Below are 144,179 nucleotides of genomic sequence, written 5' to 3' on the forward strand. Positions count from 1 at the left end.
CTAAGCACTGAGTGGTTTTATGGCTAAGTCCCTTGTCCATAATTATGTCCTCTTTCTTTTCATTTTTAATGGCTGTTAGCCCTTTAAACCAAGAATGGGGAACCTGTAACCTATTTGTTCCCCCTTATTTTTCCCCTCTGTTTTCTTTTGGCATGTATTTTTCAGCCTTTCTGATGGTAAGAGCTGATTGATAGTGCAATCAACTCCCTCAGAAGGTGGTGGGCTCTCTTTCCTTGGAGGATTTTAAGCAGAGGTTGGATGGCCATCTGTCATAGATGCTCTAACTGAGATTCCTGCACTGCAGGAGGTTGTTCTAGATGACCCTTGGGGTCCCTTCCAACTCTACAATTCTATGATTCTGTGACTCTAAGAGTAATGCAAAAATACATCAGTACTGTATACTGAATTGTGGTTAAAAACAATGCAAAAATGTCAATGTATAATTGTCTTTCAAGTGCAGTCCAGTTCTGCTTTCAAGGTCCACCCATGGTGCAAATTTTGGAGCTGTGTTTCCAAAGAGCAGTCCTGCATGTCTCATGGCAAAGTGCTTTTGAAGGTGACATGCTTTGAAAAATGGCTTGTGATCCAAGAGCAGGCTGCGTGCATGCAAGCGTGCATGTGTGAGGTGTGCAAATGCACTGCTGTTCAAACGAAAAAATTCCGCTAGGCATGCACATAGCCTTTGGCTTATGTAAAACAGCCCCATGGAACCTGGTCATACATGTGTTCTTTGCATATGAATGTCCACTCCTTTCTCGCCAGAGGGCACTTTTTTGGGTTCCTTTTGCATGTTTATGTGATTCATATGCTATACAATTGGAAATTGATTTTAAGCGGAATGGTGAAATTCCTATAGCCTTCAGGAAACAAACATTAGGGTGTGTGCGGGTGTACCTAACTAACTACAGGAGCCAGATGGGGTTTTTCCTGCTGCAGGGCTGCCTTCACTCTACCGACACATAGATCTGGCACTGAATCCAGTGTCTGTTTTCACCCTTTTCTTCATGCTTCAGGCAGGCTTCTAGCTTTTTTCTTACTTTCTTCAGGTGTCTGACATGCTCATTTGATTAAATATTTATTTTGCTATCTCTTTCGTAAAGAGCTGAAGCAATGCTCTAGGTCAGTGGTTCTCTTATATTTTTCTCTGGGTCACACTTTCAGAATAAAAATTGCCACACTGAATTTTTTATTGATAAGAAATACATTGGATAAAACAAAAATAAACAACTCCTAGCAAGATTTGATTTATAACATAAAACACAACTACTTTATAATATGATCACGAGACATGCAGAAAGTACAAAACAATGCAGCTACATAAGAACTCAAATCATTCCCAAAATATAATAATAAATGAGTCTTCTCCTGTACTCTGTTTGAACAGCGATTCTGGATGAAAACTAGGGTTGTCCTCAGTGTCACTTGATGCTCTTGCTCTCTTGAAAAGATACCTATCCATATTCTGAAAATAACAAAAATAAAATAAAATGATACTATACTACCCTTTTTGTCTGTAGCAAGCCTTTTTCAGGGTAGTAAGCAACAAAGTAATAAATAAATTCAAAGAACTCAGAACCTTGCTCACAATATTGTGACATTTTGGTTGGTCCTAATACCGGTACTGCCCAGCTCTAGATTTTGAAAGTCTTCTTACAGACGAATACAGCTTCCTTGGCTTTTTATCAAACACAAGTGGCGTTGCTATCCAAAGGCTGCCTATTCAGAGAGGAAAAGGCTATCAACTAGCCATGATGGCTCTGCACTGCCTCTACTGTCAGAGGAAGTACGTCTCTGGATACTTGCAGTACGTCCCACTTGCAGGTTTCCCATGGGCACCTGATGGGCCACTGTGAGAACAGGCTGCTGGACCAGACGGGCCATCTTGTTCTTATTTTTCTGCAATCTTGATTAGGACTCCTGTCAAACAGACAATTCCACACTCTGTTAAAAGTTCAACTTTGAGAGTCTTCCAGACTGCAGTGGGGATATCCATTACTGGAAGCACTTCAATTTGTACACTGTGTTCTGCTCGGCATACAAGCAGAACACCTGCTGGCCATTAGAAGATGCACAAAACAGGCTTCTTATGTTTGAGGCAAGCCTGGCCATGTTGAGAAGAAAAGGATGGGGTCTTTGCCAAAGTTTGTGTATGTTTTCTGCCACAGTCACGCTCTGTACACCCTAACCTTAAAAGCATGAATCATATCAGAACCCGGGGCTAGGTCTACCAAATAAATATGTCCCAATCACTGTTTTAGATCAGAAACACGGAGGACTTAATACCCTGCAGAAGCTTCCCCAAAGCTCTATAAAGGGAGGCTCAGTATTTTGTATTCTTTGCCATTCACCCCCACCTAACGCTACTCCTTTCTCAAGGGCGTGATCCAAATCACAAGATATGTAGACAGGATTACCACCACCCCTGCCTCCTCTGTAAGTCAAAAGCTTTGGCTCCTGATCAAAGAATATGCCTACACTAAGAGAAGGACCCTAATAAAAATGGCTTTCTATACAGAGGGACAAAAAGACTTTCTTACACCTGCAGATCTGCAAAGTCATCAGAAAGCAAAACGGGAGTTTTCATCTTGCACACCCACAGCAGATTTGATAACTGACTTCTGATTCCGGAGCCCCCATATTGTCTTCAGATTGGGGCTACAGGTATATTTCTGAAACAAGGAGACTTAAGTATATCATTCAGCAAACTCTGTATTTTTAATGCCTACAAGCAAGGAGATGGGTATAACTTTGGATGTGTATCTGTGGGTGTTTTGTTTTTTTACCAGTATAACCTTGAATTCAAACATTCAAATGTGTGCTATAAGGCTATATTTATCCATTATATTTATCCATTATATTTATCCATTATATTTACAGTTACTTCAACTGTGCTTAAAGGACTCAACCTTTAACAGTGGCATGAAAGGCAAATAAAGAGATTCATTGCCCTCATAGTTCACCACATCACCATGAACAGAGCACCTGTGAATTCATGCTAGGGCAGAGGCAGCTTCTCCCCTCATCTCTGTTCTGGAAAATGCCAGATACTGAGCTGGGGGGAAAAGTTTTAAACCCCTACCTGGGGCTTGCTGCCCAGGTTGCCCTATCCTTGTCACATGGAGATAGTATGTAATTCAGATACGGTGGGGCAGATGTCTGGCCTTTGCTGCTTTGCTTCTCTCCTTCTGCTGTCTATGTGTCTCCTCTGTCGAAAGCCCCGAGACTCTGCCGCGTTGACCCTTATTAGAGCTAAATAGACGTTAAATAATGGGAGCAATTCTGTTACTAATATAATGGATGCTGTCAAGTGCTGCTGAATGAGGGCGCGTTTCACAGCAATTGTTCTGTTTGTGCGCTTGATAGCCTTTTAATCCAAACATTTTGAGCGAGGCTGTAACCTTGTTGTGATGTGCTGGCTCCATCCATCCCTCCCTCCCCGCTAATCAACATTTGTTTATGGCTTTCTTTCTCTAAACTGTCTTCCTCCACCACCTGTTTCCCAAGCCAATTTGTTTCTCGTTTGAACTTTAGTCGCCTGCAAGATAGTGTCAAAAGCAATCAGGGCAGAAACAAGCTTTGCTTTATGCTTTGCATAAAATATCTCTGCTGAGCATTCTGCGTGGGAATTCTGGATGCAGCCCTGAGAGGCTGAGATACAAAAGCATTCCAGTGCGGAATCCCCGAGCCACCATTTGTCTCATCTGCAACCTGATAGCTGCAACATGTGCACAAAAGCTAACAGGGGAGCTCCAGTCAAATGTCACATTTGCCCACTAGAGGATTGCACCCAGTTTGGCCTGCCAGCACTTGTGGCTGGGCATGAGGCAGAGGCTACTGCACCAAGCCTGCACAAGTTGGGACCCATCAAGCAAAACACAGTCCAACGACTGTGGAGCATCTCCACCCCCGTTGTTCTGCCCAGACACTGAGGTTCAGCTCCGAGGGCCTTCTGGTGGTTCCCTCACTGCAAGACGTGAGGTTACAGTGAACCAGGGCCTTCTTGGTGGTAGCGCCCACCCTATGGAACACCCTCCCATCAGATGCCAAGGAAATAAACAATTATCTTACTTTTAGAAAACATCTGAAGGCAGCCCTGCTTAGGGAAGTTTTTAATGTTTGATATTTTATCGTGTTTTAATATTCTGTTGGGAGCTGCCCTGAGTGGCTGGGGAAACCCAGCCAAATGGGTGGGGTATAAATTATTATTAACCAGGCATGGCAGCTCACCAGGGTGGGTCTCAGGAAGCTGCTCTGAGCATATTGGTCCTCAGTGTTGCCAGACTACAGCTCCCATCATCCCTGACCATTGGCCCTGTTGGCTGAGCTTGATGGGAGTTGGAGTCCAGAGGGCCACAGGCTCCCCACCCCTGCATTGCAGCATTACCTGAGCATGAAAAGACACATTCAGAAAGGTCAGAAGCCAGGCTAAACACAAGTGGCCTTGATTCTGTGGGTCTCTTCACAAAAGAACAATAAACCAAGCTGCCTTTCTGTCAAGGCAAGATGTACCTGTATCTTGGTGCTTTCTGTACCTTAGCTGATTTCCATGTCATGTTTGGTATATTGCTGCTCCTTAAGACTGAAGGTTAGGTATGCTTGGAGCAGGGATGATTTGTTGCTTGAGATGAAGGAAAGTTGGTGCTGCCTCCCCTCCCCAGACAGGGAATTGGAACCTACTTCAGCACTAGCAATGGGATAGCATTCTCCACTGAGGCAAGAGGCAAGTTTAGGTGGCCCAGGAAAGGCCTCATGGCAGACATGCCTTTCCTACAACGAAGGAGAATGGTTAGGAACAGCCTGCACCGTCTGCCTAATAGTAGGGCTGGCCTTGCCTTGGAGTATTTTTTTCTCTCCCTTTTAGGATAGAATCATGGTCAGCTTGAAGATGCAGACAGAATTTTCAGCATGCCGCCCTTGTCTTTCAGAACTGCCACCTCTGCACACAAATTCCAAGTGTGCCTGAGAATTTTCTGTGACATTGATTAGGGTTCTGCATTGCTCTCTCAGTTCATGCTCACACCTTTCCCTGCCTGTATAGCAAAACAATTTTAGCTGGCCCTAGATTGAATTAGGGTGGCGCTGTGGGTTAAAGCCTCAGCACCTAGGACTTGCCGATCGAAAGGTCGGCGGTTCGAATCCCTGCAGCGGGGTGCGCTCCCGCTGCTCGGTCCCAGCGCCTGCCAACCTAGCAGTTCGAAAGCACCCCTGGGTGCAAGTAGATAAATAGGGACCGCTTACTAGCGGGAAGGTAAACGGCGTTTCCGTGTGCAGCTCTGGCTCTGGCTCTGGCTCTGGCCAGAGCAGCGATGTCACGCTGGCCACGTGACCCGGAAGTGTCTGCGGACAGCGCTGGCCCCTGGCCTCTTGAGTGAGATGGGCGCACAACCCCAGAGTCTGGCAAGACTGGCCCGTACGGGCAGGGGTACCTTTACCTTTACCTTTAGACTCCTGATGCAAATTTCTAATGGCCCAACAGTGACCTAACCAAGTCTCCTGGGAAATTAAAAACTAACATTAAATAGGGTGATATCATTGTTGGTCATACTCAGAGTATGACTCACTGAGAGCAATAAAGTAAAGTAACAAGTCCATTGGAATCAATGGCTCTACTCTGACCATGTCACATAGGATTTGATAAAAAAAAACTTCATAATACTGGTGTAGATCAAGTTTAAATAATATTTGTCAGAGCAGCCATCAGGAACCCAGTGTTTGAGAATGCCGAGAAAATTATGCCAGCAAAAAATATGATTCCCAGGCAGTCCTGGTGCCCTCAGCTGAAAGCTAATATGGCACCCTCAGGTAAATGCTGGGTCCCTGGGGCCCTCTGCTGTTGACAACAAATCTGTTCCCCTCTTCTTCTTCTTTGCCCAGCACTGACGGGAGGAATGGGCTTGTACAGCTGCACTCCGCCACACGCAATTTGAATTTCCCCACAGTATAACCCATTGGGAAGGTATTCAAGTGGCGGTCTGGTGCTCCTGTCCGCAGCACAGTTGGGCGACTCAATGCTGGCAGCTCTTGGAGCCTAGAAAGCCACCTGCCTGACAGCAGTATATATGGCACTGAACTGTGCAGGGTTCAAAATGGCAAAGGGGCAAGTTCAGCCAGTTGAAGTATCAAGCCAGACCTCCTGTCAACACCCTGTTTGTTGTTACTGTCACGAATGGACCCTCTACCTACCATCTGGTAGAAAGTGGGTATTTTTTTCTGTTGTATTCCCCCCCCCAACTCCATTTTCTGGGCCTTTGACACAGCTTTGACACTAGCCTTTTGCTGCTGGTCATTCCGTCATGTCATTCAGCCTTTGAATCTCAGGCTTTGGGATGCTGGAGAGAAGTGGTATGTCTACTCTTACCTCTTCTTGCAAGGCTCCTCAATGTTTTCCCTGGCACAGCTGTACTCCCAAGGGACAACAGAGCACCCAGAGGAGAACTGGTGTCGAGTGTGCCCAGAGGAGAAGGGGCATGACATTGGGGAAATCCTGAGAACAGAGAAGCCTGGATAGCTACATTCAGCACCCAGGCCTGAAGGTCCTTACCCCTGGCTTAAGGGATGTATCCATTTGGTCCTGACCTGTGTTCAATGCCAGTACAGTGGTACCTCAGGTTACATACGCTTCAGGTTACATATGCTTCAGGTTACAGACTCCGCTAACCCAGAAATAGTGCTTCAGGTTAAGAACTTTGCTTCAGGATGAGAACAGAAATCGTGCTCCAGTGGCGCAGCAGCAGCAGGAGGCCCCATTAGCTAAAGTGGTGCTTCAGGTTAAGAACAGTTTCAGGTTTTTAAGTACGGACCTCCAGAACAAATTAAGTACTTAACCTGAGGTACCACTGTATGAAGAAGTGTGAACAGCACTGGGAAACCAAATTCTCAGTGAAAGGGCTAACTTGTGTACTGAATCTTATGATTACTGAGGTAGGGGAAGGTGAAGGAGAGGCTGGGTCTCATTTGTTGAATCCAGCCTGCTGCTTTTCGGATAATAATTGTGTAGAATTTTTCTTTCTTTGGGGGGGGGGAGGAGGGGAGCAGCAGGTGTTTCTGGCTGCCTGGGCCGTAAACTGAGACAGGCCAAAATCCTCGAACCAGCAGTCTAGTAGTAATACACCCACAGGCTGGCCACTCCCTTCTCTTCTCACTCTCTGAAGCTTGACAGTGAAAGGGAAGCTGATCATTCCACCGTGAGTGGGTGGCATGCCTGTTATTTTTCCCTGTGCTGTAGACATAAGCAAGGGATGACCTACCAAGCACCTCTACAACAAGGTGGGGGGAGGGAGAGTGGAGGGATGACGGCAGGGAGCTCAGACAGTAGAGTGGACAGCTAAAAATGCCTCCCGATGATGGAAGACTAAGAGCTTTTGGCATTCATACCTTATGAGACTTAACACTTCTGCTTCTCATGGGATTTGGGGATGAAAAGGAGTGTGTGCGTGTGCCTGTCTGTCTCGCTCAGTGCGTTTTAGTGTCATGTGTTTAACTTTACTGAGGACAGTCCTCTAGTTGACAAAGTCCTCTTTTTTTAGCTCCAAGCTCTGTTTAAAAATAAAGAATTAACAAGGGAGTACAGAGGCCTTGAAGTTACCCACTGATAACACCTGGGCAGCAGACTGAGGAGATACGAAGGTCAGTCGGTCACAGTCTTCCCCCACTATAGTGAGATGCATTGTATTTTAAAATTTTAAACTGTAGTCATAATTTCTAAATTTGCATCTATACTAATAAATCAACATACGCAAATGTTACCAGGAGCAGCCATGGGGCAGAGCCTTGGCAATTGCTTCCCAGAAGCAGTGGCACCACCACTTAACAGGGTGGGGAGGGGCAAGGTAGTGGCCATTTGGGGGCTCCATGCTGCACTAGTCCTGCCAGTGCACCACATAGGCCTGATACTGCTGTTGCCTTACCCTTCTTCCTGCTGGTAAGCAGAAGCAACTATATTGGTAGGAAGTTATCACTGTGGTTTTGCCACACCTGTGAGCTACACCCTAACCTGTATCAGCGGAGTAGCTAGCCACTCGGGCACCGGATGCAGCCCGTGCAGCCTGCAGCCAGGGGCAGGGTGAGCCATCCATGGGGGTGGGGCGCACTGTGTGGAGCTTCTCTGCAGCCTCCCCCTCAGCTGTAGGGCGGCTGAGGGAGAGGCAGTGGGCAGACACAAGCCCCATGCTGCCATTTCAGGCAGCGCGGAACCTGCAGGTGCCCAAGCCACAACATCACTCCCAGGAGAGATGCGTGGCTCAGGCATGCTGCAGCCCCGCGGTCAGTGCCAGCCGCATTTCATTATGCTTGTTGACTGAACTAAAAAGTTTTGTGAGCCCATTTTTAAAAAACTCATATTTTTGTCATTTTGTCACAACACCGCCTCCCCCAGTGATGACACCCGGGGCGGTCCGCACTCCCCGCATCCCCTTCCTCCTCCACTGACCTGTATACATTGCCATTTCTCTTTTACATGAATTCCTCTGCAAGGGGATAAATCCATGCAGTGCTTTTTTTTCTAAAAAAATGTTTAGGAGTACTCTCCTTTTTCTTTTCTCCCCCCCCCCCCAAATTTTTTTATTCGTTTTATAACACATATAAAAAACACAAGCAGAAAAGACAAACAATACAAACAAATTCTTGTCATATCCTTATTTTTCTAAACATTGTTAATCTAAACACTGTTAAACTCTCATTTTTCTACTCATATTGAAATACTGCCCTGCATGGGAAGTCGTGAGGTGGGGGGGTGGGTTTTGTGTGGGAGGGTGGGGGGAGGGAGGAAAAATGGGAAAAAAAATAAGGATGATATGTTTCTGGATATGTTTTGTTTTGTTTTAATTTTGAATAAAAAATAATTTAAAAAAATACTGCCCCGCAATGAGGCCAAACTTAGATTCACAAAATGTTTAGGTGTATGTGTCCCTCCCCAGAAAAAAGCACTGAAGCCATGTACATATGTAATGTGCCTGACAAACAGCTATCTTAAGTGACTTTGCATTGATTAAAGAAAAATCCTCAATTATTTTAATTAATAAAGTTAATTTTAAAAATGGAACTTTGAACCAATAAAGTGAACGTTTATAAAAAAATGACTTCCTTTTTAAAAAAGTTATGCTTCATTTGAATCCTATACTTCAAATGCATATTTTGTCTTGTTACTGAACTGTCATAAGCATTTACTGACTCAGTCCTGAAATCCTTCATCTATACCAAAAATGTATTCAAAGTTTGAAGTGTAGAACTTAAATACTGGCAATATGAAGATTTGGCTAACTCTTATCAGTCTCTCATTACACTCAATTCTCAGTTTCAGGAGAGAATGGAAAATAATACTGGATACTCCTCATGAATTAAAGTGACACATCACTTTATTTCTATGCCAAGAAAAGTTTCATTGGCTTAAATTTCTGTATGTCTGGTTGCTATTAAAAGCGCAGGAAAAAGTCATGAAAAAGGTGGCAACTCTAAAAAGAAAATAGTGGCCCCCAATCCACAGAATGCTATTCTGAAATCCCATTGAATTCAGTGACCAGCCCTTTTCATACATTATATTAACAGAAAATCCTATATACGTCTACTAAGAAGTAAGTGCTGCTGATTTCAATAGGACACTCCCAAATAAGTGTGTAAAGGATTGAACCTTCAGTGTGTGTCAGGGGGGAAGTATTGTATGTGTCATTCTTATCACAAACTCATATTTGCAATTGATATACTAATTGAAAGGAAGGACAGAAAGCTGTCTTCTGCTTAGATCAGTTTACCATCCCATATGAAACCATGTTGTTGTTGTTATTTAGTCATTTAGTCGTGTTCGACTCTTCATGACCCCATGGACCACAGCATGCCAGGCACTTCTGTCTTCCACTGCCTCCCACAGTTTGGTCAAACTCATGCTGGTAGCTTCGAGAACACTATCCAGCTTTCTTTATGGTTCAGCTTTCACTTCTATACATCACTACTGGGAAAATCATAGCTTTTACTATACGGATCTTTGTTGGCAAGGTGATGTCTCTACTTTTTAAGATGCTGTCTAGGTTTGTCATTGCTTTTCTCCCAAGAAGCAGGCGTCTTTTAATTTCGTGGCTGCTGTCACCATCTCCAGTGATCATGGAGCCCAAGTAAGTGAAATCTCTCACTGCCTCCATTTCTTCCCCTTCTATTTGCCAGGAGGTGATGGGCCCAGTGGCCATGATCTTCGGGGGGTTTTTGATGTTGAGCTTCAGACCATATTTTGCGCTCTCCTCTTTCACCCTCAATAAAAGGTTATTTAATTCCTCCTCACTTTCTGCCATCAAAGTTGTGTCATCTGCATATCTGAGGTTATTGATATTTCTTCCGGCAATATTAATTCCGGTTGGGATTCACCCAGTCCAGCCTTTCGCATGATGAATTCTGCATATAAGTTAGATAAGCAGGGACACAATATACAACCTTGTAGTACTCCTTTCCCAAATTTGAACCAATTAGTTGTTCCATATCCAGTTCTAACTGTAGCTTCTTGTCCCACATAGAGATTTCTCAGGAGACAGATGAGGTGATCAGGCACTCCCATTTCTTTAAGTACTTGCCATAGTTTGCTTGCATAGCTTGCCATAGTTTTGCATACTCGGGTTCAACGTCCAAGTTATGGTGATGATTCTATCCAAGTTAAGTTGAATGATGAAGGTCTTATAAATCATAGAATCATAAAACTGTAGAGTTGGAAGGGACCACAGTGGTCATCTAGTCCCAACCTCTGCCATGCAGGAATCTTTTGCCCAATGTGGGGCTTGAACCCACAATCCTGAGATTAAGACTCTCATGCTCTACCGACTGAGCTATCGAGTCAGGAATATATAACTTGGCTATGGGAAGTTGCCAAGAAAGCCAGTGTGTCCCCCCCCAAAAAATTGTGTTTTGGGCCAATAAATAGGAGAGTCAAAATATTGGTCAGGTAGGCACTCTGAGGAATAATTCTCCAGGTTATCTATTTGTAACGCAGGAACAGGGAGCCTGTGGGCTTCCAGATATTGCTGGACTACAACTCCCATCATTCCTTATCATTGGCTTTGCAGGCCGAGGCTGATGAGAGGCAAGAGTCCAACAACATCTGGAGTGGGGGCACTAGCCTTTATGGACCAGTCAGCAGCTTTTAAATTTTGAGAAGGTGCTGTGGCCACCAGTCACAAAATGGCTGCCATGGAGGCATGGTATAACGCAAAATGGCAAAGGACACTCAAATGGCAAAAGAGGTGTGGCAGTTTAAAACACTGGACTTAAGCGCTCCATGACTGCCTCAACTTCCTTTCCTTCTGCTTTTTCCTCTACACCAACCCATAAGTTAGAATTCTAACTGACTGTCATCCAAGGCTTGCTCGATCTGCTTAGTTTTCTTTCCTTTTACTTTTACTACAACTCTTAAGATCTACCAACCGGAGCCAAGTACACATGGCATATAATTAGAATTAAATAACAGAGTGCCTCTGCAACACATTCTGAGCCTATCAATTTATTTCCAGGATCGGAAGTAAACTGGAATCACAGTCCTTTCACACAAAACTCCATTCCTGCTTAGCTTTCTGGTTTAGCTGAGGAAAGTTGGTTTGTGTTTGCTACAATTCAGCCACTGGTAGTAAAAAAAAACAAACCCTTGACAATCTGTTTGCAGATCACCAAGAGATCTACCAGTAGATTCCAATCTACTTTCTGCCCCCCCCCCCCCGCAGTGAATCACACCACACCACAAAGCATTCATAATTTTTAACAAGGAAACACATCTCTCAAGATGCTCAGCATGGGGCTACATCATTTGATCCTCCTTCTATCCAGAGAACAATGGGCATATGGGGCAACTTGGGAGGATTGGAAACTTGGTGAATGTCAACTTAGCATAAAGGGTGTACTTTGCAGAAAAACAAATAGCCAAAAGTCAGCCACAACATTGTTTACCCTGCCCTTCAGACTTACAAGTCCCTAGGCAGCTAACAATCCTGAGATGAAAAAGGATTAAAAAATAAAGCATTGGTAAAAGGAACAGAGAGAAAGAGAAACTGGGAGATCCATGTTAACTAACAGTGTGTTGCTGTGAGTCTGTTCAGAAGTTAGCCTCTTTAAGTTCAGTGGGCCTTACTTACAGGCAGAGGGATAAAAGGTTGCAGCCTAAAACAGAGTTAGCCAATTAATTTTTTTAAAAAAGGTACTCAACTGCTGCCAAATTCAGCACCGGGTAAGGTTCCTTCTGGGGCACACAACAGAGAAGTCCCTTTCCTTTGTCCCCATCCAAGTATCAAAAGGCAGAGGCGGCCTGAGAGGGGCCTCAGAAAGGCAATGTTCAGGGCAAGTTCATATGGGACAGTCAATGGTTTTAAAGGTTAAAGATGGTACTTTGAATAGTTCCTCAAAACAGATGTTGCTGCCAGCAAACCTGCTTAAGAATTGAGAAGATACGTTTTGTGTGGCCAGTTCTGGTCAGCGATCTAACAGCTGCCATTCTAAGTCACTTGAAGTTTCTGAGCATTCTTCAAAGGAAGCTCACATGCTCTGCTTGTAAATGCGTTCTCAACTGTCAGTAGCCCACCAGATCTGAGACTGTGCTACCTGAGTACTAGCTGGGCAAGGAGAAGACCGCCCGTGAATCTCTTAGGTCATACATACTGCCCACTGAGTGGTTTCTACCAAGTCTGTAGTCCATGTGACTGCTCAGTCCAAGTGTAGCTGCTGCTATGGGCTATCATACTGCTTAAGTCAATATGGCTTTCCCTGTTACTTTCCAATAGCACCTTGCTCAAAGCAAATCCAAAATAGACACATGCTTGGGACCTGCAATGTGTTTTTCTTAGAAAAAGGAGCTGTGGAGCTTGAGCTGAGTTGGGACTTTGATGCAAGGCGAAGAGGATTTAACCCTTTCCCCCAACCCCCCCAATTGTCTCCCCCTCTGAAGCTGCTATTTTCATTTTGAACTTGTTCTAGTACCCCCCCCCCAATCTGCAGGTGCAAAGGCAACTCTGCTTTTGCTGGATCTGCTGTACTAAGCCTGACCCAATAAAATCAATGTTATAGTTTCCTTACAAACTGACTTATTAGCAGACCTATGTCATTGTTGATTCCCTTTAGTGAAACACAGTAAGCATCCACAATAAGACTAGATGCTAACTATGCAAAACTTTCCCTGTGTAATTAGGCTGTGGGGACTGAAATCCTCTCGCTGCCAACCTCCTGTCTCTCTTACACCTGATTTGTGATCAAGGCACCAAGGCATGTCTGCTTTGTACGACTCCTTGGCGCAGGGCTAATGGATGAGATCAGATGCCTGTCCATCTGCAGCTCAAACAGCTGAGCAGTGGGATTAGCACATTAGTGTGTTCCGAAATGGGAGGCCTACCAAATGAGATTAAAGCTTTGGCTAGCGGTAGCCAGTAGCATCCTGTAACATGATGTCCTGTTGCATTGTTAGAGAGAGGGAGGCCTGTATGCAACTTTTGGATAGCAAGAAGGATTAAAAAGAGTTGCTGCGGGAAGCCTATAATGGAGAGGGGGGCAAGTCAGATTCATTGGTAGTTTCACTTTATAAGGATATCTATCTATCTATCTATCTATCTATCTATCTATCTATCTATCATCTATCTATCTATCTATCATCTATCTATCTATCATCTATCATCTATCATCTATCATCTATCTATCTATCTATCTATCTATCTATCTATCTATCTATCTATCTATCATCTATCTATCTATCATCTATCTATCTATATCTATCTATATCTATCTATCTATCTATCTATCTATCTATCTATCTATATCTATCTATCTATCTATCTATCTATCTATCTATCTATCTATCTATCTATCTATCTAATCATCTATCTATCTATCTATCTATCTAATCATCTATCTATCTATCTATCATCTATATCTATCTATCTATCATCTATCTATCTATCTATCTATCTATCTATCATCTATCATCTATCTATCATCTATCTATCTATGTTGTTTAGTTGTTTAGTCGTGTCTGACTCTTCGTGACCCCATGGACCAGAGCACGCCAGGCACTCCTGTCTTCCACTGCCTCCCACAGTTTGGTCAAACTCATGCTGGTAGCTTCGAGAACACTGTTCAACCATCTCGTCCTCTGTCGTCCCCTTCTCCTTGTGCCCTCCATCTTTCTCAACATCAGGGTCTTTTCCAAGGAGACTTCTCTTCTCATGATGTGGCCAAAGTATTGGAGCCTCAGCTTCAGGATCTGTCCTTCCAGTGAGCACTCAGGGCTGATTTCCTTAAGAATGGATAGTTTTGATCTTCTTGCAGTCCATGGGACTCTCAAGAGTCTCCTCCAGCACCATAATTCAAAAGCATCAATTCTTCGGCGATCAGCCTTCTTTATGGTCCATCTCTCTTTCTCTATATGGGAGCGAATAAATAAAGTCTGGGTTTTGAACTGAAACACAGGGGTTTAATAAAATTTCCATCAGATTGCAGAAGGACCCATAGACTGATGTCTATGTCCTGCCTTTACTCTTAGAGGCAGAAGCTGCAGGAGGATGCTGGACTTGATAGAAGTCAGCAGGATCATCTTATGTTCTTGGGCTTCAGCTACAAAGATGCTTGGCCCTGGGAGATCTGAAGCCTGAACAAACATGGTGCTTCTGCTTGCCATCTCTGTGGTGTTGGGTAGCAGGTGGATAGGGTACTTCCTATTGCCTCAGGGCTGCCCAGGCTTGTGAGATTCTGGAACTGGCTGGTGTTGTGTATGCAGTTCTACAGTGAGCACAAGTACCCAGGAACTTCTCAAACCAAACTGTTGGATGTTTGAGTGCAACTCAGCTTATAGAAGAAGGGTGTTGCATAGTTTGAAATAGACAGAGTTAGGTTAGTCTGGGAATCTGAAGGTCCCAATCAGCTTACTTCTATATCTCCTTGTTATTTAGACTGATACTCTCAGGTTGCATCCTGTTTTACAATTTCTCCCTCCTTGTCACACTTCTTTCTTGGACCTCAAGATGAGAGGTCACCTTTAACAATCCTCTGGGAGAACAAAAGGAGCAGGTATAAGTGCCTTGTTCTTCTCTAGTTAGACTAGAACTGGAAACTCCTATTCAAGTTATGTATTTCCTATAATAAGCAACTTTATTATTTTGTTACCTACAGGTATCTGTGTATGTAACATGTAAAGTAAACTCTTTGAGCACGATTCACAAGCTTAAATGCTATTCATTCTGGATACAAAATTGGTTTCAATAGGTTATCACATTATGCTTCTTATTCAGAGAGGATAGCAGAATTTTGGGTATTCCGTTAAAGGAATCCGGCGGTCGTGTATTCTGTCCGATGCCTGCGTGGCAGGAGGCCATGGCACGACCCTCGGTGACATCAGGGGAGAGCTTATAGTTGGATTAGCATCAACAGGCTCCACCTACTGGTGAATAACCCCCCCCTGTTTTAGACTCACCCCTCTCTGAGGGGGTGGAATCATCTGACGTAATCCAATGCCTAAGCCAATACCTTTTCACTTGCTGTGATCAATAAAGTTGTGGCCTTTTCTTGCCCATTAACCTTATATCACGTGTCCTTGTGTTTTCATTCCACTACGCAGGGATCGGGTCCTCGAACCACAATTAACAATTCTCAATTCAATTATTCCAAAGCAGCTTTGAAGTAATTCAGTTGGATAGAGGAGAATGGGTGGTTACTTCTGTCATAGTTTTAAGATGTTTTAAAGATGCTTTTAATTGTATTGTTTTACTGTTGATGTGTCACCCTACAGTCCTTTGGGAGAAAGGATGGATTATTATTATTAATCATCATCATCATCATCATCATCATTACCACATCTGCATGCCCCATGCAGAAATGTTTGTGGGCTAATTGCATTAAATGTTTGTTTCATAACTTTTATGTGTTCCCAGCCCAGAAACACCCATCCAATCCATTGGTTTCTTTACAAAGGCCATAGGTACTATCTTTCTACCATGTACCATTCAAGGTGCTGAAGGGTACTGCACAAAAGTAAAATGAATATTCATTACTCCACCCACTTTTTCTTCTGGCCCGCACACCATGTGGCCCCTGGAAGGTTGCCTGGAAGGTAATGTGGCCCTTGGATTGAAAAAGTCCCCCCACCCCTGGTGAAAAGAATGCCACCCTCACAACTTCACCAGTTCAGCCTCAGCTTTTGCCATGAGGTAGAACTTAAAGCCAGAGATGAATGTTCTTCCACCATCTAAAGATGGGACTTGATATTTGGTGATTTCATACCCTCTGACCACTAAGTAACACTATCCACTTTTACCTAGCACACCTCCACTTTTGTTAATACAGCCACTACCTCCTTCTCTCCTTAAGTCTGCAGCACAAGGGACTTGTACTTGGAGGTGGACAAAAGAAATGTGCCTGTGCACTACACAATAATGCCTTCGTTTCACCACCTTCTGTTCTCATGACAACTGTCCTCTGATTCCAGCCCCAGTTCATCAGGAAGATAGTCCCCAGATATGTGGACCGCAAGTTGTAAATGCTATGCTTCATCCTGATGAGGCCTCACTGTCAACCCTCTCTGTTTTGTGACAGTGTTTTCTGTAGCAGGGAAGAGTTTCTGTGGAGCAATAATTGGTTTTCTTTTCGTTTTGTGGCACTTCTTAATCTTTTTTGTTGCTGACAAAGCCCTGAGGGCATCTTAAGCCGGTCTGCAAAAGAGCAACATGACAATAACAGTAGTAACCAGAGGTGCTTTTATGAGAGATTTATAAAGCAATTCAATGTGTGTACTTTTTACTTTATTTTTTTGGAGCTCATTGCAAAACACCTTAACAAGGGAATAATGAAATCTATTTTGTAGTCTTGTGTAAGAGCTCTGCCATTCTAGCACATACATTTCCTCCTCCACTTACATTGTGTTGTGGCTCTGAAGAACAGTATCTCCCTTGGATAGCTGAAGTGACAAAACTAATCCAGTTTTTTATAAACGTTCAGAATGGTGCACAATTCTCAGTGTGATAAAGTTGTTCTTGTTGTTTTCAAAAACCAGAAAGTTATGATTGTGATTACAGAAGACAAAATACAAAACATATTTATCAGATGTGTCTGTGTGTTTAACATACATTAATACTGTTGTTTTATGTTTGTTGTACTTATAATGAATGGCAGGGCTGTAACAACAACAACAGCAACAATTTTATTATTGGCAGACCCTACAAGGACCCCTATTTCCCAAGGACGTCGCTGATTTAGAGAAGCCGTCCCGGTTTCTGATTTGATCCCAGAATGTCCCACTTTTCCTTAGGACATCCCTATTTTCATCAGAGAAATGTTGAAGGGTATGGAGTTATCTGACCCCTGAGCCATCTGAAGGCAGCCCTGTATAGGGAAGTGCTTTAATGTTTAACGTTTTGTAATGTTTTATATATGTTGGAAGCCACCCAGAGTGGCAACCCAGTCAGATGGGTGGGGTATAAATAGTAAAGTTGTTATAGTTGTTATGGACTATATGCAACTGGCCGAGATGACTGGCAGAATCCGAGACCTGGGAGAAGAGAGGATCGAGGAAGACTGGAAGAAATTTAAGACGTATTTACAAAAACATTGTAATTTGGTTGAATGTTAAGAAGGATGCTAGATTATAAATAATTGGCCACCACTAAATTAGATTTGAATTTGATGATAAGTGAGGTTAAAGAAAACACAAACCTTTTGGAGAATTGCTAGATTGTATTTAAATGAGTGGATATAAGATTGTAAACAAGTTGATAATTTGCTTGGAAAAACTTTTTAACAATGTAAGTGGGAGCGGGAGACGTGAGGGAGTCCAAAGAAGTGATGAAACCACGTTTTGATATAAGCAATGTTGTTTATTATTTGTGCATTTGTATCAAAAAACTTTAATAAATATTTATTTAAAAAATAAATAAATAGTAAAGTTGTTGTTGTTGTTGTTGTTAAATAGGATGTCCCTATTTTCACCAGAGAATTGTTGGAGGGTATGCTTTGGGTGGCTTCCAACATATATAAAACATAATAAATCATTAAACTTTTTAAAAAAGAAACCTGCCCTCTTCAGAGCTGCCTTCAAATGTCTTCTATTTTTTTTTTAAATATTTTTTATTCATTTTCACAAATATAACAAAATAAAAACATAACATAACATACAATGACATAACATAACATACTAAGACATAACATACAATAACATACATAACACGACTTCCCCAAGCCTTCCCTTCACTGCACCCTTATTTTTTTAAAAACAGCATTTCTAGCAATCCTTCATTCCAATTCATAACTGATTCTCTTTATATTTTATTTAAATTTAAGATTTAACAGCTATAATTCTCTATCTTATATCCCTTGACATTTTAGCATTCCGAAATTTTACAACAGTTCCTAAGATAAACTTTAAATTTTCTCCAGTCCTCTTCCACCGTCTCTCTCCTCTGGTCACGGATTCTGCCGGTCATCTCTGCCAATCCCATAAATTCTGTCACCTTGGTCTGCCATTCTTCCAGAGTGGGTAGTTCTTGCTTCTTCCAATATTTTGCTAGTAGAATTCTTGCTGCTGTGGTTGCATACATGAAGAATGTTCTGTCTTCCTTTGGTACCATTTGGTCGACCATGCCCAAGAGAAAAGCCTCTGGTTTTTTAGCAAATGTCCGCTTGAGAATTTTCTTCATTTCATTATAGATCATTTCCCAGTAGGCCTTAATCTTTGGGCAGGTCCACCAAAGGTGGTAAAAAGTTCCTTCACATTCATTACACTTCCAGCAATTATTATTGGGCAAATGATATATCTTTGCTAGCCTGGCTGGGGTCATGTACCACCTATAGATCATTTTCATTATATTCTCTTTTAAGGCAGTGCATGCCGTAAATTTAATGCCTGTGGTCCATAACCTTTCCCAGTCCGCAAACATAATGTCATGACCAATATCTTGTGCCCATTTAATCATTGCTGATTTAACTGTTTCATCTTGGGTGTTCCATTTCAGCAGCAAATTATACATTCTAGACAAATTCTTAGTATTGGGCTCCAATAGTTCCGTTTCTAACTTTGACCTCTCCTTCTGAAATCCTACTTTCCTGTCTTGCTTAAATGTTTCATTAATCTGCTGGTGATGTAACCAGTCTCTGACTTTAGGTTTTAATTTCTCCAAGCTCTGTAATTTGAGCTTTTCACCATCATATTCCAAGATTTCACTGTATTTTGGCCAGTCTGAATCCATATTAAGTTTTTTTACCGCTTTAGCTTCCAGGGGTGACAACCACCTGGGGGTTTTATTTTCCAACAAATCTTTATAACGATTCCATACATTAAACAATGCTTTCCTGACAATATGGTTTTTAAAACCTCTATGCACTTTTACCTTGTCATACCATAAATATGCATGCCAACCGAAGTTGTTATCATATCCTTCTAGATCTAAAATGTCTGTATTCTCAAGAAGTAGCCATTGCTTCAGCCAGCAAAAAGCTGCTGCTTCATAATAAAGTCTTAAGTCCGGCAGGGCAAAGCCCCCTCTATCCTTTGCATCAGTTAGAATCTTAAATTTTATTCTGGGCTTTTTGCCCTGCCAGACAAAATTAGATATATCTTTCTGCCACTTCTTGAAACAGTCCATTTTGTCCAAAATTTGTAATGTCTGAAATAAAAACAGCACTCTCGGCAATACATTCATCTTAATAACAGCAATTCGGCCTAACAAGGAGAGTCTTAACCTAGACCATATGTCGAGATCTTTCTTCACCTCCAACCAACATTTCTCATAGTTATCTTTAAATAGGTTCACATTTTTTGATGTTAAGTTCACCCCCAGGTATTTCACCTTTTTTGTTATTTCTAAACCGGTTTCTCTTTGAAAGCTATCTTTTTCCTCGATCGTTAGATTTTTCCCCAGCACCTTCGTCTTTTGTTTGTTTAATTTAAAACCTGCCACTTGACCAAATATTTCAATAAGTTCTAAAGCTCTTTTCGTACTGGCTTCTGGTTGTTGCAGAGTTAAAACTAGATCATCTGCAAAAGCTCTTAACTTATAATGTTTAGTTCCGAGTCTTATCCCTTCTACCAGCTGGTCCCTTCTGATCATGTTCAATAATACCTCCAGGACAGATATAAATAATAGAGGGGATATTGGGCATCCCTGTCGTGTCCCTTTTTCTATTGGAATCTCATCCATAACCATACCGTTCACAATTAATTTAGCCTTTTGTTCAGAGTATATTGCACTTATACCATTTTCAAAATTATGGCCTACCCCCATCCCATGGAGATTCCTCTTTAGAAAGGTCCAAGAAATATTGTCAAAGGCTTTCTCCGCATCCACAAAGATCAACACTGCTTTTCTGTTTATCTCCATCTCCAGGAGTTCTAATATATCTATAATATTTCTCACATTGTCTGACATGTATCTCCCTGGGAGAAAGCCTGTTTGGTCTTTATGAATCTCCTCTGATAACACTTTTTTAAATCTTTTTGCTAAAATTTCTGCAAAAATTTTATAATCCACATTTAAGAGTGATATAGGGCGGTAGTTCTTAACTTGATGTTTCTCAGTTTCTGTCTTTGGTATAAGTGAGATGAATGCCTCTTTCCACGATTCGGGAGCCTTTTTCCCCTCTAAGATTTGGTTACATACTTCCTTCAATGGTTGTATTAACCATTCCTTCAATGCTTTGTAGTATCTCGCCGTCAGTCCATCTGGTCCTGGTGATTTTCCCAGTTGCATTTTTTGGATGGCACCCTCTATTTCTTGGTCTGTAATTTTCTCATTTAAAGTCCTCTTGCTTTTTTCAGAAATCTTTGAGAGTCCATATTTTTTAATAAATTCTTCAATCTCTTGTTCTTTCTTTGGCCCTTGAGCATATAACTTTTTGAAATAACTTTGGAAACAATTGCTAATCTCGTTTGGTTTATTGATAAATTTACCATCCACTTCTAGGGATGTCACAGTATTCAGCTTTTGTCTCTTTTTCAGTTGCCATGATAGCAATTTCCCACATTTATCTGCTGATTCAAATGATTTTTGCCTCATTTGTTTTATTTTCCATTCTATCTCCTCATTCACCAGTTCCATATATTGAGTCTGATAGTACTTTATTTCTCTTAGGATCTCCTGAGATTTAGGTTTAGACCTCAATTTCTTCTCTCCTTCTTTTATTTGATTCCAGATTTTTTCCTTCTTCTCATTCTGTTGTTTCTTCTTTATGGAGTTTTGCTGAATCAGGAAACCTCGCATCACGGCCTTGCTTGCATCCCATATTATTCTTCTTTCCACCTCTGATCTTAAATTTATCTCGAAATAGTCCTTCAATGTCTTTTGGGCCTTTTTGTAAATTGTTTCATCTTTAAACAGGGTGTCATTCATTCTCCATCTGAAGGTTCCAGTTGTTGTCAGCTTCATTTCCATCTTTACTGCATTGTGATCGGAACAAGTTTTTGGGCAGATTTCTGTCTTTTTAACCCTTGGTGCCAGATTGCTGGAAATCCATATTTGGTCAATCCTGGTCCATGTCATTTTTGCTTCAGAGAAGAAGGTCCCCTCTCTTTCTAGAGGGTTCCTTGTTCTCCAGATATCAATCAAGTCCATGGTGTCAGTCAGTTCAAAAAAAGTCTTTGGCAGTCTCCCATCCTTGGAAATCGTTTGTCTCTGCGCTTTATCCATGTTTGTGGAGACTACTCCATTCATATCTCCCATAAATATTATTTTAAAGTCCATAAAATCCATTAACGTCTCATGCAACTTCTTAAAGAACTCGGCCTTCCCTTCATTAGGTGCATAAACTCCTACAATCAGAATTTTTTCTCCTTGAATTTGAATTTCCACTGCCAGAAATCTTCCTTGTTCATCCTTGAAAATTAATTTTGGTTCTAATTTTTCTTTCACATAAATCACAACTCCCCTTTTCTTAACTTTGTCAGAAGAAATGAATTCTTGTCCCAATCTTTTATTTATCAAAAGTTTTCTGTTTATCCTGGCAATATGGGTTTCTTGCAAACATATTATATCTAGATGTTCTTTCTTTAATATGTGAAACACCTGTCCTCTTTTTCGGGGATGGTTCAGGCCGTGACAGTTCCAACTCAAAAATTGCAGAGACATTTCTGTTATTGGGCTGCTTTTCCGCCGACTGCTCCAAGTTCTTGTTCCTCGTCAGTAGGTGCTGGGGCAAGTCCAAATGATAGATTTGCTATGTCTGGTATTTCCCTCTCTTCTACAGTTCCTTTCTCAAAGTCCTCAAAGTATTTCTCCAAAAATTGGTCTTTATCTTGAGTTGTTTTGATTTTAATTTTCTTCCCTTTGAAGTTGAAGGACAATCCTTGTGGAAATTCCCACCTAAATGGGATGTTATATTTTTTCAGCAAATCTGCTAAAGTCTTAAATTGAAACCTCACCTCTAGGAAGTGCTTAGGAATGTCCTTGAAGATCTGTACCTGGGAATTCTTAACAATCAGGGCCTTCTGAAAATGTAGGTTCAGTATTTTATCCCTTTCTTCTTTGGATCTTAAGGTAATTAAACAATCCCTTGGTTTCTTGCCTTGTTTTCTGCCAATCCGGAAGGCTGAGGTAATTGCAAATTCCTGCTCCTCTTCCCCTCCTAGTTCATCAATCCAAAATTCTTGAAATTTATCTGTCAGGAAGTCTCCCAGGTTACCCTGTTCTTCCTCTGGTACTGATCTTAATTTCAAATTCTTATTTTTCCTCTCTAGCTCCAAAAAGGCCAAAGCTGAATCATGTTCGTTGACTTTCTTTGCAATGGGTACAAACTTTCCCCTGGTGTCCTCGGCTGTGCTCCTTGCGCTCTCGGCTATTTTTCTCGTTTCTGTAGATTCTTGCACAAGACGGTTTATAGAGTCTGTGTTATTTGCAATTGCCGTTGTGTTCAGGTCTAGTCTTGTTGTCAGCTCTGTCAATTTCTTAGAATTATCTGTCAATTTCCTAGAGTTCTCTGTGGACTGCTTGGTAAGTGCTTCTAAAGACTTGTTTATTCTAAGCAGTGCCTGTGTCATAGATTCCATTGATGCTGTTGTTCCTTTTTCCTGTACAGCTGTAGCTCCTGATGTGGAGCCTCTTCTTTGGGTCTGCTTTTGAGTTTGTTTTGATTTGCTTCTTGTTGTTATTTCCTCCTGTGGAGTGCTCATAACTCAAGGTCGTTCCCACAGGAAAATTGCAAGTGGAAAATCCCACTTCTCTGTCTCTATCACAGTGCAACTGTTTCTCTCTTTTAGTCCTCTAGAGGGGGAAATTGTATCCAAGTAATGGCGACAATAGCAACACAAAAGACAGGGAAACAAGTAGCCAATGCAAAGTTCCACCAAGCAAAAGTCCAGCCAAAAGCCTTATTTGTTTCAAATCCAATATCTTATAAGTTCAATTACCTAAAGTCCCGTTATTTTATTTCAATTAAGTTTGGCCTCTGTATCCACCAGCTTTTTGACAGCTCATTTTCTGACAGCTCACTTTCCTGGCGCTTGTTTTTTTCCCGGCAGCCTGATCAGAGGCTTCGGCAGCGGAAGACTTTTTTTCCCCAACCCCCTGTCCTCTGGCAGATTAGATTTACACAGTCCTCTTCCCCCCTTCACCTGCCTGTGGGGGGGTGGATTTCTTCCAATATCAAGAGTTCAATAAGGTTTCTTAAATAGAAAGGTTCCCTTTAAAAATAGCTTGTTTTTCCATTGCTCAATCGGTCGTGCAGTTCCGGGAGGGCTGGCTTCCTTATTTTCTACCTCTCCCGTTTTCAGCCGAATTTTCTTAAATTGCTTTTAGAGTCCCATTTAGTTTGCAGATCTTACTCACGGGTAATGTTGCCAATCGGTTGTTTCAGGAAGGAATCGGCGCTCTCCGTCAATGGCGACGCGGCTTCACTCCGTAAGCTGGGTTGCGATCCTCAGCACCGCGCTCACACCCGATGCCGCTCCGGAGCCTTTAAAAAGGCTCCTTCGCGATACCGGGGGGCGCAAAGGTGCCCACCGAATCTCCTTGTTCACAGGCTTCAGCGCCTGTGATTTTTGGGGTCCCCCGCTCGCCGTAGCGGGTCAGACCCGAACTTTACGGAGCAGTCTTGCCTCGGAGCTCGAGGCTAAGACCGCCATTAAACGCTGGCGCCGACCGGAAGCCCTTCAAATGTCTTCTAAAGGTTGTGTAGTTACTTATCTGCTTATGATGGGAAGGTGTTCTACAGGGCGGGTGCCACTGCCCAGAAGGTCCTCTGTCTAGTTCCCTGTAACCTCACAATGAGGGAACTGCCAGAAGGTGCTCAGAGCTGGATCTCAGTGTCTGGGCTGAATGATGGGGGTGGAGATATTTCTTCAGGTATACAGGGCTGAGGCCCCATATGATTTCCATATCTGTACTGTTTTTCATTCCATAACCTTTCACGCAGATTTGTGATAAAATGTAATAAAATACTGAACATAACTGCTCTATCCAGTCAGGAAATATGTGCTTGCTACTAGCCAGGATGGCTGTGTTCTGCCTCTACTTTTGGAGGCAGTATTCCTCTGAATGACAGCTGCTGGTAATCGCGGGTTGGAAGAGTACTGCTGAAATCTTATGGACTCCCCATGGGCATCTGGTTGGCTAATGTGACCAGAGGATGCTGGACTAGATGGGCCTTCAGCCACTATGGCTTTTCATGTGTCATATGTATGAGGCAGACAGGCTTTACCATGGCTATTCCTACTCATTTCCTAACCCTTAAAAACACTCTCTAGAAAAGGACTCCATGTCCAAGTCAGATCATTGGTGGTAGTGCTATTAATTGATTTGTGAGGAGGCAGAATGTGAAAGACTAGATTCAGCACCACCTCTCTACTCTCATCATCTGAACAGATAACCAGTGCCACTCCTGATGATCTGATTGAGACTATAGTTGTGTCCACACAGCAGCCCCTGAGTGCTTTGGAGGCAATTTTTTTTTTGTAATTATGTGGAGGTGGAATTAGAATGGAGGTTCCATGCAGCATGTAGTATAGTATATTACAACTATATTAACTAGCAGCATTATTCTTCCCTATGGCCAAAGCCCATCACTCATGTCTACTCAAAAGTAGCCTACAAAGCAAATTTAAATAAATGTTTGTTGTTTGCTTGGTCAGCCAGTTTGATTGCTTCCTATTAATTGCAGGAGGATTCGTGAATAGCGTTGAATGGCCTCTCTATAAATTGCCCCGTGTAATTTTATTTCCAGGGAGGGGATGATGATGATCAAAATCAGTAACTAAACACCCCACGAAAAAATAAACTGAGGCAATTCACATATAATCTACTCAACTAATCCCCCAACCAGAATGAACAGGAACAAATGAAGGCATCTGACCCTGCAAAAAAGGAAATGTTGTATTTGAAGGCACAGGAGTCCCCACCTACAAATAAAAATACCCTTAATAAGATTTTGTCTATTCGCATTGGATGAGCTGGAACATCAATTGCATTTTATTATAGAAGAATGGTCACAAATTAGGTCAGTAGGGGAGAAGATAGGAGTGAATAGAGTAAACACTGAAAGGCAATGTTTTGCAGACGTCCGCTGGGTATACTGGGAAAAGTGAGTAAGCATTCAGAGAATGTGGCTGATGTGGAAGCACCTGGTATGTGCCCCTCCAGACAACAATAATTTGGTAACATTGGGGACTCACTGCAGATCAACTAAGAAAGCAGAATGTTGTGTGGGCACTCAGAATACCAACCTATAATATAATTCTTAGAGGAAGTTCATATATTAGTGACAGTGGGCAGTATTCTCCCGATGAGTCCCATCAACGCAAAGATTTAGGCTTTCACAATTAGACTTCCACCCATCCTCCCCCGGCAGGCACCCCACACCAAATCTGTTCCAAAGGGTTGGAGGAATACCTACAACAGATTTCATGGAGAAGAGGGGAGATGTTCTGTTGTGGAAGCTGTGTTGAATTTTTTCCAGGAACAGCTAGTGGCACCTGCCTTTCCAAGTTTTTCAACTATTGAAAATTCAGTATAGTCATGGGAAACTTAGCAAGTAGCTTCACTGAAATAAGATTTCTCAGTCTTTAAGTCTCAAAACTTCGTGGAAGATAATGCATAATTCAAAATAGTCCTCAGTGAATTAAGATAGTAGGCAGCATACTTGGACTCAATAAATGTTCAATAAATGCAGAGGAGCTAGCAAGAATGTCTCATTATTGTCCATCAAACATTAAATTTGGTGAATGGATAATATTGGTAAAAGAGTGGGGACCTATGAGCAATTTCATGGGGTTAGGAAGAATCTACTTTACCTCTCACACGTTTCATGAAATTTATATTTTGGCAATCACCCAGTGGTATAATGAAATGGCATTTAAACTAACGGGTCAAAATAGTTTGTTAATTGTAAATCTCATTTGGTAAGTCAAAGTTGTTAATTGAGCTGAGAATACTGCTTGATACAACAGGGTTCTCTATATTAATAGAGGACCTGAATAATGTAGAAGTCAAAGAAAGAACAATTTTGTGTGTCACTTTGAGCGTTTGCTTTGAAATTTCTACATTCCTTAGATTCTGTAAGATCTGAAATGTTGATACGAGATCCATTTTTTTAAAAAAAGACACAACTATATAAGCAAGGGATTAATTTATTACTGGTTGTCAGGGGTTCAGAAGGAGAGACACAGGAGGGGGAGCAAATGGAGAGTGAGGAGGAGGAGTACGAGGGGGGCGCAGGCAGTGACAGTGGCCAGAGTTATTCCACAAGCCTCCCTAGCGAATCGGAGGACTCACAGAAGGGAGCGCCGGTGGCCAGAGCGAAGGGGGGTCCAGGGGGGAAGCCCCAGGAGGAAGGGGCCAGCGGGGAGTCCCTGAGCAGCAGCTGGAGATCAGGACCAGCGTCTCCACCAGAGCGCAGTGGGGAGGGGGAGTCCCAGGAGTCGGGACCAGTGTCCTCACCACCAGAGGGAGGAGAGGAGTCAGGTTTGGCAACACCCACATCAGGAAGCGGGGAAACGGTCAGAAGGAAAGTCACCGGCTGGGCGCGCGCGCCAAGTTCAAATGTACAGGAGCGCGGCACAGCGGGGAGCCCGGGAAGGGAGCCAGGTCCTAAAGCCCGCCGGAGGGAGGGGCAAGACTCAGGAGGCTCAGCGTCAGAGGAGTCCAGGAAGGAGGGAACCCCAGAGGGCAGAAGGACCCAGCGCAGGAAAGAGCAGCGCAAGAGGTGGAGCCGGGCTAGAATCTTAAACTGGTGTGGGTGGAGCAGTGAGTCAGAGGGGACTTAGCCGGTCTAGCGTAGAGACGTGGGTCTGCGCGCCCAGAGCTTGGAAATGGAAACTAAACTTTAATAAAGACTTTTGTATATAACATCCACTGGGCGTTGGTCCTCTGTGAGCTGGGACCTAGCGGCAGTCCTGACAGTAAGTCCCCTCTCACCATTTTCCACCAATTTTAAAACCTCGTGGAGTGTGGGAAAGCAGCGAGGGGTGAAGATTGGTGCTTCGCGAGCTCACGAAAACCAGGGAAATGACTACCGAAGAGAAGATAGCGAGTCTGCAAAATGCAGTGACACAGCTGAACGCAGAAATTTTGGCGTCCAGAAAGAAGGAACAGGAAGCAGCTGCTGCCTGCCAGGATCTGCGGACCAGGTTAGAAGTGCTAACTACACAGAGGCTACCGGCCACCAGACCAGAAGGGATTGGGCTGGGGAACAGAGGAGGGAGCCTTGTGTCTCACTTCAATGGGGACCTGCAGGAGTATCCTAACTTCAGAGCAGATGTACTATATGCACTGCAGCTGCTTGACAAGGACTTTAAAAATGAGGAAGAAAGAGTGGGATTTATTGTTTCGCATTTACGGGGAGAGGCGAAAACGTGGCTGCGCAATCTCTGGAGAGATAAGGATCCAGCCCTCCAAGATGCGGGTGCCTTCCTTAAAGTGATGGATGCGTGTTTTTTGTCTGAGATTGATGTGGATATCGCTAGGAAACAGATTCACGGACTAAGACAAGGTAGAGCCACTGTAAGGCAATATCATTCACGTTTTTTCGCATTGGTGAACGCATTGGGGTGGGAGAGAGAATCGCCTGCCGTCAAAGATCTGTTCTGGGAGGGGCTGAACGGAGCTGTGAAAGACGAAATTGCAAGGGGGGAGAGACCCCAAACCACCAAGGACATTGTGGAGAGGGCACTCACCATTGGGGTTAGGCTGGAAGGACGCTCTTGGGACAAAGAGGAAGTGCATTGGGGCCGCATGCCAACGAAAGCACCACCCCCCTTTCCCAAGGAAGCGGCGCGCGCTCGATCCATGCCTCCGCTGGGAGGAGGAGAGGAGCCGATGGAGATAGGTGGTGCTAAGGCTCAGTCCACAGCCGGAGCCCTAACGCCGGGAGCAGTCAAAATGAAGCCTCCTAGAGGGACCAGGAAGTGCTACATCTGCGACAGTGCTCAGCACATGGCGAAAGAGTGTCCCCAGCGGTTTCACAAGCACACTGCAGCCGCAGCGACAGTAACAGAAGCAGTTCAGCAGAGTGAATCACAGCAGGAAAACTACACTGTCTGGCTGGAAATGGAGTCACTGGGGGCCAGCCAGACAAGTCAGTGAAGCAATCCCCAGTAATGTTACAGCCCACAGACCCCCTCCCACCCAAACCAGTAGTGCAGCTCACCGCATCCCTTCAACTTCCCAATGGGCTCACTGTGGAAATCCCCATTACGATTGACTCTGGGAGCAATGCAGATTTTATAGGCATGGACTTCATCCAGCAACATGGCATAGCCCTTCTGCCAGCGACGGTACCTCTGAACGTCGTCACGGTGGACGGCAGGGAGCTACTGGGAGGGCAAGTGCTGCAGCAGACGCCGCCAATGGTGATGCGCATTGGTAATCACCGTGAAGTCATCAGCTTCAACGTCACCCGCCTGTCAGACACGCCCATTGTGTTGGGCATGAGTTGGCTGGATAGGCACAGTCCGGCATTAGCTTGGTACCAGCGGCAACTGACCTTCGGCTCCTCCTACTGCGCAGAACACTGCATCCTGGCTGACTTGGACGATGAGGGGCACAAGGATGGACCACAGCTGAACTTGGGCATGTTGCAAGCGGTACCTAATAAGTACAAAGAGTTTTTGGAGGTCTTCTGCGAGAAAGAAGCGGACAAGCTGCCTCCCCACAGACCCTACGACTGCAAGATTGACCTCCTGCCGGGGGCGACGCTCCCGACGGGGAAGCTGTATTCCATGTCTGAGGATGAATTGCAGGAGCTCAGGGAGTTCATAGATCACAACTTAAAGCGGGAATTCATCCGAGAGTCCAAGGCGGTAGGGGGCAGCCCTGTATTCTTTGTAAAGAAGCGGGACACGCCCCAAAAGAGGCTTGTAGTTGATTACCGCGTCTTAAATGCGAAAACCAAGCCCTCAGCCTTCCCCATGCCCAAGATCGATGACCTGCTGGCGACGGTGCGGAAGGGGCGCATCTTTACCAAGTTGGATCTACGCGGAGCGTACAATCTCATACGAGTGAGGGAGGGTGACGAGTGGAAGACAGCCATGTTTACGCCACTGGGCACCTATGAATATAGAGTTATGCCTTTTGGATTACAAAATGGCTCCCACTGTTTTCAAGCATTCATGCATCATGTCTTGGCGGGTCTTCTCTACAAGAAGTGCGTCTGCTTCCTGGACGACATCCTCATCTTCTCGGAGTCGCCGGAGGCTCACGAGAGAGATGTCAGGGAAGTACTGCAGCGGCTGCGGGAGCACCGGCTTTACGCCAAGCTGGAGAAGTGCCAGTTCGACAAGACGGAGGTGGACTTCCTGGGCTACAAACTGTCCGACAAGGGACTCGCCATGGACAGTACCAAGGCATGGGCAGTGCTGGACTGGAAGAGCCCACGCAATCGAAAGGAAGTCCAGAGGTTTGTCGGCTTTGCCAACTTTTATCGCAAGTTCATCAAAGGTTTCGCCATGCAGACAGCGGCCATCACTGACACCCTCAGTTCCAAGAAGAAGAAGTTCATCTGGACGGAGAAGGCAGAGCAGTCCTTTCGGAAGCTCAAGCACCTCTTCGCGTCCGAGGAACACCTGCTACACGTGAACCCCAGCAGGCCCATGAGAGTGGAGACGGACGCGTCAGACAGGGCCGTGGGGGCCGTCCTGTTGCAGCAAGACCACCAGGGGGACTGGAGGCCGTGCGCTTTCTACTCCAGGAAACTCAGCAAGTCGGAGCAGAACTACACCATCTGGGACAGGGAGTTACTGGCCATACATGCAGCCTTCAAGGCGTGGCGGCATTTCCTCGTCGGGGCCAAACACACGGTGCAGGTCCGTACGGACCATAAGAACTTGGAGTACTGGCGCACGGCGAGGTTCCTGAACCAGAGACACATCCGCTGGGCGGAGTTCTTTGCAGATTTCGACTTCAGAATAGAATACATCCCTGGAAACAACAACATCATGGCGGACGCGCTGTCCAGGAAACCGCAGTATCTCGAAGAAGAGGCGCCGGCGGCGGCCAAGCATATTTTCGCACCAAAGGCGTGGGCATGCGCGTCAGCCACGGTGGACCTGGACGCGGTGCGTCGCGCGCTGCAGACGGACTCCTTCGCGCGAGCCAAGATGGAGGAGGTGCGTAGCGGCACGGCGAGGGACGATGACTTCCAAATACGCGACGGCCTGCTCATCCGCAAAGGAGCCCTCTACGTGCCGGGAGACAACCTCCGCGTGAGGGTCCTGCAACAGCTGCACGACGCGCCCAGCGCGGGACACTTCGGCAAGGAGAAGACGGTGGACCTAGTAGCCAGAGACTTTTGGTGGCCCAAGATGAGGGGGGATGTCGCGGAATACGTCAGGAGGTGCGACACCTGCCAAAGGGCCAAACCAGTACACCAGCCGCCGGCGGGCCTCTTGGAACCGCTACGGACACCGTTCGAGCCGTGGGAGAGGGTGGCCCTGGACTTTGTCACGGATCTGCCCAGCTCGAGAGGCAAGACGGCAGTACTCGTGGTAGTAGACTTGTTCACCAAGATGGCCCACTTCATTCCTTGCGCGAAGGTGGCCACAGCCGAGCAGACCGCCAAGCTGTTTATAGACCACGTGTTCATGGTGCACGGCCTACCACGGTCCATCCTGTCCGACAGGGGGCGCCAGTTCATATCCAACTTCTGGCAAAAGCTGATGGGTTTCCTGAACGTCAAGGTCAGCCTGGCGTCGGCACGACACCCGCAGACTAACGGACAGGCGGAGAGAGTCAACGCCATCATGCAGCAGTACCTGAGATGCTACGCGAACCAGCAGCCCTCGACCTGGGTGGACTACCTACCGCTAGCCGAGTTCGCCTACAACAACACGAAACACGTGTCCACGGGGGTGACACCGTTTTTCGCCAACAATGGGCGGCATCCCAGAACCTTCCCGGGTTTGGAGAAAGTGAGGGTGGGGGAGCCGCAGGGAGCAGAGGCAGTGGCAGCGGAGTTGCAGGAGATCCACGAGCAGCTCAGGAGGCAGTTAGAGATGGCGAAACAGGCTTACAAAGTGCAGGCAGACAGACACAGGAGGGTTGGGGAAGATATCCGGGTAGGAGACTGGGTCTGGTTAGCAGCCCAGGCAGTTCCGGCCAGATCGTTGGCCAAGAAGAAGCTCGGGCACAAGCAGCTAGGGCCTTACCAAGTAGAGGCGCAGATCAACCCAGTGGCCTTCCGTTTAACACTCCCGGAGGGGTCCAGAATGCACCCGGTCTTTCATAGATCAGTGCTCACACCCTACAAAGAGCCCCACAGGTTTCAGGCACCAGGGACAGCGCCAGACCCGCTCAGGGAAGCGCCCAAAAAGGGGGGGTCGCCGAGGAGGGGGCCACTCAACGAAGCCACTGAGATTTTAGACTCAAGGTGGGGGGAGGACGGGATTGAATATCTTCTCGCCACAGAGGACACCCCGGCCAGCGCCAACAGGTGGGTGCCGGATTACGCATTGGAGGAGCAGTTGCTCAAGGAAGAATTCCATACACTTTTCCCGCACAAGCCTATGCCGGCGGGCTTTTTCGATGATTGTCTGTTCACACCCACACTCTCGGCCAGCACTTTCCGGGGTTTCTCGTCAGCGGAGGACTCGGCTCCGGGAGGCAGCTCCCCAGAGGGATCGCTCTCAGGTTTTGGCACGGGGGGATCTTATTGGTGGGAGGACCAACCCGAAGTGGGATGGCGCAGAGACGTGCCGGAGGGACCCTGCGAAGTGGCGGCACCTCAGGCGACAGGGGGAGAAGGGGTTGTGAGTGATTTGGGGGCGGCCTCAGATTTCGAACACACCGCCCAGGAGATGGAAGCGGAGGGAATCGCAGTCGACGAGCCCACGGAGGACTTTCCGGACTTCTCACGATGGCTGCACGCCTCGGGGGACGAACTGTATCCTGAACTCACCCCGACAACTCTAGAGCACCCGGAACCCGCACCTGAAGAGGGGGAGGGGGGAAGGGGGGGCTTCGAGGGGGGGATGGATGTCAGGGGTTCAGAAGGAGAGACACAGGAGGGGGAGCAAATGGAGAGTGAGGAGGAGGAGTACGAGGGGGGCGCAGGCAGTGACAGTGGCCAGAGTTATTCCACAAGCCTCTCTAGCGAATCGGAGGACTCACAGAAGGGAGCGCCGGTGGCCAGAGCGAAGGGGGGTCCAGGGGGGAAGCCCCAGGAGGAAGGGGCCAGCGGGGAGTCCCTGAGCAGCAGCTGGAGATCAGGACCAGCGTCTCCACCAGAGCGCAGTGGGGAGGGGGAGTCCCAGGAGTCGGGACCAGTGTCCTCACCACCAGAGGGAGGAGAGGAGTCAGGTTTGGCAACACCCACATCAGGAAGCGGGGAAACGGTCAGAAGGAAAGTCACCGGCTGGGCGCGCGCGCCAAGTTCAAATGTACAGGAGCGCGGCACAGCGGGGAGCCCGGGAAGGGAGCCAGGTCCTAAAGCCCGCCGGAGGGAGGGGCAAGACTCAGGAGGCTCAGCGTCAGAGGAGTCCAGGAAGGAGGGAACCCCAGAGGGCAGAAGGACCCAGCGCAGGAAAGAGCAGCGCAAGAGGTGGAGCCGGGCTAGAATCTTAAACTGGTGTGGGTGGAGCAGTGAGTCAGAGGGGACTTAGCCGGTCTAGCGTAGAGACGTGGGTCTGCGCGCCCAGAGCTTGGAAATGGAAACTAAACTTTAATAAAGACTTTTGTATATAACATCCACTGGGCGTTGGTCCTCTGTGAGCTGGGACCTAGCGGCAGTCCTGACACTGGTCAAAGGAATTTTTTCTCTTTTTTGAAGTGAGAAAGATGTGAGAATATTGCTGAACTCTCTATTTATAGCTGTAGTGAAGCTAAAAAGCCTTGGGTTCTTAAGTAAGAGACATACTTCTAAATATAACAACGCTCTCCGTTGTGAATTTATGTCATTTTCCAATGGCAGGAGAGCAACAGAAGTTGTCTATTCCAAGCAGGTTGATAACTTTTTGATTTAGGATGGGTCAAAAAGACTGTTGTTCTGATCTCTGTACTAGCAGGACACTATGTTGAATGTCTTGATGTGTATTTGGTGCTTGCAACATGTTGGGAACACCTTAGAATACAGACCTGATCTAGTCCCTGCCAAGAAGACTTTACAGGGACCACATCATAGGGAAGGAGTAGTTTTGCATGTATCAGTAGAAGCAGAAGCAGAAGCAAGGTATGGCTAGGTTAAAGAAGATGGTCTGGAGGATGAAATCAAAGGACAGGGAGACACCCAGTTGAGTACCAGGAAGAGCTTGATGCAAATATGACAGAAAGCATGTAGGTAGGAGAGAGAGGCAAAGGGAAGTGATAGGAAATGAACATGTGCAGAAATGGTCTCCTATAAACACTAACAGGATTTGCATCACCATCTTCCTGCTATGCCATTTAACTGTATTTGTATGTTAGCCAGCTCTTGAATGATATCCCGAACTTTGGTGTGGAGGATACAATCGGTTTTTCCTTCTTCCCTCTGGTGGCAGAGCATGATCTCAACTATAGGGAAGATGCTGTCTGAAGACCACATATGATTGCAGTTCACAGCGTTCTCTTACGATGTGCCATTTGTGTATCTCTGAAAAACCTTAATGTCATTGGAACATAGGAAACTGCCTTATACCAATTCAATCCATTGGTCTGCCTTTTTATCAACACTGACTGGAAATGGGTCTCCAGGGTTTCACATTCTCAGTCCGAACTGGAGATGCTGGCGATCAGCAGTGTAGCGTGGGTTGCTGGCACCCAGGGCAGCCCAAGTCCATGGTGGACTGGGCAATTGGTATGGGGGCGCGAACAAGGGGGCCATGCACAGAGCCTGCATGTAAAGTGAATGGAGCCCGCCTCCCCCTTGCAACCCCATACCCCTAAACCTGCTCCCGAAGTATATCTTTAAAAATTAGATATTACATTATTCCAGTTATTAAACTACACACTGGAACAGTTTCATGCACCACTATTGTTACCCTCTTTTTAAACCAGGAAATGTAAGAAGGATGTGTACTGATTTTTTGATACACCTGAATAAATTATTGGCATCTGGGGTTGGGGTGGGAATGTGGTTTCAATTTTTTTAACTGAGCTTCAAATTTTTTTATCATTAAGATTTATTTTATTATTACAGGACTGTAATATCATTAAGTGTACAAAGGCTTGGCAGTTATAGCAGAAACATATCTTTTTAGTGATGCTGTGAGTATGTTCAGTAATGTACAGTTCAAGCTGGGTGTGTATTTTCATAACCATCATTTTCACTGGACAGCTGAAATGACTTGTAACCTTGTCAGAAATTCCTGCTGTCCTAGATTTCTTAGTGACGGGTGTGATTGGCAGATGATCATGTGAACATGGCATGAATGTATCGCCTGCATCCCTCCCATCCTCCACAGAAAAAGTACGTAAGGCCAAATTACACATAATTGATTGCTTAATAGGACTGTACTACTTCAGATTGCTTGTGGGGAGGTTGCACTGCTATGTATAAAAGAACAAAAAACAACAGCAACAACCTCTCTGCACAGAGTGAAGTCATATATATTGAAAAAGCACAGGTTGGAAACACTGATTCTGAAATTTTAACTTTCCACAAGCAGGGACTTTTTGATGGGGTACCACCTTTAGCCATGTGATCGCCATCCTGCATTCTTAAATGGCAGGTTTTCTGTAAGTACAATTACCTTAAAAATGCAGAAAAGGATATAAAAGCTGATCAGTGTCCCAGTTTTCAAAAAATTCAGTGCACGATCTGCCTAACAATGATGGCTCATTTTGCCAAAGTTCTAGAGAGGGATTGGAAAACCTATATCCCTGTCGCTGGTCAGGCTGATGGGAGTCTGGAGGGGCAAAGATTCCCCACCTGTGTTCTAGGGAGTGCTGATGCAGAGCAAGGAAGAACTCTTTTATGTGAGCAGATTGGTCTTTATTGCCAAACCAAATTGAGCAGCTCAGAACTGCACAGAGCAGAATCGGTACATTGGAACTTTTAAATATGTTCTGGAGCTATCAGATCTGGGCATCATGTATTCACATACATGATTCAGTTTTTTAATATGAATATATACAAAATTAGACTTGTTCATTGTTTTATAGTTGAGTGAAAATCATGATGTTTGATCCATGGATGCTAGTTTTGCTAGGAATTATTCTGGGAGGGGCGGGGGAATCTTTTCTTAGTGTGTGTGCGTGGAAAAGGACCTCTTGCAACTCCCCCTCCCCTGCCAACTGTCCAAATATGAAACAGCTGCCTAGCTGCCTTACCAAGAAGATTTTATTGTTAAAATAAAAGTAGATTTTGCTTTTGGGGGAAAAAAAGAACACACATCTTCATTGTAAAACTCATGTTTGGTTTACAATTAGAGAAAAGTCACATGGTCCCAAAAAACCCGAGTTTATATATACTGTATATATATATATATTGAAAATATATTTAAAAAACATAAAAATCTATATTTAAACATATATTATATGTTAATCAGTACACTTAAATATAGCTTAATTTTATTTACAATGTGACGCAGATGCTTGTAAGATTTAATGCCAGATTCATTTTTTTTCCAAAAATCCCATAAAATTATATAAATATACAATAAATATTTGTTACACATGGTGAATAAGAGAGAACAAGGCCACAGACATTAACTTACATTTGCAAGAGGTTTTTTTTTTGAACAAAACAATAGGGCCAAAGACATGCATGAAATACTTTTGCCACAGACAGATCACAGCAAAAAATAAAAAAATAAAAAATCAATTGAGTGACATTTTTGAAACCCCAGTTCAACTAAAACTGCCAAGCCTGTGATCATGTATTTATTTTGTAGTAGTAGGTCTGGCATAGAATGGGTGTTAAGAATAGTGCTTGTTTCAGTTTACAAAAGCTAGGGCTATATTGATTCGTTGCATAGCAGATTCTGCATCCAAATAATGATTTGTAGTTGTCTGTGTGTTTACAGTGTACTGTACAACTGTTAATAAAAATTTAGTATTCCTAGATATACGAATTACATTCTTATGTAGCTTTCAATCTGTGATACACAAACTTGTGATTCCACAGTAAGCCCATGGAGTTGAGTAGATCTGCTATAGTGGTTGGAGCCTTAAATTGTCCTGTTTGAAGGCTGAAATATTTTGGGCTTGTATCAGTCACTGTCCACTAACGGAATAGGATTCTCCAGTTTATTAGGAATAGGACTGGCTAAATCTGATTTTATTTAACTTTTAATCCTATGTTATATGATGCCCAACAGGGATAAAGTTATTATAAAGCTGATTCACTCTGGATATGTACAAAAACATTTCTATGTTCTGTTCTGCTGGTGGATTATATTACAGCAAAAATCATTTTCTTTCCTTGTGAGTTAAAAAATAGCCAGAAACCAATATTATGCATCCAGATATAAGATCACACCTATTCCAAGAATCTTTTATATAGGCTAAATTAGTATAGTATATCTGATATGCAATAGTTACCTTACTTTCAGATTTTCCCTTTGTTTTGACTGTGAACCGCATGACTCTAAATAATGATCCACTGCAATTTTTTAGTGGGAATTTAGGTGACAGGCTTTAGTTAGGACTGAGTGAGGATGTTGACCTAGTTATATACACAGAGGGGCTGGAAGGGAATCCATTTATATCAGCAGAAATGGCTTGAGAACAAGTCTGCACACTGTTTCGCTACATAAAGTTAGGAACAGCCATAAAGCAGGGAACTAGCTTAATGGATCTGAAGGAAATCAGGATTGTGATATTTTCTCATCGCATAAGAAAACACCACCGAGGGATGACAATGATTCCCCTCCATTTCCACTTTCAAAAGTGTGAATAAAAACAGCTTCTTGCATATAACACAATCTTACAAAGACTTTCCATTCCAAATGCATGGATTAATGTAACCCAGATATTTTTCCTGCCTTTAAGTTATATGTCTTATATTAAATGTCTATTAGGATTTTGTGGTGAAAATAGCCTGGGATGCAGGTTAAAGCTAAATAAAGGGATTGCTATTGGGCTGAAAGGCTGATTTAGCTCCAGTTGGATTGCCTATTAAAAATGGACAATGACAGCATCTGCTTTCCTTTATGGTAACAACCATTTATTTGCGCAGCCTTGGGCAGTCAAGAGTTGATTAATGGCAAAGCATCTACCTGCATACTGTCGTTAATCAATTGGGTTAGTGTTTTGTTTTTCGACAGTGAACACATGTCCAAGGAGAGTGAATAAATTTGTAATAACCCAGAACCAACCTTCTTCTTCCTGTATTAGAAGTTGGTGAAAAGCTTTGATATTTTCTATAAATAAAATAAATAAATATGCTAAGTTTGTTTTCATCCAATTTTTACTTCTGATAACTGCATAAACTGGCTATTAATGAAATGAGGGACTGATTTCTACTGCTAAATTAATAATCCCAGCATCTGAAATAGCTTATTTTTTGGATTGTGGTGTTTTAAGACACATTATCTTAAGGCCTGAGTCTTCTAGTTGAAATGTCACCCAAGAAAGGTTGGGTTTTTATTTATAGCCTAGTTCAAACAAATAGTAAACCAGTGTCTGGACTGTACTACTTTAGACTGCAGGTGGAGATTCATATAGTTGAATACCTCCTTTCCCCCTTCACATAGAAAACTAGATGTCAAAGGAGAAGGGCTGTAGCCTAGGCTTCTCCCTGACATGACTGCCTCCCCACTCTGGGGAGGTGGGGGGTATTTCATTTTCTGTTTGAAATGGTTCAGTCCAGAAACAGATTTTCTACCACTTTTGAGAAACTAGGCCTACATCAAAGCAAAGACCTCTGCTTAGCAAAACATTGGACCCCACCCATGGAAGTAGGCATCGTCACTATGAAATATACATGCAATTATCCTTTGATAAATGACACTGTCTGCATTGCAACGTGTGGGTTATATGATGCATGCCAAAACAAAAACCGAATATATTTAGTGAGAGGTCACGCTCTTGCTGTGGCATTTCTAATGTAGTCATTGTCTATTTGTGTTGCAGGTTGTGCTGATAATTATCCAAGGCCAGAGGCATCAGTCCTGTGCTCAGTTACTTCCTTAAGAGTACCACTGGAGTTACCTTTAATTAAAGTGCATGCAACTGATGCCAGGATTGCATCGTAGGATTTCCTTTTAAACCAAGAGCTATGGTTCTACAGGATTCTCTTGCCTGTAGAAGATAAGGCTATTGTGTGCTACCTCTCAAAAAGCCATAGACCGCTGCAGACATATTTAGACGAAACAGGTAGTTGGGTTTTGAGGTAGAAGGCTCTGTCTACCTGATTCCAGAGCCACTCCTTCAGGCCTGGATTCTGTCATATTATCTCAAGTAGAAAAAGTAGCAGGTATTTGAGAACCGGGACATACTAGACATACTTTTTTACTATAAGAGCATCTGGCTGCCCTGCATATATTTACTCGCACAGGGAAGCCTTTACTGCTTCACAGTCTCTCTGTGCAGTTCTTTTCAGTAGCGATTGCTACTCTTTCCGTTGCCAACACAACTGTAGACCGTCTGGATCCATAAGTTACAGCATTGTGGCATTCCAAATGTATTTGCTAAAGTACCATCTGATATTCATGTGATTCTTTTCCTCTTTTTTTTCTTGCCAAGATTTGGCAATTGTACTTCAAGGGGATACTTAATCCAGACACAAATACTACTTCTCCCTGAACCGACTCCGCTCATACAACGAGAGGATGGTGATGAGATTCTCCATCCTCACCAAGCTCATTGCAGCCTGGCAAAAGATCCTGAGGAATCCACACCAGCTGTGTATGCAGATCTCCCTTCCTAGGCTGGGGCAATCATCTTTGTTCTCAACACCCAAGGAAAATGGGGGGAATATATTTGAAAGAGAATGCAATTAGTTTTCTTCCTAAGAGAGGAAAGGTGTTGGGGGACAGACGGACCCCAGAACAACCAAAATACAAAACAAGCAAAAGGCAGGTCTTTAAAGCAACAATCATAGAATAGAAACCACACCTAGACAAACATAAAAGTGCTGCCTGTAGATTAGAAAAGAGCACTGGGAGGAACATCAACACTGTCTTTTTCAGTTGCCTTTTTTATTATTTTTTTCAGTAGTCTGATTTGATATTGCAAACACCTTCACAACATACAAAAAAACCCCAAATTTGTTTTATCCAGAACATATACGGTGATGACAGGGAGTAATCTCCTCTTTTTAAAACCATGTGGGAATTTTAAAATTAAAAAAAAAATCAACAGTAAAACTATGACAACAGCACCTTGACATTGTTTTAATTCCAACGCTACCAGAAGAATTTAAAAGCAGTAAACAGATATAATACTAATAGGAATCAAGATACTTACTGTCTAAAATGTAAACGGAATGTTTTGGTTCATTTTCTTTTTTTTGAAAGGACAGTTTATCATCAATTCACAATTGAAGCAGCATGCAATTTTATTTTTTTAATTTTTTTAAGTTTTCAATTCTTGGCAACAGCAACAAACCACAATGTTAGAGGAATGTAATGCATTTTTTTCTCAAAGTTGTGCGCAAATGAATTTATCTCTCTCTCTCTCTCTCTCTCTCTCTCTCTCTGTCTGTCTTGTTCCTCTTTAGCTCATGGATATGTTCAATAAATAGATTGTGGAACCACTGTACTGTATAAACTTCATTTATACATGCAGTCCATAAAATTATTATTTTTTCTTTCTTACTGAATAATTTACCCTGTTATGTATATATACAAATAGATAAATTTTGTCTCAATATAATCTATACAACACAAATCCACTATCTTCCCCTTTTTATGGTCAGTGTACAAACACAGGAAGTGTCTATTCTTATAAACCGCCATCCAACTCTCTTCTTGTTATCCATAGTGAGAGCTCGCACATAAGACTGGGTAGTTCGGCACTGGGAATTCCAGTACCTCTTGTCTATGCCCCGGCAGCCCTCTTTCGTATAACCCTTGGAGTTGCATTTGGTCTCATAAAAATATTGCTTCAGTTGGCCTTTGGGTACCGGGACTTTTTCCAGGACTGTAACGGTTGCCCCTGACATGTCCACCGCAGTTTTTTTCTCGGCCGCCGTCACCCACTCGCTCGTACTGTCACACACACTCAGCTCCCCGCGGCGAGCCGGGTCGGAGTGACGCCGGACCCTCATGGACATGTTTGCAGCATCCAAGTAGTTTTTATACTCCTCAAGCAGAAAGAGCAGTGGTGGCTCCAAAGGCACTTGACTGCTTAGCATCACCCGAGATGAGTACAAGTCGGCATCCTTATTTTCCTTGCTGGGCTGGATGACCTGCTGCTCATCCAGGAGCTCCTCTATGACATGTTCAAAAGTGTCCGCCAAGGACGTCAATCCTCTGGAGGCGTCATTGGGCCCGCCGAGGTTCTCCAGGTTTCCCTGTGTCCGGAGACCGGGATAAGCCAAGCTGCCTGGTCCTCTGATGCTCACTTCTTTCATTGGGGCAGCTTTCATGCAACTGAAGTATGAAATAACCATAGTAAGGAAAAGGATGGTCATCACTCTTTTCACTTGGTGGAACTGTGGGCGACAAGAAGAGGGGAAGAAAGATAGAAAAGAAGGAATTCAGAACAAATAGATAAAGAAGCAACAAGCATACCCCCCGCCTCTGCCAAGTTGGAAAGAGTTATGTGTTAACCCTATGTAACTTTTTAACCTCACACAGAGACAATTGGCATGTGTTTATATTCCGTCATCCCAGTCAAGCGACAGAAATCACACCTGGAAAAAGGTTTCCCACATTTATCTTTTATGTCACAAAGGCATTCATTGAGAGCGCTCACTATGGCAGAAGCCAATGATTGGACCATCCTGCTTGGAACTAGTTAAAGATGTTGGCCTGAAGTCTCAAGAACCCTTGCACAGTAAATGTCACACTCTAGGCATGATAATTAATTATCCTCTATTTGCATGACAAGTGTAACAGCATGCTTGGAAAGGTTACTAAGCATCTGCGGTATGCATACAGTAATGGGGAAAGATTTCAGAAAGTTATTGTCTTTTGCAGAAAGATCTCAGCACGAAGGTTGGAACTATATGAACAGTAATTACCTTTAAAAAGACAAAGGGGGGAAAGGATTGCCTCACAGTGCCTAAGGCTCCCAAAACGACATTTCAGAAATTGAGGAGCAAATAACCATCTGTCAGCACGGGAGAGCATGGAGAGCATGCACACAAGCCCCAACACACACCAGACTTTCCTGCAATGAGCTTTGGCTTGCTTGTTTTTGTGTAGCAAAAAAATTGACCTGTGGAACTCACAGATACCAGGTGCAATTACAACAGATATTTTCATGCAGCTGAGGTGGCATTCGTAAGTGAAGGTAAAGGTGTATTAAGGGAATACTGAGTAACAAGGGAAGTATTCAGCTATCCCAATTAAAGGTAAGCCAAAATGGGGTTGTAGGGTTGTTCAGGAACATTTTTAAAATCCAGCCCAATTACATCCTTCCCTTTTGCTATTTTGTGGCACACGGAGGTCCTTGCTTGCATGCTGCTCATCTCTCTGTACTAAACTAGCAGGCAATGAAATTCAGTGAAGCAGAGGTCAAGACCCCTCCTTCGTGCTCTAACTAAGGGTCAGTGAAGCCCCTGCACTGCCCTTGGTCTGCATAACTTGGGGGAAGAAGGAAAGGGAATGTGACAGCCCATTACCAAGGCAACAAGGCTGGTGCTCCCTGTCAAGCTGTCCCTCTTCATCACTTTTCCAGTCTGCTCTTGTTTTCTAGCATGTGCTGCCTTGCAGAATATACTATGGTAATTTTTATAAGGCACTTGTTCAATTTATGCCTGGACATTTTCTTTAGTATATGGCAGTTTAGGTAAAACACTGTTCTGTGGGGGAAATTATCTGGAGCGAGTGTCTGGGAAAGATATACCCCTGGAATTCCTGACTGGACACATCTCCCCAGACTGGTTTTGAAGGGTGAAAAATCAAGGTAAAGTGTAAGTACATGGTGCCTAGCTTGCAAACAAGCAAAAGAAACAATCATGTACAAAGCTTTGCTGCTTACATAGTGTGCAAGTTTAGGAGTGTGTCTTTAAGTACCGTTTTAGAAGAAGAAATGGTCAAATCTCACCATAAACCAAAGAGTTCAATTATGGAATTTCTTTTTTTTAAAAAGGGAGGGGGAATCAATGAATTTAAATGTGCCCTCCATGTTTCTTTTCATGGGGGGGGGGGGGGGAAGGAAAGCAAAATTGATCTTCATATGGGCCCTTTTCTAAATTATGCCTAGTAATACAGCTGGGGAAAGCAGATCTCCCTCCCTTCCTCTCTGTTTTTTTTGGCTTTATTTTCATGCTGGACCTTGCTATGGATGCTGTTGGCTGCCATATTTGAGACTGGGCAGGAATTTTTCCATCAGGCAAATTGCCCCACGACTCACAGTGTTTGCCTACCTCATAGCAACTGTCCCAACTTCGGCAGTTTAGGCACTGGGTAAGCCTTAGTCTTGGCTGGAGGGGAAGCTGTAGCCTCTGCCTGCCCCTCTGAGTAATGGGTACCCCATTAAAGGGATCCAGGAGGAGTTTAGTTTGTCCAAATGCTCAGGCGGGGGCCACAGCACTCCTCAGGACAGCAGGTGGCACTCCTATTTGATGTAAGTCATTGGTCCCCCTCCCCTGTTGGGTTGGCCCAGGTTTTACTTCCAGCAGGTGGACCTGGAAGTCCTTGGCAGAACCCAATGCTTAGGCCAGGCTTCTGACACCTGTAAGCAATAAAATTGTGGCCTTATTTGATCCCAGTACACTGTGTCATGTCTATTGTGTGGATTGGGATGGCGGGAGCTGCGGGATCTTAGTACGCAAGAAACAAAACAAAATGAAAAGATCCTACAAGCCTGACATTTCCCCACTCTTGAGGAAACATATTTGAATGCTAGATGCAATAGGCAAAAGAATTCATAGAGTGACATCATCACTTTATGAGTAAATGCCATGTCACTACGGAAAAAAAGTTTCCCTTAATTGGGTAAAACTCCTAAACAAGTTAATGCACTGAATTATGAGGATTGTGGTATGTGGGGATTGCAAGAGCCATTCTGGATCAAGGAAGCCTGAGGGCAGAATGAGGCATAAGCCCTATCTGCTTCTGTTGATTCTCTCAGCTAATTGCATCTATGATATGAGATGGATATTGTAGATATGGTTTTAATTTAAAAATGGGCCCCCATCACATGCACTCAGATGGATTACTGGATGACATGTGTTGTCTTTCAAGTTCCTGAACCCCACTATCAACCCAGAATATAAATGCATGAACTACTGTACTTATTAATGACTGATGAAAATGTTTTCCTCACTTTTCTTTCTTTCTTTCTTTCCTTTTTTAAAGCAGCCTTTCATGAATTTGTAAGGTTATAAATTTAGTTTTAAGAAGTTCTATTTTTGCTTTCATTTCAGGTTATTTTTAAAAAGAAAAACTTATAGCTGAAATCTGAACAAAAGTTACAATCTAATTATTTTTAAAGATGTACTTTAAAAAAATCCACTTATTTTTATTTACCCTGATTATCCCACAGAGAAGTAGTCCCCACACGGCTGTAGCTGTGTTGTTAATGTGAGCCTAAGTCACAAAGAAATAAAGAAACGTATCAAGGAGAAGCCCACCACAATGGAATTAAAGCTGGTTGCCTTATACAGCTTCAAACAATCTGCTTTCCCACCTTTGCTTTGGTCTTGGAAGACTTTTATCCCAACCTAGAGCAGGAAATATATTTTCCTGGATAATCTTTACTTCTGTGACAGGTTGAGGAACTTTGCAGGTCTCCCTACGAAAAGACACAAAATCCCAGTTTTCTGATTTTACCAAAGTTAGGATCATGACTTTGAGAGAGGGTTTCAAGCACATACTAGAAAATTAGGTATACACAATTAAATGTCTAGCACAACAAATCCACTTAAAACAACAACACAGACTCTCTGCAGTTGGGAAAGCAATGGGCAAAATGTATTGAAACGCATATGCATAATCACTGCACACATCCAGTTGGATGCTCATTGTTGTATAAACGAATCAGAGTGAATGTTCAATAAAGCTCCGGACACACTCTAACTTCAGGATGAACGATCAACACCCAAGCCATGTGGAGGAGCCTAGTGGGTTACCTTCCTTTCCGAACTTGTTCCACTCTTTTGCCTCCTTTCAAAACTTTGTGGCTGACCAATTGCTTCTTTCTAGCAAGCAATAGCATTATTCACGTTTCTTAAGAATCAGCTAATACTCATTTCAGTGCTTTTGATGTTCACGCCGAAGTACCTCATACTTGGCAGTAAGGACTGGAGTAAACACTCTTTTTGTTTGCCAACACAGCGCTATGTATAAAGACTTACTTCACATCCTTATTCTGTGGGAAACAAGGAATCCTAACACTTGTCAGAGGAAAAGCACAACAAAGGCGCTTTACGCACTAAGACAGGAATTGCCCAAGTTTTAGGCCCCGATGTTCGTATGAGGAAATGTTATGCCGTTAGGAATTCTGTTGACAATAATCTAAGCTCAACATGTCCTTTGGATACTAGTCATTCTTCCTATTCATATATATCATTGTGGCATCTTTGTATAAATATTAATAGTTTACTCAGTCCTTGCAGGTCATCCCTCACTGAATTGTTTGCTGCATTTATTCTGAAAAATCCTATATATCTGTCATCTGACTTCAAAAAGGTCTTTATAGATTTGTACAAATTGATCTGGTAATTGAGGCGACCAAAGCCAGCTTTTGGCATGTAAATTCCATGAATATGTGGCAAGATGGCAACTGAGCAAATGTAGGGTGCTTAAAGTTCATTTTCTCTCAGAGCTATCTTCACCACCCACCTACCACCTGGATTTCCATTTTGCCCTTTGTTGACTGAATGATGCACGTACCAGGGAATTCACATAGGGAGACTGCTGAACTGGTTCTGGAGCCAGGTTCATGGTGTGGCCTGATGCCACACACTTCTAAATAATGACAGCAGGCAAACATTTATAGCAAAAGGTAACTTCAAAGGGCAGTTGAGAGGCAATGATACAGAGCAGGGATTAAAAGATCTGAGTGTCTCTCATCATAATTTTGATTTATTTATTTCAATTATTAGCCTTGAGTATTATCATACGCAATTATAAGTTACCTTGGTGCTCATATATGACGCTCTTATTTGGGTAACTTATAATACATGAAATCTCTCTCTCTCTTAAAAAACATACCATTAAAACATATAATGTCCACCTTCCTGATAAGGCCTGGGCCCAAAGAAAAAGATGTTTTGAAGCATTTCTGAATTGCTTCATGCATGGCTTTTGGGAGGCATCTGGAGGGAAAGAGCTCCACAGCTGTGGGGCAGAAGGGGTGCATGTACACACATGCAGTTCAACACTCTCAGGCATGGGGTGGCTCTTTCCCCTCAGAAGTGGACAGTGCTGCATTTAAGGCCATGTAGACATGATGTCTCTCACTCTCATCTTGCCTACACTTTGTCTTCCATTGTCTCAGTCCACACCTTGCCTAAGACACTTCAGATACATTTTACCGTCAACTTCAACATCCCTCCATGTGTATGAGTGTACACTGGGCATTGAATGCAGTAGTTCAGGCTATTGCCTATGAAAGTTTATGCCACACACTCCCCACACCATAACTATTCATAGAAGTTCTTTTCTATATATTTTTTGTGAGAAAGAACACACAGAGAGCACATCTTTTTCTACACACAAGACTCGGCAGTGAGCTCATTGTGGAAACTCAGAGACAAATCACATCAAGTGAGGCAGTCTTGTGGTGTGAGGTCATAACAGCAAAAGGGGTTCTGAAAAATCAGCTCATGTATAAAGAGACATCTCTTAGGCAGCTTAGAGAACTGGGTCACATTTTGAGTCACAAACTTTCTTTGCTCAGTAAATGAGCTTTTGTTTCTTACTTGACATGCACAATTCACATCTTTCTTTAAGGATGTGCTCCTGTTGCAAATATCCCCCTCCCACCTCGCAAAACTGGACAATTTTCTTCCTCTGAAAACATTACTCTCCTTCCAGAAAGTATATTCATTGCTTCTTAAGATGGATCTGTGAGCATATTTTCCCATGAGGTGGGAATACAAACGTATACAATTATCTGTTTCCAGATGACCACAAAAATCTACTCTTTAAGAACCTTTTTCATGTTTGTTAAGGGCGTTGAAATCTGGGGGCCCTCCCCAGAGCTTACAAGTCTAAGTACACCCTCTGATGGATATACAGCTACAGAATTGGGGGGTGGGAGCCTTTTATCTAGAAGTGTGGGGCCACATAAATACCCTTTACCCCTAGCCTAGAAGGCAGGCAAATGAAAACCTCCTTCCCTTTCCCATAAGAAGCAGAGGATGTCAAACATAATAATAATAATAATAATAATAATAATAATAATAATAATAATAATAATAATAATATATTTATACCTTTATACCGCACCCATCTGACTGGGTTTCCCCAGCCACTCTGGGCAGTTTCCAACAAAAGATTAAAAATACATTAAAACATCAGTCATTAAAAACTTCCCTAAACAGGGCTGCCTTCAGATGTCTTCTAAACATCAGATAGTTGAAACAAAAAAAAATCCTTCCAGTAGCACCTTAAAGACCAACTAAGTCAGTTCTTGGTATGAGCTTTCATGTGCATGCACACTTCTTCAGATACACTGAAACAGAAGTTTCCAGACCCTTCTATATAGTGAGAAGGTGGGGAGGGGTATTACTCAGAAGGGTGGTGGGAATGGGTGATTGGCAGATAGCTGTGATGAGCCTGTTGACGACTCTTAACGACTGGAATTTAACTTAAGGAATTTTTTTTTGTTTTGACTATGGCAGACCAACACGGCTACCTATCTGTAATCAGATAGTTGTTTATTTCTTTGACATCTGATGGGAGAGCTTTCCACAGGGCGGGTGCCACTACCTAGAAGGCCCTCTTCCTGGTTCCCTGTAACTTCGCTTCTTGCAGTGAGGGAACTACCAGAAGGCCCTTGGGGCTGGACCTCAGTTTCTGGGTTGAACAATGGGGGTGCAGACACTCCTTCAGGTATACTGGGCCAAGGCTGTTTAGGGTTTTAAAGGTCAGCACCAACACTTTGAATTGTGCTCGTAAATGTACTGGGAGCCAATGTAGGTCTTTCAAGACCATTGTTATGTGGTCTTAGCAGCCGCTCCCAGTCATCAGTCTAGCTGCTGCATTCTGGATTAGTGGTAGTTTCCAGGTCACCTTCAAAGGTAGCCCTACATAGAGCACATTGCAGTAGTCCAAGCAGGAGATAACTAGAGCATGCACCATTCTGGCAAGACAGTCCACAGGCAGGTAGGGTCTCAGCCTGCGTACCAGATGGAGCTGGTAGACAGCTGCCCTGGACACACAGCTGCCCTGGACACAGAACTGACCTGCTCCTCCATGGACACAGTTGCCCCATTCAGGACCAGGGAGTCCCCCACACCCGCCTGTAACACTCCGCTTCAACCTACATCGTTCCTGACGCATTCAAACACAGTCACTTGTGGCAGACTGCTTGGGGTGTATGTGTGGAAATAAGCCAGTTTCTGCCAGCTGCCTTGCAAGACCAGCTCACCCATGAGGCAAGGTGAGGTGACCACCTCAGGTGGCAGGATCCACAGGGGCAGCAGATCCCAATGCAGCTACTCAACCTTTCTTCCCCAGAGGCACAATTTTGTGGTTCACCTCAGGTGCCAAAATGTATTGGGCTGGCCCTGCTGTAGAAATGTAAGAAGACCTGGATGGAAGGGGTTGGAAAGGAAGCTTTAAGGCTTCAAAATAGGTCAGAAGCCCAGAATTGGCCTGGTGCAGGCCTGCAAAAGTCCATCTCTCCCTTTGCCTTGACATGTAGTTGCTACTTGCGAAAACAGCCATAGCTGTCAAGTGTCCCTTATTTGAAGGGACAGTCCCTTATTCCAGCGCCATGTCCCGCTGCTGTCCCTTATTGATGGATGTCCCTTAAATGTCCCTTAAATCAGTGTTTCCCAACCTTGTGCCTCCAGATGTTTTTGGCCTACAACTCCCATCATCCCTGACCACTGGTCTTGCTAGCTAGGGATGATGGGAGTTGTAGGCCAAAAACATCTGGAGGCACAAGGTTGGGAAACACTGCCTTAAATGATGTCCCTTAAATTTCAAAGGAAGCAGCTCCTCTCCCTCCCTCCCTGCCAGCCAGGGAGGAGGGAGGCTCTAACTGTGTTGCTTGGCTGTGTTGCTCACCCAATAAGAAGTCTAAGAACGACTGGGGGGGTGGAGCTTGCATGCCTTGTGTGTGGCTAGTTAATGCAAGCTGAGGGGTTTTTTGAATACTGGATGCCATTTTGTTGCACGTGCTGCTGCAAACTTTGCAGTGCAAAGCCAGGCTGGGGAGCCATCTTAAGTTGAGGCTGCATAGGCCTTGTGGTGCATGTGATTCAGATTCTAGTCAGTTGAACCTCTGGTTACAAAGTTGGTTGGACAGTGTTCTCGAAGCTACCAGCATGAGTTTGACCAGACTGCAGGAGGACAGGAAGACTGGAGTGCCTAGAACAGGTGAGGCTGCAGGTCCCTTATTTTGGCTGCTGGTCCCTTATTTTCAAGGCTGCTGGTCCCTTATTTTCAAATCTGTAAGTTGACAGCTATGGAAAACAGCACTTCCCAAGAACTCATCCAGACCTTTTGCCGCCCAGTCAGCATTCTCAGATACAGTAAAACTGCAACATTTGAGACAGAGCTTGGCCACAGATTCTACTGACTATTCACCCTGGAACATACAGTGCTAATGAGAATGCCTCTGAGCATGGCCAGAGTGCCTCTGCCCTATCAATAACTACTCAACAAAGCCCACAAGCCAGGAGCTTCAGTAGGCAGGCCTTTCAAATCAGAAACTGTGGCCTCCAATACAGCCTTGACATACCCAGCTCTCTTGGAAAAGTTTCCACTGTATATTATACACATAAAAATATATGCACATACACAGTTCATTATATTTCTTACCCATCATTCTCTTGCACCAAGTTGGGTTGCAAATCCATGCACACCACATGCACATAACACGATAACAACTGAAACAATAGAGGATATATACCAAACGCCTACACTCTGAATTGGACAGATTGAGATCACTTTGCAATTGTACTAAAAACTGAGTTGCTGTGATGTATGTTTGAGGAAACAAGAAAAATACCATCCAAAGTTAACCTTTCCACATCTGAATTACCTTTACATCCGAATTACTCTGTTAGTAACAAAGTTAGTAGTTAGTAGCAAAGGATTGCATCTTTCAGCAGAAGTCCGGCACTTAAACTTGCTTACAAATCTATAAACAGTGACATTTACAGTGCAATCCTATGCCTGTTTTCTCAGAATTAATCCCCATTGGATTCAGTATGGTTTATCCCCAAGAAAGTGTGTATACTCACTTTCCTGGGAGTAGTAGTGGATGGGGTGAGGAGGCAGCACCGCTCACCTGACCTCCTGTTGGTCACATTGCTGTTGCTTACTGGGAGATAGAAGGGGAGGGGCAAGGTGGCAGTGAAGCTGGCATGGGGGAGCCAATCAGGTACTCCTGCTGGTGCATTTCCACCATGACAACCTTCCCACCCCTCTCCCCTCCCCTCTTGGTAAGCAACAGCGATGTGACTGACCAGAGTTCAAGTGAGCATGAGTGTCCCACTCATTGGACTCAATACAACTTACTTTTGAGAAGGCATCTCTAGGATCACACATGACAATTCTACAATTTATAACATAGAAAAAGATCATAGGAAGGTGGCAATACTATGAACCCCTGTCTGGGTGAATAAGTCCCATTCAACCCAGTGGGGATTATTTCTGAATAAAAATGCACTGAAACAGGTTGGAAAACTGGCAGGTTAATCATAAGTAAACACCACTGAATTCAGTGGGACGCTCAACTTCCCGAGTAAATGCGTACAGAATTCCATAAAACCAGGGAATTAATTTCCTCCTATTATCATGCATGCAGTACTTCAGTGTGCTTGGTGTTATTTAAAGGCGCCTACAAAAGATTCCTGCTTTATGTATCTTTTTATAGGTGTGGGAACAGATACCAAAATGTGCTGCATGTCAGGACATGATTTGCAAAGACTAAACGTACTGAGAGCAAGCAGAGTTAGCAGTCAAATGCATAGGCTGCTGGCAGTTCAGCACACACGTTATCCTTCGGGATATTTATTCATCCAGCTGTATAATTATTTTTTTAATTAATGAAAACAAGAAAACAAAGAACCACACACAAAAACACATGCTAATGAACTGAGCACTCCTAAACTGCCGGTGGAAGAAGCAATTGTCTTGGTTGCCCACTTTGGTGGTTTGCAGCTTTGCTCAGATAAGAAACCATCAAATAAGAAACATCAAAATATTTGACCATGAGTGTGCTTGTCAGTAGAGTTCACAGGATAGTACATGCCTTTCCTTCCCACTTTCTGATGCACGGGATAGAAAGACAATCCATCCCATCACCTACAAAATCCCCAGAAGATTCCCACCACCTACTTCCACATTCTTGGAATATAGAGAATCATAGAAACATAGAAAGGTAGTGTTGGAAGGGACCCTGAGGGTCACCTAGTGCAATTGCCTGCCATGAAGGCATCTCAACTAAAGCATAGGGCTAAACCACTACTCTGCAAGTACTTACAAAAGATTTTGCTGACTGGCCATTCATGGGATGTTCGCCCTTTGGCCATCTGCCGGAAAGTGAAATGTTTTCTACCATTCTTGATTCTCTTACCCCACCCCTGCCTTCCCTCATCCCAATCCCTATAATTTATGGACTCATATTCTGCTTTCCAAAATATAGGTTATGGAAGACACTCACACATATGCTCAAGAAACCACAATGGCCAGTTTTTAGATCTGTTGCTCTCAAACTTGGCCGACCACTAAAAATATCTTTAATAAACTTCCCTCCCCCCATTCAGCACTGGCATCATCATGAAAAACAACGCCCAATTATGAAAATCATGAGCCTTAGGCTAGCTGGCACAGAAAAGCCTCTTTAACCAATAGAGTACAAGGGAAAAATTAGACCATGCCAGTGCTGCTTTTTGACAATTATGTGTCTTGGGCCATGGCCTTCTTTGGCTGTTTGCTAACTGCACTTGACCAAAATGTCCTTGATCTCTCTGTGTGTAGATATGTCCAGGGTGACACAAACTGCAACCCAATTCAAAACACACCATGGCAGATGTTCTCAGAGATATGGTTCCTCCAACCATTGCTATCTGTAACACTTCATGCAACAGCTCCGAGAAAGGTACAGTTCATTACTGTGATGGACTTTCCCCATTCCAATATGGATCTGATGCGCCGGTTGAAGTATCTTAATCAGGGGTGGAAAACCTGTGCAAACATTCCAGATATTGTCAGCCAACTTCCATTAGACCCACCTAGCACGGCCTATGGTCAGGGATGATGGGAATTGTTGCCACAGATTTTACCTCCTTGCCTTTAAATGATGATGGGAGACCTCTATGCACATCCCCAGCTTGGTATATTGTTGTTAGTTAAAAAATGGATTAACCCATCTTGTTTGAAAGCTTGGCAGAGTCCTAGCAGACCTTGAGGGGTTTTGTATCTTCAGGGTGATGGAAACACTAATTAGTAAATATTAACTAGCTTGTACAAACAATGGAAAATAATTGTGCATTTTAAAAAATGCATGTATCACTCACTTTATCATATCTTATTGTAATTCATACCTTTGATGCAAATGCCTTTTAATTCTACAGAAAAGTTTCCTTTGCAGCTGAGCCCAAGAGAAATCATTTGGGAAAAGCTAGACACATAAAAATGGAATTGTAATTCATCTGGGTTTGCTGTCAAAGCTGCTTCCAAGTATTTTCAATCCAATGTTATCCAGTGATAATTATGTTGCAATAATTATAGGAAAAGCCTTACTAAACAATAAAGATGTCAACAAATTGTAAATCATAGTTGTGTAGTGGGAATATTCCAGCATCAACAGAACATTTTATGTAGAAGGCATTATATTTGGGAATAATGTCCAGTTTTGAGCAGGTACCCTAATCTCAGCGCTGTTTGGAAAACCTGCATCTAGTAATTTTACTAGCTACCTCTTTTGATAGCCCATTCTAGAGCAAGCTACTAGACATGCACCCTGAAACAGACCATGTTTATAGGCATATTAAGGAACAAAATGCAAATCACAAGCCACATTCTCTGAATTTTGATTGAGTAGATAGTAACACTTGTTACCCAACTGGACAACAGCCATGATTTATTATTGATGCCAGTTTTGCATTATGGTTTTGCTTGGAGATTAATAACATGCCTACCACAAACAGGAACACAATGTACAGACAAAAGTATTGGCAGAAGCCAGTAACACACATGAAGTACTGTGACAGATGAAACCTAAGAAAAATCGAAGTACAAACTGCAGGACAGGGGCTGAGGGCTTCTGGAATCGCTACTTTTCATGAAAGCCCTAAATTAGGATATGGGAGCAGGGGCGCCATCTCACCCGCAGGATTGTGGGTGCCCGCTGCTGCAACACAGACGTGCAGACATGCGCATACCTGCACATAGTACGTGTGACGTCACATGCACTATGTGCAGGCGTGTGCATGTGATGTCGCATGTCCACGTTGCAGCCGCTGGCGGTGGCGGCGACTCTTGTTTCTCCTGCTACCAGCATCCAGCGAGGCCTCCTTTTCCATGGGAGGGGCTTGGATGCAGAGGCAGAAAGACTTTGCCTCCACATCTGAGGAGGGTGGAGCTGAACTGCTTCTCTCTCGGAGGCAGCACCACTGCTGCCTGCCAGCTTTTTTCATTGACTTTGTGGGTGCCTGGCCCTCCCCATTATATTATTGTGGGTGCCCACACCCCCACGCCCCCCTGGAGTTGGCTCTTAGGTATGGGAGCATGTTTTGCCCTGCCCCCAAACTACTGCTCAAGTGCCCATTGTGGTCCTCCTAACTGGAACTCTGGCTATTAAGCAGAAGGTTGGTGGTTCAAGTCCACCAAGGGACGGCTGCAGGCAGGATGACTCTAGGATTCTTCACTTAATTCAAGTATTGATAATAGGGAATGCCAACTGAAAAACTCTGAGCTAAATCTGAGCCTCTGCGGTGGAACATCTGCTATCCAGTTGCCAAGTTAGACTCAAGAGGGTGTATGTGGAAAACACATAGCACAGTGATTTGGGGCTTTGCTTGCAGTGCACATCTGGAGGGGGGGAAAAAACAAACCCCCTGCCCCACCTTTCTACACCCCTTTACCCAAAGTGATGCTCTAGCAGAACTAGGCTTGCTGGATCAGAGGATTAAATCCCCCCTCAAACTACTCCTGTCACAGAGAAAGACCATGGCCTTGTTCTCACGCAATGCTAAACCAAACCCAGAAATCTCCAGTAACTCCTTACCTCAAGGCTCACAGACTGTATTGCTACTGCCACATCCTTTTCATCTCCACCTCCCATAGTAGCAGTATGTTGCTGGGCTTGGCTGCAGAAAGGAGTCCAGTCTATTACACCACTAGAATAGGGATGGAAAAGCTGTGGCAATCAAGGCTGCTGCTCCCAATATCCTGGACCGTCCCAGCCAGGACTGATGGGAGTTTGAAGTTTAGAAGGCCATGGACCTTGGAGGCCACAGGTGCCTCACTTCTTCGCTAGAGCACATTCAACTCGTTTTCAAGCTCTTTCATATTGACAGGGAGTTCTGCCTGATGTGCAAACCAGAGTCGAGACATCACTGCTACACACCAGATTTGCAGCACAAGGCAATTCCTTTCCAGCCAACCAAGACAGCATATCTGTAGGGCACTACTAGAAAATGCACCCCAGTGCCTTTGCAGAAAAGAAAAATCAATGTGGAATGGCACAGAGTCCAGGATACCAGGGGACAGGCACAGTTGTCAACATCTGATCCACTTTTGAGAGAGGAAGAAATCAAGGGGGACGGTGGCCACTCAGCCTCAGCCTATTCCAAGTACCATACCTAGGAGGAGTCCTGTAGCTCAGTGGTTGAGAATCTGCTTTGCAGGCAGAAGGTCCCAGGTTCAATCCTTGGTGTCTCCAGTGTAGGCTTGGAGAGAACCCTGCCTGAAACCCTGGAGAGCATCTCCCTGCCAGTGTAGACAATATTGAGCTAGATGGAACAATGGTCTGATAAGGCAGCTTCCTTATGTATGTCCTTATACTTACCTCTGCTGATATTCTGACAGTGGGTAGCATTGGTGAAGGTGACAAAGAGTTGGAACCAACACCTTGCTATTAGCCATAGCTGGCCTCGGAATGGAAGAGATTGCAGCAGGCCGTGCTGAACTGGAAATGCCAGTTAACAGCGCTTCAACAGGTATTTGACAACAACAGGTTCTTTTTTTCCTCTCTCTCCATGTTGGAAGGCTTGTATTTGTCAGTCGTGCTGCCAATCATTTCCTGGCTATCCCTGATCTATGCCAAGATCCTTCTCGGCACATGCCCAGTCCAGTCCCTTGCTCAGCATAGCCATTAAAGGATGTGCTCCTTATTTGGGCAAGGGATCCAGCTTGCATTCTGGTTCCATAGTGGGTGGCCTCTGGAAGAAAGTCAGAAGGAAGAGCCGGACATTCCACCACAACCCAAAAGGACAATGTGTATTGACTTGCCATGCTGATCCAGTTAGCCAACAGCCGAGTTCAAGGAAAAGCCTCGCCGCAGTCATTTACGCTGGAGCCCCTGGCAGCAGGGAGATGTTTGCAGCGAGGGCTGCGTGCAGCGCTAATGGATCTGTGTTAATACACTCTCAAACGCTGGGCGGGCAGACCCTGGTGGTTTCCTGCCCCAACTAGTACTTTTTGATCATTCGTTACCATCGCAGTCAAATCACATGCTTTTCTGACAGATCAGCACTAGAAACCTCCGGCCCAGGAACTTCCTTGAAATGAAGAGATTTATTCCACAATTATGAATATTTATGTGCGCACGCACACACACACACACGCACGCACACACACACACACACACACGCACCACTCTTATTTTAGTAACAAATAGTAGCCTGTGATCAAAACGCTGTGGTTAATAAAAGAACATCATGCACCAGTCGTATATAATGAGCCCTGCTAAGGAATTCATGCCCCCCAAATGTATATAAATACACCACTACCAAAAAATAATATAAAGTGATTTATACGTTTATCAGATATATAAGTGTATACATACATATGCATTTCTCTAAATTATTTATACAAAGCTAAATGGGGCTTTAGGCAAGAGTTTCTCTCTCTCCACAGATAGGAAAGGACTCAGGCCCCCCCCCCCCCCCCGCCGGAGAAATTGTTTGAACCTTTCACTCCTAATTTATGTATTTCCAACTTTCCATTTTAAACCATTCGGCAAAAGGAAAAACCTGGTTTGTTTCAGGCTTGTCTTGAGATTTAGGACCTGGTTTTGGTGTCTTCTGACATTCTTTCCATCAAAAGTAATGCCTTGCTGGGGCAAATCCCAGAAAGACGGCACGTAGCAGAAACTTGTCTGATATAAGTTGGGAAAACCTGAGCTTTGTGACAGATCTCACAACCAATGGCAGGCAAGTAACTTCCAACATTGAGAAGAAAATACATAAAACTCATTGTATCTTAAATACATCTATAGCTTATTATTTTTTTTTAATTTTCCAGTTTGGACAAAGGTTCCCCCTGTATGTGAAATTCTATCTTTGTATATGGAATTTACTGTTATGTTATCATTTTGTTCAGCATAAGGGATGTACGTAACAACCAAAGTCAAAACACACAAAACTAATAGCCTCACAGTGTATATGCAGTGATGGCCAAACTCGGCCCTCCAGCTGTTTTGGGACTACAATTCCCACCATCCCTGACCACTGGTCCTGTTAGCTAGGGATGATGGGAATTGTAGTCCCAAAACAGCTGGAGGGCCAAGTTTGGCCATCACTGATTTAAGGGGACAGAATGTTGCTTGGGTTTATCTACTTGCTGCAAGCCAGGCAAAGGGAGGAATCCAACATTGCACTATTATGGTCATTCTGTCCATGCAAGCAGGAGGAGGGTGGGCAGAGCATGGCTTCAGTGGCCAGTGTCCTCCTCTTCCTGCCTCCTCCACCAAGTATGAGCTGGCCATTGAAGTGGTACTGCGCTCAGCTCGCGTTTGGCCTCCTTCACCCCAATTTTTGGGGGACATTGGGGGGGGCCTGCCAATGAGGGGAAGGTCTCAGCTCCCAGGAGTTGGCACCCCTGCTAGGGCTGATGGCATCTGAAAGGACCACAAGAAGGAGCTGAACCCGCTTCCCACCTGTGCTCCCCAGCAACCAGTATTCAAAGGGAAAGGAATCCCTGATTTTAAAATTGGAGCAACCACCTCTCAGAAACAAGGTGGGGAAGTATGGAGCTCCACCTACCAATCTATAAATTAAGGCTCTTCAATCATGTAGTACAAAATAAGAAGTTAATTAAGCTTAAGTTTCCATTTCCCTGTGTCCCTGCGTTCATACAGCAGGGACATCTTTTAAAACTTCCTTTGCTTTTACAAAAACATTCCCATTGCCCCAATACTCAGACTACAAAACCCAGAGTGCTGATCTCCGTTCCCCATTGATCAGACTGAAGCAGGTAAGCAGCTTTTTGTGACTTACCTATAGTCATGCAGCACTCCAGTGCTGCTGCCGGAAGAGGGCCCCACTCTCTAACCACTACCAGGCACTGCCTCCCCATCTATATATTTTGCAGTTTCCTATGGCAATGCTTAGGCTTCTAACCCAGAAAGAGGCAAGGCTTCTGATTAAAACCTTTGGGGTATTAATTTTTCCCCTCTTAATACATATGCTAGCTCACTCCCATCTGTGTTGTTAATTAGTTCCTGACTGTAGGTTAAATGTAGGGCATGTTGTCACGAGCCTAAGGTGGGGTGGCCAGACCTCCTGCTATTGCCATATGGCTTTTTCTTTTTTAACTCTTCTCTTCCCATCCAAGCTTCTGGTTTTATAGGCACGCAAACAAAATAACAAACTAAAGAATTGAGTGTGAGGAGGGGATGTTTGTTCATGTTCATTTGCAATTCTAAGAGGAAACATGCTCTTTGTGGAAGCAGATTTCTCCAGCAGTATTGATTTAAGACCCAGCTTCCCCCTCCCTTGCCTTTCGCCCACTTCCACCGCAGAGCAAAATCATTATTAAAAGCAGGAAATAACTCTCTGCATAGGGAGAAACTACTGCACAAATAGGGTGTTTCCAGGGGTCCTGAAACATGCCTTATGACAGCTGCACTGGCAGCATGACAAGAACATGAGGGTCACTCTCAATTAGCTTAAAACAGAGAACCAAACTCTCCTCATCACTGAAGCAAACACGAGTGAGAGAAGCAAATTGGGCTGATTAGAGGAAATCCACAAAGTATGTTGGTTTTGGCCACCCTGTAAGTCCTCAAGCCTGTGTGTTAAGAACAATGCACAGGTCACATTCCCTGGGAAATTCCAAGGGATTTTGCCAGGTACCTGCAACTCTCCGAAAAGTCGAGCCTGTTTGGTGAAAACAGCTGTTCAGGGCTTGGTTCCTCTCAGAATTTGGCTCAAAGCCTGGTTGCTTGCAAATAATATTTCATGAAAACAGTCAACAGGTCTTTATCTTCTTGAGAGAAAGTTTATTATTGTGATGGGACAACCTTCCCTGGGAGCAAACGCTTGGGAGATCTCTGGAGATCTGTCACATTAGCCAGCAGAACGTTGAGAGGGTGACTGCTCTGATGGAAGGGAGATCATGTGCGTGCAAAATGAAGTGGCCTGTCTGGTCTCTGACACTCACTTTACTGATACGATTACTCATTACCTGCACTGGCTCTCAGGTCATGTCAAGGCTCAATCCTTGGAGTTAACTTCAAAGCCCCAAACTTTTTTGGGAGCAGGCTATCTGAATGACGGGAGACACAATACGATAGCCATCTCCAAATTTTTGAAGTGCTATTCCACTGCTGTTGGAGCAAATTTGTTTTTTGTTGCTCCAATGGACAGGACCTGAACCAAAGAGTTCAAATTACAAGCAAATAACTTCCTCACAGCACAAGTTGTTTTGGCACAGAGACTGCGCCAGAAAGTGGTGGGCTGTTCTTCATTAGAGGTTGCTAAACAGAGGCAGGCTGAGCACCTATCAAGGATGCTGTAGTGGTGGGTTACCTGCACTGGACATGAGGTTGGTCTACAAGACCTCCAAGACCCTTTCCAACACCATCATTCTAAGATATCCCCCCACCCCATATTCAACATTAGTGCTTCCCACCACTTTCAGAAACATGGTTGGTTGAACCTAAGATGCAAGACGGGACCTTTTTCATATTGCCACTCAGAATACAGAGCTCTCTCGCTATGGTTTAATGTTTTTATCTCCCTGGTTGTAAACTGATTTTAGCCTGATCTTTTAATGGTTTCAATACCCTTCAGAAATTTTGTAAGCATGACATTTCTTAATAAATATTTCCCCTGTTCCCATTCTTTTAAAGGGCTCTATGCAGGACCATTTTTACAATCTTTTGCTTCTGGCCAGGCTTCTGTTTTTAGCATGTGGCAGATGCAATAAGTTTCACCTGGATGGGGTGATGGAAGAGAGGTTTTCTTTTATATAACAAAATGCTACTTGGGGTGTATGTGGGCATCTAGAGAAGGATCAGGAGAGCATGGATGGCTCCAGGCAACCATTGCTATGGGGTTGGAAAGGAAGGAGGGAGGCACCAAAGGAGGAGGAGGAAAGCAGTGTGAAAATGGAAAAAGAAAAGGGAAAATGGAGAGTCCCAGGTTGCATCAGAGTCTGCTTCTTGGATTAGACACTGGAGCAGACACCAAAAAGGCACTGGTCATCATGGTTTAGAAAGTCCTAAGCACTTTGTCTCCTCTTGATACAAAAGGACTCCATTTTGGGTCACTTGCCTGCTGCTGTTTGTGCCTCTGTTTTGAACTTCTACTTTGCTAGAGGTCTGCGTTGAAATCTTACAGGAAGTCTGTTATCACCTTCTCATACTATTGACTCCGATAAACAAAGAAGGCATATGGGGAGACAGACTTCTTCTCTGCTCCAGAAAACCACAGGTTCAATATTTGAAGTTCCCCAGAATCCATTTTTGCACTTCCAACAACCCACTCCTTCCTTGAACTACTTTTGCCTATACAGTCATACCTTGGAAGCCTTGGCTCCTGAACAAATCGGCTCCCGAATAATCGAAACCCAGAAGTGAGTGGTCTAGTTTTTGAATAATTTTCGGAAGCCAAACATCCAGCGTGGCTTCTATGGCTTCCGATTGGCTGCAGGACACTCCTGCAACCAATCAGAAGTTGCGCTTTGGTTTTTGAATGGTTCCAGGAGTCAAACGGACTCCCGGAATGCATTCTGTTAAAAAACCAAGGTATCACTGTACTTTCCCAGCTCTTGATCATAACATCAAAAGTGGTGAGGCAGGCCCAGCTAGAGTGAGCATGGTGGTGGGGCAGTTTAGCACTCACTGTATATCAATATACGGATAGGCACATAGTCCTAAACATACATAGAACTATGTGCAGATTATTGGATGCTGCTGCTGTGTCACAGAGAGTTATATACATCAGTGGCTAGAGTCCAAGATGGAGCTTGGATTTGGCAGTGAGCTCCATCTGTTCGTGTGGTCCTGTTTCCCATGCTGATAATAATTATGTCAATCCAGGGGGTGTGGCCATTTATCCTGTTGGTTCTGCTTGTGGGATTACATGTGTGCAAGTAGTGATGTTCCCACTCAGTTTTTCTCGGAGCCCTAAATATGTGAAGAGCTTGACATAGGCAGGGAGGAGGAGGTGAGGTTGGGAAAGAGAATTCTAGAAAAGCCATTCAGAGCACATATTTAGATTGCAAGCATTGCTGGTTTTGTATGTGTTTAAAAGTATCTGTTCTCAAGACTATGGGTGAAGTCCATTATCCTTCAGAAACCCAATGCTGTCCAATAGGAAAGACAGCTGACAGTGGAGAAACACTTGCGGCTTCACATAGAGTGCCTGTCTTTTTCTGTCTTCTATTTTACCTCAGAACAATTAGAGAACTCACAGAATGCTCTCAGCGACCGAGAGCAAGTTTCACAATTTTTCAGATCGTGATACTGTCCTGTTACACTTTAGAAAAACCTGTGTATTTAAATGTTTAGTTTTAGCTAATAGTATTGCTCTTTAAAACATCACACGTTTGTTATGTGTGTTTAAATTAGTTGTACAGATTAGTTAGATGTATTCTGCAATACAGTGCAGTATATGGATTTATACTACTTCATATTTGGAAGAAAATGTAAGAAGAAAGACATCAAAATGTGACTCTGTAAGCAGCATGAGGGATGCTCTTTCTATTAACTGCACGGGCAAAACACTATGGTCATGATGCGCTGATGCTGATGATGTCACATCGTGATGCAAAACCTAACACAGCAAAACTGCAGTATCTTTTTTCTACCACTACTATGTCCCTCCGGGACATAGTACAAGGGGACACGTCTCTGTCCCCAAAGAACTGACAGTGCGAACACGAGAGAACAGGGAAAGACGTGGAGGCAGGGACGCATGTAATCACGGGCTGCAGGAAAACACATGCTGTAGCATAATGGATTACTGCTCCAACTCTCCATTGTTCCCCACTGTCACATTGCCAAATGTGAATACTGTGTCTTCTTTGAACCGTAATTCTGTAACATCCTCCTCCCCGAAAATACAGGGAAATGCAGAGAAGGCTCTCATCCCCACATGCAGGCAAACTCTGCTGGCAAAAATCAGACACTTTTCTCCAAGTACTGTCATTGCTGGCCAAGTCACAGCAGCATTGGGGAAACCTCTGATCTGTGGGCCTAATTTGGCCTGTAAAGCTGTTTCCCCAAGCCAAACCACCTGCACTATACCTGACATCTTATCTGTCAGGGAGTGGGGCAGGTAAAGACTGCTGCCTGCTACTATGGCTGAGTGGCTAGGGAACTGCTGTGTGACGTTTGTGCTGTGGGTTTGAGTCCAGGGTGCTCTCTTTTCCTTTCATTAACCCTGATATGACATTCCTCCCTGCCAGGCACGCTAAGGGCGTGTGGGGTCACTTCCCCCTGGTAGGGCTCAAACTCTTGTCTCCTGCTTCTGCTAGTCCTATGCCCTGTTCAGTGATTCATTAATGGCAGTGGCTGTCAGTGTGTGTGTGTGCCCCATTCCCTTGGCTGCTTGGCAAAAAAATGAATCTTTCCCTTCCTTAGGTGGGTTTTGAAGCTTTTTCCAAGGGGGGGGGAGGGAGCTGTGTATGCTATGTGCAGGCAGGTAGTTGTGCAGGTGTCACATTGTACGACCTCGCCCTCCTTCCGTTTGTGCTTCAAAACAGTGGTTGTCATAAAGCACAAAGGGATTAAAAATCTGGACCTGTCATTGCTGGCTGTGCCATTGGGGCTGATATGAGTGGTGTTGCCTTGTGTGTAGTGATACACATACCTTGAGCATATTCCTATTGTTAGTTCACTGGCTCCTTCCCTGTGTTGATGTCTTTACTAGCACTGGCCATGATTGGTGGGCTGTGGTGGCATTCCCAGGGATGCTGTTGGGGATGTGCTTGCCATCTCCTCCCCCCCTTTAAATTTCTTACTTGTGAGAATTTCCCTTCCAGGGTTAAGCATTGGATTGGCTGGCCTTTCTGCCAACATAGTGGCACCATAATTCTGGTCCAGAATAATGAAAGTAAAGGATTACTCTCTGACAGTGAAACCTGAAAGGATTTATTTCTGTAAGGGCAATCCTCTCACTTTACCTCCATCCCTCTTGTGGCCACAACCTCTTCCTCCCCAGGGAGCTGTTGGTTTGCAAAATGTTGTGCACATTTATACACTACGTTGCAGTCATAAGGACCAGACAAACAAGAAATCTGGATGTAGTGAGTACAGAACAAAAGTCAGGATGACAAGGCAATTCATTAGTAACATTTGGGCCAAATTAGAATGCAAAGTGAACTTTCCACTGGGCAGAAGCTCCAGAGAATGCAAAATATTACTGAGAATAAGGTGTGGTGCCTTGAAGTGAGGCATGTATGAACCAACCATAAACACAGTGGGAGCAGCCATTCTTTCACATCCTCGCACGCCTTCCTGCTAAATTGTTTCCTTCCAAATGGATTTTTTTTATTTAAACTGAAAACAAATCCTTTATGAGGTTTTGCATCTTCAGCATCTGATGCACACGTTCAGCATGGAACCAAGCCTTGGTGGCCACCTGTAGCAAGAGCCAAGAAATTTTATTTGCAAATAGTACCCTGCTGGCAAAAGCAAAAAGGTAAACATGCACCTAGTTACTGATGCTAATCCTTGACATTTGACTATTTTTTCCCACTGAAAAAGGTGGGAAGGGACCCAAACTTGTTTTACTGGGTTGTTTGGATGGGGGAGGGGTGTTTGGAGATAGTCTTGTAGTGGTTTGTGATATTGCATTGACACATTGTTCAATATGCTCTTATCTTAAGCATTTGTTTCTTTATGACACAGGTCTAAAGATGTGAACAGGTGCTGGCTCTAAATTACTGGCTGCAAACAAGGAAGTTAGAACTGGAGGGAAATAAACTGTTAATATTAGCTGGGGAGAATAAGTTGATCTGTGAGGTAGCAGTGCTTTCTGCTGAAGAGACAATCTGAGAAAAACTGCAGTAAAAAACAAACAAACCCACAAGTGTGTATTTCATACCTTCATGTCCCTTCTTTGGTTCCCAGTTTTAGGATGCAAAATTTTAAAATAAAATAAGATAATTGTAGGGTGGCTAAAAAAAAAAGTCCTAGAAACAAACAAAACTTTGAAGTGAAATTCATGAATATATTTTGTTTGCTGCCCTGTTTGTCACTAGAGGCTCAGGTGGCCTCAGTGGCCAGTGTGTCTTCTACCACCTTCAGCTGAAAAGACATTTAGAGTTGTTGCTTGAATTGGGAAAGCCTGACCACTGTTGTCCATATATGTTGGTAACCTCCAGGCTGGATTACTGCAATATGCTGGGGGGGGGGGGGCTGCCCTTGAGGCTGGTCCAGATGTTGCAGCTAGTGCAAAACGCAGTGGCTTGACTGGGGCAGGATATCACCAACACATTAGCCCGGCTGTTTAAAGGACTGCACTGGCTGCCAGTTAGCTACTGGGTTATGTTCAAAGCACTGGTTTGGGGGTATTAAGCCCTAGTGTACTTGGGATCTGGTTACCTGAAAGATTGTGACACTTTATATACCCTTTGGAACCACCCCTGTTGCCATTTCAGCATTTACTGAAGACCTTCCCTGGAATTGTTTTTAGTATGTTTTTATTTTATCTCTTGTTTGCTACTCCAGGCTCCTTTGGGAAGAAGGGTGGGATATATATATATGTATAATTGGTAAGAAATTGAAATGGTCATTATGACAAATGGATGTATAGGTTCAATGGTACGAATGTAGTTTTAAAAAGTTTTCTTTGTCATGGAAAAGGGTAATAGCCAAAAACAAGAGAGCCAGTGCTATCTGCTGTTAGATATGTGCAGTCTGGAAGCAGACCAGCATATCCCTGTCTTTCTTATGACTGTAGGCCTATTTATGAAACCTTTCCAACTACCAATTCCAGATGCAAGAACTCCTTTGGGGTCATGCCCATGTCTTGAACCTACTTTCCATATTAGAAATGTAAGTCATCAGTATGATCCTGGAAGTAGCTCTCACATCTGAAATAGCTAGATGGAATGCTTTCAAATGTATCTATTCATGAGAAAGACACAGATATGCTGTTCTAATTGTGTGCTGCTTGTGGAATCAGTCAATTGCTTTCCATACCATCCCCCTTTCCCTACCTTTTCCTCATTCTCCTTGTCTTCTTGAACATAGTTCATTCACTTGTCATCTTGAACATAGCTGGATGAGTGGGAAGTGACTGCCTAATTTTAGGCACTCCTGTGTGAAACAGGTTATCTTGACCCATTTTAGTCTGGCTTCCATTCTGCTTTGGGGACTGAAACTGCTTTGGCTGCTTTAGAACAGTTGCACTGGCAGATAATCAGGGGGAAATGCAACACAGTTGATTCTCCTGGACCTCTCCATGGCTTAGAGTACTATTGACATGGTATCCTTCCAGATCACCTGTCTGGGATGATCCAGCTTTTTTGTTGCCTCTTGCCTCCAGTGCTATTAAACACCTTCACAAAACTGCTGCTGGTAGTCATGTGGAGATCTGGAGATCTGCACCTAGATTTTCCTTTTCATCTAGTCCAGGTGAGGCACTGGACACTCTCAGCAAGTGCCAGGACTTGTAACGAGCTAGATGAGTGCCGATAAACTGGGTCTCAATCCAGCCAATAAAGTTTTAGATGGTTAAGTTTACAGCTGCCCTGAGTGTCTCTTTGAGACAAAGCGTGGAATGCAAATGATCTACATGAATAAATACATTTTGGGACACTGGCATTCAAACTCTTTGGGATGGAGCTACACTAATCCTAAAGGATCAGGTTGACAGCTTGGGGTTGCTATTGGATCTGACCTTTCAAGTATCCATTGCACAAAGCACCTTTCACCAAATATCCTTTGTTGTTTCAGCTATTACCCTGCTGAATAAAAAGGATCTTGTCATAGTTACCTGTGCTCTTGAAACATTCTGCTAAAATTACATAGTGTCTAATACTTGAAACATGGCTTTGCCTATGTTTGGAAACTTCTGAATGTAGCTGCCCAGTTATTAACTGGGTCCCCAATTCCAACGTAATTAAAAGTGCTGGTCTCTTTTTACTTTAAAACAATCTGGGACAAGGATAGCTGAAGGTCCTCCTTCTTGCCTGCATAGAAAGTTCATCTGCTGAGGCATTCCTCCAAATGCAGCAGTGGATCTGCCACGATTGCTCCTCAACTTCCTCTGAATCCAAGCTTGTTGGAGGGACACCTCTGCCACATCCTAAACCCCTCTAGCAGAGTGAATCAGGGGGTTAAGATTGCCCTGCCTATCCCACTAAAATCAATGAGACAAGTTAGTCCCATGCTGTTTTTGTTTTACTTGTGCACTGCCTTGTGAGAGCTACACAATGAAAGCTAGAAGTCCACGTAATTAATAAACAGAATCCCATTTCTGCGAGACCAAAGCATGACAAGCTACCTCTGGATTCAACCCTGTAATTCTCCAGGAATGGAAGATTCTTAGCTCCTCCAAATTTCTGAAAGCTTCTTTAGAACATAAGATCCTGCTGAGCCAAACCTGTGGCCCATCTAGTCCAGCATCATCTTCTTACAATGACCAACCAGAGGCCTGTGGGAAGCCCACAAGCAGGAAAGGAGAACCTAGCAATTCTAAATAATGTATCCATCAGTAATCTGTAGCTCAGCTCTAGCCAATTTAGGAGAGACACAGAACAACACTATGTAGGTTCTACTCAGAAGAAAGGCCCATTAAAGGGGGACTCACTCCCAAGTATATAGATAGGATAGCAACCTTAATTATAGTGATCTATAAGCTACCGTAGTATCTGCACTTCAGCCACTTAAACAGGTTGTGGCTCACTGTTTATATTTTTCTCTGCTGGGTAAAGTCTGGCACCATGATTCATTTAAGGACTTTCAGAGACTTAAGTATGTTAGTTTTGATGTTTTGAATTATTCCATAAAGTTTTTCACATTGATATTGTTTCTGGCCATCGTGTTGCTTTTGATATTGCTGACTCATATTTTGAAACACAGAGGTTGGTTTGTTTACTCACTATATTTTTCCAAAGACAGAGAACTTTGTCTGGGTTTCATCTGACAACACACACACACACACACACACACACACACACACACACAGATCACAGACTGCCCTGTCCAGGATGTTTAGCTGTGGACTCTTCTGCCTTAGTGCAACATGTTGGGCTAGAGGAACTGACCAGCCTTATAGTGATGAGAAACACACCTGCTGAAAGTCAATACTGGTATATCTTAAAAAGTTGTCGTTATAACTAATATCACAGATATGGCCAGAGAGAGACCAGGCATTCTTCAGTGGGAAGAGCTGTGGATGTTGTCCCAGATTGGTTGCATTCTCTGAAGCTTCTGGTTTTGAAGAACTCAGTGGGCAACTAGTTGCCCAGCCTTGGACAAGTTGTTATTTCTCTGCACCAGCTGTTCTGCCATGGTATGACAGCAGGACATGGGATCATGTGCTAAGCAGCCAGCATTGATGCAAGGGGAGACTTAATCCCTTTGTTGGGCATAATGCACTGGAGTGCAAGTGTAGAAAAGAGAAATTTCCATAACAGACGGGTTGTATCCAATTAGTTCTGCTCTGAGTAAATGTTAGCTGGATACAACTTACAGTGTATAAAATTACGCACAAAATTGGGAAAGTGGACAGAGAAAATGACACTATTCTCCCCCCCCCCCGTGTGCATGGCATGAGATTGATGCTGTCCTCATTTATTTCTGTCCCACACCCAGCAGTAGAGCAACAATAGTTGTTGACTGTGCTCTACAGGTCTGGGTAAAGAGATGTTATGTTGCTCCACACCACTGTGGAAAGGGGATTTGGAAGGGCATGTTATCCCAAAGACCAAGGGAGTGACCTCAGCCCCTACATGATCTTCGCTGTCATAGGCCCATAACAAAACTAAGGGGTTTTTCGTAGAAGATGGGGCATATCTTCACAGTCTTATCCTATGTTCGTCAAAGGGATGTCACTGCCTTGACCACAGCACAGCACAAAAGCTGAATTTATAAAAGACCCATGACCTTCAGATGGTCCGAACTAACTGTAATGCAAATACTTAAATTTACAGCATACAGTAGTTTACAGCATACAGACTGTAAACATGTTCAATGGACTTTGGTTTAATGTTGATCTGCTGCTTATCAAATAAGGGGCAATCCATATATTGCATGCTGTTTCTCCCTGCAAAATTGCAGCCTGTCAAAGCTATTCTTTGTTTACAATTAAAATAAAAAAATAAAAAATGACAGGACTATATTATACACAAGTAATGTGTAGCTTGGCCCCAAGGGTGAAAAGTAAAGGGCATGTTATTTGGGTACCCCTTGTGCTAGTGACATACAAAGAGAGTTTGTTCTTTTTTCCCCCTAAGCCAGAGCTCTGTTCCTTAAGTTCATATTCAGAACAAAACACTCAGGAGAAAACAGTTCAGTTTTTGGTAAGATGGAGCGTGCCAGTATATAAACCTCTCCTAGAGATGATTAAGAGGTGTTCCATTAAGCTGCAATTTTGCAGGGGAGGGGGCTGAGTGCTCATAACAATTATGTGAAAACAAGTCAATGCAGGTTAGTAATTAACCTATTAAAAGGGATATATCCGCTCACACAGGAGCCTCTGTCACGATGCTCAGCATACTGAGCAAAATTTCCAATGCGGCCATAAATCAAAGGCTGGAAGCAACATCTGTAGATATTAAAGAAGCAGCCACTTAAAACAAGAGTAAGCATTACAGCTCGGGCTAAAGATATCCTCTGCTCAGAGCTCTCGTAGCATCCTGTTGACCTCTTTTCCCAAAGAAAATAGCTTGACCTTATTCTAGATAGCTACAACTCTTGTGAAGTTCAGTTTTCTTCTGTGCTGTACCTTTTGAGTTTACTAAGACTGAAACAAGAAAACCAGTTTTTTGGACTCTGGGCTCAATCCATGAGCAGTTAAGGGAAACAAATGTAGAACACGAGTGTTAAAAATAAATCTTTACTGAAAGTTGTCTTTCTTTCTACCCACCTCTCTCTTAGGAGTGACAAGCAAGTGCGTATTGTGGAAAAGCCTGGTTGAGCAGAACAGGGCAAGCAGCTCATTTATTTCAATTTCAAACTTTGGGGAGACAACTTGTGTTTAGTCTTGGTCCACAAATGCAGCCAGTGCCCATTTCCCATGACTTTTTAAAAGTAGTACCACCACAAAGTTCTTATCAAACACACATTTAAATAAGCAGGAGGATCTTTTCTCATCTCTTGCCATGGCACACAACCTTATGCCTTCCGTCAAGTGATTTGTAAAAAAAATAAAATGCTCGAGACTTTTGGCTTGTTATGCCAACCACAATTTACAGTCTTCGAATGATGACATCCTCCCTGTAGCAAGAAAAATAGGACTCTAACAGAGAGTGCAATTTTTTAAAATGGGTTTTCCAGCTGTGATTCAGTGAAGTTGAACACTAAGTGGCAGTACTACAGAGGGAAAATTGTTCCGTGTTGTTGAATCTCAAAGAAAAGGTCTTTCTTTTTATCTCTTTTCATTAAATAAACAATAGTGAACAGCTCTTTTTCAATTGCCTCATATTGAGAGTTAAGTAGCGATTTTATCTTCAGCCCTGAGTGAGATATACTGGCCTGAACCCAAAGAGTTGTATTTCCTCTGTTCTTTCAGAGCAGGCCCCAATCCTTTTTACCAGAGACAGGCCTAACACTATAGGCAACAAGGCCTAGGGCAGGCACGGTGGGCACCATGGTGGGCCATTTGCACAGAGGAGGGAATTCAAGCAGGAACAGCTTTTGCCACACATACATGATATGGTGCACCTCCTATGGGGCTGTGTATTGTTGAGGGTCAGACAAGGGTTCAAATCCTCTCTTAGTTCTCAAGGGCTACACACACACCATGCATCCAGAGCACAGCATCACCTCCCTCAAAAAGGAAGAACCCTGTGAACTGTAGCTTGAGAAGCTCACAGGAGTAGAAGAGAGCCTTTCTGAGGGAATTCAAACTGTGCTGCTAGATAGGCTTCAGGTACAGTGGTACCTCAGGTTAAGTACTTAATTCGTTCCGGAGGTCCGTACTTAACCTGAAACTGTTCTTAACCTGAAGCACCACTTTAGCTAATGGGGCCTCCTGCTGCCACCGTGCCACCGGAGCACGATTTCTGTTCTCATCCTGAAGCAAAGTTCTTAACCTGAAGCACTATTTCTGGGTTAGCGGGGTTTTTAACCTGAAGCATATGTAACCTGAGGTACCACTGTAGTTCCCTGGAGATGAATGAGGAAGATCCATAGCTCAGTGTAGGGCATCTGCTTTGCCTGGAGATGGTTCCAGGTCAGTACCAAAGATCTCCAAGCAAGGATGGTAGATAACCCCTGTCTGAAATCCTGGAGAGCTGTTGCTGCCTGCCAGTGTAAATAGCGCTGCACTGGATGGCCAAATGGCCTGACTCAGCATAAGGCAGTTTCCAGGGTTTCTTCCCTACTTGATGACACCAGTTTCCATCCTCGATTCCAGATATGGGGAGAGACGATGCGAGTGGCAAGGCCTGCCTTTATTCAGAAACTTTCTCTGGACAGCACGTCAGAGTTCACAAAGACGGAAACATGAGTGAGCTAGGGATGGTTACTTCCACACTAGCAGTGTGCTCCAGAATTAATACCATTTCATTACCCCTTTATTGCAGATGTTCCAGATGAAATCACCGTGAAACAGTTTGATCCAGTGTGCATGCATGTTGCACCCTTTGCAGACATCTACATCTGAAATCAATGTATGAGACCCTTCTGTGTGTGTCTTTCCTTCTTTCTCCCTTGTCTCTCAAGCTATAGCATTTGCAAATTATCAGATGTTCTTCAGCCTTGCCTGGATTAGTTTTCAGTTGGCTTCCTCAGAACCAGATGCCAGCCCCGACCAGACGCACTGGGAAACTAGTAGGTAAGATGAAGAACAGAACCAACCCGTATCAATGTACAAGGGGATGGCAATTGTGCCAAGACTGCACAGAATCATTCAGCAGAGATTCTATGGGCATCTGCCAGAAATGCTGATAACTAATGGATAGTTCTCATGTCCAAGAAAGTGGTTGACTGCCTGCAGGTGGGTATGGTTGTGGTGTCTCCAGAAGACAGCCCAAAAGGTGCTCCTGGATCCAGCATTGTCAGTAGACTGACCCAAGTGACCTTGTTGGGTAGGAGAGCTTTTCACAGGCTTCAGCTGGTTAGGCAACTGCAATCGTTCCTGGACTAGGCCAGCTTGACCTCAGTGGTTCAGAAATTGGAAACCTCAAGACTGGGCTACTGCAATGCATTCTATATGGGGCTTCCCTTTTGTCTGCTCCAGAAACTGCAGTTAGTGCAGAATGCTCCAAACTGTCAGGTAGAGTCCATCAGCATAAAGGTAAAAAGGTAAAGGACCCCTGGACGTTTAAGTCCAGTCAAAGGCAACTATGGGTTTGCGGTGCTCATCTCACTTCAGGCCAAGGGAGCAGGCGTTTGTCCACAGACAGCTTTCCAAGTCATGTGGTCAGCATGACTAAACTGCTTCTAGCACAATGGGACACCATGACAGAAGCCAGAGTGCATGGAAACACCGTTTACCTTCCCGCCACAGCAGTACCTATTTATCTACTTGCACTGGCGTGCTTTCGAACTGCTAGGTTGGCAGGAGCTGGGACAGAGTGATGGGAGCTCACCCTGTTGCAGGTATTTGAACCGCCGACCTTCTGATCATCAAGCCCAAGAAGCTCAGTGGTTTAGAGCACAGCAACACCCATGTCCACCAGCATATTACACTTGTGCTCAAAGATCTTCACTTGCTGCCAGTTTGCCATTGGGCTGAGTTCAAATTGCTGCTACTGGTGTATAAAGCCCTTACATGCTTGGGACCAGTTTACTTAAGGGATTGCCGTATGGCAACATCTGTACTTCAGAATTTCCAATCTCCAAACATGAGGCAGCTGCCATAATTGTATTCCTTTAGATGTCTGCTGAAAACATTTCTGCTTTAGTTACATGTGTTAGTTTTTGTTAGAAGTTTTTTAATTACTTTTACAATGGTACCTCATTCTTAATTCGTTCCGGAGGTCCGTCCTTAATCTGAAACTGTTCTTAACCTGAAGCACCACTTTAGCTAATAGGGCCTCCTGCTGCCGCCATAGCACGATTTCTGTTCTCATCCTGAAGCAAAGTTCTTAACGCGAGGTACTATTTCTGGGTTAGCGGAGTCTGTAACCTGAAGCGTATGTAACCCGAGGAACCACTGTAATTGTATTTTATTGAAGATATTTGCCACCCTGGGATCCTTTTGGAGGAAGGGCAGGATATAAATTTTTACAGAGAAATGAATAAAATACCATATTGGCCCAAATATGTCGCACCTTTAAAACTGGAAGTGAGGGGAGAGAAAAAAATACCCAAATATAAGCTGCTCCATTCCTTGCTGCTCCTGGCTGCATACTGGGGGGGGGGGCATTGCCAACAGCCTTTTCCCATCATCGCTCTCTCCCTTCCCAGTCTTGGGGGAGAGGACAGGGACTATGTGCAGGGCGGGCACCGCTTTGCCACGCTCCTGACTGCATACCGTAAGGTCGTGAATATAAGCCCCACTTTAACTTTTCACAGTCGGAATTTGGAGGGAAAGTGAGGCTCATATTAAGGCCAATACAGTGCCATCCTAAGCACATAAAAAGAGGACCAAAGTTAAAGAGTCAGAAAGATATTTCAGATTTTTAGGAGCCCACCTCAGTTATTCAAGACATATAAAGGAATTATGTATATATAATTTTAAATTAAAAGGAGCTATCTGCAATTTTTTTGCACTCAGGAAAACTAGTGTGTGAGGCTCAATCATAGTAATAGACGTAAGTTAAAAGTATTGCTGCTTTGAAGTTTCATGAATAGATGGCACATGCCTACTGAAGGTGAAATAGTAAGCTTTGTCATTCATGCTGCCAGTCAGTGGCTCAATGAAATTCACTCAATGGGGCAGTATAAACAAGTAATCATCATTAGCTTTTTATTTTACTCATGCCACACAGCCTGGACCATTGCCTCTGTGTGTACGTGCATTTATAAATATCACAATGGTTTCAATTCTGAGTATTTTTATCAATCCATGAATTAAAGATAACACAGGTACTTGCTGTATACTACCAGGATAGATTCTCTGCATACATTAAAACTCAGTTACTAGAAGCATAAATAAGTAATGGTTATTGATCTCAAAACGGTAATAACCTCAAAAAAAATGTATAGCAAACAAAGTAATTAAAAAAGTACTTTTGGAAAAAAGAAAAACCCTTAACGTTCAAGGCAGGAAGCTAATGGCAATTCTGGGAAAAAAGAATGCACGTGGTTGTAACACATTGCTCTTTTAATCTTATAAAAAATTGAAGAATTAGAGCAATCAATAGCACACAACAAAGCTGCCAAATAGTTCATTCATTGTTTGGACATCTGAAAATAATTGCTAGGTAGCATTTTCAAAAGCACCTCATTTAGGTGACGTGTAGCATAAGCAGAATTGCATTTACCTGGAAGTAAGATGCACTGACTTTAACATAAATTAAAGAAAGTTGATGAGGACAGTGACTGCAGCTGCTATCCGCAGCAGTGATGGTTGGTGGGAAGAGAGAAATCAACCCCTTTAAGCATTGTGAGACTTACTTCTAGGTAAACATGCACTGAATTGGTGCCCCCCCGACCATTCAAATCTCACCTTAGCCACATATTTGTTCAATGGTCTTAGGCAGCCTTCTCCAACCTGGTGCCCTCCAGATGTTTTGGACGATGACTCCCACCAGGCTCCAGGCAGCACAGCACAGAGGTGTCATCCCAAACATCTGGAAAGCACCTGGTGGGAGAAGGATGGCCTTATGCAAGCCACTATTATCAGCTTCAGCAGTACAGTATGGGGATAATAATGATCTACTGGGCAGGGCTGTCGTAAGGATTCTCAAGGCAATGTATATGAAGTGTTTCAAGCACAGTGAAGTGCTATAATACATTATGAAGTCTTGTTGACACAGCAGCCTAATTCTGTTGCTGCGCCTGTTTGAGATCCAAATACGAATACTAAGAGAGTTGTGGTAATAACTAGGATGGGGTACCTAATCCTCTATGCTACTCAGTGCTATCAAATAGTTTCATGTGTATGTCAGCAAGATCCTAATCAAACTTACTTGGATCCAAGATGCATTTAAAATAACAGGATTTCATTCCACATTCAGGACTGGGGTGGCAGGAGCTTAATCTGTGGTCCTCAGTTATGCTTTGTCATGCATGTAAAGCTTAACTAACCTATGAATCTCCAGGTTGCAAGTTGAATTTTCAAAATAGTCTAGATCTTGAACAACCAGATTCTCAAATGGCCAAAGCAACACAATCCCTGTTGAAATGGAAAGGGCTTATTCTGTGGGAAAGAGAATGGCAGACCCAAGTTCTGTTACAGTGCTAACTAAACTTTAATGTAGATAAGGTGCATGGAAATGAATGGGATGAACACTTTCAAATAATGGATAGGATTCGAAGTGCCATCTGTGCACTGAGCATTCCCAGTCTCTCCCTTCCCACAGCAAGCCCTGGTGTGGATGTGCACACACTATAAGATGCTGCACAAGGCCAAGGGACCACGGGGCAGGGGGAATCACTGTGTGCACACAAGACCACTTTAGACAGCCATGTGGATCTCTTTAAATCCTGGTCACTGTGATAAGATTGGGATCACAAATTATTGCAGATCTGATAAAGCAATGGATGGGGAATGAATATTCTCTGTTCTTGCAATGAGTGGATGAAATGCACAGGTGAGTATTGCAGAAATATATAGAGATTGCTTGCTTTTATTAAGTTGTCTTGCCCCATCCACCGACTGAACGCACAATATAAAAGGAGTTTAATAATTTACGGAAAGCATAAACACACACACACACACACACACACAGACAGACTTTCGTCTAGCGAAGTAGACAAAAAGGACAAATAACTTTATAGCCCTGGAATTCCAGTTATGGTAACCGGCGTGTTTTAAATTCCAGTAAAGGTTACATTTCAACAAGTGTCTCTTTCCGTTCACTTACTGAGCCTTGCTGGCTTGTGTAGATGCATAATTCTGAGCTGCAGCCAACAGAGTAACTTCCCGTTACATTCCATTTATAACCTCTGGCAGTGTGTCATACCTAGGCGGTTATGCATCCCCACTGCTGCTGCCACACATCCTAATTCTCTCTACAGCAACAACAACGTCAAGTTGCCCAAGTCATCAATATATCTCTACATACACTGAAGAATGAGTGAAACTTTTTCTTTCCAGTGTGATGACACTCAAGTTTGATTTTGAATCACAGTGATGGAAGGAACTTGAGGCAATGCTAGAGGGAATTACTCCTAATAACATGGCCAGTTTCTTGGGCTGGTGGGGAGATGGACCATGCAGCACCACTGCACACAGGCAAACCTATGTCACTCATTTCCCAAGCAACTAGCTGCAACAGACTTGCATTCCCTGGAGCAGGTTAAAATCTATGCACCCCAGCATCCTGATCGAAACATCCTGATCCTTGAAACATGGAGGTTCCACTAAGCTATCATAGCTAATGTGTGTAAACAGATGTCTCATCCATAAATTTATCTACCCTGGCATTGACCATCCAGATACTGTTGGACTCAAAATCTCTGGTGGGGCTCCAGCAGCCAGGGTTGGCTGGTGCCCATTGGGGCAAGCAGGGTTGTACGCAGGGAGACCACCATTGGCTGGTGGAGCCAGAGCCAACTAATACTTGTTTTGTTCCCATCCTCCTCCCTGTATTACATGGAGCAATGCTGAGACCAAGGTGGAGGAAGGTGACAGGCAGTGGAACCCCAGAAGGTGGACTGAGGATGGTGCGGCAGCACCATATGCGCCCTAAGGAACCACCTGCCATGTGTCCCAGGTAGCATGGTCAATGCAGCGGTCCAAATCTAGAAATCCAGAGTTCCCCATCTAAAAGTGCATCCCCATATATGCTCATTCAGAAGTTAAGCCGATTGAGTTTACTACCATGTAAATGTATAATGACCGCAGCCTAGACTTAATTCTCAAACCCGTGTGAAGAACAGCTCCCCCAGATTCACCTTTGTCCCCATGTTCTCCCCGCCCCTCCGTTTAATCCATTAGGAACTGCATTCTTTGCTTGCAAGCTCATTTCTGTACCCAAATATTTTGGCAGCTTCCTCATTAAGATAAACATTGGTGGGTGGGCATTGTATTAAAAGGAGATTGTGATCTCCAGTAATTTTCAGAGAGTGAGTGTTCCTACCATTTCCCTGGCTTCCCTGCATCTCTCACACATACAAGATTGGTCTCCGTCGCTTAGAGCGTTTCTCTGCCTCCTTGCTCAGTTGCCTGCGTTTGCTGTCATCAGGAAGCGTTCCCCGCGCCCTGGCTGCTCTCATCTGGGCAGGAGTGCTCATGCAAAAAAGTTCCTCTAGCACATCATGCTACACAAGGAAATCCCCCTCTGGATGCGAGGCCCCTCCGAGCCAGCGATGTAAGACGCATCGAGCCTGACGCGGATGATCCCACCTCGCCCAGCTGCGTGGAGCAGAAGACCTCCCACTCCCATTCAGAGGTTGGCGGCGGCGGCGGCGCTTTGCTCTGGAATCCCGCCCTCTCCTCTGGGCCTTCAGCCGCTGCGCCTCTCTCTCTGACCAGCAGAGGGCCCCCTGTCCCATTAAAAACGCACAAAACCACCACCCGAACAAACTCGCTCCACACAACTAGACCACCACAAAAATCCAAGGAGTATCGCAATTGCAGCGCTGCTTGGGTTGTTTTGCTGGTTTGGGGGGGGGACACGCGCCCCCGTCACAAAACCCACCCTTCCTTCCTAAATCCCGCAGCTGCAGTCTTAAGAAGGCTCCCCTAAAAGGAGGGGAACCCCTACCTCGCCCACTAGTAATCGCGCGGCAGGCAGCCAGCCGCCCCCAAACCCGCTTCCTCCGCTCCGCTGCGCTGCAGCCTCGAGGGGCTCCCCGCCTCTTCACGTACCGTCGGATGGGACCAGCCGGGGGAAGCCCTGCCTGTTTGCCTGGGCTCCAGCGAGTGGGCTCCCGCGGCGCGCCTGCCTCTCTCGCTCTCTCTCTCCTGCCGCCCTCGGACACCCACCGCCTCCGTCGGGTGGGCTTTCCGCAGAGGAAAGTACGCGGCAAGTTGCAGGCAGCGAGCGAGCGAGAACTAAGTGCGCGCGTTGGTGAGCGAGGTCGCGCTATAGCCTGGCCAGAGGCAGCGAGGGCGCCAAGTCCCTGCCAGCCGCGAAGCGAGCAGGTGTCTGGTGCTCTGGGGGCACCACCCGAGAGGGGCAGATCGGACAACAAACCTCGCTCGTTTGGGCCGCCCCCCCTCTCCACGCTTACCTAGGGCTGCGCTCGCTCTCGGGCTTTACTTCCGAGGAAGCGGACGGGCCCGACGGGCAGATGGCGCCGCGATCCCCTCGCTCCCAATCCTCCCGCCCGCCCGGCGCTCCATCAGCTTCACACACACACACCCCGGAGGGTCCTGCCGGAGCCCCGGGTCCGCAGCTCCCTAGCCCTCCCCTTCCGACGCCCTCTCGCGTCTCCCGCTTTGCTTGGCGCCCCTGCTGCTGCCACTTTCCGGGGCGCCTCTCTCTCCACCCAGCTCGGCTCGAGTCAACTTTTCTTCCCCCCTCCCCGCCCCGTCCCTACCTTGCCGTCCACACAAAGCCTGCTGGGGTCTCCTCCGGAGAGTCACATCGTCTCCCAGCCGTCCAGTCCCTGCAGCCGCCTCCTGCAGCTCCAGAAACACAGGAGGAGGCGAGCAGCTCGAATGTCTCATCAAAGCTTTATGAAGGGTGGGAGGGCAGCGGCGTGGTGGGGAGCCTCTGATCTCCTTCTCTCCCTTCCTCCCCCCCCCCAGCGGGCGGAGGGGGGGGGCTGGCGTAGGAGCCTCTCTCGCACGAGCCCGCCTGCCCCCCCCCCCGCCCGTGGCTGGCTTCTGCTCACTCAGGAATTATTTAGATCTCCGTTTGGGCTTCGATTGGTCAAGCCGCTTGCAAGCAGGAACGCCGAGGACTGGGGTGCCCGCTTTAAAGGAACCGCGATGCCTCTTCCACCCCATCCCAAAGCCGGACGGCAAACGCCGTTTGCTCCCTAGAAGGGGAGGGCTCCCTTTCGCCTGCTACAAACTTTATTGTCCCTACCTGGGTAGGGTTGGTCGACCAGATCTCTCTAGGGAAGGAAGAGGATCGGGTTGGAATAGGCACCCAGATCGCTTCCCCCACCCCTTATCGCGAAGCAAAGTTGTAAATAACAACTGAAAGCCAATAACAGCCACGCATATTGCAGAGACTTATGCCTTCCCAGGTTAGTTTGAGCCAGACCCATCGCAGGCTGGTCATGATCAAGCCCCCTCCCCCCATCACAATGCAATAGGACTACTCCGGAGTAAGTGGATTGGACAGAACGGCGGTGAGGAGATGGGTAGAATACCAATAATTTTTTATTATTATTATTTTCCCCCCTTCCAGTGCCTCGCTTTTAATAGCAATTTAAAAATCCAGGGAACTGGGGCTTCCTCTCGAAATGTTACGAAATCCCTTAAAAAGCTGGGAAAGATTGGCTTACTTGTTCGTGCATTAAACAAACCAGATCCATTTAAATATAGCTCCCTCACTGACCTCTCCATAGTCTGCCTATTAAGAATGCAATCAAGATAATAACAAACATTCTTTATTAATGAAGGCTCCGGGTAACGTTACAACTAGTCACTTTCGAAGAGAACACGCAGCGGGCAAACGTGCTCGATCCAGCCAGCCGGCGGATTCTCTCGCAGACAGAACCAGACAGGCAGAAGCAACGCAACCCCAAACTCACCTTTCGCTTAAAAAAACAACAACAAAGCCCCGCAAAACTTAATTTATTGTTTTGTTTCAAAAGCGCGCCTCCTTGCAAAAGCCAGCCACCCCAAGTGGGCTCCTGCGGGGCTGCTTTGGGAAGCGAGAGGGAGAAAAGAGACCCCCTCCCCGCCACTACTTGCCCAAATTTTGCAACTCGTCCCCTCCCGCGCGCGCAGCTCTTTCCCGTTCATGCCGCCAACACAGATATTAAATTATTGCTAGTGGAAATTGCGTGGCGGAGGTTAATAATTGCAACACACGCCCCGCCCCTTCACACGCGACTGAGCAGCTTCCTTTGATCTTGGCCCGGACGGAGAGATCGCATTGTTTATCAGCGGCTCGCCTCGGGTCAGCCTAGCGCCGGATCGAAACCTCCCGAGCGCCGCTTAGGGTGGGATGTGCGGACGGGAAGCCACGCGCGCCATGCGTGGAGGTCACGTGACGCCCCGCCCGCCTCTCCGAGGGAGACGCCGCTGGCAGCACTAACGAGGAACCGCAATCCCGACGCATGCGAAGGATGTCTCCCATTAGGGGGGCGGGGGGGGGGAAAGAAAAAATCGCTGCCAGCCTCCGGTTGCCGTCCCTGGCACGTGCTCGATGATGCTCCCTCGTCACTTGTTTCGCTTTCTCCTTAAAACTCTGGAAGAGGGTTTTCCCTACTTTGCGAAAAGAAGACATTGATTTGGAAGCTTTGAAGCCGCCCAGAGTGGCCGGGCAACCCAGTCAGGTGGGCGGGGGACAGTTTTTTTTAAAAAAACCATAATCATCATCATCAAGCTGAAACACTTAGCTTTTTGTAAAGTATTCTTGCTTTTTCTTCCTTTCCTAAAAAGGTGCTGCAGTTGTGTCCTTAGCTTGTGCTGCCAAAGATTTTGGTTTCATAACGATCTTGAAATGTGGTCCTCATTGCAGTCCTCTACATGTCCTCAGGAATTTCAAGGGGTTCAGGATTGCAGATCAAGGCTCCTAAACCATCTCCCAGGTCCATCGCACAGACAGCGGGTGCAAATGTCAGTCTTAGGCTATCTACACACTGTACCTTTAAGGTGCAATTTCTATTCCTCCTCAAAGAATTATGGGTACTGTAGTTTGTTAAGGGGTGCTGGGAATTGTAGCACAGTGGTAACTCGGTTTTTGAACATAATCTGTTCCAGAAGACTGTTGGACTTCCTAAACGTTCAAAAACCGAGGCGCAAAGGGTGGTCTGCAAATTCATTAGAGAAAATTGGGGGGGGGGCTCAGCGGAAGCTGGTCGACTTCCGAGGCACGTTTGTAAACTGAAACATTTGACTTCCGAGACGTTCAAAAACTGAAGTACCACTGTACTATGAAGAGTTAACTACATCGCCCAGAATGCAACTTCAGCTGGGACTAGTAAACAAGCGGATAGGCCAAGCAAAGTCAACAGTGCAAGGGTGGCTCACGGTATTTTGTACAACATAAAATGGTGCCCAGCTGCCTTCAAGTTGAGTTGCATAGGACCCAAGGCCAGCCAAGGATATTGCAGAGCTTCAAGAGGAGGGAGGAGACACAGGATATTGGAAACGTTTCAGAAAAGAGCAGTCAAAATGGTCAAGGGGTTGGAGCAACTCCTCTACAAAGAAAGGGGGTAGCTTCTGGGGTATCTTAATTTAGGGGGGAAAGACAAGCAAGGTGGGGAGGACATGGTAGAGATAAACCCTCTCTCATAATACGAGTGCTTTGGACCAGCCAACAAAGCTCAGTGTTAGAAGATCCAGGACATACAAAAGAAAGTGCTTCCTCACACAGCCACATAGTAAATTTGCTCCCACATGGTAGTTACTAACTTTGGTGGCTTTGAAAGGCAATTGGACAAATTCATGAAGAATAAGGCTACCAATGTACACTAGCCATAATGGCCATGTTCTGTCTCTGCTACTGGAGGCAATATACCGTACTTCTGAATACCAGCAGCTGAGAATCACAAGCAGATCCTTACTGGCTTCCCATAGGCATCTGCTTGACCACTGTGAGAGCAGGGTTTTAGTCTAGCTGTGCCCTTGGTCTGATCCAGCAGGGCTCTACTATTTTGGTACACGAGGCAGACAATCCCACATGCACCTCTCCCCCTTCCAGGGAGCAAGAATCCGTCAAGGTGGTGATAAAGAATGAATGAATGAAATACGGAGGAAGGAAATGGCCAATATAACTTAGATTTAATAAGAACAAAAGAGGTAATTCTACAAGCCAGCTCTTTTTAGAGGGATCACACTTACAGTGTGATCAAGAATACATCTCCTGAATATCCTGCCTCTAATTGCACCAGGGAAGTGTTTGATTTCGAGAAAGATCAGGTGCCACAGGTCACGTAAGCTTGCTGTTTTAAAGAAGCAGGGCTTCATTTGCTTTTAAGCAGGTATGTGACAGGTAGAAATGCTTCACCTCTTGAAGCTCTCTGTGGTATCTAGTGTTAAAGAACATGAGACCCTTGCCAAAAAGAAAAGAAAGAGAGACGTGAAAGTCCTAGGCTGTTGAAGTGTGCATGGTAGACTCCATCCACAGTCCTAGATGAGTGCAGGTTTGTAGTGCGCACACACATCAGTGAGAAAATGGTACCTTCAAACATGTGCAGAGTACAATTGTTTATATTTTATAAGTTTATGTGATGCAGGGCTAGAGCCTGGCTCAAATCCATCTTCCTTGTTTTGCACGACTCGCCATCCCTCCCCAGTCATCCTCCTAGCAGTGCCAATGGAGGTATGCAGTCATCACTAACTAAAAGAGAGATGTTAATGTGAGGTCTCCAGGAACACAGTTGCCCGCTGTGCCTGTGTGTGCATGCTCCAGTTGCATATGAAGCATATAACTGCCCCAATGCGATTATGAGCACAAATCTTCATGAAAGCGCAATGAAAAGGATGTCTGGAGGGGCTTAATGGCCAAGTAAGACCAAGTCAAACTTCTCAGGCCCGGGCCGCACTTTCAACCCAAACATGCATTTGGGGGACCCATTTCTTAAATTTTTACCATGTATTTTGCATGGTCGTAGTTGAAGACCAGAGGTCTAGTCTGACTGGTTGCAGCTGTCCAAGGTCTTAGTCAAGAATCTAACCCAACTCTGTTACCTCAACTTTTCTCTCTCTCCCTGCTGAACTAGGAAACTATGTATAAGAGGCAGATCTGGACTTGATGTTCCCCCAAAATGGGGAGAAGCCATGGCTTAATTTTCCTAGAACCTTAGGGATGTAAGCTGATATCTGCAGCACCTAGCAGAGACTTGTGCAGACCGGAATCTCCACACCTTGGAAATGTTTAAAATTGCCTAATGTTTAAACTCCTTCCCCACCTTATGTAATATCGTGCCTGATTTTGGGGAGAACTCCCAAACTTATAACTATGTTGTGACATGTTGGAGTGTCCCAATAAATATCCAGCTGCAAATTTTGGAGTTGTTTCTTTTACTTTTTAAAAGGAGATGCAGAGAGCTGAATGGACCACTGTAATGCATACTGACCTCAGTGGTACATAACACTAACCCTGGTTAACATGGTTATAAACCATGGTTAAAGCTGAGGGATCTCACAGACAACCATGGCTTCTTATGTCACATCATAGTTTCTCTCACTTCCACTTCCACCCCTCCACCTCTCCACAGCTCCACCTTGCAACCCTAAAGGCCTTTCCAGCATCCTTATACTGACTGTGCCTCACCATGTTATCAGTGTCGGCAACCTGCTTGCTATTAGCTGGATGGATGAATGTAGAGGGCATGGAAAATTCCTCAGCCAGACTTGGCATCTGCCATAGCAGCCCCCTCCCTTTCCCCACTGAGTTAGAAACGAGCCTGGAAAGAGCTTTAACTCCCTTGCATGCAGCGTACTGGACTGGAAATTTGAAGTGTAACCACAGATGCTGAAGGAGGGCAATTCTTCCCCAAGTCCTCTCCTCCTTTTCATACATTCAAAAGCTTTCCTCCACACCCCTCTTGAAACATTATTATCTCCCCTGCCCCTCACCTTTCCCCCTTGTATGGGTCTAGCCTACATTTCCTACAAACTATATTCAGTGGTACCTCGGGTTAAGAACTTAATTCGTTCTGAAGGTCCGTTCTTAACCTGAAACTGTTCTTAACCTGAAGCACCACTTTAGCTAATGGGGTCTTCCACTGCCACTGCGCGATTTCTGTTCTCATCCTGAAGCAAAGTTCTTAATCTGAGGTATTATTTCTGGGTTAGTGGAGTCTGTAACCTGAAGCGTCTGTAACCCGAGGTACCACTGTAACTTGTACTAAGTGGAGCTGCTGTTGAGTGCAAATCGAAGTGCTGGCTATTACCTATGAAGCCTTAGATACCCGAACGACCGTCTCCTGTAATGTGAATCTGCCCAGCCTTTAAGATCAGTTGTTGCATCCCTGTTGCACATACCTGAGGCAAGATTAGTGACTATGAGCAAGAGATCATCCTTGGTATTGGCACCTTAAACGTGCAACTTCTTGCCCTAAGAATTTAGGTCATCCCTCCCCCCCATCCATTTTTCTACTAGCAATTGGAAACATTCCATTTGAAACACTGCTCTTTGTGTTCTTGTGATGATGATTTTGCTGCTGATGGTTTTAGTGTGAACAGCTACATTTCACTGGTTGGATCACCGTGTTTTTGCTTTTTAATGTTAGATTTTATGTTTGTAAGCCACTTTAAGCTATTCCTCTGAGAGGGAAAGTGGGGCTATAGGTGATGGATTTCTAACATTTTAAGAGAAAGGCAAAACTTCATTAGCTAAAATTAAACACTTCCCCCACCCTTCAGAAGAGCCACATTTTAATCTACCTATAACAGGCTCCTAGGATTCTCTCTCTCTCTCTTTAAAAACATAAACAAACTTCTCCTTGCTATCTATTTAACCATCTGTTTGGTTAATGTGATTTCATCCCAAACCAATTTTCTGAGAAGAAAAGGTCAAGAAAATGTCCTGGATTCTTGTTTCTCCTTGTCAGGAAATCTAAATTAATCCCGATTATACAAATGAGAGTGATGTCAATGAACTCAGAGTTTTGACACCAGAGTATTTTATTCTATTAATACTTTTTAATTGGCTGAGGTCACTTCTAATACTACTAGCAGCATTTTATATTTAATTGTGTTTATGCGTGTTTCCTAGTTACGTATGTCCAACTATTCCTGTCCTCCTCCCGTACTCCCAAATACAAGCAATAGGAAGTTGCTTGAAATCAGCTAGCTCACGCTACAATGTAAATATAATAGCAGCAAGAATCAGAAATGGAGCTATTCAACACAAAATGGAGCTTGTAGACGCGGCACGTAATTTAGTTTAACTTGTATGACAACATGCTAGCTATGGGAAGGCACCATATAGATTGTACTTTTTAGCCAACACAGAAATCTCAGCAGAACACACTAGATGGCCCTCTGGGTTCCTTCCAACTCTACAATTCTATGATTCTATGAAATCCATGATTTGCTGCTGCACTCATTGGCCTACATTGCCCAGTGAATTATTATATTGTAAAAGTGTTGGTTTCCACTACAAAATGTTAATTTCCCAATCATCACAAAGGGGGAGGGAGAAGCAGAAATAATGGTCTTTCATGAAAACAATGATTTCCACTGATCTGAATGAACACATTGCTCTTCCTTTCTGTCTTTTCCCATTTAATATGAAGTAAGTCGTGGTTTTCCCAGTAGTGATGTATGGAAGTGAGAGCTGGACCATAAAGAAGGCTGATCGCTGAAGAATTGATGCTTTTGAATTATGGTGCTGGAGGAGACTCTTGAGAGTCCCATGGACTGCAAGAAGATCAAACCTATCCATTCTGAAGGAAATCAGCCCTGAGTGCTCACTGGAAGGACAGATCCTGAAGCTGAGGCTCCAATACTTTGGCCATCTCATGAGAAGAGAAGACTCCCTGGAAAAGACCCTAATGCTGGGAAAGATGGAGGGCACAAGGAGAAGGGGATGACAGAGGACGAGATGGTTGGACAGTGTTCTCGAAGCTACCAGCATGAGTTTGACCAATCTGCAGGAGACAGTGGAAGACATGAGTGCCTGGCATGCACTGGTCTATGGGGTCACAAAGAGTCGGACATGACTAAACAACTAAACAACAACAACAAGTTACCGGTATATTTCTACAGCCACTCCTATTGCAATATCTGCATGCCTTACAGACACACAACACTGTTCCTAGTATCCATCTCATGCAATAAAAGTGTTAGCAGGGCCATTATTTTATGAAGAATAAGAAAGTAGGAAATATACAATTTTTTTTTGCAAATAAACTGTATTTTCTTCAGTGGCTCCTCTGAAACCGTTTTTCTCCTGGCTTTCAGTAACCACGCACATCATTCTTCTTTCCAATAAGTTAATGTTATCAATGCTCTATTCCAATTTCTCCACAAACCCAATCCTAAAAGTGCACCTCCAAAAGTGTGTATCCATCAAATAAAGCCAAACATTTTATAAGTGGTGCCATCACTGATAACAGAAGAGCTTAAGAAGAGCACTGTTGGATCAGACTGAAGTCCCGTCCATCATCCTGTTCTCACAGAGACCAACCAGATGCCATTGGGAAGCCCACAAGCAGACCCTGAGCCCATCAACACTCTCCCCACTTGTGGTTCCAAGCAACTGGTATTTACAGACATACTATCCCCAGCAGTGGAGGTTGAACCAAGTAATTGTTGCTCATAGCCCTTGATAGCCTCCCTTATTCTCCATCAATTTATATAACCGTCTTCTAAAGTTATTCTACTTGGTTGCCATCTCTACTTCTTGTAGAGAATTTCATAGTTTAACTGTGCACTTTGGCATCTTGGCTCCTTCAAAGATGAGTAATTTGGTGAAGTAATGCATGGAATTTAGTATAATAGGTATTTCCACCCCTTAAAAAATTGGGGGGGAGGCCCTTCATGTTATTGTTGCAAGCTATCCAAGAACCCAACAGCAGTATCTTTACACTGACTTTCACAGTACAGGCGGGGGCCATTTTAGGCACGTCCAACTGGCATGTGATCGCTGATGTGTAGGACCTTTTGGACCTGGAAGAAGGCAGAATGGGGGCAGTGCGTAATAGGGCATGCTTATATGTGTTTCGCCAGTGGGCTGGGAGCAGAACCCCCCCAAGCAAAATTGCCGCTGCCCATAGCGCTTTATCCATGGTCTGAAGTGCACTAGTCACTCAATGTCTATCTCCCTTATAGGCAGTCTGTCTTTATTCCATGCCCAAACCCCAATTGCCTCAGGCAATTCAGATTCTGCATCAACAAAAGCTACATTCCCGTATAGATTTTGCAAGTTTATCAGACCTATATAGCTTATCACAGTTTGTGTTGTTTATTTTGGCATGCTGATGCTGCAATCCTATTCGTACATCCCTGGGAATAAGTGAATTCAGTGGGATGGACTTGTAAGTAGACATGCATATGGATTGTATTGTGATTCCACTGGTCATGGGGAGGGAAATAAAGTCATCTATAGCATTGGAGCCTTGCCCCAACAACTAGAAACCTTATTCAGCCACCCTTCAGGCTTCTGATATTTTTGCTGGCATTGCCCACACACCTTCAAGAATATATTTGCACCCACAGTGCTATAGGCTTGTTTTTCTGAAATGAAAGCTGGGATTATTATGAATCTGAATTTTGCCCCCCAAATACCACATTTGCATTTTTTCCCATGTTGCTGCAGAATCACACCATACATTCAGTTCTGGCTATCAAGGAGGGAAAACTTCCAAAGGTTCCAGCATATCAAAAATGTGGGGTAATGATGTCCTGAACCACATAGGAGAAATGGATAATATAGATACAAAGGCCTATCATTAAATATAGCAGCAATGCACACACTGTCAAACCCAGAAAGCACCGGGAATAAGATGGACGCAAGGTTTAGTTTGTTGGGTCCAATGTCATCTTTCCTGATGTTTGAGATCCTTCAGTGGTTACAGAGATATACCTTGTGACTATGCACTCACAACTCATAAGAACTGGGAATTAATTTCACCGGTGTTACTGGATTACTCTCATGTGCTCTGGTAGGCATTAAAAAGTTAGTGTCTGAGCAGAGAGCAAAGTATCTGGGTATCTGGTGTCCAGAACCTGAGTGCATTTCTGCCTCTCACTTCATGATTCTCTGGGCTAACAATACCAGAGATCTTGACCACATGTCTTGGTGATAGCTGAAAATGAGAAGAAATAACAGGAGGGGAGATCAACATGCAGACAGAGAGAAAGTGCAGCAAAAAACCCACCCCTTTGTTAACAAGAGCCCCAACAAGATAGGCTTAGCCACAGAGAGATATGGTGAATCCTGCCATTGGATCTTTATTATTCCATTTCCAACGAGCCTTTCAAGTGATTTTCAACCCAGTTTATCTGCATTGGACTAGACATATTTAAAATATGTGGTTTATTGCTAAATTGCTTCAGGATGTTTCATAAGAAGCGGTTCATAGATTCAGGACTGACTAAATGTGGGAAATCAGGAAACTCTTCCTGCACTGTGGGTCGAAACATGCTGGAAATGACTTCTCCTTCCCTTCCAAGAATTTATTGAGTTTATTGATGAATTATTCATGATATTTCTCCCTTGTTACCCATTAGGTCCGGAACTCCTTCCCAGAACTGTGCCACATCTTCATCTTCCTTCAAATTCCTCAATAACTCATTTTCCCCCACGATGCTTTTGACCAGAGACTTTAACTATTGGTGGGGAACCTGTGACCCTCCCAGTGTTGTTGGACTCCAGCTCCCATCAGCCCAAGCCAGCATGGCCCATAGTCAAGGATGATGGGAGTTGTAGTCCAGAACCTCATTCCACATTAAGAACAAAACATTAAGTATATATAACATGGATCTCTTCTTCCCTCTGCTCTCTTCCTTCCCATCCTCATTCAAATTTGAATTGTAAAGTCTGAGGCCGGGAGAATTATGGAACTATTTTGTCTTTCAGAGTATAAATGTCAGCAGAATGCTAAAAGTTAAACACCCTACTGGGTACCAATCCAAACCACAGTGTTCTCTTCAGCCACTGTGTATGGCTTGTGGTCAGAAATGAAACTTATATTGAATTACATATGCATAAGGTCTAAGGGATTCCTTATTAAAATGACTCATTTGTGTGCTGTCATTCATTTCATTGAATATGTGAGATGTTGAATCTACCATTAACTGAAAATCCAGACCCTGCTGATACCCATTAGAAGATGGCCAAATGCCAGCTCCATTGGTTCCTGCCCCCTTGAATCCATACTAAAGGTGAGAATTCCTGTGTGGTCCATTGATCTGTAAACTGGCAGATGCATTTGACCCCTGTGGCCAAATCTATTGTCTCTCTCCATCATTGTGGCCAGTCATCTTGTTTGACCATTTAATACTGGTATCTAGCAATGGGTAAATTATAAAGTCCCAGGACTCTTTAAGATTTCTCCACAATTGTTTTTGTTCTGGTTTGTAAAGCAAGACAAAAGCATATTTCTCATTCATACGTTGATAGTGGACTATAACAACAGTAGAACCCCTCAGAGGTATAATAAAACAAAATTATTACCATATTTTTTTCTTTGATTTTATCTTGTTTCCATGACCTACAATCTATTAACTATACAACTGGTGGATAGTAAAACCAAATGAATGCATGAAAGAGTGTGGTTAAAAACAAATCTATCTTTGATATTCTTATATGGAAGGAATCGGAATACTTTATATAGAATCATAGAATCATAGAGTTGGAAGAGACCACAAGGGCCATCGAGTCCAACCCCCTGCCAAGCAGGAAACACCATCAGAGCACTCCTGACATATGGTTGTCAAGCCTCTGCTTAAAGACCTCCAAAGAAGGAGACTCCACCACACTCCTTGGCAGCAAATTCCACTGTCGAACAGCTCTTACTGTCAGGAAGTTCTTCCTAATGTTTAGGTGGAATCTTCTTTCTTGTAGTTTGGATCCATTGCTCCGTGTCCGCTTCTCTGGAGCAGCAGAAAACAACCTTTCTCTCTCCTCTATGTGACATCCTTTTATATATTTGAACATGGCTATCATATCACCCCTTAACCTCCTATTCTCCAGGCTAAACATGCCCAGCTCCCTTAGCCTTCTCGTTATCTCAAGAAGATTCTGAACATTCCAAAACAGGGCAGGCCCAGATGGGCTCAGTTCCAATTAAAAGAAGCAGAAAATGGCCAGTCAAATGTTCTCTAGCTTTTCTCAACAACAGCAACCATTAATTTTGAAGTCATCTCTATGATTTAATGTCAGATGTGCTGTAGACATTGTCACAAGAAAACCTAGGATCAGGTACACCTAGAAAGTCAGTTTTATTCCATTGTCCCCTATATAGCTCCAAGGTCTGCTGCATACTTTCAGCCTGAGCAATCAATCACTGAGTTGATACCTCACATCAAATTTATGGACATCCTCACCTAGTGTTTTCACAGAGGTGTTTCTCCAGCATGGGAGGCAAGATAGAACCCTGAGGAGTCACATAGTATCAATGCCACAGAGCTGAGCAATAATTCTTTAGCATCACATTCTAGAATAGGTGATACAAGCAGATTCAGAACACTTGTAGTGTGGTACCCTCAAACTGGACTTGTTGCCTAGGAGATTGTATATCATGTCATCTTTCCAGTGTGAGTGAGCGAGTAACAGATATCTATCTATCATCTATCTATCTTCTCCATTGAAGGCATCTGACACCCATTGAACAGTTTAATTGCTAGACAGAAGCTGTTTCATTTTCATTATTCTTTCCCAAAGATTTTTCTGAATCTAATCTTTGGAAGAATTGCTACTTAACGTGGAAGCATTCTCCAAGCTCCGTCCCCCATCCCTTGCGGTCCTATTCAGTAGTGATCACATATCCAACCCACATATGCAACATGCATTACTTTGCTGCACAATAAAACATATTTATATCCTGCTATGACATTACAAGTGCTTACTCTGTTAAAAATTGAATTGCCAAGTGTGTTTTCATTAAGGAAAAGAACTGAAATAGTTAATGAAGGCTGGCTTCCTCCAGCCAATTAAGTGCGACAGTAGTACAGTTTTGGAGGAAGTGATATTAAGATTACAGAAATTTGTGAAACAGACAAAATTGCACATATAGTCCTGTGATTCATAAGCATGTTTCAGGCTACAATCCTGTACTTGCTTACTTGGGTAGGTGGGTGGGAATAGTCCCTTTGAACTAAGCAGGACTTACTTCTGAATAGGCATGCATATGAGTGCACTGCACAACAGTGCCACTATTGAGCTTGAGAGAAAGGAGGGATTGACAAATAAACCTGTGGAGCATTCTGAGCACCTATAGGTGAAAACAAGTCATGTGATAAAGTCAGACCCACAAACCACAAGTGATTCTGGGTGAGGTCAGCTTTTTCACTCTGAATGGCAGCAGGGCGTCACACAATGCTGAACCTGCTACAGAGCTGCTTTGCTTTTGCCACTGCCTGATCCACCTTGCCTGGCTTAGTATTCTCTGCCCTTGCTTCCTGGACCTTGACACCACATGGATACAACAAAAACAGGGTGCGACATAGGCACATCCCCTGAATCAGAATGCTAGCTGCAAGCTCCATATTCTGTGAAATCTGATGATCAGAATCAAAACTGGCGTTCACTTTTCAGGCACAGACTCAAGTTTGCCATTGTGAAGATGCTATTATTTACGGAAACCCCATCTTCAGACTCACACCCTTGTTTAGCAACAGGAAAAATCTGCTAATTGAGTTAAATTTGGCAAATGTTTCCATTGTTTTGCATATGTCAATTCAAATCGGGAACCCACGGGTTTTGCATTATTTTCCAGCTCTGTTTGCACAGCCTCTGTTTGCCCTCGAGAGCTGGAGCCAAAGCTTTTCTTTTTATAGGAGTGCCTAATTTGCATCGTAGAAGTGCTTGCCTCGGTGGTGTTTAGCGTTGCTGTTGCTGAGGGTTGACGTTAAATAGCAAGCTAAGCAAAAATGGCAACAGATTCAACTTTTATTGGCATTCAAGCATCCCTGCAGCTGCTTGAATGGTGTGGCTAAACACCACACACTGCATTAGTGGTGCCTGGTGCCCATTGAGACTGTGGTGGGGGCATTAAGGCAGGGAGCCCAATGGTCAGTGTACCCAGAGCCAATGACAGCTGCAGCCAACTAATTCTACTCTTCTCCACAACTCCTCCCTGCACAGGCAACATTGTCACGAAGGAGGAAAACTGCAGGCTGTACCACCCCTGGACTGGTTGTCTGTTTAGAAAGTAGGCAAATGGGGGTTGGCTGAGAACAGAGTAAGGTTAGCAGAGCAGAGCCCCATTTGCTTCAATGGACCAGCCTCCAGTTAGCTGCATCATTGCTTGAACTCGGCCAATGGGTTGCTGGAGAGCAGCTGGTCTTTATTGAAAAGCACCATAAAGCACTGACTCATGAAAATGCAGGCGATTTGATATTTAAAAGCCTTGAAGGCTCATAAATCACCAGAGATTAGATTGCTAAAAATACTGTCTTCTTTAATTTGTGGAGTTTCTGTTCCCCACCCCCACCCCCTGCTGTTCCTGAATTAGTAGCTCCTTTCCCCTCTCCACCAGGCAACCCTTTGGCAAGACTTATTACATTCTAAAGGTCATAACTTGTTGGTAAAATGGGATCGCCTGAGTCATTATCATGCTGCTATCAACCATCTCTTACCAAATCCACTTGAGGGCAGAGCAGGGCTCACTTCACATGCCTTATTATGAAGAACCATTAAAAGTCAACATAGTGTTGATTAATGAGTGTATTGCTATATATTTATGGTGCAGGAGGCAAGTGCAGTTCAGATTTCCTGCCTCACTCACTCTTTTATGCCACCTTTGCTTGGGTTGGTAAGATTCATGCAGTTCTCTGAAATTCAGGGCTTGTGCAAAAGGCCAGCATAACTGGGCACGTGATGAGGCCTGTCTGCTTAGCAGGAGCTTCACTGTTGATCCCTGGAACCTCTGACCCGTGCTGCTCTGCCTGCTCTTCTCTTGCTTTTTGACCATGCAAGTGCTCCCAAGAGTGACGAGACAAAGCTGCATCCTCCCCTTGCTTTCCACTCTCCCTCTGGGTAGTTGAAAACGGGCAATGGTGGTGGTGAGGATGCCCTAACTGAATGAGGCCATCTTGATCATAGGAGCCCCCCATAAAATATTTGAGGGCCACCCCCAAGTTAACGATCATTGCCATTCAAATTGTGTCCGTGCACCGCATCATGTGATCAGTTATGCAGGGCAGGGCTTATTTGCCCCCCCCAATATTTTATTCAAGTTGGCACCCCTGTCGTGAGCTATCCAAAATGTGGAGTTGGCACTATCTAGTTTGTTTATACCTTGGATAGTCTTTTCACTCCGATGCATCTGAAAGGTGTGCAAGGTTTCTGTTGCACCAACTGACTTTTATGTTTACTTCAGAATCAGACGTAGCTTGTACTCAGGTCCTGTTTGTGGACTTTTCACAGGTGTCCGGCTGGCCAATGTAAGAACAGGATAATGGACTAGAAAGGCCTTAGATTGTACAGGGCTCTACCTATGTTCTTAAGTGGGGCTACTTCCAACTGTTGGAGCTCCAGATTGTGTCTATTGTGATAAATAGTCCACTGCAATGATAACTGATATGGTAAAAGTTCTTCTGCAGAACTATGCTGTGATGACCATACATGAGCCTTACATTTTCTTGAATGGTGAGGAATATCACACATGTTGCATGACTGCTGTTATTTAAATGGGATGTGTGCTCTTGTAATTAGTTTAAAGTAAATGGCTTTAACCTGAAAGGAGTTTGCTTTATACAGGTGAGGAAAAGAACCAGGTGTATTCAATTAAAGATCTTATTTTTGAAATACTGAAGCTTTTTCTGATGACGTACTCTGGGATATAGGCTGCTCACATAAAACATCTTGTAAATGTGTTTGGAATACAGGCCAGCATTAAGAAAGCTGACCTCTTTCAGCTTGTTTCAATTCTTCATTTGAGATTTTAATGTTTGAGGAACAAAGAACTTTGCCAGGCAGTTTGCAAGTTTATGGAGTTCTGCTTTGGGGAAATAATGGAAAACTGGTTTCAAAAAATAATTTCCTTTAGATTCATTCCCATAAAGATCCATGCTTGTCATATCCTGTAACAGAATTCACTAATAGATTTCAGGATCCTTTATTGCCAGGGGAAGGTGAGTTGAATGAATATGACCTATAGTTACTCTACTTGCTTTGATGCACTTAGTGAGTGGAAATCAGTAAGCTACAATTCCCAGAGTTCCCTGGGAGAAAGGATTGGTTGTTAAACCACTCTGGGAATTGTAACTCTGTGCGGGGAATGGGGGGGTGTCTCCTAACGATTCTCAGCATCCTTAACAAACTAAACTTCCCAGGGTTCTTTGGGGGAAGCCATGATTCTTTTAACATGGAATGCTACTGCTTTAAATGTACAGTGGTACCTCAGGTTACAAACGCCTCAGGTTACAAACTCTTTGGGTTACAGACTCCGCCAAGCCGGAAGTAGTACCTTGGGTTAAGAACTTTACCTGAGGATGAGCACAGAAATCGCGTGGCGGCAGCAAGAGGCTCTATTAGCTAAAGTGGTACCTCAGGTTAAGAACGGTTTCAGGTTAAGAATGGACCTCCGGAATGAATTAAGTTCATAACCAGAGGTACCACTGTATAGTGCAGATGGGGCCTTAAGAGTGATGTAGGCTGAGGCAGAATGACATTGAGAGTTGATGGTGTGGCTGTGGCATTCCTTGCCGTTTCCTGAGGGTGCTGTTTATAGAGGAAGACAAAGGCCTGAGAAGTGATTGTTAAGGGCCGCACAGCAGCAGTGTCCAGGGAAATGGACACTTTGAGAGACTTTCTTGTGGGCCACCGTGTCAGCTTGAAGCCATGACCCTACCGTGCTCATTGTCACTCATACTGGACTCTTTTATTTCTTTTTGTCAGCAGTTGCACCAGCTCAAAGGAAAATAACTATGATGTATTAGTTGTTTCTCCCTTAGCTTCCCTCACAGAGTCCCATACTTTATTTTTTATAAGCAGCATTACTCCTCAGTCCCTGCCACAAGCCTTTCTTGCAACAAGGAATCCACCGAAATGAATAGTAGCTGCTACTAGGTGTTGTGAACCTCCTGCATATTTCAGCAAGGGATAACATAAGGGAAGTTCCCAGTTGGTAGGATCCTGTACTCAAGTGGTAAGGATCATTAACTGAAATGCTGTTTTATGGCTCATGAGAAAAAAAATCACAAGTAGCTAATGCTTGTATGAATTACTTATATGATCACTGCTGGTGGTTCGTCTATGTAGCTACATCTCAGTTTTGCTTCTATTGCTATTTGATAGGGTGATATTTACTGTCTTGCTTAAATTCATTTAAAAATACAACCATCGAGTATTTTTTTTTAAAGAAAGTTAAAATAAAAGTTGAATAAAACTGTATATCACTGATAAAACCGAGTGGTGTGTAAAAGGAAAAAAAGTTTTAAGATTTAGGAATCAGAGTCCAGGATGGATATGGGTAAACATGTGTCTCTGTTATGCGGACACCTCTTGAACCACCCATGCAAGGGCATTCCAAGGAGTGGCTGCCACCATCAAGAAAGCTTGTCACCAAAATACCATCTACAGCGTTTCCTCAGAAGATCTTAAGCGTGGTTTAGTAGTTAGAGTATTGGGCTACGACTTGGGAGACTACAGTTCAAATCCCTGCTTAGCCATAAAACTCACTGGGTGAAACTCACTAGGCCAGTGACAGTTTCTCAGCTTAAGTTACCTCACAGGGTTGTTGTGAGGAAGGAATGGGGAGGAAGAGAACCACATATGCTACCATGTGTTGACTGGAAGGTAGAATAGAGATGCAACAAATGAATAAATAAATACATAAAGACACAGCTTGGTCTGTACTGGGTGAGGCAGTCTGCTAGGTACCTTAGTTCTAAGTTGTTTAAGGCTTTAAATGTCAACCCAAACCCCCTTGAACTTGGCTTGAAAGCTAATAAGAAGCCAGTGCAGCTATTTCAACACTGGTGTAACATATGCAAAGCTGGATACACTACTGAGAATCCTAGAAGCTGTGTTTTCAGCTAGCTGCAGCTTCTGAATGGGGCAGTGGCATAGCGTGGGTTGTCAGCACCCGGGGCAAGGCAAGTAATTTATGCCCCCCAACCCGTGGATTTGCGCCCCCTAACCCCCAGATGTTGCGCCCGGTGTGGCCGGCCCCCCCTGCACCCCCACGCTACGCCACTGGAATCGGGCACAAGGATAGTCTCACTTGTGGCACATTACCATAATCTAGATATGAGGTTATATACTGCATGGACCACTATGTCCAGGAACTGTTGTAGATGGCCAAACAACCAAATTTGGTAACATGTGCACCCTGCTACTGAGGTCATCAAGGCCCATAGTGACAGTGATGGCTCTAAGAACACCCTCAAACTATGCACCTTCTTATCAGAGAGAGTGGAACCCCACCCAAAGCTGGTACAGACCATTTCCTAAACCTAGGGACTATCCATCTAGAGGGTTTCTGCCCCCCTCCTATTTGGTCACAGTTTATTAGCCCTCATCTAACTGTATCCAGGCACCAGTTTAAGATGTGCATGTCCTCTGATTCATATGTTACAGGGAAATAGAACTGAGTGTCATCCACATATGGATGTCACCTTGCCCCATATCATCTAGTGTACACCTTCAGAGGATTTGCATAAATGCTAAGTAGCACTGGGGACAAAACTGTGCCCTGTGGCACCCTGAAGATCACTTGCCAGGTGTGGAGGCACTGTCATCTAATACTGTCATCTGGATCCATCCTTGGAAGTAGGAATGACACCATAACAGAACAGTGGCCCAAACTTCCAACTCATGAGGAAGACACTGTGGTCAATGGTATCAAATGCCACAGAGCAGACTCAGTAGGGTTGCACTTCCTCTGTCTCTCCATCAGGGTGACCAAGGCTGATTGTGTCCCCAAGCAAGACCCAAAGTACTTGTCTTATTTAGTAGCTGTGAGGTCTCTTTGTCTGCTTAGCAGAGTATATATAACCTTTCACCTCAAATCTGACCACCATCTTTAATTACAATAGGCTGAGAATGTTCCTAGAAACCTCCCAGTGGTGAAGATGGTAGCAAAATTCAACACACAGTGCTTTATTTGGTATCAAGTAAAGTAAAAGTAGGCTGGGAGCAGAGACCACAGTAAGATGTGAAATGAATCTTCTGTGGGGGATACACTCTATAGCCAGAAAAGCAATGAGGATCTTGGAAAATGTCCAGGGCAGGAGATTAGGGAAACACACAGATCAAGAAATTAAATCACAAAGCAGCTGATAAACTGCAAGGCTTGTTGTGTGGGGATGGGGTGGGGTGAGGATATCACAGGAGCTCCAGGTGCATCAGAAAATTGAAGAAAACTATTACGCAAGGTGAGAACTTTGAAATCAATAGATGTTTTGTGAACGAAGACCGAATAGAGAGGAGTATACATGACAAGGGTTGTATCTTGGTGATTGCTATAGCTCAGCAGTGGAAGCAAAAATGTATGCATTGATAGTCCTTCTGCTAGCACTGATCTCCAGGTTATACCAGATCCACACATGCATGTACATCACCTGATTTCTATGTGTTTAGGTAGGTACATATTGCATGTTTGCCACTTGTTATAATAATATCAAATAATGACCTGCATGGGTCAGTGGACCATCACTGTATAAAACACCACAGGCGGAAATTTAATCTCTTTCATGTCATCTCCAATGCCGTGCTTTTCAGTGAAGGCAATTTACACCTTCATCTGCCAGTCACCAAATGAACAGTGATCAAGTGCAGGGATGTCAAGTGGCACAAATGCACGTGTGAGCAAAGCCTTAACAACTGACCGGTGAATGTGTGAGAAGAATTGCAGTTGAATTGACACTGTGTGATATGGCCATTATTTATGTACAATGATTTGGCTGCAGTAGCTCATTGATGCTATAGCCATGTACAAGACAAGGATTATTATTCATCCTTGGCCTTATTGACAATGTGGACTAGAAATCCAATTCTAAAAACGACTTGAAAACCTAAGGGTCAAACCAACCTGCTTCTTACTTTGTATTCCAGAACAGTATATACAAATAGAAGGGGGGGGGGAGGAGAAATAGAATGAAAAGAAGATGGAGAACGTGTTGTCATAGAACATTTCCTAAGACAGCTGAGAGGCTTCTTACAAGACAGAACATCTTGGGATTGAACTGAATATATGAGTAATTTGCTATTTGACTCTTCGCGGACACAACAAAATATAAGAACTTCAGTAGATAGGCTGACATTTATTGCCATGACAGAATCCTGGACAGGAACTTGTCAAACAATGAGCTTAAGACAGCATTTTAACTCTGGCATCTTTATAAAGTCAATAACAGCCGCATCAAAGGGCAATCATGACCAATGTGGGCGTCTGCCAATTGTGTTTTGAACTGCTGCAATAAGCTAGCCAATCTATGGGAAGTTTCCTAGGTTTGTGTGTGTGTGTTTTGACACCCACATTTCTCCTTAATTATCTTCATGAGGCTGAGGTAGTTAACGCCAGATCTATAGCGCTTCTTAGATGTCAAAATGCCCACACACCTTATGCAATCCTTGGGTTCCTGGCCCCCTTTCGCATTCTTCTTAGCTGGTCCATCTAATTATCTCTTATCATGCCTGTATATCATGTATTATTCATGAAGTTCAAGGTGTAAATAGCTTCTGATTTAAAAAGCCAGAATACGTCTAATTACCATTGCATGCATTTCTCCCCTTCCCAGTGTATATATATGAGAATATGATCAACTTTGGCATTTATGATTGAAAAATGAACAACTACTGTTTCTAATGATGTTTACGTTTTTAAAAGTCTCCCATGAATTCTAGACCAGTTGACACACATACTGGTGGTTTATTATTGTCTTTTCCTGTTCTGAGCCACGGGGGGGGGGGGCATTAATCCCTACCCCACCCCCCACATGTGATATGGTCAGGGAAACATTTAAGATGGCAAGCTAGTGAAAAAGTTGAGGCTTAATGATTAGGTTACCTAATCATTATGCCTGAATGTCAGAGTAAATTGGATGCCACATAGGATATAGGTTAAGTACCCAGCTGGAGAAATAGTGCCCTCGATGCACTGCAGAAAGAGAACCAACTTTCTAACTGATCCTCCCTGCTTCAGAAGGAAAGAAAAGGAAGCATGTTTGCTTTGGGACATTGAATTTAGAGTAAGACATGCTTCCAGTGCTGGAAAGTTTATACAGGTTCTGTATTAAATTGGATGCTGCCTTTTCTTTTAGAAACTTTCTTTCTTATTTGTATCTTTTATGCAGTTTTGTGATACAGTAATTTGGAGGTGTATCTCCCCCTGCTTTCATTTTTCATAGGGCATGACAAAGTTTAAGCACCCCTGATTTCAGCAATTTAAACAAATGCTTAGTTTTCACATTGAAACTAAGTTGTCCTAACTTTAACTGGATATGCTGTTTTCTTTAAACAAACAAACCAACCAAAAACCCACCAAGCTGCCAAAGTTGTTAAAAATGAAAACGGGGCATGCTTTGTTAAGAATACATAAACAAAAATGCAGGATAAATGCATCCCAAGGGTTAAAAATCCATATATAATTTCCCCTGGTATTCCCAATATTTCATGCCACCAGCGCATTTTACTGTGCTACTGCAGCTGCCTATGACATACTTCAAAACTTTGCAGTGGGCCACAGAGGGAATGGATGGTGAAGTGATCACATGACCAAGCCACATCAATGCAACTTGCATCTTGCCACTTAAACAATGGTCATGCAAAATTGGCCCAAAAACTAATGTTGGGAGGACAAGCATTTCTCCAAAAGGGGGTCAGCATAGAACATCCTGTGTAGCAGGATCAATATGTCCCGTCCTCCTGATTAGAAATTAAAGGCTAGAGGCTGATAGTCTGTAAGATGGTATACAGACCAGTTCTCAGGGTGGGGGGTTTGTGTGCTTGGATTGTTTTTATGTATCATTGCTTGTCACACTTTATATTGACGTCTGCCACCTTGTAAGACATGTTCTAAAAGGCATTTATTTATTAAATAAAGAAGAGAAGCAGGAAGAATCCAGAACAGTCACTTAAAACAAGGAGGTGTGAGGTTTATTGACCTCCAAGATTCTACAGAAGGAGGACTAGCTGGCTTGGAAGAAGAACAAGGATGAATTCATCATGAGCCCATCTTAACATGCCAGCACATTCAAGTTATGCTCTGCATTGAACTACCTCTGACTGCATCCTTCTTCGAACGATTGCCCCTATATAAGGGGCTGCAAAGTGGGAAATCAACGTGAGGGCATTCAAACGTACCTCGGGTTAAGTACTTAATTCATTCTGGGGGTCTGTTCTTAACCTGAAACTGTTCTTAACCTGAGGTACCACTTTAGCTAATGGGGCCTCCCACTGCTGCTGCACCGCCGCTGTGCGATTTCTGTTCTCAACCTGAAGCAGAGTTCTTAACCCGAGGTACTATTTCTGGGTTAGCAGAGACTGTAACTTGATGCGTCTGTAACACGAGGTACCACTGTACTGTGTAAAACAGTTACACCCCCCTGGCCGTCTGAAGAGTATATTAAGGGGAGAGCCAAGAGAGTAGTGGCACAATATTGTACCACTGTGAGAGGAACAGAAACAGTATTTTTAATCCGTTTACTCTTCTGAATCCTATGAAACAACTACAACTGGCAACTTTTCCGGCAGCATCTGAAGGCCCAAACTTTGAGATCTTTACTCAGCCCTATCGTTGGCAAACCCTCAATTTATTTCAGAGATTTGGCACAGCTTCTTTCACATGTCATATCGCTCTGCCAACATCCTGTAAAGAATTTCTTTTGGCACTTCACTATCCTTTGCTTCTTCACAGGGATGTAACTAGGCTTAAATGGTCCCTGCTGCACAGAATGGAAGTGGGCCTCATGGTTGCCAACTCTGTGTGTTTGTGAGGTCTGGAAAACCTCCACCACCTGCACGTATTGTATATGTGATTTGAGGCTGCCCTAAGTCCTTTTGCTGCCCGAGGCAGAAGGCAAGATGGCATCCCGTCCCACTTCATCTGCAGAAGCTAACCCAACTGGGAGTTGAATCTTCCTTTGAGAGCATAAGAACATAAGACGGACCTGCTGAATCAGGCCAAAGCATCCAATCTAGTCCAGCATCCTGTTCTAACAGCACTCAGTCAGATGCCTATAAGAAGGCCACAGGCAGGATCAGAGTGAAACAACCATCTCTCAGAAGCAAATTGCTCCCCAACTGTGGAGGTAGAACATAGCCATCAGGACCCTTAAATTGCCTAATGCCCTTTTAAAGCCAACCCAGTTAATGGCCATCCCTGCTTATCATGGGAAGGAATTCTCTGGGATAGTTCAGATAGTACAGCATGAAACTCTTAATCTCGGGTTCATGAGTTCAAGCCCCATGTTGGGCAAAATATCCCTGCATTGTAGGGGATTGGACTAGATTGCCCTTATGGACCCTTCCAACTCTACAATTCTGTGATCTTTGATCCACTGTGTGCTGCATGAAGAAGTATTTCCAACACTCAGCTTCATAGCCACAAGTTCTAGTGTTATGACAGAGGGAGAAAAGGATGTTCTCTAACCACTTTCTCCATACTGTACAAGATTTATTTATTTATTAGCCACCTTTTTCTTCCAATGAGCTCAAGGTGTTGTAAATAGTTATTGTCCTCTCCATTTCATCCTCTCAACAACCCCATGAGATAGGTTAGGCTAAGAGTTGGTGACTGGCCCAAGGTCACCCAGTGAGCTTCATGGCTGAGTGGGGATTCAAACCCTGCTCTTCCGGGTCATAGTCCAACATTCAAACCATTATGCCACACTGGCTCATTGTATACATGACTGTCATGTTGCCTCTTACTCTAAGCCCCAGAAGTTTTAATGCTTTCTTGTAGAAGAGTTGCTCCATCCCCTTGAACATGCTAGTTGCTCTTTTCTGAAGATGGTGAACTTGGACTCTGGTGACGGCACCTGCAGCCACCAGGCCAGGTCACATGACACTCACAGCCTGGACCTCCAGCATCTCCATGCCACCCCCTGCAACCACCAGCAACATTTGTGGCCTGAGGGAACTGTCACACTCTGCCTAATGGGAGAGGTGGCCCTGCATGTATTTGCTTTCTAAGCAGAGAGTCAGTCCGCATGCTCCATTCCTCTGGGGAATACTTAAGATTTTTAAGTATACACCTGAAAAAGGAAAGTATCCATGCAGAGGATTTGAAAACAGGGATGCATAAAAGAGCTGAGATTGCATCCAGCTTCTTGCTGGGTTTGTGACAAGTGGCAAGACCAAGTTGGTTGCTATCTAATAGCTAAAATGGCCCAGATATGGATGTTCTTGCATCAGAAAGCTCAGAGTTTCATCCCAGCACTGACCAAGCTCAGATCTAACTCACTTTAGCAGCATCACATGAGCCCAGTGATTAGCCCCTCCCTCTCCATTTTCCTCTGAAGAGGTGCCAGCTATCCATATGGCATCTGCTCCAAAGCCATCCCATTGACAGGCTGCCCTGGAATAAACAGGCTCCGGAATGCCCCCACATGACGTCAACGGGACTACTCCAGAGCAAGCGGCTCGAGGATTGCAGCACAAGAATAGAAACAATATGTAAGCAGATGGAAATGTTAGCACTGCCAGGGATGACAGCTCACGAGCATGCATCACACATTGGTGAAATAATGAAAAATGGGTGGGCAGTTGTTATGCTAACTTCATGCTGCCCGTTATGTTTTTCTGACTCCAAAATCTGCTAGAGAACTGAGGGGGAACATGCTTGTTGCTTCTCAAGAGATATTTTCAGCTAAGCAGAGCAGCCAGAGTAAGGATTCTTTCTGGCTTGTGGGTGGAGGACAGACGCGCATATATATATATATATATATATATATATATATATATATATATATTCTCTCTCTCTCTCTCTCACGCACACACTCACTCACTCATCAGATCCTGTCTTAAGGGAATGTGGCAGATCCAATGAAAAGCGCTCAAAATTTGGGATGCTGTCAGTGGCAAAGGACCAAAAAAGTCACCCTTGTGGGTGAAACAGTCCAAGTCCCCTTGGACTTTAGCTGTGAGAGTAATACGAAGCTCCCTTTATATGTCAATGCTACGTCCTCCAGTGGGAAATAAATCTCAGCCAACCCAGGTATTTAATCTTAACAGGGCTGGTGGAGCAGGCTCCTCGAAACACACACATTCCTTTTGTTTATCATAGGGTTGAGCTGCACATGTCATTTTCGTCATGTGGCAGGTGCAGCATGAATTGGCGACTGGCCACAAATAACTCCACTGGCAAAAGAGATCTGGAAGATCATGGGTCCCTCCAGCTCAGTCTGGTCTGCATTGACTGACAGCGGCTCTCCAGGGTTTCAGGCAGGGCACATTTCCAGCCCTTCTTGGGGAGGCGGAGGATTGAGCCAGGCGTCTTTTGCATGGAAAGCGGATGCTCTAATACTAAGCTGCAGCCCTTCTTGGCCATTGTATCGGAAATGCAATGGCCAAGATCCAGAGCACCTGTGAAAGCAAATATAGTGACCACAAGAGGGCTTCTTAGCCTTCTTTCCTTAAGCATCAGTATATCCATATCCCACTGAGGAACAGATGGGAGTTTTAAACAGAGGCAAGTTTTTAGAAGAAGCCTGTAATATAGGATAGAAGAAAGAGTTAAAAAAGAGAACAACATATACCAGGCTACTGCTATCAATTCATAAAGGGCTAGTTTTCACGTCCCACTTGATCACTGGGCACTCTTTTTCAGTGCTTCTCCTCATGCATAGCCTGAGGCTGAGGCGAGATTGCGCATAGTGACGTACCCTCTGAGCACTGGGTGAAAGGGGCCTTCTTTACACAGCTTTATTTGCCTTGAATCTGAATGTGCCCAGTTCCCACATTCAGATGAGAAGCCCATGCAGGAGCAGGAACATGCTGCAGAAGCTTCCTTCAGACCTTCAACCAAACTCACAGAAATTGCGAAGATGGGGCCAATCCACCTGTTCCGTCTACACATGAACAGATGGTCTGAAAGGGCTTCAGATGACTAAAGCATATGTGAACTGCAGGAAACATTATTTGGGGGAGGAGGCTGCTATGGAAGTGCATAGCTCGCCCCGTTTTCTGTCAGACGTACGATCTTCCCTGACTGAGAAGAGGGGAAACCCATTCTTCCTACTTTCAAACTAGGAGCAGTACATGGTGCTGATTGGTTGGCCTTAAGAAGAAATCAGCAATGTATGTAGGAGGAAAACCAACTACAGCAGGGGAAGGATGACATGTGTGCATGTTTGAAGTTCTGTACAAGCATGTGTGAACCGGCCTTTAAACCACAGTGCATGGGTGCATACTTGGAAAGTGGCAGACTGTCCTTCATTGGAGGTTTTTAAACAGAGGCTGGATGACCACTTATCGGTGATGTTGTAGTAGGGATTTCCTGAAGCAGCAGTGAGTTGGACCAGATGAGCATTGAGACCCATTCCTGAACTAGGATTCCCATACTGATAAAATACTGATAAAATCACAGTGTCCATGTACCAACTTGGTAATCCAGCTGTCCCTCCTGCAAGGGGAGGAGGATTTTACTGCCCAGGTATGGAAATACAGTAAAAATTATCATTGGCTAGCAGGACGTTATAAATGATTCTCTTCCCATGTTGTGCACTGCTGTGCTACATGCAGAGTGTGATAAGATACCCCTTGGTACATAGTCTCTATATTTCTCCTAAGAGGCAAATCTAAAGCTCTGAAACAGCAAATACTTGCTCCTCCTCATTATGGTTTGTGACGTTGCATTGGCAATGCAACTGAAACATCTTGACTTAAGATTGCATGGGCTAATTGTAAAGGAGTTAGCTGTAAGGAATACATGCATATCGATAATCAACAAGTTGTGTCCTCAAGTTACTCTGCTTAGGAATTGATTTCTAAAACTACAGTCCATTTCTTCAGAAGTACTGGAGTCAGTAGGATGACTTGAGTATGTGGATGTGAGGGCGATCTGGCTGTGACATCTGCCACCCCATTGAGTAGAACTTGTTTCTGGTCATAGCCCTAATCACTCACACTCCCAAATAAGTTTCACAGAAAGCAAAGAGGCAAAGAGTTAAACGCAGTAAAGGATAACAGCTTACTTTCCTCACAGAATATGAAAAGGTTGGCAGGACCCATCATTCCACTGCTATGCTTGGTTCTACTTATTGTTGGTAAGTACCGGTAGATGTTGCAGATCATGCTTTGTCAACCAGCTGCATCCCATATATTTTGGACTGCAACTTCCATCCGTCCCAGCCGGCACAGTTGTATGATGTTGGGGCTCATGTGAGTTATAGTCCAAAACATATGGAGGGCACCAGGCTGGAGAAGCCTGCTGTAGACACTGAAGCCGTTTGGTTTATCTACACCAGCCTCATTTTAAGGCAAGGATGGCCAAGAGGTGGCACCTTAGAATTACGTGGCCCCTGAAACTGCTTTACGTGGCCTCTGAAACTGCTTTACGTGGCCCCTGGCCCACCCTGCCAAATTTTGATCATTATGATCAAAAGGCGGCACCCAGTTTTGCTCGAAAAGGAAATTCTTAATGCAAAACCACTCTTTGGTATTCTGTATATAACACGTTCAGCATAATAATGTGCATCTTTCTATGTAGCACTATGCATGAGCACACAGCTTTGAAGCACTTACTGCTATAGCATTCCAACTTTATGATTGAGTCTGGGCATTGCATGTGCATGGGTGAAAATCCACTTACTGTCCTCGGACTATTTAAAACAGTGTTCCAGGGAACCCAGGGATTGTGTGAAAGCTCATTAGAGGTGCCCCAGAGAAGTCAGAAATGGTGGGCAAGCATCCCTAGACTACCAACCTTTCCTTGCATTGTGCAGCCATAGGGGAGCACTGGGCAGGTTCTATGGTGGACTCTTAGGCATAGAACCTAAGGCAACAGTGAGATTTAGCTTCAGGCCCATTGCTAGATCCCTAAAAGACTCAGCACACAGGCCCAGGCCCACATTTAAAGCACACAGCTTCCCCCAGTTAATCCTGAGAACTATAGTTTGTTAAGGTGCTGGGAACTGCAGCTCCATGAGGGGTAAACTCAGGATTCCCATAATTCTTTGTGGGCAGTTATGTATTTTAAATGTGCATTAAATGCATGGTGTAGGAAGACCTGGGTTCAAATCCTGATTCAGCCATGAACTCCAAGTTAGACTTAATTTTAACTGGGCTCATAATGACTACATCTTACAACCTGTTTTTAAGGGCAGGGTGCTCTATTGCCTGCAAAGTAACCAGTACATTTTCTTCCCAACTACCAAGCCAAACATATCCGGAATTAGTGTTAAGAACTAAGGGGGGGGAGGCTTCTTCTGGGCACACTTGAGTCTCACTACATCTAGGTTTAGAAAGCTATGACTACTGTCTTTGGGCAAATCACTCTCTTGCACCCTCATCTGCAAAGTGGTCATGCGGATGACTTATCTCAGGGGACTTATATATATATGGTGAGGATTCCCACACCTGGAGATAGCCAAGGGAGGGCAGGGGGAGCAGATGCCCCCCTAAATCAATAAAAAATACTTAACTAACTGAAGTTCTCTGCTCCAAAAATAAGCTTGGCTCCCTCAACAAAAATCCTCCTTACGGCCATGCAGGCAAGTGTTCCACAACACTGTAGGCATGCTAGAAATGAACACCTCACATCACCTACCCCAATGTTGGCCTGGCTTTAGCACCAATCCTATTTCTCTACCCAGTAACTCCTTTCTGGACAACTTTGTTCGTGAAACCAGTTTATGTCGCGGCCACAAGGACCTGCTCAACCAGAAGCTACCGCGGCAGATCTTTAGCTTGGGAAGGATCTCCCCGTCCAACACACACACACACACAGACACACACACACACACACACACACACACACACACACGTATTCCCTGAGCTGCACAGCCCTCTCTACGCCATTGCCTCGGTCCATCCGCCCACCAAATGGGTAACTCCGCTCAGATCCCCCTTAGCAACCGAGGCAGGTTTTCCACCCCACCACGCACGCACCGCATCCTGGACGGCTTCTCTCCCCGTTGGCGAAAGTCACAATATTGACTTCCCTCGCTCCCCCGGGCGCCAATTGGAATTCGGAAGAGCAGGGGCTCAAGCGAGAGGCAGCAAGGCGCACGGCGCCTTTAAGGGCTCCCTCCGCATCCTCCCTCTCTCGCTCTCCGCCAATCTCCGCCCGAGAGCTCTCAGCCCCGCCGATCCGTATTTAAAGGCGCGCCATCTGGTCAGGTGGGAGGTGCGAGTGATGCCGCCGCTGCCTCGGAGTTCCTTTGCAGCACGTTTGGGATTGCATCAGACCGAGCAGAAATCCCCCCTCCAGCGCCTTGGCCGGCCCGCTCCGCCTCCTCCTCCTCCGGAAGGCGAGCTCCAAATCCGAACGAGGCGCTCCTTTCCCCGCAGGCTCCGCTTGGAGCGCCTCTGGGGACCCCGGGGTAGCTTCCTCCTCCTCCTCCTCCTCTCCTCCGGCAGCGGGATCCCACCCGGTCCCCCGCCCCTACACACCTCGACTTCCGACCCGTGCGTGGGAGGCCACTCTGTATCCTTCCTCCCCCGCCCCAAGCCACACCCTTTTGCGAAATCCTCTTTTCCCTCCCCCTGCCTGCCTGCCTGCTTGCTTGGGATTCTCCCTTCTTCCCTGAGCTACGTGATCGCAATCGCGCCGGAGGAGACACTCGCGGCCCGAGGAGCTGCGCTGGGAAGCGGGTGGGAGGAGGAGGTGGAGGAGGGAAGGCGAAGCCAAGGAAGATCGCCAGGCAGGCAGGCAGGCAGCAGCGCGCTGCAGCCAGCTAAAGCCGGCCGAGCAGCCCCGGGAACAAAGAGCGAGGCCGGCGAGGTGGGATCTCTCTCTCTCTCTCTCTCCAGGACGCAGCAGAACCTGCGACGGGGAGCGAAAGGGGCAGGGGAAAGCAAGGGCCGGATCCAGCACCAACAGTCCAGCACTCCCTTGTCAGTTTCAGCTCGGGGCTATGGCCGAGCGTGGCTTTGGGGGAAGGCAGCGGAGCTGCTGTCCCTGGTTTCTCGTGCAGGCTCCCCGCTTCTCTTAAAGCCATCGCGCGCCTCCTTGGTTTATAACACCTCCTGGCCAGGCTGGCGGTGGGTGAGGAGGCAGCTCTTCGCCGGGGGTTTCCTGCCTTTTCCCCTTAAGCCTAGCTCGCCTGCCCCCCTCTTTGCTCTCCGCGGATGAAGATTCCCATTCCCTCCTTGTCCCTACCCGGCTTCTTTCTCCACCCCCACTTCTCTGGGCACCACGCCGGACGGACGGATTTGAGGCTGGATCGGATCTCCGCTCCCAGCTAGGATCCTTGCAATGGGCAGAGGGGGGTTTCAAGGGAGCGGGGAGACGATGACGACTTAAGAAGGGGAAAGATAGAAATTAGGGATGAGACGCCCCATCACCGCCGCGCGCATAGCAGGCACCTCTCTCTCTACCTGTGAACAGCAGCAGCAGCAGCACCCGCTGCTCCAAACTGCTGACTTTCCACAGCTTATTTTTAGCCTGGAGACTAAATATTATTAGCTACATTTCTACGTAGGAAGAATCGAAAGAGGAAAGGGGAGGGGAGAGAGAATGGAAGGGAAGGAGGGGGGGGGGGGAATAAAACACAGGAGCAGGAAGACTGCAAGAGAATGGAGTTTCCGCTGCGTTGATACGTTGGAGGGTTTAGAAACACCCCGCTGGAGAGAAAAAATAAAACTGGCAACTAAAGTACCACAGAGAGCCGCTTTTGGAGAAGGCACCACACGTGAATGCAAGCGAAGGTATCGTCCATGTAAACACAGGAAGGCGATCGTTTGGAGAGGAGTTTCTGGAGAGCTGACTCTCTCCCCCCCCCCCCCAAAGCGGTGACCAGCTCCTGGTAGCTTATCACTTGCCGGTGATCTCTCTGTCTTTGCGCCCATCTCTCTCCAGAAGACACACACTATCTCGCTCTCGCTCTCCCTCGCACAAACACACACACGGCAACCTGGGATCCAACCCCACGAGTTAAGTCAACTCTTGGGAGTGAGCAGTCGCGCCAGGCGCCTCTCCCTCGCCTACCTTGCCTCTCTTCCTCCGCGCGCCCAGATCGGAAAGCAAGAGCACAAACTCGGCCAAGAGGAGCGAAGAAACCTCTCTCCCCGTCGCGGGGAGACGGAGGACGGGTGGGAAGGCGCGCACGGACACACACGCACACCGGGAAGCGAGGAGGGGGAGGCAAGAGATCGGCGCCCTTTCCTTACCTTTAGTCACCGCTAACCCACAACCCGTGGCGAGCTCTTTCAGAAGCAGCGCACTCGCATCTCCCAGAGTTGACCCGACCCGTCGGGGCCAAGCGCCGGAGCTGCTCGCTCTCGCTCTCTGCCTTGCACTCCCCGCCGCTAGGAATCCGAGTCAATGTCAGCCCAGAAACCGGGACGCAGTTGAAACTGTGACGGGAGAGGGTTTGCTCCGTCTCTTTCTCTCTGTCTCTCTCTCCCTCTCCCTCCTCCTAGCCAGATCTTATCAGTGTGAGGGGAGGTCCACCCTAGCCGCCTTTTAAGAGCTCCGGGATTCGCTCCGGAGGGGAGACAGATACCTGGGGTGCCAAACCCATTGCCTCTCTCCAAGGTACTGATCGACACCCCCTCCTCCTCCCTCCTCCCCCACCCCTTTCTCCTCAACGCCCCAGGAAAGGTGGGGAGGGGGCGTCGAGGATGTTCACTTTCACGAAGTGTCACTTGATACGGGTTTCGCCTTTTCTTTCCCTTTTCTCGGGCTCTGTCACGTGAAGCGAGCTTGGCAAAAGAGCCGGGCTGTAAATAGAAGATCACATGTTGAGTTTGCTTCACCGGGGCGGCGGGGAGGGGGGGTTGGAATCACCCATTACATTATTTTATTTTATTTTGTTCTCCTGCCTCCTCCCTACAACTGTCCCCCCTCTCTCCGCCCCAAACATCCCGTTCCAATATTATTCTCCCTCCCCCCCCCCAAGTGTCCGCGTGAAATAACAACAAACACCCTCGCCACCATCATCCTCAACAGCAGAAAGGGTGAAAGTGGATCGCGCAGCCAACAGCTTTCCCAAGGAAAAACCCCGCTCCAAGTTTCTGATACGCAGCCTTAAATCAAAAAGAGCGTTGCCATTAAAGTTGGAGCCTCTTTAAACACACACACACACACACACACACACTTCCCGCACGCACGCAATTCATCTGGCCTCTGAGACTCATATTATGCCTGGTGAAATTAAAGTGTTACCGAGTGGGGACGTCGGGGGCTAGAGGAGGGTTGAGAGATTAATAATAATAATGCTAATAATGATGATGATAGTAAGGTGAGCTGTGAACTATTGTTGTCAGGCAACAGCCCCAAGCTTTACTGAGATCTATCTATCCATCTTCTTTGAAATCACAAGTCTGGAAAATAACAATACCTGGTCTTGGTACTCACCATTGTTTCTTTGCTGTCCTGGCGACAGAAGTGCCTTTAAAATCCAGTCTCTCCAACAGATGCTGGGAGGTAATGTGTCTCGTTTGAAGTCATCATGTGAGAAGTTCTGCTCGGCTCAGTGGATCGCCCACCACTTGGTGTGACTTATGAATCTAATAACAACCCTTTGCAATATCCGCAAGCCTCAACTCTTCCACCACCTTGGTGGCTACAGGAAGGAAACGGAAAGCGGCGGGCTGGCAGGGAGTTCTTTAAAAACCGATCTCGGATTTACGCAAACGCCTGAGCTCACAGACACGTTTTCTCTCCCCCTTTGGGTTCTTCTTCTTACGTGATCTTAATAAACGAGAAGGGGGTTGGCAACGAGACCCAGCTGGAACAATCCAGGCAAAGAAGTGGCGCGCGGGGTGGGGAGGGGGAGAGGAAACGTGTCTCTCTCTCTCTCGCCCCCTCCTTTTGAATTGCCTCCCTCCCGACACGTGGGGAGTGGGCTTCAAAGTTCCCCGCCAAAGTCTTCTCAGGACACCCCATAGAACGCACGCAGGGAAAGAGAGAAAAAGTCCAGCTCACTTTACCTCCCCCCCACCCCGCGCCCGCTCTAACCAGTCTGGTGCGTGCAGGCGAGCAAGATGAGCCGGCTGGAGATTTGCATTTGGTGGGAGCAGGTAAGGAAGCAGCCGGCGTTTCTCTCTCTCTCTCTCTCTCTCTCCCCTTCCCTTGCCGTGTCACTTTCACTCTAACTGAACACACGGACGGCACTCCAGGGACTTGTTGCATCCGAGCGGAGTGGAGCCAAACAGGCGGAACTATGCAGGTGGCATGGCGAAGGGAGGACGAGAGGGAGGCAGGCAGATGGTGGATGGAGACCGGCAGACAGGTGCTCGAGGATATTTACATATACCTGCATACGCATCTGAATGGCTGGCTCGCGGATGGAGTGTGCGCGCGTGCGTGTGTGCGCATCAGGGAAGGAAGACTAAGCAACGCTCTGCGTTAATACGCTTGGGTGCCTATGGGGTTTAGGTCTAGGATCCAGGTACAGGATTGATGGCCATGCACAGGTACTCATCCTCGCACACCTGTATAATGATGGAGGGATGGATGGGGGTGTGATACCTGTGCATACCCATCCGTTTTGTACCTGGATCCTAAGCTCATTTGCTGGGGAATAAGACCATGGATTTCAACGGAGCTTACTTTCAAGGAAGCATGTTGCAGTCCTACGCGCGTTTACCTGGAAGTAAGCCCTGCTGAGTTCAGTCGGGCTGACTCCCAAGTAAGGAAGTGTGCAGCAAGATTGAAGCTGTAGTTCTTCACTCCATCCTTCAACTCCAAGGACTAACCCCTGTTCATTATAGCAAAGCATCGATCCCCTATATAGTCACGATCTGTATCTGCCTCTTTCTCTCCCTATCACGCACCTTCTGTGCTTTGGCCTTTTTCGCAACCAGTCTGCGTTCCTTGTGAGTGTGACACTTTTGGTTCTGGACAATAGAGCTCTGGATCTTGGTCTCTCAGCTCCTCCAGAGATTAACCCAAGAGTCCCGGGAATGCCACCGGCCCCTCTTAGCCTCAGTTGTCCAAATCTTTAAAATGGGAATGGTAGTGCCCTTTCTCACATGTTGAATCACATCATGAACATTGTAAAACCTGAAAAAACAACCCATACGGCATAAAAAAAGAACACTAGCTAGGAAAATATCCTGATCCATTTGGTTCTCCGGCAACTCCTGCATCATCTGGCAACCATCCACTTCTGGGGATATCAATCCTTTACACAAGGGAATCATCTAGAGAAAGACATTCACGTTGCAGTTTACTCCCCATTTGAGATATTCGGAGAAAAGTAGCCAAAGGGTTGCAAGCCCCTAACTTGCAATCAATCAATCAATCAATCAATCACTAACTAACCAACCAACCAACCAACCAACCAACCAACCAACCGGGGGCGGGTGGAGATGTGGCCCTCCAGTGAGTTTTCCTGCCCCATCGAGGAGACCAGTTGCTCTGCTCCTTTCCATTTGGCGTTCCCTCTCTTCCAACGAGACTCTCGGTTTGCAGTTAGAAGCGGGGGCTCCATCGAAAGTTTGCCTGAAGTTGCCGCAGGATGCCTTAATGGCTTCGCTGCCTCTTAGCTGTGAGTAACGACACTTGGTGTAGCCAACTTGGCGTCTAGGGCTGCGGCAGGGAAAGCCTCCGCTCTCTTCGCTGAATTGCCCAGAGAAACATTTTTTCCCATCTCTCTCTCTCCTCTCTTCCCGTAAATTGATTAGCAGCAACCGAGTTAATCCAATTATGGGATCCAATTAGCGAGTTGGTTTGCACTTGAGGATTACTGAGCCCCCGTGAATCTCCCAACACGTAGGTACCGGGTGACTCCTTTCTCCACCAGCAAGCAGAGGGAACCAGATTTTGGGGGTGCTGGATCCCCAAGTGCATCCCATCGTGATGAAGCATTTCCTACATCTCATTCCTATCCGTTAGACTCTAAGCTGAGGGATGGGGGAGCCTGCAGCCCTCTAGTTATTGAACTCCATCTCCCATCAGCCCTTGGGCATCAGGGCCAGTGGTCAGGAATGGTGGAAGCCTTAGTACAGCAACATTTGAAGGGTTCCAAGTTTCCCAGCCTTGCAGTGCAACAAATTTGGCAATGCTCTGGACCACAGCCTTTGAGTTCATGTGAAGTCTGATGGGGGAGGAACTGGAACAGAAGGGACTTAAGAGATACCATCTCAGATCCACATTTGGATTCAAGGATGGAGAATTGCTTGTGAGGAGCATCTCTAGACTTCCTTTGCTAAGCACATACCTGTAAAATGGAAAGAGCTCTTGATATGGTGCTGCCACCATTTCTGTCATAGGTAGATTGCGCTCCGTGGGTAAGCCTCTACTGGGAACTTTGACAGCTTTGACAAAACTGCCATGGAGATAATCATCATGTCGAGGCAAGGAGGATATTGTTGATAGGAAAGGAAGAAGGATTGCTTCCTGTCATTATGAGATCATTCATAGAGTCATGAAAGGACATCTAGACAATCCTGGCTGACCCACATGGCAGGACCACCTATCTCCACAGATCCCTCTGCACCAACTACATTTGGTGTTTATTCTATTATTTTGGTAGTGACAACATTTCCAGTGATGAGTTCCTATTAAAATGGCAACCCATGCTTTGATACAATTGGTCATTTTAATTCTGACAGCTGTAGCTTCTGCTGAGGAGGACCGAATGCTTCCCATGCTAAATCAGTGCCCATTGAACATGCCACCTGTTATCTCTCCCTTTTGGTGAAAATTAATCTGATTGCTCTTTGCTTGGCCATATGTTCACGTCAATGGGTTTACCGGCACAAACAGAGCAATAAACCTGTTGCATACCTCCCTTTTAGATGCAGATAATACCAATATTTATTTATATTTGGAACAGAAACCTTGCTATGTATTTGATAAGAACAAAATATCAAGCTATGAATCATTCTCTAGCAGCTTGATCAAACTGCAGTTTCTTACCAAGAGGATGAGAGAGGGAGAGGGAGAGAAAAAGAGAGCAAGTTACCAAGCCCAGATATCATTTATAGGAAGGACTTCCTAGTTCTAAAGTTTGATTTTGATGAGCAGCTCATTTTTTTTTAATGTATGGTGAGTTTCTCTCTCAAATCTCAAAAAGCTTGTCAAGAAAAAGCAAACCTTAAAGCAAATGGTTCCTTCAAAGGAATTTAGTAGAATCGTGGGATGGAGAAGTAATTTAAGTCAGTAAGATTGAGTCAATGTGATCAAGTCAAACTCACCAGTCAAGAGACAACCTTTTGTCTGTCCAGCCCTAAAGTTCATTGCTTAAGGCTATTACTTTCTACAATTTAATACTGAAGATGCTAAATGTCTGTAGTGTTTCATTAAGTCATTGCTTTCTCAAGCATTTATTTATTTTAAAATGGAATGATCCACAAACCTATCAGTTCCACGATTTCAAGTTGATTTCAAATTGGACTTATTCTTGTGCTTCTGCATGCAGTATGACAGTTTATGGGTTATGCCAATCCCGCCCACACCAAGCTCTGAAGCTGTTGAATCAACAAAGACCTTTATCTGGAAGGCAAAGTAAGAATGAGTCCTCATGTTGAGCCATGGAGAAAGCAGGAGATGCTGCCCTGAGATTGGTCCCTTGCTGACAGCCCTGCCCAGTATGGAGGGAGGGCAGGGAGGGGCAGCTGTCCCCCCACAAATCAATAAAAATACATAGTAAACTGAGGTTGTGCCCCCCAACAAAAATCCTGGCTACGTCCATGCTGTCCAGTCTTTTGCCACTGGACCTACTACTGTAGCATTCCTCTCTAGTGAAGATGCTCATCTCCCAGTTCTTCAAGCCCCTTTGCAAAACAGGACATTTTGCATTACTGAAGAACACAAGAAAGTTGTGTTCTTCAGATTACCTGGGGTGGAAACAGCCAGCATCTTAACAGGCCTATCTTCAGCATATGTCATTTAAACCCTGTAGAAATGCTCTTTCTCCAGGGGTGGTGGGAAAGATTCAAAACTGTCAGAAATTAATAACACTAGCAGGTTTCAAAATTCTGTCTTGAAACCTGGGCAGACCAATCCACCCTTTAGTAAATGTCTTCAACTAGTTGATTGTGGTCAGTAATTGGGTCCTGATCTGGGTCCACGATGGACTGCTCCAGTACCACGCACTGAGTTACATTTGCAGTATGGGTTTAGGTGTTGCTGTAATGTAGCCAGCTTGGATCATGGAAGTTACCCAGAATCTTTCTCATTAGCTACTGCAATTGTTCCTGCTATAGCTACCCAATTCTGAGTGTCAGTACCTCTCTTGGGGCTTGCTGGTTAATTTACAATACTGGTGCATGAGTTTACAAGTTGTAAACCCAAGCATTTGATGCTCACAGTTCTCTCCTGCTGCACAATGTACTGTTGATAAGTTGTCTCTACAATGCACATATAATCATTGTATGGCAACAATCTATGTGTAGGACTCAAAGGAGCTATTTCCACTGAACCACCCAGTCATGTTACTTATATCATAAAAGCAGCTCTCCTAGTTTGGGTACCATCCTTTCCTGGAGAAGAAAGGGAAGGGAATGGAAGAGATCTCAATGGGGGTCTTAGTGTTGGGGATTAGAAAGACCATAGCTAGAGGCCTTAAGAACAGAAGAAGAATCCTGCTGGTTTAACCCAAAAGCATCACATAAACATAAACACATCACATAAAACACACCTCACAAATGCAGACTTTCAGTCCTTTATTTATTTACCTTTTTGTCTGGAACATTTCTATACTATTCTTCAGCTGAAATGGTACCCAGGGTGCTTCACAAACAAAGCATACAAGCAGCAGGTTGGATCTTGACTACATTAGTTGAACTTGGTTCCAGCTGAAATAGATGGGACTTAATTCACAACTGACTACTCCCATGGATTTCAAGGTGTACCCAGCTCAGCTAATTTAGTGTGGATCTGACCCAGTAAAAGCAGTACAATAAAAGAGAGTAAGAAAATGTCACTGTAAATATCAGCAATTAAAAGCAGCAGTTTAAAACAAGTTACAGCACAGGACATAGTAACTTTTAAAGCCTGAGAGAATAAAAAGCTCTTCAGCTTGGTGCCAAGAAACTAACAGAGAAGCTGCCAAGTGAGACCTCCTGGGGAAGGAATTCCATAGGCAGGGGGCCAACACCCAAAAGGTCTTCTACTTCTACTTGTTTTTTTACCTGCCTAAGCTCAGTTGGCTGACATATCTGCAGCAAACCCCCCATTGACGATCTCAGTGATTGTTCTCAACTTTTTATCTCCCTTTTTGTCCAAGGATTACAAAAAAGCACTTTATACATACAATGATTTTGTGTAGTGAATCAGGTTGAGAGGCAGCAACTTGCGAATAGAAAAGCAGAAAACTGAACCTGGGTTTCCAGCCTGTTCATTTATCTATCATACCTGAGCAACTTGGCTCTTTAATCAATAGGCTGCATCACACTAAACATTTTGTTTTGTTGTGCAGCTTTTCCCATTTCTCCCTTATTACATCTAATTGACTTTTCTGTCCTTAATAAACTGTTTTAATTTATTATAACTGGACACAATAATGTTCAAGGAGGGTGGGCACTGGAGGGTTGGAATCTGGTGGTCATCCTTGGGGTATTCTGCCTTTACAGAGGCAGTTGGTCTCAATCTCCTGGTGCACCCAAACGTTTTTGAGGTCAGGGGTAAGTCTAAGCCTGGTAAAGGCCTGATAATTTTCTTGCAGCCACTCAGAGCTTGCTCATGCTAGTTTATGGAGCAGGAGGGCTGACCTAGATCTAGCATATCAAAGGGCCCAGAGCTTAATGGTAGATTGCATGCTTTACTTGTATAAAGTCCCAGGTTTAACCCCTACCATCTCCAGAAGAAAAGGATCTCAGTGTGAGGGCATGGAAGGATCGGAGACCTTATGAACATAAGAAGAACCTTGATGGATCACACCAAAGATGCAACTCATCCAGCCTTCTGTTCTTACCTTGGCCAACCAGATGCCTTGGCCAACCAGATGGACATGAGCACAACAGCACAACCTGAATACAGAGAACTAAAGCAAGTTAAAAGGGCAACTTAGGAGAGGACCTAAAGAGAAAGCACTAAATGTTCCATTGCTTTTTGCTCCTCCCAGGAAATGTGAGTAGTATGGGCCAAGCTGGTGTGTGTGGGTGTGTGCGGGTGAGAGAGAGAGAGTTATTACTTAACTAACTGACCAATTGTGTCACAGATAACTCTGTTCTGTCCCGCTAAAATAAATCCTGGCTATGCCCATGGTGAGTAGGGTGTGGACATCAAGGGGTTACAATTCTTCATGAATCTGTAGAACTTTGAAGATGTTATTCTTGGTTTCCAACTAAGGTTTGCTCAACTGTAATTATTTGATCCTTACGTTCTATAGCTCTGGCGGTAGAGCACAAGACTCTTAATCTTAGGGTTGTGGATTCAACCCCCACGTTGGGCAAAATAATCCAGCATTGCAGGGGGTTGGACTAGATGACCCCTGTGGTCCCTTTCAACTCTCTACAATTCTGCTCTTTGACTAATGTTGGAGACAACCCACTATGTTTAGCAGTTTGGACCCCATGCTATTATTTCCTTCCCGTACTTGAATAAAATGTTTACTTTGACATTCAGTAGGAACTGAAAACATTTACCCTTTTGGATCCGGGCATACCCATTTCTGCCTCAAGTTTTCTAGACAATGCCTGTACTAGTTATGTGTTAGAGAGCTAAACTGACCTTTACTGGGGGTATGGACATACCATATCATGTAACAATGTTGCTATAAAATATTTTGAGAAATTCTCTCATTTAAGTGCCTAATATATATGGTAGAACTGGCCTTATAGATGTTTTCTTACATGCAATAGTCTCTTTATTTGATCTAGCAGCTCCTGGTTGTGTAATATGACTTATCTCTGTCTGTCCTTGTTCCCATATTTGACTTTTTCTTTTCTTTTTGCAGATTGTTACTTTGTAGCCAACCTACACAGAGAGGGTCAGCTTGTACTCTAGTGTCTAACATAGCGATTTTGTTGTTTCAGCTCTTGCATGACAAGCTACATCTCCGAAATTTATGTACTGTATTCTATAAAACAATCAAAGGTGCAGGAGCCATGCACTCTCTAGCATCTGGCCACCCTAGTTTGTGGCACCTCATCTGTGATGTCTGTTTTACACATGCAGGTGTTCTCTAGATGGTGTACTCACCAAGCAGTAAACAAGCATGTGCAAACTCACTTTAACTGACCTAACTTGGTTTGTCAGCAGCAATTGTCTGTGCCTACTGTGCCATGTCAAGGGTGGCGCTGTGGGTTAAACCACAGAGCCTAGGACTTGCTGATCAGAAGGTCAGCAGTTTGAATCCCCGGAGTGAGCTCCCGTTGCTCAGTCCCTGCTCCTGCCAACCTAGCAGTTCAAAAGCACATCAAAGTGAAGGAGATAAATAGGTACCGCTCCAGTGGGAAGGTAAACGGTGTTTCCGTGCATTGCTCTGGTTCACCAGAAGTGGCTTAGTCATGCTGGCCACATGACCCAGAAGCTGTATGCTGGCTCCCTTGGACAATAAAGCGAGATGAGTGCTGCAACCCATAGTCGGTCACGACTGGACCTAATGGTCAGGGGTCCCTTTACCTTTTACTTTGCCATGTCAGCACACCATTACAAATTATAACATGATCTCTGCACTGAAAAGATGTAACCCCAGCCTGATAGGATGGTACAAATGTTTTGGGTCAGTGTGCTTATTCTGTTGATATCATTGGGCCTGAACAGTCTTCTAACACTGCATGGGTATTGTGTATTTCTGTACTTGGGTTTCTCTAAATATAAACCATCTAAAATTGTGCTTATTGTATATTTCCATGTGCTTATTGCATGTCTGTGTGCCTTGATTGCATATCTTGATTTCCCTTGTTGCAAATCACTTTGAGATCTGTGGATAGTAAGCAGCTGATAAATGGACTAAATCAGGGGTACTAACTTGAATAAAATATTATGGGGTCCCTGGTAAGCCCCCCATGATCAATCACGTGACACAGTGCACACATTCCATTTGAATGGGAATGCCAGTCATTTTTGTGGGGGCCCAACCCCCTCAAATATTGTGGGGGCCGAAGCCCCCATGGCCCCTAGGAGTTGACTCCTATGGACTAAATGAATAAATAACACAGGACACTGTGAAGACACTGAAGTCCTCACTGCCCTATATGAATGGAGAGAAGAGAGAAGTCTGCATCTTCTCTCACACACAAGTAATATGAAGAAAATACTTAAATATGTCTTTTGTTTCGCTGGTAGCAATGCAAGTTGCTTGTAATTAAGTTTCACTTAATTATAAATATGAATGTTAGACTAAATTTAAGGCACAGTCTATGGAGCCTCACAAATTGTAATTGAAAGTTGAAACTTCTAAATTTTGCCAAATTGAAGAACAAATATGGATGCTGCTGTTCTGTGACAGTTGGGACCCAAAGTAATAAATCAGTAGACTCTCTTGTGGCATAGAGCCTAATGTCCAGGACCTGCACCTGAGGCTATTGATTCAATCCTTTGTCCTATGTCACTTTATAACTCTCGAAACTTTTCACCCTGTTGTCACATATACGTTTTGCAGGGTTTTACATGAATCAGTGACTCCTCTGTTTCAACTACAGCAACTTTGAAGGGGTTACAGACATGATAGGGGAATGGATTGGTTTAACCTCCCTTGTTTCCATGAAAATTTGGTATCTGTGTCCCGTAAACTGGGATTCTGGATGCAGTGAACCTACTACTCTCCCTTGCAGATTTTGGGCTTAACTAGTAAATATTTTGACTTGATGAATTTGCTACTTGGGCTTTCTCTCTCCTACCAACCTTTTCTTTTTGCTGTAATCTCCCTGCCCCAAGTTATTCATCTTTCCCCCTGTCTACCACAGAAATAGTTTGCAATCTGAGCTGGGTGTTGATGGGTTGTTGTTGTTGTTTGTTTGTTTTTTTTTATTTGGTAGCTGATGCCATTTCCTTTTCTGGATCAGCTTTCTGAGCCTAAAAGCCATTCCTAATTATGTATATTCCTTCTATCCTCTGGCATGCAGATGAAAACCACTGAGTCACAATGCCATTCAGATAATAAACACCCCTCCCACCACTGCCTAGTGCACTGCACAGAATCACAATGATTCTCTCTACCCCCCCCTCCCATTCCTCTTCTTTCAGGCTGCTTCTTAAGATATCAGGAAATGCTCTGTTTTAAGTACGCCTCAGGCACTGCACTTGTTACATTGACACCTTGGGGCACACAGGGAACGCGGAATCACATTTAAATGATAGTGGGAAGAAAAGGTGGGCTCTCTCATATCGCTTGTTATCCCTCAAAGACACAATTTGCCCGCACCGCCGCTAGACAGAATTTATAAATGATGGGTTTTAGTGCAGTGCTTGCTTTTGTGCTTCTTGTTCAGATGAAACTCCCAGTGAATCCCCATTCAGAAGAATGGGAGTTTCTGTAACTTAAGCAAGACAAGATGCTAGTGTCCAATTGACTTGGGCCTGGCAGGACAAGGAGTCCAGTGTCAGAACTGAGGTGCAGAATTTTACGTACAAACAAATTATATGTCTGTCTATCTCTATCTATCTCTATCTATCTATCTATCTATCTATCTATCTATCTATCTATCTATCATCTATCTATCATCTATCTATCTATCTATCTATCATCTATCTATCTATCTATCTATCATCTATCTATCTATCTATCTATCTATCATCTATCTATCTATCTATCTATCTATCTATCTATCTATCTATCATCTATCTATCTATCTATCTATCATCTATCTATCTATCTATCTATCTATCTATCTATCTATCTATCTATCTCATCTATCATCTATCATCTATCTATCTATCATCTATCATCTATCATCTATCTATCATTATCTATCTATCTATCTATCATCTATCTATCTATCATCTATCTATCTATCTATCTATCTATCTATCTATCTATCTATATCTATCTATCTATCTATCTATCTATCTATCTATCTATATCTATCTATCTATCTATCAATCATCTATCTATCTATCTATCTATCTATCTATCTGAATAATTACTTTTTAAAAGCAGTATGCAACACCCCCACAATAAAACAATCTAAGAAGAACAATGTCAAATCTTAGAGGTCAGGGGAAACTTGGGGAAAAGGTATGTCTGAAAGTACTTAACAGGGGATGACAGAAAGAAGGGCATTCTACAGGGCAATGGTAGAAAATACATTATGTAGATTGCAGTGCCACAAGGAAAAATATGATCTCAGTGATCTTACAGGTCTATAGAGGTCTACCAATCAGGTGCAAGTTTTATATATATGTATATGGTGTCACAGCTAAGGATATCATGATTTCATGATAGCAGTATTCTGAACTAGAGAAGTAGATGGCATGGAGGTAACAAGAGCCCAATGTATAAAGATCATTTTAAGCCATCTCTTTGCTTCTCTCAGTTCTCAGTTTGGATGCAGGCCAAACCAATCCATACCTCAGGCTAAAATAGCCTGAGGGCTGCTCTAGTTGTGACAGGACAGGATGGAACTGTTCTGCTGGACCAGGGTCCTTGTGCTCTAGTCTAGAAGAAGAACCACTGTCCATATTTCCCCCATGCTAGGCCAGCAGTAGAAGGGAGAGTGATTTGTATTGGACAGTCTAGGCAGCTGCTTTTGTACCACCAGAGACTTTGCCATTCGTCAGCTCCCTGATGAAGACTCCCATCATGTTTCTTTAATGTTGCTTCTGTGAAGGCCTGGGCATTCTGTGAAATATGCTTTAGACAGAGCATGTGTCAAGCCAAGCTGGGGGCCTCTATTATAGCCTAGACACCTGCTCAGAACCAGCTCGAATGTTAGTCACGGTGATGTGACCTGTTTCAGCTGATAGATCTTGAGGTACCACCAAAGAAGAACAAATGGTCCATTATTCATGATTATAATTTTACTGCTGTGGGATGGTATCATTTGGAATTTCTGCCTCGGGCACCTAAACATCATGGGATGCCGTTAGCTGTTTCTGCCAGCCTGTTTTGGCACCTATGCCGGCTGCCTCTAACTGTTCATATTAAAATGGCTGTTCTTCTGTCATATGATAGGAGAACCCAGGGCTGTTCCCCCCTCGCTACAAACACGTTTCAAATAACAGCAACCAGACTGATGGATAGAACCAGCTACTCAAACAGATTTCATTTGCAAAATTGGCAGCATAAGGAATGAGCTTCTGCATGACAACTCCGCTTTATGTTCTGTTCCCAACCCTGGTTGCATAATGCTTGTGATGCAGGGGTACGAGTGCACATGCAGAATCCCTAGTGCTTATGGGGTTTCCAATGCATGATAGGGATTCTACATGTACATACAGAGCATTACCATTTACAGAACAAACTCTGGAAAGCCTTGAGAATGCGTAGCTTTGATTGTGCCCTGTATGTGAATTGGTAGCACATAGGATCCATTAACTTACTGACCTGTGCTGATCACATCTGGGCATTCTGAACTGCACAGCAACCATTAAGACAGATTTGTGCACTAACCATTTCTCCTGGCCTTGAACCTGGAACCAATGCAAAAGCCGCTTCAAAGGCATGTGCACAGAAAGCTTTCCAGTCCATTGAATGGGATATAGGCACTGCAGGTAGGGAAAGTTGGGGCATCAAAGCCATTTCACAGCAAACAACTGCATTCACATGATGGGATCAAATGATGGTACTGGGATGTGGCTGAGAAATGAGTGCTAATGGAAAAGGACCAATATTTACAGTTGTCTAATCTACAGAGGACAGCCACCTTTTTGAAAGCATCCTCTGTTTGAACACTTGACTGGTCCAGACCCAGTTTGAAGATATGGAACCATTAGAAGGGAGAGCAAGGCTGTGAGTTTGTCCACTATCAGTTAGCATCTGGACAGCAGATTGAGCAGACACTTCCAGGTCACCTGGTCACAGTCTTCCTCACTCTGGTAAATGTATTGTATTGTGGTGTGGTGTTTTTTTTTAAGCATAGTAATTATTTCTAAATGTGCACCTATACATATAAATCAGCATATGCCTACCTTCTTCCTCTGGTCCCAATCTCAAGGGGACCTTCTGATGCTGGTGCCTGAGAGTCCACCACAACCTGCACCCAACTCTGGCTGAGCTGTAGAGCTGTTTGTGTTTTTAAATTTTACAGTTAAAATCGTGGGCCGAATATTCTTTCGCTAATACCTGCCTGCAGCTGCTGCCTGGAGGGCCACCTTCTCCTCCCACCTGCTGGACCTGTGACCTCGACTGGATCTTCAGACCAGGATCTGCCTGCAGCTGTGCAAGTAGGGCAGGGACCAAGACCCTGGGCAGGCAGGCATCATTGGAAACACCTGCTGCCCCAGCTAGGCATGCATCAGTTTCTGGGGCAGCTCTATTCAGCCTGTCTGCCCTGGGGGTGGGGCTGCTCCCCAAAGAGGGGACACCAGAGAGAGTTGTCCCTTTGGAAGCAGAATAAAGGTGTGGGTTAAAATTATGGTTTTAATGGGGATGGGCTTTTAATTTGGGTGGGTGTTGTTTATTTGGGGGGGTGTTTTAAATTGTTCTTTTAAATTTGCATTGTATTTTTTGCTTTTCTAAGACTGATCAATATTCTAGAGCCTTTTAAATGTGTTTGGGAGAGTTGCCTTTTCATGTCACACAATTATAGATACCAGATTAAGGAAAGGGATTTGGGACTAAAAATCTGCAGCAAGTAGATTACTGCTATTGCTACAATTTTGTTTATTTAGAATTGGAATAGGATGAAGCCAGCAATATGAGTTATTGTATTGTTGTTTTTCGTTTTAGCTATTTACTGGCGCTTCTTACCTTGTATTTTTATCCTGTGAACTACTTTGAGATCTTGTGATGAAGTGCAGTATATTATTAATAATGATGATGATGATGATGATATCTGAGTTGGGAGAAAGTTTCTGAGGCACATAACAGTGTATGTGTGGTCCATGATAGTGGACTGTATCTTCAGGAGTGGGGCTGGGAAACCCTTGAGAGCTGCCTTTGATCTCTGAATCTCTTCCCCACCCACAAACAGAGAGTATGAATATCCAGGCAGTGCTGTTGGTGTTGTTACCAGTTCTTTCTTTCTTTCTTTCTTTCTTTCTTTCTTTCTTTCTTTCTTTCTTTAGGGGTACGCAGCAGCTCTCTTTGTTGTTGTTGTTAAAAAGTGTGGCACTTACTTTAACAACTTCATGGTAAGTACTGGCACCTATTTTTCTAGGGTGGGGGGGGAGTACTGGTTGTTTCTATTTTAAAATGGATTTAATTTGCATCTGAGATAAATGCCCCAAACTTGCCAAGGACTTGTGTGCCATATGAGCGTTTGAACACAGCATTACATTCAGTCGTCAAAGAGAGGAGGAGATGAGCGAACTGTAATGGAAACTACTGGTCCAGGTACATTCTCCCAGGTGACCCCAGCAAAATGAGCCTTCAGGTATCTCTTACTAGGGCAAAACCAGAGATAGGAAGGGAAATCAGAACCTGAGGAAAACGGAAACATGACTGCAGTAATCTGTTACTATTTGCAACTTGACTACTGGAGTCTTTGAACAACAGCACAGCCTCCTCTTTGGTATTAAAACAAACACATATAGCTTTCTGCAACCAGAGTGTGAAAACCTTTCGATGAGCAACAAATGTCCATGTTCTGGTAGTTTCTTTTCAGTCTTTTAGACTAAATATTAATATACACACTATGAGGAAACTCATTTGAGAATGAAAACGGCCCCTTCGTGTTGTGTGTGCCTTTATCAAATAACGCCCATTAAATGTTGATATTAAGCACTTTAAATATAAATATTCAGTTTTGGATACTATATGTACACGAGGTCAAATGATGTTCTCTCTATATTTAACATCAGAAATATGCTTGAAGTGATTGCTGGCCTTATTTATTTATTTAAGACAAGCCTACTCAGATGTTTAGAATGTTGATGTGAGTTTTAATCTGTTTTTTGTCCATTGTTATTTTATCTTTGTGAAAGTCTTCAATTACTGTGGATAATTTTTCTTAGGTTTATCTTTTTATGAGATAAATAATAAATATATTTGTTTTACAAATTGATAAACTGCTTCATGGTCCAAGGCCATTAAGGCAGTTTGCAGCAGGATAAAAAATATAAAATACAAATAATACAAATTAAAACCTTTTCTACAAACTCTGAAAATAATAAAACCATTCCTACAGATGTACAACTAAAATTTCATAAATTACTAGGTCTTAAACCTTCTAAAACAAACCTTCTAAAACAAAATGTCTTCAGTCTAATCCTAAACTTAACAAGGCTGAGTGTCTATCTAATTTCAACTGATAATTGCTTCCAGAGAGCTGGAGCTGCAACACTAAAAGACCAGTTTCTAGTATGAACTAAGTGGACCTTTGGTGCCTGAAGTACTCACAGCAGTGCCCCATCTGATTAGGCAGAGTGAGGCTCTTATTAGGCTCTGGAAAGACAAAAGTATTGGTTCCAGCATTGTTGTTGTTTAGTTGTTTAGTCGTGTCCGACTCTTCGTGACCCCATGGACCAGAGCACACCAGGCACTTCTGTCTTCCACTGCCTCCCGCAGTTTGGTCAGACTCATGTTTGTAGCTTCGAGAACACTGTCCAACCATCTGGTCCTCTGTCGTCCCCTTCTCCTTGTGCTCTCAATCTTTCCCAACATCAGGGTCTTTTCCAGCGAGTCTTCTCTTCTCATGAGGTGGCCAAAGTATTGGAGCCTCAGCTTCACGATCTGTCCTTCCAGTGAGCACTCAGGGCTAATTTCCTTAAGAATGGATAGGTTTGATCTTCTTGCAGTCCATGGGACTCTCAAGAGTCTCATCCAGCACCATAATTCAAAAGCATCAATTCTTCGGCGATCAGCCTTCTTTATGGTCCAGCTTTCACTTCCATATATCACTACTGGGAAAACCATGGCTTTAACTATACGGACCTTTGTTAGCAAGGTGATGTCTCTGCTTTTTAAGATGCTGTCTAGGTTTGCCATCGCCTTTCTCCCAAGGAGCAGGCGTCTTTTAATTTTGTGACTGCTGTCATCATCTGCAGTGATCATGGAGCCCAAGAAAGTAAAATCTCTCACTGCCTCCATTTCTTCCCCTTCTATTTGCCAGGAGGTGATGGGCCCAGTGGCTATGATCTTCGTTTTTTTGATGTTGAGCTTCAGACCATATTTTGCACTCTCTTTCACCCTCATTAAAAGGTTCTTTAATTCCTCCTGACTTTCTGTCATCAAGGTTGTGTCATCTGCATATCTGAGGTTGTTGATATTTCTTCCAGCGATCTTAATTCTGGCTTGGGATTCATCCAGCCCAGCCTTTCGCATGATGAATTCTGCATATAAGTTAAATAAGCAGGGAGACAATATACAGCCTTGCTGTACTCCTTTCCCAATTTTGAACCAATCAGTTGTTCCATATCCAGTTCTCACTGTAGCTTCTTGTCCCACATAGAGATTTCTCAGGAGACAGATGAGGTGATCAGGCACTCCCATTTCTTTAAGAACTTGCCATAGTTTGCTGTGGTTGACACAGTCAAAGGCGTTTGCATAGTCAATGAAACAAAAGTAGATGTCTTTCTGGAACTCTCTAGCTTTCTCCATAATCCAGCGCATGTTTGCAATTTGGTCTCTGGTTCCTCTACCTCTTCTAAATCCAGCTTGCACTTCTGGGAGTTCTCGGTCCGGTTCCAGCATTACTTACGCCATTTCCCTGCATGTGTTTTGGAGACATAAGTAAATAATTGAGATGTCAGAATCAGTACCTATGATGAAAGTGGAAAGTATCTCTAAGAGTGAGACTGCATTGTGGGGGGAAAGAGGTTGGCTGGTGTCTGTCTGTCTCGGGAGACATTGGAAGAGTGCACCTTTGGCGATGAAGTCAAACCATTAGAGAATTACAGTGCTTGCTATGGCTGTAGAGACCAATATGGGAGAGACATGTTTTGTTGCAGCTGGGGCAGATGAAAGTGTTTGTTTTCACTGTTACAGGTGCACCATGGTGTTTCATCTCTCCATGCTCCTCCCAGCGGTCATTTCTCCTCTGGTCACTTGCTTTGATGAGTGCATTGAAAAATGATCCTGACAGATGAAATTCACACACATAAAGCTCCTTACATGATTCAGGATATGTATTTGTTGATTAATTATCTTCCTTTTGGCCAATTAATCCATGGAATCTAAACGAATTTGCATACTACCAAAACCACAGCATAGACATTTTTTAAAAGCTATTGAAGAACGTGTGTTGTGCTTTACAACTCAGTTCACAAACACTACGACTTTTTATTACAAAGAATCACCTTTAACGTTTTATTATATGCTTCCTATTACAATTACAGGCCGGAACAAAAATAGCCTTCAAAACATAAACCAATTAATGTGCCTTTAAGTCTCAGCATCACCGGTTAACAATGGCCTGCATCAATTAATCAGCTACAGCTTTAGTTGATTAATCTACCTATTATACTTGCATCCCTATAATTTAAGCCATTCATCACTATAGCGATAGTTGAGAGGGGCACAAATTGTATGCGTGCTGGAATCTTTTAAAGCATGCTCCTGAGTACTGGCTTCGCAGAATCTCTAAACTGCTGAAAAGACTCCTCTGAATTTTAAAATAACAGGGCTTTGGGGTGGGGTAGCAAGACACTTAAAGGGAAACTGTCACAGGTTTCTGCAATTTGAACTTCCTTCTCAGCAACCTTCACAACAAACTTTCAGCTGCTTTTTAAACGTCAGTATATTTTCTAAATTACCGTACTTTTTTGTGTATAAGACTAGGTTTTTTAATTTTTTAAATAAGGTAAAAAATCTGGGGGTGTCTTATACATGGATAGTGCATATGCCCATTTTCTAAATTTGGGGTCCCCAAAAGTGGGGCCGTCTTATACAGGGGGGCATCTTATACATGGAAAAATACGGTGTGTGTGATTATTGTGGGGTGGCAACTACTGGAGCGAATATACAGAAAACATCCAGAACACAGCAAATGTGGTAGCAGAAGGATTGCAGAGGTGGGAGAAGAGTATGCTTCATCTTTGGTTACCTGTCACCTTCTCTCTGCAACTCCTACCCCCAGCCTGATGGCTGGGGAGGATAGAGAGGGGAGGCCTGGGGCAGTGGTTGCAAAGAGAAAGCAAAGAACAGTGGAAAGGCTTAAGCACCTATGTTCTGTCCACTGCTCCACTCTCTGAGGTCACTAGGTGCATTTGTTCCCATGCAATTGCATTACACCACGGGGTGCCTACACATCAGCCTGTGGGATCCAAACTGCAGACCAGGACCATTGCAAATGATATATTTCTGCTAGTCTTTGTTGCAGCTGATAATCAGTGCCAGTTTTCCTCAGTCCTGGCGGGCTGAAATCCACTGTGTGTGCCCCTGTGCTGTAAAACTGAGCTCTCTCAGGAAGGGATCAAAGGTCCCCAGCAGCAAGAGACCACTCCCCAATTCAAGCAGTGTCTGACACTAAAACAGGGGCCAAAGGACAGCCACGGAGCAGGAAAGAGCAAGCTCTGCAGCACCCAGGACAGCTCCCTTGCAATAAACATTCTGTATATAATTCACTAAGACAAAGTTCCAAAGCCAGACTGAACCCTCTTCTATGTTCTGTCAGGCCTCTTGCACATTGCAGGCTCTGCTCTCACCCTGAGTAACCAAGAGCCTTAAAGGCTCCTTGTTGGAGCCTGCACACACCATTGCCATCCTGTTAATTCTGATTGGTTGGTGACTCTGATGAATTGGGACAGGAGATTACAAGACTCTAGATGGCAAAGGAGATGCTTCCTTGGGGAGAGGTTCTGGCTTGGGAGACTTCAAGTGACTGAAGCCTGAAGAGATCTTTGAGTGATCTTTGTGCATGCTTGGCTCCTCTGCGGTTCCTAGAATTTGCAGTGGAGAGGAATACCTGCTAAGTTATAGTGCAGATATACTCTAAAATAAGAGAAGATGAAGAACGAGACAGTAGGTACACCGGCAAGGCACAGCCAGTCTGATCATATGATGTTGACCCATCAATCAACCAACAGGCTCTTTTTATGTCCATTGACAAGGTCGTTGAAAGCCTGGGGCCACAGAGAAGAGAGTACTTCAGGAAGTTTCTGGTCTGCTTAATTTGTGTGGCAGAAAGGCGCCAGCTGTGAAATGATATCTGATATTCATGTTCTGCTTGGGTAAGCTATCCAAGCTTGATTTTTTCCCCCCTTAAGAAAGATTTGAGATCAGGGTTGCAGCTCTAAACATGCTTACTAGGGAGTAAGTCCTATTGAACACAGCAGGAATTACTTTTGGGGAAATTTGCATGGATTTTTCAGCAGGAGAAAATGAGTAAGGAGCAACCCCCACCCCACATACGCAATGCCTGTATCTCTGATTCCAGAAGAATGGGTCCTCAAATACAACAGCAATTCCCATACTGGCTATGCACAAGCTCATTCTTCTCACCCCTATAAAATTCAATTGGGCAATTCTTACTTCATTTATGTGGGAGTAAGCCCCATGGAATTCAATGGGACTTACATCTGAGTAGACATGGCCAGGAAAGCAGCATCAAGCACTAAAATTTAATGTTTTAGGCTCAGCTTTCAAACACTGTGAATGTTCGGAGGTGTCGATACTGAGGATTTCACTTCAGGTGTATTTAAGACGTGATTGTGTTTGCATGAAAGATCCATTGCTAAATATAAGTCAACTGGCACCAACGTCAGCATCAACTCTTTACCTTCCATTTCCATCATTCATTGAAGATGGTTTTTGTTCTGTTTTCAGCCCACATGCTCTTCTAGCATCCCTCTCTTTGTGTTCCCAGATAGACTGTAAATATTAGGTCAGAAAAGTACATATTAGCCAAATCCACCATTGAGAGGCAATCAGTGAATCAGTGATTCCTTCACTACAGAATTTAAAGGGGGGGTGTATTATAAAACGGGCCTTTTGTTTTTCCAAGGTTAAATGCTAGAATGGCAGAGAAGTATGGCTGTTTTCCCCTAACCATTTTCACTGTATGTTTCCCTGCCTCAAACATTGCTTTATTCTTCAGCCTATGACTCAGTTTCACATATACAAATGAGTCTCTTTCAATAAAAAAATTAAAAAACGATGTACCATTCGGAATAAAATTCAGAAGTGTCATCAGACAACTTCCGGAGGCGGCGCGAATGGTAATGGCTGCCCTCTTCTAATCGGGAGAGGGAAGCTCCGCTGAAAACGGGTCGTCCGCTACGGCGAAGCGGAGACCCACATCGGAAAACCACAGGCGGCAGAAGCCTGTGGTCTTGGGACCCGGCGGGCGCCAGGAGCGGCCCCCAAAACGTTGAAGGAACCCCGTAAGGGGCTCCGGATCGCGGAGGGGGTAGCGGCGCTGAGGGTCGTTCCGCAATCAACGGAGCGAAGCCGCGTAGCTGTTGCTGGTGAGCGCTGACCTTTCTTCCTGAAATTTTTGTTCCGGAAAGCAACAACCCGTGTGTAATAAGGACTTAAAAAAAAAAAATCTAAAGACTTAAAAGTTACTGAATTTGGCTGAAAGCGGAGTGATGAAAAAAAAGGAAGTCCGTCTTCCGCTGCTACTGAACTTCAAAGCAAAGAGCAGGAGGAGTGGAGGCATAGAGTGAACTTTTAACCTAATGGATCTGAGCACCCACTGAACTTTTTTTTGAAGCAGAATAAGGACTGTAAGCATTGGATTTTATGTTTTTGATTTGGACTGTGATATCTTCTTCTATTGGAATTACAATTTAAGTAAGAAACCCAGGTGCTGGAACTGCCTGAGTAACTGTAGCAGTCAGTCTGCAGATCTGGATATTTTGAATATAAACTTGGAAACAATCTGAGGGGGTTTGGATTTGCTACTTTGAGGCACCATTTGGAATACCAGCTAGCACTGTTTGAGACATTGTGTTCTTTTAATACCAACTCTGCTAAAACTTATTATTTGAAGGCTCCTGGACATTAATTCTGACTTTATGAACTTTACTGGAACTGATCTCTTCCCGAAAGACATTTTAAGCTCCCCCTAGAGGTATTGGGATTTACAGTAGTGGCATTGTTTTACTTTCTCTTTCCCGGCCTCCTGTTTGACTGTTAACCATCTGGGCTGTCTCTTTCTCATGGGAATAACTCAGCTTGACCTTGACTTTTAGATAACTTTGGAATGAGTGGTGCAAGAAAAAAGGAGTCTAAAGAAAAGGAGCCTAGAGTAAGAACTAGACAAACAACCTTAGCCTCAGCCTTACAGTCACGTAGATCGTCTGTGCCTATTTTGCTTTCTGAGGAAGAAGCTGCTTCTCTGCCACGGGCAGGGGAAGGAGAAACTGAGGAACTACAATTGGAAGATATGGCCTCAGGAGCAACTGTTTCTATTTTAGAGAAAATCTATGAAAAATTGGAATCTTTGGACAAGAGAGTGGAATCTTTGGATAAAAAAGCCGATGAGCAAACATTTAAAATTGACCAAAACACAGAATGTTTAAATAGACTAACTGGACAAGTGGCACAGAATGTACAAGCAATTGGAGAATTGAAGGAGGTTGCAGGTGAAAATCGGAAACTGGCTGAGGATACCAGCCAAAGACTTGGAAAGTTAGAGAAAGAGGTAAGACCACTCAGTAAACAAGTAGGTGAACACCAGACCTACCTTTCTATGATTGAATTGTGAAACAGGGAGACTAACCTAAGGATAAGGTCGGTACCAGAAGTGGAAGAAGACAACTTAGCTGAGTTTCTGACCAAAATATTTTCCAAGTCCTGGAACTTAGAGGAAAAAGACTTTAAAATTGTATCAGCTTTCAGGCTTGGAAGACTTATAAAGAAAGACAAACCCAGAGACTGTTTGATAACATTGAGATCAAAGGAGGAAAGGGACAAGATTTTGGGCCTGCATTACGGAAAGTCACTGGACATCTTGGACAAAAGAATTGAAATTTACAAGGACATTCCTAAACAACTTTTGGATCTTAGATCTGAGTACTTGGAACTAGCAAGACTGTTGAGGAGCAATTCAATTATCTTCAGGTGGGACTTTCCTCAAGGATTATCTTTTACTTTTAGAGGGAAGAAGATTAAAATTAGAACATTGGAAGATAGAGATAAATTTCTGAACGCGTACGGAGAGGACCTTCAAAAAGGACTTGGATTACCCTCGGGGCCTGGAGCACCAGAGGCACCTGCACCCTTGGATTCTGAAGACCCAGTGAATAAGGTACCACCCCCAGAAAAATAACTAGATTTATTCAGGATGTCTCTGCAACTTCTGAGTTGGAATATAAATGGCTGTAACATTCCGGAAAAAAGGAGGATAATTTTTCATATATTAAAAAAGGAACAATTGGACATTATTTGCTTACAAGAAACACATGTGACTAGGCTCCATAGAAAAGTGTTAATAAACAAAAGACTTGGTCAGGAATTTGTATCTTCAGACACAGTAAAGAAGAGAGGCATGGTGATATATGCAAAAGAGAGCCTGTCACCTAAATTTTTATTCAAAGATGAACATGGAAGAATTTTGGCAATTGAAATACAACATCAAGGAGAGAAGATTTTGCTATTAGGAATTTATGCACCAAATGAAGGGAAATCGGAATTTTATAAGAAGTTGCACGAGACTATGCTGGAGTATCTGGACTATGACAACATCATTATGATGGGAGATATGAATGGGGTCGTATCAACTAACATGGATAAGTCACAAAGCCAAAATGTCACGAAAGATGGCAGACTACCAAAGACCTTCTTTGAAATGACAGACAATATGGATTGGATTGACATCTGGAGAACGAAGAACACCTTGGGAAAAGAAGGAACATTTTTCTCTGAAGCCCAGCTGACTTGGACAAGAATCAACCAAATATGGATAACTAGAGGTCTGGCACCCAAGGTCAGGAAAGTGGAAATCTGCCCAAAGACCTGCTCCGACCATAATGCACTGAAAATGGACATGATATTATTACCAACCGGTTCCTTTAGATGGAAGATGAATGACAATTTGTTTAGAGATCAGGAGATCATTAAGAAGGCCCAAAAAGTTTTGAAGGACTACTTTGAGATAAATATGAACACTACGGTGGAAAAGAGAATTATTTGGGACGCAAGCAAAGCCGTGATGAGGGGGTTCTTGATACAACAGAATGCCGTAAAGAAAAGAATACAAAATGAGAGGAAAGACAAGATCTTGGAGAAAATTAAAGAGTTAGAGAAGAAGTTAAGATTAAATCCGAAGTCACAGCCGATTCTGAGAGAAATTAAACTCCATCAGGCACAATATTCTAAACTGATAAACCAGGAAATAGAGTGGAAGATTAAATTAATGAAACAAAAAACTTTTGAATCGGCAAACAAATGTGGGAAACTGCTGGCCTGGCAGTTGAAGAAGAGACAAAAATTAAATACAGTCACAAACCTGGAAATTGAAGGAAGAAACATTCAGAACCCCGTGGAGATTAGAAAGTGTTTTCAGAAATATTTCAAAAAATTATACACTCAAGGGCCGCAGGATGAGGTTGAGATTAAACAATTTTTGGAAAAAAATGGACTTAAAAAACTGTCACAAGAAAATAGATCACTCCTGAACAGCAAAATAACACGACAAGAGATCGAACAAGCCATTCAGAACATGAAATTGGGCAAATCTCCAGGGCCAGATGGCCTGACCTCCAAGTATTATAAGACATTAAGAGACTATTTGATACAACCATTGATGGAGGTCAGTAATGAAATTATGGAGGGAAAGAAGGCGCCGGAATCGTGGAAGGAAGCTTTTATCACATTGATACCAAAATCAGAAACTGAAAAGACACAACTCAAGAACTATCGTCCCATCTCCCTTTTAAATGTGGATTACAAAATATTTGCTGACGTTTTGGCAAGCAGACTTAAAAGAGTTTTAAATGAAGTAATTCATAAAGACCAGGCAGGCTTTCTCCCAGGTAGACACATGTTTGCTAACACAAGGAACATTATTGACATTTTGGAACTTTTGCAAACAGACATAAATACAAAAGCAGTGTTAATCTTTATAGATGCGGAGAAGGCCTTTGATAATATCTCTTGGAAATTTATGAAGGGAAATTTAAAAGAAATGGGAGTGGGACGGGGTTTTGAGAATGGGATTGATGCAATATATTCAGAACAAAAGGCAAAACTGATAGTTAACAATGTGGTTACAGAAGAGTTTAAAATTGAAAAAGGAACACGACAAGGCTGCCCGATTTCCCCTCTGTTATTTATTTCGGTTCTGGAGGTGTTCTTGAATATGATCAGAGAGGACCGGTTGGTGCAAGGGATTCAGGTCGGAGCGAAACAATATAAACTTAAAGCCTTTGCAGATGACCTAGTTTTGACCCTGCAGGAGCCAGAATCTAGTACGAAAAGAGTATTACAATTGATTCAAGACTTTGGTCGGGTGGCGGGATTTAAACTAAACAAACAGAAAACTAAGGTGTTGGGAAAAAACTTGACAGATACAGAGTCAGAACGGTTTCAGAGAGAAACAGAATTAACTATGGTAAAAAAAGTAAAGTACCTAGGGGTAAACATAACACCAAAAAATCTGAGTCTATTTAAGGATAATTATGAAAAATGTTGGTCTGAAATTAAGAGAGACTTGGACAGTTGGACAAAATTGAAGCTTTCTTTGTTAGGCCGAATTGCTGCTATTAAGATGAATGTATTGCCAAAGATGTTGTTTTTGTTTCAAACATTGCAAATTGTGGACAAGACGGAGTGCTTCCGGAAGTGGCAGAGAGATATTTCTAAATTTGTCTGGCAGGGCAAAAAGCCCAGAATTAAGTTTAAGATATTAACTAATGCGAAAGAAAGAGGGGGCTTTGCCCTGCCAGACTTAAAGCTGTACTATGAAGCCGCAGCTTTCTGCTGGCTAAAAGACTGGCTACTTCTCAAAGACACTGATGTATTGGATCTGGAAGGTTTTAACAATGCTTTTGGTTGGCATGCATACTTATGGTATGACAAGGTTAAGACCAATAGGGCCTTTAAGAACCATATTGTCAGGAAAGCAGTATTTAACGTCTGGACAAAATACAAAGACTTATTGGAAAACAAAACTCCGAGGTGGCTTTCTCCTCTGGAAGCTAAGGCCCGAAAAAGACCCAATATGGAGGCCAAATGGCCAAAATATTGGAAAATATTAGAAAAAGATGGAGACAATTGGAAATTGCAGAGTTTGGAGAAAATGAAGGATAAAGTGCGAGACTGGTTACATTACGCTCAGATTAAAGAAGTTTTTAAGAATGACAAAAAGTTAGGGTTCCAGGTGGAGAAATCGAAGTTGGAAACAGAATTGTTAGAACCAAAGACTAAGGTATTATCAAGAATGTATAACTTGCTGTTAAAATGGAACACACAAGACGAAATGGTTAAATCGGCTATGATAAAGTGGGCACAGGACATTGGGCATAACATTATGTTTGAGGACTGGGAAAGGTTGTGGACCACTGGGCTGAACTTCACTGCATGTAATGCTCTGAAGGAAAATGTAATGAAAATGATATACAGATGGTACATGACCCCAGTTAAATTTGCCAAAATATACCATTTGTCTGATAATAAATGTTGGAAATGTAAAGAAAATTAAGGAACATTCTTTCACCTCTGGTGGACTTGCCCTAAAGTGAAGGCCTTCTGGGAAATGATATACAATGAGTTGAAAAAGGTATTTAAGTATACCTTCACTAAGAAACCAGAGGCCTTCCTCCTGGGTATTGTCGGCCAGAAGGTGTTAAAGAAGGACCGAACATTTTTTATGTATGCAACAACGGCAGCAAGGATACTCATCGCTAAGAACTGGAAAACTCAAGATCTACCCACACTGGAAGAGTGGCAGATGCAGCTGATGGACTATATGCAATTGGCGGAGATGACTGGCAGAATCCGAGACCTGGGAGAAGAAAGGATTGAAGAAGATTGGAGGAACTTTAAGATTTATTTACAAAAATATTGTAATTTGGTTGAATGTTAAGAAGGATGCTTGATCATAAATAATTGGCCACCACTAAATTAGACTGGAATTTGATGAAAAGTGAGATTAAGGAAAACATAAACCCTTTGGAGAATTGCTAGATTATATTTAAATGAGTGGATATAAGATTGTAAACAAGATGATAATTTGTTTGAAAAAACTTTTTAACGATGTAAGTGGGAGCAGGAGACGTGAGGAAGTCCAAAGAAGTTATGAAATTTTGTTATGATATAAGTAATGTTGTTTATTATCTGTGTATTTCTTTTATAAAAAAACCCTCAATAAATATTTATATAAAAAAATAGAAATCATTTTAAATCAAAGAGTGGATTTTTAGAACTCACTTCTATCTCCTGCTTCCCAGTAATTAGAGAGTAGAAATTCTGGGCTGAAATAATCCAAATTTTGGATCAGCAAATCTCAGATTCTGCAAATCAGAGATCCCTTTGTCTTCCCTGGTTCCCCCTCTCCTCACTGACATCAGGGGTCTCTGGTATGCCTATTGGCCTGGAAAGGTTGGGGACCCCTGTGTAAATAAATATGAATTATGCGAGTTTTTATTTTTGTGGAAAGGAGGGGAAGTAAAGATGAATGAAGGATAATCTAAGAATTAGCTAGTACATGAATTCAAGCCCTGTCTACTTAACAAGGCAAATAGTGGCCAGATCGCCATTCTGTCATTCTAAACTGATAGATTTTTAATAACCTTTCAGAATTGGATATGGAGATTTTAATGATTTGATCCATAGTACTGTGCCAAAGCTACCATCAATATTTTTATCCACCGAACTCAACTGCCTGTATTTTCATTCATTTTCATTCTTCCTCATGTCTTCATATACAACTAGAAGTTATTATCTCATCGGATAGAGCAAATAATTTTAACATCAAGTGACAGTGTCTCAACTTCCTTGCCACAGAGGCTGAATCTTTGTTCCCAAATCACTGCTGCAATTTGTGGGTTATATAGTTAGGTTGGTGTATGGGGGTGGGGCTCAACATTTTGGAGACAATAAATTTGAGATACTATTTCCCCCCTCCAAATGGAAAAATAAAATGCAAAAAAAGTTCTTAAGCTCCTTCTAATTTATATAACAATCTTGCATTGTTTCACATCAATGAGTCTGATCAAAGGCAAACAAGTTATATGTAGCCAGTGCTTTTTTCCTTAAAAAATGTTTAGGGGTACTCTCATTTTGGCTCAAGGAAATCACCATTTTATAGTTCAAATCAGAAAAAATAAATACAGTAAATGGATAAAAGTACAAGGAACATGCATTACCTCATATTACCGTACACAGTTGATAGCTCACAGTAACTTCCACATTGGCATGAGGTTGTGTGCACCAACATCACACATCAACATTCCACACTGCTTCATACATTAAATGCTCACTTCTGTCTGAGACTCAGGAAACACCGGGAAAGGAAATGAGTCCGCCATTGGAGGTGGTAACAATGAAACTGACCAATCACCATGCTAGATTCCAACTCCTACTTCACACATTAAATGCTCGCTTCTGTCTGAGACTCGGGAAACACCATGACAGGAAATGAGGCCATCATCAGGGGTAGCAACGGAACTGACGAGTCACCGTGCCTAGAGAAGAAACTATTTTTTTAAAAAATTCACAAAATGTTTAGGGGTGTGCATACCTCTGCATCCCCCCAGAAAAAAGCACTGTATGTAGCAATAGGTATCCTTTAAGCAATATTATCCTTTTTTATGGGAACATAGGAAGCTTTCTTATACAGAAGAAGAAGAAGAAGAGGAGGAGGAGGAGAAGGAGGAGGAGGAGTAGTTTGGATTTGATATCCCGCTTTATCACTCCCCTTCAGGAGTCTCAAAGCGGCTAACAATCTCCTTTCCCTTCCTCCCCCACAACAAACACTCTGTGAGGTGAGCAAGGCTGAGAGACTTCAGAGAAGTGTGACTGGCCCAAGGTCACTCAGCAGCTGCATGTGGAGGAGCGGAGACGCAAACCCGGTTCACCAGATTACGAGTCCACCGCTCTTAACTACTACACCACACTGGCTCTCACTACAGAGCCATGTGTCCATATAGCTCAGTATTGACTACACTGGCTGGCAGCAGCTCTTGAGGATTTCACACCAGGGTCTCTCCTAACCTTACCTGGACTACCAGAATGGCCCTTCTTTTTAATAACTGAAAGCAGCTACCACAGCTGCTAGATTCAATGAAGGAACACTAGTAGGAGAGGCTATTAAAGGATGTATTGTCTCTCTCTCCCTCCTTTACTGACTATTTGCTCAAAATTCTTCTTCTGAACTGTTTTGCATCCTGTATGGGTAAAAGATAATTCACAATAATCACTCACAGTTATTAAAATTTTATCATTTGCAAATTATTACTCATGGTCACATCAAATCAGCAATAAACTAATTTAATTTAAAGCCTAATAAAAATGGATTCATCACAGACATGTTGTGGAGCATGTCTCTCAATGTTTTACACAGACCTTCTTCTTTTCTTTTTTTTAGGGCTTTCAGAAATAAGAAATGGGGAGCTGGAGGAAAACCTGCTATATATTCCCGGAACCTAAGAAGAATGATGCTGTTGAGGGCTCCAGTTGCCCTGGAATGAGGACAGCAGGGTGGAAGTTTCAGAACACCCTCTTAAAACCTTTATCTTATATAGCAGGAAAATCTACTTGTAGCTTTCTGGATGATATGCAGGAATCCAGCAAGGGTTTCTGATTCCCAATTGCCTTGGAAGAGCAGCAACAAAACACCTTTCCCCTCATCTAAATTAGCTAAGTCTGTTAAATTTATATATCACTTCCCACTACAAAATCCCAACATGATTTAAAAACAAGGGAGCCGGCGTACAGCTTCCGGGTCATGTGGCCAGCATGACTAAGCCGCTTCTGGCGAACCAGAGCAGTGCACGGAAACGTCGTTTACCTTCCTGCCAGAGCGGTACCTGTTTATCTACTTGCACTTTGACGTGCTTTTGAACTGCTAGGTTGGCAGGAGCTGGGACTGAACAACGGGAGCTCGAACCGCCAACCTTCTGATCGGCAAGCCCTAGGCTCTGTGGTTTAGACCACAGCGCCACCCGGGTCCCATAAGAAACGCAATAAAATTGCATAAACATGATTGAAAACAGAACAACCACTATTATTATTATTATTATTATTATTATTATTATTATTATTTTCAGCCTCAGAACACCTTATCACTTAGTGCTGCCCAGTTTGCCGGGGAAACAAATATGTATTTCCCTGGTGTTGAAAGGGTGACAAGGTTGGCACTAGGTGGGCCTCCCTGGAGAGGGCATTCCAAGAGTGGGAGGTTATCACAGAAGAAGCACTTTCCTGTTGCCACCCTCCAGACCTCTATGCAGAGAAGGGTCCCACAGGATGATTTCAGGGTCTGGGCAAGTTCATTTGGGGAAACGTGGTCCTTTAGGTGTAGAGGTCTTGAGTCATATAAAGCTTTAAAGGTTAAATACACACACAGACACACAACTTGGAGTTGGGTGTGGAAACAAATTGCAGCTGGGCCAGAACCAGTGTTCTATGTCCATGCTGTTAATCACCTAGTAGCTGTGTTTTGCCCTAACTTTGGTTTCTGAAACATCTACAAATACAGTCCCACATACAATGCATTTTGCTGCCATAGCAATCCAGAAGTTGCCAGAGCATTGACAACCAAAGACAGGCTTCCCACATACAGATAAGGTCGCAGCTGGCTACCAACTGAAGCTGCTACAAAGCACTCCATGCTACTAAGGCCACCTGCGCCTCTCAAGAGGCTGTTGAGTGGCCTGAAGTTGCACACCTGCTCCTCCAAGGGGAGTATAAACCCATCCAGAATGGGATGCCTTCCACTCATCTGGACACCCACTGAAGGAGGCTGCTAGCCAGAAGCGGACTTTTGTGTCAAAGAGCTGTGCAGCACTGAAACTGAAATATGCATACATACCAAATCTCAGAATATGTTCAGAGGCACTGAGTTCTTTCATTCTAACTACATGTCTTTTGCACCTGACTCTTTGTTGTGTCTCTTGGAGGTCTATTGAAAAAACACAAAGACAGTGAATTTGATAAACCTGAACCCGAAGTTTGCATGGAGTTCTCCAGATCCGAACCTAATCCTTTTATTGCTGTATTATATAATGCACGCTTGGAGTGGAGAAGTGGTTTCTGTTGCTTGGCAAAACAAAAGGGTATAGTCCAGAAAACCCCTTGGTTTCAATACAATTAAAAAAATTTTTTTACAGTGTCCTGACTCCAATTCTCTGAAGTGTGCTGATTGGATTGACCAGGCCAATCCACACCCTCCAGCCACTTTTTCACCAGCTTTCAATAACTATGGCTCCTAGAGGCCTTGCTCAGTCTTTGCCAGCCTGTTCTAGGAAATCTTTTTCTTCCAAAAAGGTCCCCCCATCACTACCTGACGAGTCGCCTCCTCGCTACTTTGTCTGGAGGTGGTCCCATTTTGTGATCCATCTGATCAGCAGGAGACCACAGTTTAGTAATTGAAAGTATGAAGATGATTTAAAACACTGATATCCATATTGGACATGGCAGCTAGAGTGGAAGGGAGTTTTTAGTTCAGCAGCATTTGGAGGGCACCACGTTGGCTACTTCTGCTGTAGCGTTAAGGTGTGTTGAGGAAGGAAGGGTCAAGGCAGATATAGTTGTCCTTGGTTCTGCCATCTGCCTTGTCCATTGTATTTATTGTATGTATGTATGTATGTACGTATGTATGTATGTATGTATGTATTCATTCATTCATTCATTCATTCATTCATTCATTCATTGCATCTATATCCTTCCTTTTTGTCCAAGGAAGGCTTCATGATTCTCCTGCTCCTTGTTTAACAAACCTGTGAAGGAGGTTAGGCTGAGAGGCAGGGATTGGCCCACCCAGTAAGCTTCATGGCTGAGTGGGGATTTGAACTCTGGTCTCCCAGATCCTAGTCCAACACTCTAACCACTATTGATCCCAATCAATTCCCTGAAATTACAGCTTTTTGGACAGCTCTTGCAGGTAACTAAAACACAGAATCCTTTATGTCAGAGAAACGTTGAGATGGGGATGGCAGGCAGGCATTGAAACCTACCAATTTTTCATAGGACTCTCCCATACTCTATATGTCATGGGACACTGAAATGTAACTAGGTTTATGTTTACCCTGCTATTCAATTTATTTGATTGTCACCTTTAAGTATCTGGTTTCAGCAAAGAGCCTGTGTCAGACATTCTCACATTTCTTTTACTCTCACCTTTCTCCAAACCTTCGTGACCTGCTGTGGCAGCCACAAAACAGACAAACAGACAAATTGTCAGAGAAGCCACACACCAGCCTGTTGTATTTCTGGGACTCACAACAGGGGAAAGGGAAACCTGTGTTAGAGCAAACTGGGCTACTTGACACCGGGGGGCTATAGACTAATCTGCTGAAAGGAGGACAATAGAGGAAGAGCAAAACTGTGCACTCAAACTAGCAATGTTGGCTACTATGTCTCTCCATATTTCTGCTTCAGTTTGCTTTTAAAAAAAGTCATTGTGAAAATCCACCAGCATCTTAGTGTGAATTTCTCTTAATACACAGTTTTGTATTCATTTATGCATAATATACACCTTTTTTTGCAAGCAATTTCCCCAAACATAATGCATTTGGGCCTATTATTATTCCTAATATAAGCACTGTAATGCACCCTTCCCCTCAGTTTTTGTACACATTATTTGATAGGAGAACTGCGACACCAAATTCAGAAAAGTGCTGAGCATTTGGACCAGTTTATTGATACCTGTCTCATCCAGGGACAGCTCAATTGTGTGGAAAAATATAGATAAAGAATCAAAAGTGACTAACGTAGGAGCAAAGTTTCAAGGAAGAAGCCCAAAACCAGCAATGATTGCACATTTCTAGCAATGTGCAATGAATCAGTAGTCTATAAAGATGCTTGAAACTTTGGAAACTTTCTTTTATTATTCATGTGTTTTTGCAAAGACCTGTAAAATGTATTGCAATTGCAAAAACTGCAGGAGCATAATTCAATATGGCAGGACACAATAACATCAAAGATGGAAACAATTAATTAACAGCATATCTGGTGCAACATTAATTTCATTTTTATAGTGGCTTGGCCAGATTCATCCTCGGTGCAAATTAGTGAAGCACAGTAGAAGCCAGTGATCTACTCCAATAGGCAGGTGGCCAGGTTTTGGCCACATCATCTGCTTCTGTTTCCCTCCTTCTGCCCCTGCAAACTCCCCCTCCTCACATAAAACCCTTCTAATAATTATTGTTCTGAATCAATAAAGCACGCCTCCAACATAAAGGAGGACAGGAACACTTTTTGCCTTGAGATAACTTTTATTACTACAAGGAGCTAAGACAGGAAGTTTTGTGTAGGACTGCAGCCTTACAGAAGTATTTGTATTTGAGGGCTTGTTTCAGGGTGTGGAAATGGAAGATGCTATTTATGAAGAGAAACCTCTTTTGGTACACCTGCAACAGGGGACTGGCACAAATGCTGCCTCCGATGTGGAACAGGTAAATAATCATTATTATTTTTTTAAATTGTCCCAGTCTTGTACATGTATATTGAATTAATTTTTTTTAACCTTTTCCCAAAATGGCAGATGTTTTTGCACTGTGCCCACTGAATAAGGAGCTGCTACTGACACACAGAAGCTCTGTACCTGACATGCAGAGGTTGTTTCTTCTTGGTCGGTAATCACTGTCAAAAATGTGTAAATCAGAGGGCCAGTCACTCCAGAGGTGAATGGGTGATAGAACTAGAAAACAGAATAGTCTGTACTGCGCAGGTGAAGGCGAAATTGCACTATTTTGAATGAAGAAGCATTTCCTGGCAAGTTCATTTGGTAGTTCCTTTTCCAAGAAGAAAGGCCAGCTCTCAGAAGGACCAGTCATGCATTGTCTTTCTGCTGGGTGATACTGAAAGAATGACCACTAGATTTACCTAGATGAAGAATGGAAAACCTGTGGGCATCCTGATGTTGCTGGACCACACCTTCCAACATCACTGACCGTTGCTCATTCTGGCTTGGGTTGAGGGGTGTTGAAATCCAACAGCATTGGGATCTCCATCCCATCATTATGCATTGACATGGATTAATTTCTGGTTCCTAAGATCTGGGTCTTACTTTGCGTGTTCATCCCACAATATTGACCCCATTCTTCCCATCAGAGGACATAAGAGATGGGATTAGAGATTCTACCTCTTGGTTTTCCTTGTTTGTGGTGTTAATGATCAGCATGTTCCAGGGATTTATGTACATTCACCCAGCCGGCACCAGTTCCACAAATCCCGATTAACTGCAGCTACCATGTGAATAACACAATATGAGAACTAACCTTCCATGGTACGAGAGAGAAACTGACATCTATTGTTAAGTTTAATGAACAGTTTTATGAATCAAAGGGAAGGAATAACTTTCAAAACAACAAAATAACTGTTAAACATGTCACACAGTGAGGCTACAGAAATCCAACAAGATCTATGATGTTATATAATGTCTGAAATCATCATAACATTGACTCATCAGCTGTATAAAGGATGCTAGATTCTTACACCTTAAAACAGGCTAGAGCAAGCATTGTGAAATCTGCCATCGGAGAGCGTCAATGGTAAGAAAAATCCCACCTTACCTTGTGCAGGGCAGAATATTTGCGTAACGCAGGGGAGGAAGAGGCGTATGTTCTATGTCGGCAGCAGATAGCATGCTCCCTACCCATTGATTTGTAGGAATTTTGTGACCACAAGGGGCTAAAGTGTATGGGCTGCATTAACATTATATTATGCAGACCAAGAATGTTTTAACATTCATATCAATATTGTGAAAAAGATAGCATTTAGATGATCTGCTAGGGCATTAAAAATGGCTGCAGAGATATAAATGTGACACAATATAAAAGCACAGAACACAATAATTTGCAGGGGGACAAAAGAATGGTTTTATGAATTTGTCACAAAAAAATGAATAACAGAAATGTTAAACAACAAAGCTCTACAGACTCGTTTTTTCTTTGAAAAAAACTCTCCAGATATTTTTTTGGGGCAAGAATTCCGATTTCACTTTGAAATGAGACTCCACACACCCCACTCTGCACCGATATATAACACTTGGTATAGAGAATGGAAGCTAGAAACGCAGTTGTCACTCTCTGAAGCACAACCCCTTCTTTCTTTCTTTCTTTCTTTCTTTCTTTCTTTCTTTCTTTCTTTCTTTCTTTCCAAGAATACAGAGACTGGAGTTGATCCAAGCTAGAGGGGGGGGGGGACTTGGAGAGCCCCACCCCTCCATTGTCAGCTATTTTTCAGCAGCTGCTCAAAAAAGAGTGGATATCTTCTTTAGGGAGGATGAAAAGTTTTTATCTCAAAAAACACACATCGCAGCTCTACTCAAGACAGCTAAGCTGCTCTTCCTTTCATCCCTTTCCATGCTGAGTTTCCATCTTGACTCCATCCCACCTCTGTGCGTTCATTGTGGAGATCCATTTCTTTAGAAATCATTTCAGTGCTTCCCTTTGTAACTATGTTGGTTTCTGTGTAGTACCCACCTTATTATGAAGCACATAACAATGTCCATTGGCTCTGTGGGGGGGGGGAGGCACAAATAATGAGGAGGTCTTCCCCCCCCTCCCAAGTCAACGTGCGATGTCAGCAATCCCCTCCCAGGTCAGATCAGGGCTTCTGCAAAGCCTTGTGCAACTTTTTAGTTTTTGCAGCTCTATGCTTTCCTTTCTCTCCACAATTCTCTAGAATTTGTAAGAAGTGAAGTTGTCCAAAATGTTGCCTGTGGAGCACTGATGAGCTCTGAACTGCTCCTCTGTTCAAGCACAACAATGGAACATTTTTATTAAAAGTTAAAAGCTACGTTTAAGTTTCTAAGTACTCATGCATTGCTCTGCTTTAACAAAAACAAAAACACAAAACCAGAACAACGCCTACTGGAGGACACAAAACAACACCAGAAAGAAAAGACTGATGTGCAGCTGGAAAAGTTTTTTTAAAAAATGTGCAAGCAATAATACTCACCCCCTCAACCATATCAGTAAAGGCAAGAAAGAGCCAGAGTCAAACCCCTGCTTCCCCTCATAAGTGATTACAGAGGAATCCCTTTTAATTTCCCCCACCCTCTGAACCTATTTGTTTGTGATTTGTCAGGCTTAATCCACACTTGGATGGGCTTCTTTGACTGTAAATTCACTTACTTTGGCCCAGTCTCCATCAGGGTGAGTGGGGAATACAGGGCTTAATTTAACTAGAGCGGCTCAAGCATTGAATTCAGGCCAAAGTTGAAGAAGTATAGAGTGACTCAGGAACAGATCTGAATTTTCAGGAATGCACAGAGACCTGCAATAATCGAGAAAGGCAATAACGAAATACTCAGATCTACTTCAGTTCCCACCCACTTTTCATCCATTTCTTCTTCAGGTTTTTAAGCTCGCCACTTTCATGACAGTCTACTAGACTCTACTTTCCATCTAATCAGTTTTTGCCTTTACTTCCTAATATCTGTTATTGTCTTTATGCCACACTTCTCATTAGCTTAACTGTAACTGACTCAAAATGGAGCGATTGTTTCCTGCTTCCGGCTTTTCTCGCTTGCTGCCCCTTTTCTCTGACCCTCACCACCTTCAGATACCCATGCCTCTCCCCATGCACCTTGGCGTCTGAAAATGTGCCTCTTCTTCTGAACTGTTGACCTCTAAGTTCTTTCTCCACTTTTATGTATCTTCCCCTTCCCCCACAGTCTTCTTTTTTTAGTCTGCAAGTCTCAGAGCTTTTCAGTTCCTGTTAAAATAAGCACCATGCACTACCTCGTTTTAGACAACATTATGAAAGAATGGCTGCGCTATTTCACAAATGATTCTGTTAAAGGGATGGGTTTTCAAGTTTTAGCTAAATGCCATAACTGGACAAGTGTAACACACTTTGTGCCACTGAGATTGATCCGGAAGCTACAGCTGGTGTAGAACGCTGCAGTTGCATTGTTGAAAAAAGTACTTGCATGGGCACATATTGCCTGTCCTGAGGGAACTGTATAAGCTGCTGATTGGATCATGTTCAAAGCCTTTGTTTTCCTCTTGCTTTTGCTCTTCTTATGTATTTTGTGTTTTTCTCTTGAGGTTTTTTTATACTGTGAACTGCCCTGAAATCTACGGATGAAGGGCTGTATACAAATTTAATTAATAATAATAATAATAATAAGCCCTGAACAA

The 144,179-nt window shown here is 44.0% G+C and overlaps 1 protein-coding gene across 7 annotated transcripts; it reads right to left on the reverse strand.

The window, feature by feature from the left end:
• Positions 1–35,643: 35,643 nt before the first annotated feature.
• BDNF (brain derived neurotrophic factor) lies at positions 35,644–109,272 on the reverse strand. 7 transcript variants are annotated; one of them, XM_083752519.1, is made up of 3 exons: positions 54,576–54,954; positions 53,793–53,874; positions 35,644–40,920 (listed from the first exon to the last, which is right to left on the reverse strand). In XM_083752519.1, the coding sequence occupies exons 1-3, from the start codon at positions 54,650–54,652 to the stop codon at positions 40,159–40,161; spliced, it is 921 nt and encodes a 306-aa protein (XP_083608645.1). In that variant the 5' UTR covers positions 54,653–54,954; the 3' UTR covers positions 35,644–40,158. The 7 variants fall into 7 exon arrangements, with proteins under 7 accessions (XP_083608645.1, XP_083608646.1, XP_083608648.1 ...); XM_083752520.1 differs by lacking the exons at positions 53,793–53,874; positions 54,576–54,954 and adding an exon at positions 108,402–109,272; XM_083752522.1 differs by lacking the exons at positions 53,793–53,874; positions 54,576–54,954 and adding an exon at positions 107,213–107,639.
• Between the last annotated feature and the right edge of the window lie 34,907 nt (positions 109,273–144,179).

Source organism: Podarcis gaigeae (genome assembly GCF_964106915.1).
Source record: "Podarcis gaigeae genome assembly, chromosome: 1".
Classification (NCBI taxonomy): Eukaryota; Metazoa; Chordata; class Lepidosauria; order Squamata; family Lacertidae; genus Podarcis; species Podarcis gaigeae.

Excerpts from the sequence above, each read along its gene's own strand:
- BDNF (XM_083752519.1), bottom strand. The coding sequence starts at position 54,652 with ATGGCTAATAGCAAGGTGTTGGTTCCAACTCTTTGTCACCTTCACCAA. Across the intron at positions 53,875-54,575 it reads CTGTCAGAATATCAGCAGAG|CCAAGCCCAGCAACATACTG; the intron begins GTAAGTATAAGG and ends TCCTTTCTGCAG. Across the intron at positions 40,921-53,792 it reads TACAGTCTGTGAGCCTTGAG|TTCCACCAAGTGAAAAGAGT; the intron begins GTAAGGAGTTAC and ends TGTCGCCCACAG.